General features: G+C 40.8%; 2 protein-coding genes and 2 non-coding genes across 9 annotated transcripts; 3 read left to right on the plus strand and 1 right to left on the minus strand.

Annotated features, from left to right (window-relative positions):
- Positions 1-24,933: 24,933 nt before the first annotated feature.
- Positions 24,934-98,289, plus strand: TARS3 (threonyl-tRNA synthetase 3). Of its 5 annotated transcripts, none has more exons than XR_004057257.1 (19): positions 24,934-25,440; positions 26,384-26,455; positions 28,435-28,628; positions 35,130-35,253; positions 38,114-38,235; positions 41,211-41,328; positions 44,497-44,561; positions 46,302-46,380; positions 47,834-47,980; positions 49,387-49,485; positions 62,070-62,236; positions 63,894-64,056; positions 77,801-77,938; positions 82,092-82,169; positions 82,253-82,353; positions 91,431-91,535; positions 93,655-93,756; positions 95,231-95,303; positions 96,054-96,113. XR_004057257.1 is itself a non-coding variant. In XM_030930248.1 (19 exons), exons 1-19 carry the CDS (start codon positions 25,144-25,146, stop codon positions 97,618-97,620), a joined length of 2,406 nt encoding a protein of 801 aa, XP_030786108.1. In that variant the 5' UTR covers positions 24,934-25,143; the 3' UTR covers positions 97,621-98,289. The 5 variants fall into 5 exon arrangements, 3 of the variants coding, with proteins under 3 accessions (XP_030786108.1, XP_030786109.1, XP_010379973.2); XM_030930248.1 differs by lacking the exon at positions 93,655-93,756 and adding an exon at positions 97,472-98,289 and having other exon boundaries at positions 96,054-96,168; XR_004057256.1 differs by lacking the exons at positions 93,655-93,756; positions 95,231-95,303 and adding an exon at positions 97,472-98,289 and having other exon boundaries at positions 96,054-96,168.
- Positions 64,538-64,637, minus strand: LOC115898067. The gene has a single exon (XR_004057824.1). It is a non-coding gene; the product is annotated as a small nucleolar RNA U13 (small nucleolar RNA).
- A 1,607-nt stretch (positions 98,290-99,896) lies between the features above and the next one.
- Positions 99,897-109,102, plus strand: TM2D3 (TM2 domain containing 3). Of its 2 annotated transcripts, XM_010381677.2 has the most exons (6): positions 99,897-100,025; positions 100,503-100,580; positions 102,117-102,274; positions 105,379-105,553; positions 107,121-107,196; positions 108,355-109,102. In XM_010381677.2, exons 1-6 carry the CDS (start codon positions 99,935-99,937, stop codon positions 108,518-108,520), a joined length of 744 nt encoding a protein of 247 aa, XP_010379979.1. In that variant the 5' UTR covers positions 99,897-99,934; the 3' UTR covers positions 108,521-109,102. The 2 variants fall into 2 exon arrangements, with proteins under 2 accessions (XP_010379979.1, XP_010379980.1); XM_010381678.2 differs by lacking the exon at positions 100,503-100,580 and having other exon boundaries at positions 99,903-100,025.
- Positions 103,964-104,070, plus strand: LOC115897829. Its single transcript, XR_004057613.1, has one exon. It is a non-coding gene; the product is annotated as a U6 spliceosomal RNA (small nuclear RNA).
- Positions 109,103-121,896: the final 12,794 nt, after the last annotated feature.

Genomic DNA, 121,896 nt, shown 5'->3' on the forward strand with positions numbered 1-121,896 from the left:
AGTAGAGATGGGGTTTCACCGTGTTGGCCAGGCTGGTCTCCAGCTCCTGACCTCAGGTGATCCGCCCACCTTGGCCTCCCAAAGTGCTGGGATTACAGGTGTGAGCCACCACACCTGACCAACATTGTTTCATTTCATCCGTGCTGAGTGTACCATGGTCCCTTTTTTTTTTTTTTTTTTTTTTGATGGAGTCTCGCTCAGTTGCCCAGGCTGGAGTGCACTGGTGCAATCTTGGCTCACTGCAACTTCCACCTCCAGGGTTCAAGCAATTCCCCTGCCTCAGCCTCCTGAGTAGCTGGGATTATAGGATTACAGGCACCTACCACCTTGCCCGGCTAATTTCTTGTATTTTTATTAGAGGTGGGATTTCACCATTTTAGCCAGAGTGGTCTCGATCTCCTGACCTCGTGATCGGCCTGCCTCGGCCTCCCAAAGTGCTGGGATTATATGCTTCAGCCACTGCACCTGGCCACTATGGTCACTTTTCCATGGTCACCCAAGGAAAGACTATGAGATGGAGAGCTAAATTATGGGGATTACTGAGAAGGGGCAGTAATGAGTTGACACTACAGACAAGGGCCTTGGTTGATCACCTGGAGCCTGAAGGACAGTTCTGAGACCTGCACCGTGACTACCCATGTGTCCATCGAAGGGGAGCTAATCAGGAGGATGAATGGGGATAGAGTGTCAATGAGCAAAGATGAAAAGATAAGGGTTCTCAGTCCAGAAGCCTTGGAGATACAATTCCTAAACCGTAGAAGGGTGTGGGAGAGGCGAGCATCACCTTTCATCACAGCATTCTCTGTTTTTAAAGAGACGAGTCTCGCTCTGTGGCCCCGGCTGCCGTGCAGTGGTGTCATCACAGCTCACTGCAGCCTTGACTTCTTGGGCTCTAGCGATCCCCCTACCTCAGTCTTCCAAGTAGCTGGGACTACAGGTGTGTGCCACTTCATCGTGGCTGCATCACAACTTTTAATAACTGGCTTACAAAGAGGAAATTTAGGCTAAAACCATGAGTGTGCCAAAAGAACCAGTATTTATTTTTGAGAGCAAAAGCTGCAGGTGGTATAAGTCAACTCTACCAAAAGCTAATTTTATAACCCAAATGCTGCCTGTTGAAAAATATTCAGCCATTAAAAAAATCTATAGAAAGCCTTTATAGATGTTAAAGGCAGTCTCAAGAAAACTTATGCTTTCATACTTTCCTAGATAAATACATGTGTTTAAAGAGCTGGAAAGGGCCTAAAGTGCATCTCAACCTGGTGGCACATCAGAATCACCAGGGACCTTTCAAAAAACAAAACTCAGGCTGCCCAGGCCACAGCCCCGACCAATCACATCAGAATTGCTGGAGATGAGACTCAGACTGCCCAGGCCACAGCCCTGACCAATCACATCAGAATTGCTGGAGATGAGACTCAGGCATAGGGTGTCCTGGTTTTAGTTTTTAAGTCTCAGGTGATTCCAATGTGCAGCCTAGAGAACCATTGACCTAAGCCGTAGGCTCCAAGGGATGATCTAATCATGTCACTCATGACTCTTCCAGTAAATGGATAGAGGAGATGCTTCAGTTCCATTTCCATTTAGAAAGAACATAACGAGCCATTTCCATTCTTTCAAAGCCTCTAGCCAGGCAAAGTTTTACTGTATTACTTCTTGCTTTTCAGTGGATATAAAGCAGAGTCCTGGTAGGCACATTTTGCAAAGTTGCATAACTAAACAGTTTTCTCTGTTTAATATTAAAACAAAAGTCCTGAAACTTCAGATGGTGAGTGTAATACTTCAGCACTAGCACGAAAGCCTCAAATATAAAAAGATACCAAGAACACCCCTGGCAACCAAAAGTAAGCTCTTGACCGGGAGCAGCAGTTCACGCCTGTACACCCAGCATATTGGCAAGCCAAGGTGGGGTAAGTTAGGGGTTCAAGACCAGCCCGGGGAGCATAGAGAATTCACATCTCTACAAACAAGTTTAAAAGTTAGCTGAGCATGGTGGCACACACCTGTAGTCCTAACTACTTGGGAGGCTGAGGTGAGAAAATCGCTTGAGCCCAGGAGTCTGAGGCTGCAGTAGCTGTGATCGTGCCACTGCACTCCAGTTGGGGAGACAGAGCGAGACCTAGATATTACATTCTGTCCTGCTCCTGTTTCCACTAAAATCACTAAGTTAAAATGTTTTCATTCAGCAGGATAAAAATTAAGTGAAATGTGACATTGGTGCTTGACTATCAAAAAATAAATCAATAAAGTTAAATAAAAAATTACTTACTGGGAGAAAGTCTTTGTAACCTCGATGACAGATAGAAGGTTTGTATCCTTAGCCTATAAAGAAATCTTTACAATTACTTGAAGAAAAGTGAATGATTTCCAGCAGAAAATGGGCAATGGAGAAACTGGCCCTTCCCACAAGAATAAAAATGGCCAATGAACATATGAAAAAGATTCAGAAGCACTAGAAATCAAAGAAATGTAATCAAAACAGTGAGATGTTCTGCTTAAAGGCCAGCAAAGATGACAAATGGAAGGGGGAACCTGGAGCTCCGTCCCTGTTGGTGGGAGTATAAACTCAACCAGTTTTCCTACAGGATCATTTGAATATTTCTTTTAAAAATCCTAAAACTGTTTCATATTATTTTCCTCCAGAAATTCTACTTCTATGAATTCAGTGCAAAAATCCTTACTCGAGTCCATTAAAATGTGTATAGAAGGAAATTCACCTCTTGGGGGGCAACGATTCACTTAACATACATCCAGCTATTAAAAATGATGATGCCAAGATATATTTCTGCCATAGAAACATGCTTAAAATATAGTAAGTGACAAAAGATCATATATTATGATTCTACTTTTTAAAATGTTTATATGCATAAAAAGTGTAAAAAGCAACAAACCAGAAGGTTTTCAGTGGCAAAATTAGAGATTTTTCTTTATATTTTGTCATCCAAATTATTACAAAAAGAATGTGATTTCCTTTATAATCAGGGAAAAGTGTTATTTTCATTTATTTATATTTACATTTCTTTTTGTTTTCTTCCTTTTTCTCCTATATGTATCCCATGTAGGCTAGACAGCTTAAATCCCTGCCTCTTAAGGGAAATCAGCCCATTTTCAGGATGTGCAGTAAACAAATCTGCTCCATCTTCCCTTTATTTTTTATTTTTTTAAATGTATGTATTTATTTACTTTTGAGATGGAGTCTCACTCTGTTGCCCAGGCTGGAGTGCAGTGGTGCATCTCAGCTCACTGCAACCTCCATCTCCCAGGTTCAAGTGATTCCCCTGCCTCAGCCTCCCGAGTAGCTGGGACTACAGGCATGCACCACCACGCCCAGCTAATTTTTGTATTTTTAGTAGACAGCGGGTTTTACCATCTTGGACAGCCTGGTCTCGAACTTCTGATCTCAAGTGATCCATCCGCCTTGGCCTCCCAAAGTGCTGGGATTACAGGCATGAGCCACTGTGCCTGGCCTGTCATGTTATTTCTAAACATTTCAGTGACATTTCAATTAAGTTAAATTTAATTCTTACTGACCTGATCTCTTATTCTCTGTTTAATGATATCTTCCAGTTGAAAGGTGTTTCCTTTGTAATCACAGGTGCTAAAGGAAATACAACATGTATTCATTAGGTAGATGTCCACTAAACCACTAATTCTCGCATTGTAGTCCTTACACCCTCAGCATCAGCAACACGTGGGAACTTGTTAGACATGCAGATTCCTGGGACAGCCCCACACCTCCTGAATCAGAAAGTGGGGAAGAGGGACAGCTATCTGTGCTTTCATAAGCCTTGAGATGCTCCCTGGAGTTTGAAAACTACAGAACTAGAATACGTGTGGTAGTAAGTGCTCATACTTTATCCCAGGTACCTAGGGACTCTTCCCCTCTTTTCCATTGAAAGAAAATGAGAGCTCAGTTTTACTTAATGGGTATAAGAAAGAAGGCAGTGAGATGACCAGGGTTTCCAGTTAGAGTTCAAAATTTAATCAATGGACAGTGACAGGATGCAAGCCTTCTGAACAGATTACCGCAAGAAAGCCTATTATAATCTATACAGTACATATCATTAGTGTAGTGATGTTAAATTTTTTGGGTGGATTAATGATATTGTGATTATGTAGGAGAATGTCCTGGTTCTTAGAAGATAATCTGGGAAAGTACTTAACAGTGAAATGCTCTGATACTGGCAACTTACTTTGAAATGATTCAGGGGAAAAAGGGCACATATACAATCTTCCATACATGGAAGAGAGAAAACAAATACGACGAAACGTTGATTTGCGAGTCCAGTTGAATAGCATACAGATGTTCACTGTATTATTTTATCAACTTTTCTTTTTTTTCTTTTTTTTTTTGAGGCAGAGTCTCGCTCTGTCGCCCGGACTGGAGTGCAGTGGCCAGATCTCAGCTCACTGCAAGCTCCGCCTCCCGAGTTTACGGCATTCTCCTGCCTCAGCCTCCCGAGTAGCTGGGACTACAGGCGCCCGCCACTTCGCCCGGCTAGTTTTTGTATTTTTAGTAGAGACGGGGATATTTTATCAACTTTTCTGTTTGCATGTTTTTAAAATAAAAAGTTGATGGAAAAGAAACATCACCCCAAGTCTTTCTATGAAAGGGAACCATAGAAAAAGCACAGAAGTGAACACTCTGCAGAAGAGAGCCCCGTACCCATCCGGACAGCATGGTCACAGCGCAAGGTCTCCTCCAGGAGGCTATTCTCTGGTCTCTTCTGTGCTGTCACTTCCCCTGATGCTGCCGAGGCTTTTTTTCTAGCAACTCTTTTTCTAAAGGTGTAATTTTTTTCATTCATCTAAGAAAGAGACAAAAGGATTAGTATATATTTAGAAAATCAAATTACACTTACACTTGTGTAAAAGCAAAAAACACTGAAAAGTCGGGAAGCAAGAAATGTACTGTTCTACAATTCTGTTCTGTTCTTCCCATCTTTTTATTTGGCCAATGACTTCCTATTCCTGCTGCCTATGGTGGGGTGAGCTGCAAATGATTTCTTTACCTCATTGATTTAAAATGTCATGTTTATAATATACTAAAATCCCCCAGAAGAATTTGGGTTTATTTCTGGGTGCTATTCTATTCAAGTGATCTATCTTTTCACAAGCCACTTATCAGTTTTGATTATTAGAGCATCCTAAAGTTAAGTAATTATTTTTTGGGTTTTTTTTTTTTTTTTTTTTGATGGAGTCTCTCACTCTGTCACCCAGGCTGGAGTGCAGTGGCACAATCTAGGCTCACTGCAAGCTCTGCCTCCTGGGCTCACGCCATTCTCCTGCCTCAGCCTCTGGAGTAGCTGGGACTACAGGTGTCCGCCACCACACCCAGCTAATTTGTTTGTATTTTTAGTAGGGATGGGGTTTCACTGTGTTAGTTAGGATGGTCTGGATCTCCTGACCTCATGATCCGCCTGCCTTGGCCTCCCAAAGTGCTGGGATTACAGACATGAGCCACTGTGCCTGGCCAACTCTTGCTGTATTTCTTACCATTTCTACCATCTCACCATTTTGTTTAGACCGGCTTAATATAGCGTGGCCATGGCACGCAGACTGAGAGGTGCAATTCAAGCTAAACATCCCCTTAGGGGATCAATCAATAATGATTTCATAGGAATCATTGCGCAGCACCTCTGCCTGTTCTGCAATGAAATCTTCCCAAACAAGTACGTTTATTTTTTCTGGCCAGGTCCAATTCTGTTTATAAATCGGTTTTTGAGGGTGGTATGCCTCAATTATAGGAGCAGATTTATTATGGTAATTATTGAGATCACAAAGCATGTGTAATTGTGTCATAGAGTGATTACATCCAGGCCTTATTGCCAGCCAAGACTGATAAATATGCCCAATAAGTATAATCGTTCTCTGTGTCAGCCCTTGTTGAAGGAATACTCACGACAATGGTGATCACCGCTATCATAGTTACCATTAAATTACTCATTGTGCCTGGTCGTCCCGCTTTCCTCAGGTTTTCTTCCACCATCTGTGACAGCTTCTTGGTGTGTCCCCAAGTGGGTGGCTGTGTTCGACGGGTGTTGCTTGTGATAGTTGGGGGTCCTCCTCAGCGTCACTCTTGACATGGTTGCAACCAGGGGGTCCTTGGGATCCTCCCAGAACCTCTCCCTGGGTATCTGGCTCATAGTAAGGCTTTACATGTCTCAATGGCACCCAAATTGGCTGTTGATTAGGCCCTGGAGAAACACAAGCATAACCTCTACCCCAAGTTATTATTTTACCTATTTCCCAACTTTTTGTTATCAGATCTCTCCAGCCAAGCAGTTGTTCTGCTTCTGTCTTTGGAGCTGGTTTCTGTAGATGCTGTTCAACTGCTGCTAACATCTGGCCTTTAGGCAGACTCAAAAAATTTTAAGTCAATAATGGGAGATTCGATTGCATCTGGGGTGTCCCATAGTCCTTCTTTCTCCCCTTTTGCTTTTGCAACTGCTGTTTCAGGGAGAGATTCATTCTTTCCACTATGGCTTGTCCTTGAGAATTATATGGGATGTCCGGAGCCATGAGGCCCGGAATTAGCCGACCTCTGTTGCTTGATCTCCACAAAGCGGAGACAAGAGGGCACATTCCCGGGTTCTTTATTTATAAACCCTTCCCGCGCGCACCCAAAGCCTTTCCCGCGCGCGCCTAAGTTTCTCCCACGCGTGCCAAAACTGTTCCCGCGCGCGCCAACCTTTCCCGCGTGCGCGCAAATATTTTCCCACCCAGGAAGATATGCAGCCCAGGGCGCAGGCGCGATCCCGCGCCCGGGAAAAGTACAAGCCCACGGCGCATGTGCGATTGTAATTTGAGAAGACCCGGCCCCCGTCACCGCCCTGGCCCAACCTCTTCCCCTGCCAGCCTATATAAGGCATGACCCTACACTCAATAAACGAGACTTGATCAGGCTATTTGTCTTGTCTCCATTTCTCGTGTTTTCTTGTCTCCTCCATTCCCGCTCCCCCTTCCAGGGTCTGTTCGACTGTCCTGCAGGTCGGGACACCTGGCACCCGAACAGGGACCTGGACACGGGGGAAAAAGTGAGGAAGAAGGCACTAAAGTCGGCCGAAAGTGAAAGTGGAAAGAAATTCCTCCGGACGTCGTGGGAGCCTGCCGCATTGGAACCAGAGGTGAGTAATAGTGTCTGATTATGGGACAAGAATTAAGCCAGCATCAAATTTATGTAGGGCAATTAAAAGAGACTTTAAAAACACGAGGAGTAAAGGTTAAAAGTAATGATTTGTTTAAGTTTTTTGATTTTGTAAAAGAAACCTGCCCTTGGTTTCCACAAGAAGGGACCATTGACGTAAAGAGGTGGCGTAGAGTGGGAGACTGTTTTCAAGATTACTATAGTACTTTTGGACCAGAAAAGGTTCCGGTGACAGCTTTTTCTTATTGCAATCTAATCAGAGATATAATAGATAAAAAGGAAAAAAAAGAAGATCCTGAGGTAATGGCAGTGGTTACTCAGACTGAGGAAATATTAAGAGGCAGCTCCCAAACCGACCTCGAAAAATCCATACCTAATAAAGAAATAGACCTTATATCACTACAAAGAGACGAGGAAGAGGCTGGGGTCCCCTCAGTGACAAATATAGAAACATCAAATAAGGAAAAGTTCAAAAAATACCCAGTTTTACCTACAACTAATGAAAGGAAAAGTAAAAATAACCTTAACCCTTCAGAAGTAAACTGGGATAATTTGGAGGAAGGGGCAGCAAAATATTATAATTCTGACTGGCCACAAACTCTTACTTATCCCCCTCCCTATAATAAGGCTTCTGCCCCCGCAGTTATGGCAGTAATAGACCCAAAAGAGGAGCTTAGAGAAAAGATTGCACAGCTTGAAGAGCAAATAAAGCTCGAAGAACTACATCAGTCTTTAATCACTAGATTGCAGAAATTAAGGACAGGAAGTGAGAGCGTTCAATACCCTAAAGGAATAGAGAAACCCTCTCACCCTCAGAGGCCCGGACAGCATGTCCCAAAAGGAAGGTCACTTGGTAGTAGGGATAGGGAGGATTCCTCTCCTCGAGACTGTTTTTCCAGTAACGGAAACTACAGATGCGCAGGGCCGAGCCTGGAGACACCACAATGGGTTTGAATTTACTGTAATAAAAGAACTAAAAACTGCTGTCTCGCAATACGGAGCTACTGCCCTGTATACCCTGGCCATAGTCGAATCTGTGGCCGAAAATTGGCTCACTCCCATAGATTGGAATACCTTAGTTAGAGCAGTTCTTTCCGGAGGCGACCATCTGATTTGGAAGTCAGAATTTTATGAGAATTGTAGAGATACGGCCAAGAGAAACCAACAAGCTGGAAATGGTTGGGATTTTGATATGCTAACTGGCTCGGGTAATTACACAGAAACCGATGCTCAGATGCAGTACGATCCTGGACTGTTTTCTCAAATCCAAGCAGCGGCTACCAAAGCCTGGAGAAAACTTCCTGTTAAGGGGGATCCAGGAGCCTCGCTCACGGGGGTCAAACAAGGACCTGATGAGCCCTTTGCAGACTTTGTACATAGACTTTTAACCACAGCCAGCAGAATATTTGGAAATGCCGAGGCAGGGGTGGATTATGTAAAACAGCTAGCTTACGAAAACGCTAACCCGGCTTGTCAGGCAGCAATCAGACCTTATAGAAAGAAAACAGACTTAACAGGCTACATCCGCCTCTGTTCAGACATAGGGCCCTCATATCAACAGGGCTTGGCTATGGCTGCTGCCCTTAGTGGACAAACCGTAAAAGACTTCCTCGCTAGTAAGAATAAGAATAGCAGGGGGTGCTTTAAGTGTGGAAAAATGGGACACTTCGCTAGGGATTGTAAGGGAGAACTAGCTAAGACCTTAGAGGCAAAAGCTCCAGGCCTCTGCCCTAGGTGTAAAAGAGGAAAACATTGGTCCAACGAATGTAAATCTAAAACTGACAATCAAGGAAATCCCCTAACACCTCAACAGGGAAACGGATAGAGGGGCCGGCCCCAGGCCCCGAAACAAGCTTATGGGGCGGTCAGTTTTGTACCAACCAACAACAATCCGTTTCACAGCTTAGTAGAGCAACCCCAGGAAGCGCAGGATTGGACCTCTGTTCCACCCCCCAGACAGTATTAACCCCTGAAATGGGACCCCAGGCCCTAAGTACGGGTATATATGGGCCCCTACCCTCAAACCTGTTTGGATTAATCCTGGGGAAAAGCAGCGTCACCATGAAAGGCCTACAGGTCTTTCTGGGAATAGTTGATAGCGATTATATAGGAGAAATCAAAATCATGGCCAAGGCTATTGACAACATCATTATCATTCCTCAAGGGGATAGAATAGTGCAGTTACTCCTGTTACCATTGCTAAAATCAGCTAATAAAGTCCAACCGCCCCTAAGGGGAAAGGGAGGATTCGGATCCTCAGACATCTACTGGGTACAGCCCATTACTAATCAAAAACCCTCTCTCACCTTGTGGCTAGACGGAAAGTTATTTACAGGACTGATAGACACAGGGGCCGATGTAACAATTATTAAACAACAAGATTGGCGCTCCAGTTGGCCCACTTCAGAGACTTTAACAAATTTACGAGGAATCGGGCAAAGTAATAACCCTAGACAAAGTTCCAAATACCTCACCTGGAGAGATCAAGAAAGTAATTCTGGTCTCATTAAGCCATTTGTTATCCCTGATTTGCCTGTTAACCTTTGGGGTAGAGATCTTCTCTCCCAAATGAGGGTCATGATGCGTAGCCCAAATGCTATAGTCACTGCACAAATGTTGGCTCAGGGCTACCACCCTGGCAAAGGGTTAGGAAAAAGAGAAGATGGCATTTTACAGCCAATCCCAGTCATAGGAAAATTGGATAAAAGGGGGCTTGGAAATTTTTAACTATGGCCATTGACATGCCTGCACCCCAAAAATTTGCTGATCCAATCACTTGGAAGTCAGATGAACCCGTTTGGGTCGATCAATGGCCACTAACCAATGAGAAGCTTGCCGCTGCCCAACAGTTAGTGCAGGAACAATTGGAGGCAGGACACATTACAGAAAGCAACTCTCCTTGGAACACCCCCATATTTGTCATAAAAAAGAAATCTGGAAAGTGGAGACTCTTACAAGATTTAAGAGCAGTAAATGCTACTATGGTCCTTATGGGCGCCTTACAGCCAGGGCTACCTTCTCCGGTAGCAATCCCTCAAGGATATTTTCAAATTATTATAGACCTTAAGGATTGCTTTTTTACAATTCCCCTTCATCCTACTGACCAAAAACGATTTGCCTTTAGCTTACCATCTATAAATTTTAAAGAACCAATGAAGCGATACCAATGGAAAGTGTTACCTCAAGGTATGGCCAACAGTCCCATCTTGTGTCAAAAATATGTGGCTACAGCCATACACTTAGTTAGAGAGACATGGAAACAAATATATATTATACATTACATGGATGATATCCTCATAGCAGGAAAAGTGGGAGAACAAGTTCTACAGTGTTTTGCTCAACTCAAGCAAGAACTAACCACAGCGGGTTTACAAATAGCTCCAGAAAAAATACAACTACAAGACCCTTATACATATTTAGGTTTTCAAATAAATGGACCTAAAATTACAAATCAAAAGGCCGTTATCCGTAAAGATCAGTTACAAACCCTCAATGATTTCCAAAAGCTCCTTAGAGACATAAATTGGCTTCGGCCCTACTTAAAACTCACCACAGGAGACTTAAAACCCTTATTCGACACCCTGAGAGGTGACCCCAACCCTAAGTCCCTTAGGTCGTTATCAAAAGAAGCTCTTTTATCACTTAATAAAGTAGAGGCGGCCATTGCTGAGCAATTTGTTACTAACATAGACTATTCACAGTCATTAATCTTTTTAATCTTTAATAGAACACTGACACCTACTGGTTTATTCTGGCAAAATAACCCTATTATGTGGGTCCACTTGCCTTCATCACCCAAAAGGGTATTACTCCCCTATTATGATGCCATAGCCGATTTAATCATCTTAGGTAGAGACAATAGCAAAAGATATTTTGGAATTGAACCCTCTACAATCATACAACCTTATTCTAAGCCACAAATCCATTGGCTAATGCAAAACACTGAAACGTGGCCGATTGCTTGCGCCTCTTATGCCGGTAACTTAGAAAACCATTACCCGCCAAACAAGCTTATTCAATTTTGTAAGCTACATGCTTTTGTCTTCCCTCATGTCACCAGTAAAACACCTTTAGACAATGTCTTATTAGTATTCACTGATGGGTCATCCACAGGAACTGCTGCATATACCTTTGCAGACACCACTGTTAAATTCAAAACCAGCCATACTTCAGCTCAGCTAGTAGAATTGCAGGCCCTAATCGCAGTGCTGTCAGCCTTCCCTAATCAGGCCCTTAATATTTATACTGACAGTGCATATTTAGCTCACTCAATACCTTTACTTGAGACCGTAGCACAAATCAAACATGTGTCAGACACTGCCAAGTTATTTTTACAATGCCAACAATTAATACATAATAGAACAACACCCTGCTTTCTTGGACATATTAGAGCTCATTCAGGATTACCAGGACCTCTATCCCAGGGCAACCAACTGGCTGATATGGCAACCAAGACGGTAGCCATAGCTACAAATACAAACCTAGCCCAAGCACAGGCTATTCATGCCTTACACCATCTTAATGCTCAAACTTTGAGACTGATGTTTAAAATAACTAGAAAACAAGCAAGACAAATAGTTAAACAATGTCAGACCTGTATAACATACCTGCCAGTCCCTCACTTAGGAATTAACCCAAGAGGACTAGTTCCCAACATGATTTGGCAAATGGATGTCACTCATTATTCAGAATTCGGTAACTTAAAAGACATCCATGTATGTATAGATACATTTAGTGGATTTATACTGGCCACCCTACAAACAGGCGAAGCTACCAAACATGTCATAGCTCATTTACTACACTGTCTTTCCATAGTTGGAAAGCCTAAACAACTAAAAACAGACAGTGGTCCTGGCTATACATCCAAAGCCTTCCAAGACTTTTGTCTTAAATTACAAATAAAACACATTACTGGAATTCCCTATAACCCTCAAGGACAAGGAATAGTTGAAAGAGCACACCTATCCTTAAAAACCACCATTGACAAAATAAAAAAGGGAGAATGGTACCCTATTAAGGGCACCCCTAGAAATATCCTTAATCACACACTTTTTATTTTAAATTTTTTAAATTTGGATAACCTGAACAGATCAGCAGCCGATCGATTTTGGCATTCTGAGTCCAAAAAACAATTTGCCATGGTTAAATGGAAAGACCCCTTAGACAACACATGGCATGGTCCAGACCCAGTGTTAATCTGGGGAAGAGGCTCAGTTTGTGTTTTTTCTCAAACTCATGATGCAGCCAGATGGCTACCAGAGCGACTGGTAAGACAGGTACCTAACAATAACCAATCCAGGGAGTGATTTTCTCCCTGAGAGTGCTCTTTTCCTCTATTGCAGAGATGAACTTCAACTACAAGCCCCTCTGGACCATGGTGCTGATTTGCCGAGCACTCCAGGTATATGCCGGCTTTGGTAACCCCCATGAGGCCCGTAAATATATACGACAACGATACGGTAAGCCCTGTGATTGTTTGGGGGGATATGTGACCTCCCTTCAAAATACGTACATCTCAGCTATGTCCTGCTCCGCTTACACAGCATACCTGTCTAGTGACTCTCTTAAGTGGAGGTGTGTGTCAACCCCAAGGATATTTAGCGGAGGGGATACCACAACCTGCCCTTGTGACACATTTGAGACTGCTATGCATAGTTCCTGCTACACTACTTATTTAGAATGTACCTCTGGCGGTAAAACATACTATACTGCTATCTTAACAAGATCTAGAACCCCTACTATAGGGGCCAATAGTGTCCCTACAGTTGTAGGAAGTACCAATAACCTTATATCAGCTGGCTGTACTGGAATTGTAGGACAGCCTGTCTGCTGGAATATTCACCCCCCTCTTCATACCTCTGATGGAGGAGGACCACAAGACAAGGTCCGAGAAATTAGGGTATACAAAAAACTTGAAGAGTTGCAAAGGTCCCTGTACCCGGAAATTCACTACCACCCCTTGGCCTTGCCCAAAGCCCGAGGGAAAGAGAAAATTGATGCCCAGAACTTTGCCCTCCTCACGGCTACTCATAACCTGCTTAACAATTCCAACTCTAGTCTGGCTGATGACTGCTGGCTGTGTCTGCAATCAGGAGATCCCGTTCCTCTTGCCATACCCAGTAATAACTTAAGTTATACATCCAATACCCCTTGCACCATAATTCCTCCCCTTAAAGTACAACCTTTAGAATTTCCTAGTTCCTCTTGCATCTATTCCCCTCCCCTTAATAACACTTACGACCTTGATGTAGGATTCAATCAATTCAATAATTGTTCCACCATAGTAAATATTTCCCAACCGTTGTGTGCCCCAAACAGCTCAGTTTTTATATGTGGCAATAATAGGGCTTATACCTATTTACCTACTAACTGGACAGGATGCTGTGTCTTAGCCACACTTTTGCCAGACATAGACATTATCCCTGGAGATGAACCTGTGCCTATCCCAGCCATAGATCACTTTTTAGGAAGAAACAAAAGGGCAATACAATTTATCCCCTTACTTGCAGGATTAGGCATAACTACTGCCGTAGCAACTGGGGCTACAGGCCTAGGGGTTTCTGTTACTCAAAACACCAAATTGTCTCGCCAACTGAGCTCAGATATGCAGGCCATTTCAAGTACTATACAAGATTTACAAGATCAGGTAGATTCTCTGGCAGAAGTAGTGCTCCAAAATAGAAGAGGCCTAGATTTACTAACTGCAGAACAGGGAGGCATCTGCTTGGCTTTACAGGAGAAGTGCTGTTTCTATGCCAACAAATCCAGGATCGTCAGGGACAAAATCAGGCGTCTACAAGAAGACCTAGAAAAACGATGAAAAGAAATAACCGATAACCCGTTTTGGACTGGGTTCCATGGACTCCTTCCCTATCTTATGCCATTCCTGGGCCCCCTGCTTTGTCTATTGCTTTTACTCTCTGTAGGACCTTTGGTTTTCAATAAGCTCATGAGATTCATTAAGCAACAAGTCGAGGGTATCCAAGCGAAGCCTATACAGGTCCATTATCATCGCCTAGAACAAGAAGATGGTGGTGGTTCATACTCACACCCATTATGACCACCTTCCCTATGCGCTGAACTGGACAGCCAATGACGGGTAAGAGAGTATCATCTCTCACTAACCTAAGACAGGAGGGCCGTCATAAGCTACTGCCTAATCCCATGACGGGTACCAGTGATGAGATGCATTACTCCAACCTAAGACAGGCGCAGTTCCCGAGGGACAATCTTCTAGCCATAATTATATATAAAAAAGGGGGACCTGTCCGGAGCCATGAGGCCCAGAATTAGCCGACCTCTGTTGCTTGATCTCCGCAAAGCGGAGACAAGAGGGCACATTCCTGGGTTCTTTATTTACAAACCCTTCCCGCGCGCGCCCAAAGCTTTTCCCGCGCGCGCCAACCTTTCCCACGCGCGCCAACCTTTCCCGCACGCGCCAACCTTTCCCGCAGGCGCGCAAACATATTCCCGCCCAGGAAGATATGCAGCCCAGGGCGCAGGCGCGATCCCACACCTGGAAAAAGTACAAACCCACGGCGCATGCGCGATTGTAATTTGAGAAGACCCGGCCCCCGTCACCGCCCTGGCCCAACCTCTTCCCCTGCCAGCCTATATAAGGCATGACCCTACACTCAATAAATGAGACTTGATCAGACTATTTGTCTTGTCTCCATTTCTTGTGTTTTCTTGTCTCCTCCATTCCCACTCCCCCTTCCAGGGCCCGTTCGATTGTCCTGCAGGTCGGGACAGGCCCACCTCATCTTCTTTATGTAGTTAGCACGAACAGAGCGTATTGGGTGCATAACAAATGGGGCTCGGCTTCCTTTTAAGCATGAGGATTTTTGGTGGAACCTAATCTACTGTTCAACCTTCCTTGTTTCCACTTGCTTCATTGCTCACTTTGGGAAGGTTTATTCTTTGCTTTGTTAACCCATTCTAATCCTGTGTCTTCTTTTTATGTCCTTTGTAAACCTGCTTCTTTCTCTTCATCTCTTTTCTTGGTCAGAGACACCCAGGAAATTGTTCCTGACCAAGTGAAGTGAGGTGCCTTATTAGATCCCATTTGAGTCACCTTATACATTGAAAATCATTTTAAACAACGAAAATCACACTTGTGCACATAGTTTACCTTGCTTACTTGCTTAAAGTAAATATGCTACAACACAATTTGGACTAAAACATGGAAATTTACAGTTATTCTTTGCAGTTTCCTAGTGAATTATTATTTTTTAGACAGACACTTAAAAGCCTACAAAGTATCCAGTGTTTCCACAGGTTTCATTTAATCTTAACCGTTCTGGGAAAGTTTTCATTTCTTTGTTTTACAGATGGCAAGACTCAGACTCAGGGAATTAGATACGATATCCAAGGTCCTCTAGATTCCCAGGGTCTGTCTGCTAGATCACATTTGCTTATGTACTTCTAACTGACTATGACTGGAATATATAATTTTATAATCCATGTGTGACAACACTGCCTATGTGGCTTTTTTTTTTCTTTTTTTCTTTTTTTTTTGGGTAGCCTCATTAATGCATTAATGTTCTCTTGTCTGAAGTTGTAAGTTTCTAAGAAAACAAGGTAGCAATGAGAAATTGGACAATGTCTGGAACTTCTTCCTCAGCCCTTACTGTTGTCATTCTGCTAGGTATCAGTTGTAGTGATTGTACCCCAAGCCATAGTAACTTTCTTTTTTTTTTTTTTTTTTTTTTTTTTTTTCGAGACGGAGTCTTGCTCTGCTGCCCAGGCTGGAGTGCAGTGGCCGGCTCTCAGCTCACTGCAAGCTCCGCCTCCTGGGTTCACGCCATTCTCCTGTCTCAGCCTCCCGAGTAGCTGGGACTACAGGCGCCCGCCTCGTCGCCCGGCTAGTTTTTTGTATTTTTTAGTAGAGACGGGGTTTCACCGTATTAGCCAGGATGGTCTCGATCTCCTGACCTCATGGTCCGCCCGTCTCGGCCTCCCAAAGTGCTGGGATTACAGGCTTGAGCCACCGCGCCCGGCCAATAGTAACTTTCTTAAACTAGAGGCTCCTGAAAATATTTTGAAGAGTATTTTTCTAAAACTGTAAGCTGCAGTTGGGCAATAACAAACATTTTTATTTCCTACTGGATTGATTACAGTAGTCAACATTATTGATGTCTTCTAAGGGCTCTTTAACATGCTTATTTACTGAAATGTGTTTTGTAGCTTCGTCAGCAATTGAAGTGGTTGATATGTGAACTCTGCAGATTATATAACCTTCCTAAGCACCTGGATGTTGGGTAACAGTTATGATATGGTAGAAAAGGATACTGAGAGAATGGGGGCAGACCTACCTTAAATAGAGTGGGGAGGTGGCACTAAGCTAAAACTGCCAGGATGAAAAGAAGTCAGACATAAAGAGTGGACAGAGGATATTATCAAGCCAAGACACTGAGTGTGTAAAATCCCAGAGGCAGGAGAGAGAGGGATGTTTCTGAGGATCTGAGAGCTCCATGAACCAGCACAGGGGGTTGCAGGGTGTGGGGGTCATGGTATAATCTAAGAGAGGCCGTCAGAGGCTCGATCTTGCTGGCCTGGTAGGTCCTGATAAAGAATTTGGATTTTACTTTATTTGCAGTAGAAAGCTCATAATAGTTTTACGCAGGGGAGTAAACATAATCTTAAGGATGTTTTAAGAAGCTTATGTTTGAGGCAAACATTTTATCCTTTGCTTTAACATTCGTTCTCTCTCCTTCTATAATTTTTTTTTCTGAACAGTTTGAATGTAAGTTACATACATCATAACTAAATACTTTGGCTTATTTTTACTAAGAATGGAAATCTCATATAACTTTAGAACAATTATCAACTTCATAAATTTACATGAACACAATACTTTTATCTGATATACCATCTGTATTCCAATTTTTTTAGTTTGTCTAACAGTGTTCTTTATAGCAATTTTACCCCTTCCAGAATCCAATCTGGGGTGAGGTATTGCATTTAATCATCATGACTTTAGTATCATTTAATCTGGAGCATTCCAGATTTTGTCTTTCATTATATAAACATTTTTGAAGAATACAGTTTCTCCCTCCACGATTAAAAACAAATGTTCCTCATTTTGTGTTTATGTGCTGTTCCCTTGTGATTAGATTGGGGTTATGTATTCTTGCTATAAATTCTATACAGGGATGTTATACCTTCTTTAGAATATCACATCTGGAGGTAAAGTCCACCTGCTCCTCATCGGTGATGTTCATTTTGATCACCTGATCAAGGTATTGCCTGATTTCTCTATTGTATAATTACTTTTTGTTTTCTCCCTTGCAACTGGTTAAAAGCCTGTGGGGGAACATTTTATGTCCATGCCAGTATCCTGCTGCTTTTCAGCACTATTCCCTAGGTTGAGCATGATTATTCTTGTCTGATCCAGTCTTTACTATGAAGGTGGCAAAGTGATGGTTTTCTAATTTCCCATTTGCCTCTGTGTTTGCCATTTAGTCCGTGGCATAGACTATAAACTGAGCTCTGGCTTCTCTCCCATTTTTTCTATTATTGTTTGGGCTCATGAGTTCCCATATTTTTTAATGGTTTACAATTCATTACTTAATTATTTCTGAAGTTCAGTTGGTTTGGCTGGTAGGATCCCTTTAAGCTGGTTCCTATGTCCTTGTATCATGTTCCCATCATTTTTGTGGAGAGTGCTTCCTTAATTTCCAGCAAAACAAGATGCTCTAGGCTTATCTTGAACCTATATGTCTGATATCATTTGGACAGTTGTCCCCTCCAAATCTCATGTTGAAATTTCATCCCCAGTATTGCAGGCAGGGCCTAGTGAGAGGTGTCTGGATCATGAGGACAGATCCCTCATGAACGGCTTGGTGCTGTCCTCATAGTAATGATTGAGTTCTCGCTCTTAGCACCTGTGAGAACTAATTGTTTAAAAGAGCCTGGCATCTCTGTCCCCTCTCTCTTGCTTCTGCTCTCTTGTCATGTGACCTTTGTACACGTGGGCTCCCTTTTGCCTTCTGCCATGAGTGGAAGATTCCTGAAACCCTCACCAGATGCAGATGCTGACACCATGCTTCTTGTACAGCCTGCAGAGGTGTGAGCCAAATATACCTCTTTTCTTTATAAATTATCCAGCCTCTAGTATTTCTTTGTAGCAACATAAATGGACTACAACAATGTCCCAGCTCTGAAATAGGCCTTTCTGCCAGGAGCCCTTTAATGGGGAAACGTATTAGAAATCGGGACCTTTATTTATTGGTTATCTCCTTGTAAATAACCAAATTCATTGTTTTCTAGTTTATTTTCTGTTTCTTTTTGTGTTGGTAAGCAGATATATGCTATGCATGTTTTCTATTTTCTCTTTTTTCTTATACACCATGTAACATACTACGTGTGTACACTTTAAAAAAAATTTTTTTTTTTTTGACAGAGTTTCACTCTGTTGCCAGGCTGGAGTGCAGTGGCGTGATCTCGGCTCACTCCAACCTCTGCCTCCCGGGTTCAAGCGATTCTCCTGCCTCAGTCTCCTGTGTAGCTGGAACTATAGGCGTGCACCACCACGCGCAGCTAGTTTTTGTATTTTTAGTAGAGACGGGGTTTCACCATGTTGGCCAGGATGGTCTTGATCTCTTGACCTTGTGATCTGCCTGCCTTGGCCTCTGAAAGTGCTGGGATTACTTGCGTGAGCCACCCTGCCGGGCCTGAACATTACTTTTTTTGCTTCATAATATCTCTTGGAAATCATTCCATATCAGTTCAGAGATCCTCTTAGTTATTTTTTATTTATTTATTTTTTTTGAGGCGGAGTCTCGGTCTGTCGCCCAGGCTGGAGTGCAGTGGCCGGATCTCAGCTCACTGCAAGCTCCGCCTCCCGGGTTCACGCCATTCTCCTGCCTCAGCCTCCCAAGTAGCTGGGACTACAGGCGCCCGCCACCTCGCCCGGCTAGTTTTTGTATTTTTAGTAGAGACGGGGTTTCACCGTGTTAGCCAGGGTGGTCTCGATCTCCTAACCTCGTGATCCGCTCGTCTCGGCCTCCCAAAGTGCTGGGATTACAGGCTTGAGCCACCGCGCCCGGCCAGTTATTTTTTTAACAACTACATAGTGCTCCATTTTGTTTGTGTACTATAGCTTATTGAACCAATCCCCTATGAGGTACTTTATAATTACAAATACTCTTACATTGAATTTGTGTGCATATGCATTTTTGCATTCTTGTATCTTCAGAATAAATTTCTAGAAGTGGGATTGCTGGGTTGAAAAAGAAATGTATATTTAGTGTTATTAGAACATTGTCATTGCTTTATTTTGCTGTCATTTTTCTCGATTTTTCAATTGAGAATTTATTTCCATTCTTTTGTTTTTAACAATATAGAAGTTAGAGTTATGAATTTTTTCTGATTACTGATCTATGTATTGCATAGATTTGTAGTATTTTCATTACCATTATTTTAAAGAAAGTCTGTACTTTCCTTTTTCATTTCCCCTTTCAATAAAGATATGCTTAAGAGTTTTAAAATTTCCATGTGAAAAGGCTTTTTATTATTGTTTTGTTTTTAATTTCTAATTTTATTGCATTAGGGGCTGAGAGTGTTTTACCTAATATTTCTACTTTATGAAACCTACTGAGGTCTTTCTTGAGCCCTACTGTATGATTAATTTATATGAAGAATCCATACATTTATTTAAGAGGAAGATGCATCTTCCATTTTCAGGGTATAGTTTATATAGATAGTTAGATATTTATATATACATACTGATAATGTGAATATGTTCAAAATATCTACTTTTTAATTATATTGTTTGGATCTTTTACATCCTTACTTTTTTGTGTGTGCACTTGAATGTACTCAGAATGGTTTGTTATTTTCCTTTTTTTTTTTTTTTTTTGAGATGGAGTTTCACTCTTGTTGCCCCAACTGCAGTACAATGGCACGATCTCAGCTCATCACAACCTCCACCTCCTAGGTTCAAGCAATTCTCCTGCCTCAGCCTCCCGAGTAGCTGGGATTACAGGCATGTGCCATCATGCCCAGCTAATTTTTTGTATTTTTAGTAGAGATGGGATTTCTCCATGTTGGTCAGGCTGGTGTCGAACTCCTGACCTCAGGTGATCTGCCCACCTCGGCCTCCCAAAGTGCTGGGATCACAGGCGTGAGCCACCGTGCCCGGCCTTGTTATTTCCCTTTTATTCGTGTGTTTCTCTTTCTCCTTTAGCTTCCTGTGGTTTTTTTCAAATTACAGGTGCATAGATATTCATAATTGCTATATTTTCATTGTGGAATGTGGTACTTAACATTACAAAATGTCCTTTTTTGTCTCATTTAATGCTTTTTTGCTTGAATAACTTTTTAGTATATGTCTCAAATATTGCATGGGACATATTTATATAAACATTATTTTTTGTTTATCTGAAGTTCAAATGTAAATAGGCACTGTATATTTTATCTGGCAATCCTAAATACAGAAAAGTCCTAGAAACAAGGACTGCTGCCAGGACCCACATTGTGTGATTTAAATTACAATTCCTATTAAAACTTACTGGGCCGGCTGGGCGCAGTGGCTCAAGCCTGTAATCCCAGCACTTTGGGAGGCCGAGACGGGTGGATCACGAGGTCGGTGGATCACGAGGTCAGTAGATCGAGACCATCCTTGCTAAAACGGTGAAACCCCGTCTCTACTAAAAAAATACAAAAAAAACTAGCCGGGCCATGTGGCGGGCGCCTGTAGTCCCAGGTACTCGGGAGGCTGAGGCAGGAGAATCGCGTAAACCCAGGAGGCAGAGCTTGCAGTGAGCTGAGATCCGGCCACTGCACTCCAGCCCGGGCTACAGAGTGAGACTCCGTCTCAAAAAAAAAAATAAATAAATAAATAAAATAAAAAAAAACTTACTGGGCCACCTTGGAGAAATGATAGATTCCTTGAATATAAGATGAGCCTGGAACATTTTATCAAACTGAATGTCAAGGAAGCAATTAAATGTCTCAGAAGTCAACTTAAAGAAGCTTCTGCTCCACAAGAGTGCAGAACCATCTGTAAATCATGGCCACATTTTACCTTCCTCAGTCAACTGGGCATATAAAGCTTTTCATGAGGCCACAGAAGTTGTGGTCATCTGGGTGACTTGTTTATGCCAAAAACTTGTACATAATCTGTCTGAGACAGATCTGGCATATGCCTCTTTTATTTAATGATAGGATGCTGCTGTATATACCCAACCTTATGGCTTGATGGGTCAAATAACATTCAATTCATGGAGGGAAACTCAGGTAGGATGGTAATTTCCTGGTCCCTGATGAAGCATTCAATCTCTGCTATGGCCCAGTAGCAAACCAGAAGCTGCTTCTCAAAAGCAGAATAGTTATCTGCAGAGAATGACACACTTTTCTCCCCAGTCCAAAGGATTATGCTGTGATTCACCCATAAGGACCCAGTAAAAGTTCTATATAGGCCAGGCTTGGTGGCTCATGCCTATAATCCCAACACTTTGGGAGGCCAAGGTGGGAAGATCACTTGAGGCCAGGAATTCAAGACAAGCCTGGGCAACATAGCAAGACCCCATCACTACAAAAATTGTTTTAATTAGCTGGGCATGGTGGTATGCACCTGTAGTCCCAGCTACTCAGGAGGCTGAGGTGGGAGGGTTGCTTGAGCCCAGCAGGTCAAAGTTGCAGTGAGCCAAGATCTCACCACTGTACTCTAGGTTGGGTAACTCTTATCTTCCACAGACATTTCAAGCACCATCAGATCTGTTGTTCATGTGGCCCACATAGAAAAGTAGCTTGCATAGCAGCATTACCTGTTTCAGAATCTTCTTAGGTTCTCAGTCTCATTTAACACTGGCAGTCTTGAGTTACATAGTAATTGGTTTAGAAAAACATGTCCAAATGAGGTATATCTTGCCTCCAAAGAGGCCCAATTAGGCATTATGCCTTTTAGTAAAAAGAGAAATGACATCTCTAAATGTTCTGAACTACTTAATGCCTAGAAATTTCACTGAACAGCCCTCTGAATTTTTATATTTGGGGATATGTTTCCTTCTCTATGACCTCCACGTGCCTTATCAAGGTGACTATAGTATTTGCTATTTCCTGCTCATCAGGGAAAATCAGCATGCTATCATCAATGATAGGACACCTGCATGATATCCTATGGAATACAGCAGCATTCAAAGTCCTTGTGGACTAGATTATCACATAAAACTAAAGAGTTTATATTGTCTAGAGGTGATACCCTGTGAAGGTGTATTGCCAGCCTTGTCAGCTGAAATAAAAGGCACTTGATAGCTGCCCTTAACTAATAGGTATAAAGAAAGAAGTATTAGCCAGCTCAATAGGTACATATCAGGTGCTAGGGGTTATGCTGATTTACTCCACCAATGAAATCATATCTGGAAGAGCAGCTGCAACTGGAATCACCATCTAATTAAATTTATATTAATCTACTATAATTCTCTAACATCCATTTGTCTTCTACACAGGCTAAATGTAAATGGGATAGTAAGGTAAGGTAAATGGGATGTGATGAGAATCTCCTCCCCTGCATCTTTCAAGTTCTTGAGGGCAGCAGTAATCTGTACAATTCCTTCAGGAATGCAGTATTGCTTTTGATGTACGGAATGCAGTATTGCTTTTGATGTACTATTTGTGTATGTTGACAAAGTTCTAGTGGTTTCTGCTTGGCCTTTCCTACCAGAATAGTCTTGTCCCAGTGTCAGGGAAACATTGTAGGGATTCTGCCAGTTTGGAGTTTGTCTATTCAAACTCTGCATTCTGGAACTGAGAAAATAACCACAATGTGAGTTTGGAAACCCAATGGGCTCACTGGGTATTGTGTGATCCTAGCTAAAACCTGGAAATAACCCCAATTTTTCAATCAACAAATGAATAATCAAATTATGGTATATCCATACAATGGAATACTACTCAGAAAAAAAACAATATATACACACAAACATAGGTAAATATCAAAATTATTGTACCAAGTTAAAGTTGCTAAACAAAAGGAGGACATACTGTGTGGTTCCATTTGTAGAAAATCTAGAAAATGCAAACTAACCTATAGTGACAGGAAGCCGACTGGTGGTCACCTAGGGATTGGGAGTGGAGGCCCAAGAGAGACAAATTCCAAAGGGTCCCAAGGAAATTCTGGAGTGGCTTAAGTGGGTCCATGACATTCGATCATGTGTTGGTCATGGCAGAATGGCAGAAGCAGAAACTCAATGGCAGTGGGTTGGGAAATGATGAATAATGAGGAGCCAGTGGGTCCTGTGTAACTGTATCCAGAGGCTTCCTGAGGAAGTAAGGAAGGAGACCACTACTACTCCTGCTGCCCTCCTCCCCCCACCTTGCCTAGTTCACAAGACAGGAGTAAACAGAGAAAGAAACAAAAGTAAGATAGCCAGACAACCTTGGCACCACCACCCGGCCCTAGGAGTTAAACAAAGTAATAATAATAACATCAACCCCTGGCCTAAACTGCTTGTGTTATCTGTAAATTCCAGACACTGTATGAAAAATGCATTGTAAAACTTTCTGTTCTGTTAGCTGATACATGTAGCCCCCAGTCACGTTTCCCACACTTGCTCAATTTATCACGACCCTTTCACGTGGACCCCTTAAAGTTGTAAGCCTTTAAAAAGGCCAAGTATTTCTTTCTCAGGGAACTCGGCTCTTTAGACGCAAGTCTGCCGATGTTCCCGGCCGAATAAAAAACCTCTTCCTTCTTTAATCCGGTGTCTGAAGAGTTTTGTCTGCGGTTCATCCTGCTACAGAAGGACTAAGAAAGATACAGTGATACTGGTTAGCAACATACTTTATGGAATCTCCTCCCAGGTGCTGTTTGGGATTCCACTTAGCTTAATCCAATGAGCTTGTCCCCCTCCGCTCCTTCTCCTGCACTGATTCTGCTCCTAGAGTGGAATTTACCTGCCTTTCCTCCTTGCTAACATCTCCCAACCTTTATTTTCCAGAGCGATTTCTCCCTTTCTCAAACCACACCAGTCCAAGCTAAGCTCTCCCATTTTAGGACTCTTAGGGCATTATTACCTATATTGCATTATATGACATGCTCGATTAAATTCTGCCAAAGTTGAAAAGTACCATAGTGTTAAGTGCGTAGAAACTGGCGTCAGACTGAGTTTGATTCCACCTTTGTCATGTAGTGTCTGTGTGACTTTAGTCAAGTAACACAGTCTCTCTGTGCTTCAGTTTCTCCAGCCAAAAGTGGATATAACAGTATCTCTTGTTAGGAGGATTAAAGGAGCTACTACTATTACAGAGTTTAGAACAGTGTTTGTCACATCCTAAGCCCTAAGAATAGGGATAAAAATCAATTTGTGTTCCTGCTCCAGGAAGTTTCACGCTCATGGTTAGGAGGGATACAAAGATATATGTGGCATTTGCCCTAGACTCAAGGAGCTAGCAATTTCGTGCTGGTCAGATTTAGATTTCATAGAGATTTTCTGTATGCCCTGGTCCAGCGGCCTCTGTACTTGGACAGCTTTGGCATGAAAGGCCAGAAAGTCCATTTATAATTGCCACTTTTTAGAACCTGTTTGCAAGGCGAAAGAATGGTGGCTGCCAGAATTCAAGAGGAGGAAAGGGTGAAGCCTTTTTGGAGAACGCAGATGATGGCCTTTTTGCAAGGTTTTGGAAAATTTTCGTTTCAACGTACTAAAAGCTACTGCCAGTAACCACTAGACAGGCCTGGAAAGGCAGGGGAGGCCCTTCAGACCCCGTTTCCCCACTGTCCCTAACCCTACGGTGGGCCCGGCCTCAGGCCCCGCCCCGCCCCGCCCCGCCCCGCCCCGCCCCTGCAGGGTATCTGACCTAGGCCCTGCCCCTCCCAGCCCAGCGCCCCGCCCAGCTCCCGCCCCTGCAATGTGTAGGCGTCGGCTCCGGCCGCGCCCTATCGCCCCTCCCCTTCCCGGGCTCCCTGTCTTCTGCTCTGCGCTGAGTGTCCGCATCGCCCTCGCGGCAGTCGTGGGCACCCCGCTCGGCGTGGGTGCCTGAGGGAGGCCGCAATGTCGGCCGAGACCCCGGCGGCGGAGGCCGTGGCGTCGCGCCTGGAGCGGCAGGAGGAGGACATCCGCTGGCTGTGGGCGGAGGTCCAGCGCCTGAGGGACGAGCAGCTGAACGCGTCCTACAGCTGCCAGGCGGAGGGGCCGTGCCTCACGCGGGAGGTGGCGCAGCTCCGGGCCGAGAACCGCGACCTGCACCACCGCCTGTGCCGCCTGCGGCTGTGCCTCGCCGAGGAGCTGAGCCGCCAGGCCACGCTGGAGAGCGCGGAGCTGGCGGGGGCGCAGGAGGCCGGCGCACAGGTAACCTGGCGGTGGGGACTCAGGGGAGGACGCGGGCGGGGCGGGCCGAGATGGTGCGCGCCGAGCGGTTTTCAACTCCGGGGACAGGTGCGGGGGCGCCCCGGCTAGAGCCAGCCCAGTGCCTTGCGGGTGGCCCGCCCTGTCCTGCTGTGTGCTCCCGTGTGGTGGCCTGGGGAGCCGCTGGATTTCCGGCGTCGCCAGACTTACCAAACACTGTTGATTTCTCAATTCGTCCATTAAAGAGCCTGCCACACATCTTTTTCAGGGGCAGAAATAGTGTTTTCATTTGTTTGAAAAAATGCTGAAGTGTTTAAAACTCGTTATTCTTTCCTTGGGCAGAAAGACTAAGAGCTGCGTATGTAAACTCTTTCATTCTCTCTGGTTCTTTTTTGTTGTTGTTGTTGTTGTTGTTGTTGTTGTTGGTTTTTTTTTGGACGAGAAGTTTTAGCTTTTTGTGCCCTTGTTTTGGTGGTTTATCTTGAGAGGATAACTATATTTATCATTTTTATTTAATACAGTATTTTATGATTTTAGAAAGGATAAATTATCTTATTTTAACATCATAAATTTTCTGAGTCCTGAAGCTTCTCAGGCTGTGAGATGTTCTGCAGTCCTTTTGGAAGAACAGCTGTGGTGAACTAGCAACATCTTCATGAAATAGTGCATTTGATGTGGCAGGCAGCAACCACACATTTTCCAGCCACATTATTTGTTTAAAGTTCAAGACAAAAAGTTTTCAAGGGCAAAATATATTAAATGTGCTTAGCAACAGTGTGACAGGAAGGACTGAACCCTGGAGGATGACTTGCCCACTGAGAGTTGTAGGTGGTAGTCAGGAGAGCCCTAAACACGGGGCACTTGCAGCCTGCTGGCATGACTCTCTTCTTAAGATATGTTGCTTTTTTTTGCCATTGATGTGAGTCATTTATAATTTATCTTTCAGTGTCCTTCTAGTCAAAGCCAAGACGAGGACATGAAAAACAAGAAAATGAAGGAAAGTGAGCCTGACAGTGAGGTAGTTGTTGCTATGGAAACAATATAAAATACTACCTGTAATTTTAAATATGTGTATATAGTTAATCATCTAGGATTTCTAATTTAAAAATTACTGATTAAATTATTATTTGGGTCACATTAGTGTATTTAAAATTTTTCAAACTGTAAATATGAGATGTCTTGAGAAATGAGCTGCCCATATTTAATAAACATATGTATTTAATCTATTTAAGTTGTGCTAGCAGTTTGTTGTTTGTTAGTTTTTGGTTTTGTTTTAGGCGGAAGTTTGCTTTTGTTGCCCAAGCTAGGGTGCAATGGCATGATCTTGGTCACTGCAACCTCTGCCTCCTGGGTTCAAGCCATTCTTCTGCCTCAGCGTCCTGAGTAGCTGGGACTACAGGTGCATGCCACCAAGCCTGGCTAATTTTGTTTGTTTATTTTATTTTTTTAGTAGAGATGGGGTTTCACTGTGTTAGCCAGGAGGATCTCCATCTCCTGACCTCGTGATCTGCCTGCCCCGGCCTCCCAAAGTGCTGGGATTACAGGCGTGAGCCACCACGCCCAGCCTTTTTATTTGTTTGTATTCAGGAAATTAGCTACTTTGCTTTCGTATATAAAGCATTAAAACAACCAGTAAGTATTTAGCATCAACATTTGGTAGGAGTGAAGGAGGAATATCTGGGCCCAAATAAATTAGTCTGGTTGAGGAATTCAGGCAGACTGAGGACAAACAACTAGAGAACAGAGTACAGTGGTGTACAGGTAAGTGCTGTAATGTGTGACTGTGTACCCATTCTGTAAACAGTAGAAAAGGGAGGTGCTGTGTGGCTGGGCATAGTGGCTCATGCCCGTAATCCCAACACTTTGGGAGGCCAAGGCGGGCAGATCACAAAGTCAAGAGATCAAGACCATCCCGGTCAACATGGTGAAACCCCATCTCTACTAAAAATACAAAAAATTAGCTGGGCGTGGTGGCGGGCGCCTGTAGTCCCAGCTACTCTCAGGAGGCTGAGGCAGGAGAATCGTTTGAACCCGGGAGGAGGAGGTTGCAGTGAGCTGAGATTGTGCGACTGCACTTCAGCCTGGTGACAGGGCAAGACTCCGTCTCAAAAAAAAAAGGGGGGGGTGCCAGTGGGTAACATAGGTGGAGGAGGCGGGCTTTGAGGTGGACCTTTAGCGCTAAGGAGAAATTAGATAGGCAGAGAGGAGTTTTTTGGATTTGGGAAGTACACATGCTCTTAGCCTTACAGTGGGGTTATGTCCCAATAAAACCAATGTGAGTTTAAAATGTATTTAATACACATAAGCTAGTGATCATCATAGCTTAGCCTAGCCTACATTAAAAGTGCTCAGAACACTTACATTAGCTTACAGTTGGGCAAAATCGTCTAACACAAAGCCTGTTTTATCATGAAGTGTTGAATATCTCGTGTAATTTACTGAATACTGTAGTGAGTAAAAAACAGAAGGGTTGTATGGAATACTCATAAAGTGCAGTTTCTACTGAATGCATATCACTTTCACAACATCATTAAACTTGAAAAATTGTGGCTGGGTATGGTGACTCACGCCTGTAATCGCAGCAATTTGGGAGGCCAAAAATCATTTGAGGTCAGGAGTTCGAGACCAGCCTGGCCAACATGGCGAAACCCCATCTACTACAAATACAAAAATTAGTCTGGCAGGGTGGCACTTGCCTGTAATCCCAGCTACTTGGGAGGCTGAGGCAGGAAAATCTCTTGAACCTGGGAGGCAGAGGCTGCAGTGAGCTGAGTTCACGCCCCTGCACTCCAGCCTGGATGACAAAGCAAGACTGTCTCAAAACAACAACAACAACAACAAACCAAAAAGCAACAACAACAACAAAAATTGTAATTCAAACCGTGGTACATTGGGAGCATCTGTAGAGCTGAGAAGGCAGTGAGGGGGTGAAGCTGATTCAGAGCTGAGCAGCTAGAAAACAGTAGGCTGTATATATTAATCTCATTATAATTTCAGGTGAAACAACCAATTTTCATAAAAGAAAGATTGAAGCTTTTTGAAATACTGAAGAAAGACCATCAGCTCTTACTTTCCATTTATGGAAAAAAAGAGGATACAAGCAATATCATCACAGTGAGAGTGGCTGATGGGCAAACAGTGCAAGGGGAAGTCTGGAAAACAACGCCTTACCAAGTGGCTGCTGAAATTAGGTAAACCATAGTGTGGAAAAGATATTCAATATTCGGTAATTACACTGGAGCCTGGTGAAAATGTTTTCTTAGGGACCACTAATATATTACTCTGTTCTCACGCTGCTAAAAGGACATATCCAAGACTGGGTTATTTATAAAGGAAGAAGGTTTAATTGACTCACAGATCCACAGGGCTGGGGAGGCTTCAGGAAACTTACAATCATGGCAGAAGGGGACGCAAGCATGTCCTTCTTCACATGGCGGCAGCAAGGAGAAGTGCAGAGCAAAGTGGGGGGAAAACCCCTTATAAAACCATCAGATCTCATGAGAACGCAGTCACCACCAAAGAACAGCATGGAGGTAACAGCCCCTATGATTCAATTACCTCCCACTGGGTCCCTTCCACAAAACATGGGGATTATGGAAACTACAGTTCAAGATGAGGTTTGGATGGGCACACAGCCAAACCATATCAGCTAATTTTTTTTTCTTATTCAGTTGCATAAATTAAATGTATTTAATTTTTTTCCTCTGGCTTCTCCAAGGGCCATGTAAATAAGTAGTTGAATATCAGAACACAATCATTTCCTGTTCTCATAAAAATATATAGGAGAGAAAAAAATCTGTCTTGACAGGCCATTTTACACTGACTTTATTCATCAATCAAGTAACTTCCGTGAGTTTTTACAGGTCTTTTAATTATAGATTGAAGATATATGTGTTAGAGCTGTTATCAGTCTTGGAAAAGTGCATTGACCTTTCTAGGAATTAGATACATTAGTGAAGTTATATTGTTTTGACTAATGCTAATTCCTAGCATTAGAAGCTATTATATAAATGCAATTATATAGCTTCTATACAGTTGTATTTAATGCCATGTAAATAAAAGTTTATCATTTAAAAAACAAACTGTTTAAACAATTGAAATTCTCAGATTTTCTTTGAAAACTATGGCTAAGACTGTTTCTGATTCATCCTGTTATATTGTTAAATGCTCTCTCAACCTGTTTTCATGTTTTCTAAGGGGAATGATGTGCTAGGAGAAAACAGGTTGTGAAGCAAGAATAAGTTTGTTTTCTCATGGAGAGTCAGATTGCATGTTAAATGTGTTGGGTCAGTATTTCTCAAAGTGTAGTCCCCAGACCAGCAGCAAAGGCATCACCTGGAAATTTGTTAGACAAGCAAATTTGGGGGTCCCACTTCAAACACCCTGAATTGATCAGCTATCTGTGTTTGTATGAGCCCTCCAGGGGCTTCTGATGCAAACTAACCATCTAGAAGTGACCAGTCCAGCCTAGTGAACATTTCTGGCCCATGCAGTTATTTATGGACCCAGCTTCCTTCCATCTTGTTAATCTGCTGTCCCCTAGGTAGGATTTGTTTGTGTCTAGCGGTGGAAGCTGGGTGCTTGCATGGGCCTGCCTGCAGTCAGGAGGAAGAGAAGCTGCAGAACAATGATGCTTTGAGGCCAAGACCCCACAGGGGCTGGCTTCACTTTTCACTCACATCCTGTTAGCTCTCATTTAGTCACATGGCCATGCCTAGCTGTAAGAGAGAATGGGAATATAGCTCCACTGGCCACCCAGACACATGTCCAGCTAAAGCATTCATACCATGGAAGAGAGGAATGGTTTATGGAACAACAGGGAGTCTGCCACAGTCTGCCCCTCTGATATCCAGATATCTCTAGGTATCCTTCTTTCAACATCTGACACACTCACTCCCCGAGTGAGACAACTCTTTTGTTCCATAGCTCAAAGCCTGGGATTTCTGAGTGATGTACAGAACACCCCCCATCAGGCTGACCACTTGCATTCTAGTAACAAACTAACAGACAAGTCTGCTCACACCACACGTGTATGCAGTACACAGAAGACAATCACAAAGTGTGTGCTTAGAAAAAAGAAAGAGGAGAAATATAGCAGGGACTGGTACAGAGAAGTCATCAGATTCTGCTGGAAGCCATTGTGAGGCCCCACAGCCTGGCAGCGGTTAGTGCTTGTGTCAGCCCACCTATTCATCCTTTGTTCTCTGGAAGCAGCTGTCTTGTCCATGATCCCCCATGGGCCCTGATTTTGCACTTTGGAAAGTTCAGAGTTGTCCATTACCCTCATTTATCACATCTGAAGTGCACGCCAGTTTGTCCTCTTGGGGTCTGTGCAGTTTGCACAGCTCAGTTCTGTGGTGTACACTTGGGGCCTGAGGGTTCCTTTAAGGATCACATAGTTACAGATATTTGTAAGCTGGGCTTATAATTTGTTTGACAATATAATTTCCATCATCAGTTAGCCATAGTAGGCTTCTGGTCTGTTTGTAGTTAATCCGTTCCACATGAAAGTAATCTCACTTAAAGAATCTTCTAGATAGACTTCTCACCCTGTTGTTTCATGGCTTTTTAATTTGGCTGACTCCTGTTTCCTCATTTAATGGACTGAGAGCGTATGAAGCAAAAGACTTGTGGGAGGGAGGCAGTCTTGCTCTCTAATCCTTGCAGTTCCACTGGCCTCTATTGTCTGGATTTATGTGTGGCCTTTGAGAAGGGCTGTCAGTGCCTGTCCCTCCTGCTGTTTGGGAAGGAAGATTGTCTTTCCAATCTTGCATAGCTCCATGTTTCTGAACTTTTAGTCAGTTGAATTACAGGACACAGGCAGAGGGAGCCTCCCTATCCCTTCCATCTCTGCTAGCAAACTAGATTATTTTCATCTGAGATAACGCATTCTTGTAGCTTCTTGCTGAAAGCAACAAGAGTTACCCAGGGTATACCAACACTGTCCCCTCCCCCCCGTGCCCCGCCCCTTTTTCCATCTCAGCTCACCACAACCTCCACTCTCTGGTTTCAAGGGATTCTCCTGCCTCAGCCTCCCAAGTAGCTGAGATTACAGGCATGCGCCACCACACCCAGCTAATTTTGTATTTTTAATAGACACGCAGTTTCTCCATGTTGGTCAGGCTGGTCTCGAACTCCCAACCTCAGGTGATCTGCCCACCTCGGCCTCCCAAAGTGCTGGGATTACAGATGTGAGCCACCGCACCTGGCCTTACTCTTCCCTTTTATATCTGCTTTCTTGTGTGCTGCAAGCACTGTAACACATGGTTTGCCTGCAAGTTTTATCAAATGTTTTGTTATACTATCACAAAGGTTACTGGCTCTCCATATGTTAGAGTCTGTTTCCTTGTTACTCACTGCCAGTCTGCTAAGCCAGTGCCACATGTTTTGGATTTTTACTTCCAGGTCCTTATTTCTGTATTACTTAAGACATACACTAAGCTGCTACAACAAAGACATCACAAAAAACTCAGTCGCTTGAATATGGTCAAAGTCTGTTTTTCATATAGCAGTCTAGACGTGGATGGCCAGGTTGACTGGGTGACATATCTCCATACAGTCATTTGGGGACCCAGATTTCTCCCATCGTGCTGATCTGTCTGGTACAACGTTGCCCTTGTCTACATGGTCCAGAAAGAACAGCACATGGGTTCCCATCTACAGAAGGTGGAGAGAGGATAGAGAAGTGCCCTCCACTGTTTTAATGATGAGACACAAAAGTGTTACACATGACTTCTCCTTCTGTCCATTGGCTCCAAATCTGGCCACATCTAGCTGCAAGGAAGGCTGGAAAACTCCATCTGTAGAAGAAGGGCAGAATGGCTTTGCGGAACATGTAGCCATCTGTGACAGTCAGTAAAAATGAAAAGAAAGTTCTACTTGATTAATAATATCTAACATTTATTAAGTTATTGTTATCATATGTACACATTACGTAATCCTGAGTATAAGTGAATGAGGAACGTCCTGTAATCCCCATTTTGTAGATAAGAACACTGAGGCCTAAAAAGCTGAGTAAATTGTCCAATATTTAAACCCAGTTTGGCCTTTCACCTGTGTGCTCCTAACCACAATGCTATACTGTTGTCAAGTTAATCACAGAAATGTAAATTAAAAGATTACATTGTAGGCTGGGCACGGTGGCTCACACCTATAACCCCACCACTTTGAGAGGTGAAAGTGGGCGGATCACTTGGGTCAGGAATGAGACCAGCCTGGCCAACAGGGTGAAACCCTGTCTCTACTACAAATACAAAAAGTAGCCAGACATGGTGGCATGTGCCTGTAATCCCAGCTACTCAGGAGGTCGAGTCAAGAGAATCACTTGAACCCGAAAGGCAGAGGTTGCAGTGACCCGACATTGCACCATTGCTCTCCAGCCTGGGCAACAGAGTGAGACAATGTCTCAAAAAAAAAAAAAAATTGTAGAGTTGATATAATTTAATAGTACCTAACATTATGAGAACTCAGAGACAAGATACTCTTGTAACTCTGCTAGTAGGAAAATTTTGCAGTATATTCTGACAGAAGTCACTGAAAATGCATTTCCCTTGACTAGCAGTTTTACCTCCAGAATTTTTCCTGAGAAAATAATTAAGATATATGTTCAAGAATGTTCATTGCAGCATTATTTTTCATTATTACTCATCCCCCAAAATACCCATAAAAATAATTAAAATGCCTAGCAAATATTGGTTCCTCTGTGACTATTAAATATCATGTTTTAGAAGTCTGTCTCCTGTTAGGGAAAATGCTGTGATTTACTGTTAAGTTTAAGAAGTAGGTTATAAAATAACGTAATTATGATACTATTAAATATTTTTTATTCCTATATATTAAATAATGTGGAAAGATATAAACAAAACATTAATGGTAATTTCTTGGTGGTGGAATTATAGGTGACTGTGTGTGTGTGTGTGTGTGTGTGTGTGTGTGTTTCTATGCTTTCCAGGTTTCCTTTCTTAACTTGTAATTTTGTCGACGATTTTCAAACAATAAATTTATTTAAAAGATACACAAAAAAAGAGAAAGAAAGAGATCAACACCTTACTAGAAGACCATCCTGGCCAATGTGGTGAAACCCCATCTCTACTAAAAACAGAAAAGTTAGCTGAGCGTGGTGGCGTGTGCCTATAGTCCCAGCTACCAGGAGGCTGAGGCAGGAGAATCGCTTGAACCCAGGAGGCAGGGGTTGCAGTGAGCTGAGATCGCGCCACTGCACTCCAGCCTGGAGACAACGTGAGACTCCATCTCAAAAAAAAAAAAAAAAGAAAAAATAAGCGAAGGAATCGGATAGTTCATAAAAGTAAAAATAGCTTGTAAACATGAACCAAAATTAATAATTAAATCAAAACAACAAGTTTCAATGTCACATAGACAAAGATTTTTTAAAATTGGGGTACATGGAAGTGATGCGTTCAAATGACATCAGAAATCTTTCAAAGGTACATCACCTTTGATCTAGTAATTCCAATTCTGTGGACGTATTCCCAGAAAACAGTCACAGAAGTCGCAAGATGCCTGTGTACAGATGTCTGTGTGGTATACTCTATGAGAGCAAAACTTAGGCGACCTCAGTGTGCAGCAGTGGAGGCTTCATTAATAAATACAATACTTCCAGACTGGGAAGTATTTAGAAGGTTATCTGAGGCATGAGAGAGAAAACACAAGCTATACAATTATGTTGGCAACTGCTTTTAAAGACAGCACATATGTGTGGGTGGGTGGATGGAGGTAGAAAAACCACTGGATGGAAATGTACCAAAATGTTGTAAGTAGTGATTTATGATATTTATGTGTGATTTTTATTTTATCCTATGTGCTTTCTCAGTTTTCCAATTTTTTTTTTTTTTTTTTTTTTTTGAGGCGGAGTCTCGCTCTGTCGCCCGGACTGGAGTGCAGTGGCCAGATCTCAGCTCACTGCAAGCTCCGCCTCCCGGGTTCACGCCATTCTCCTGCCTCAGCCTCCCGAGTAGCTGGGACTACAGGCGCCCGCCACCTCGCCCGGCTAGTTTTTGTATTTTTAGTAGAGACGGGGTTTCACCGTGTTAGCCAGGATGGTCTCGATCTCCTGACCTCGTGATCCGCCCGTCTCGGCCTCCCAAAGTGCTGGGATTACAGGCTTGAGCCACCGTGCCCGGCCAGTTTTCCAATTTTTTTAAAACAGTGAATGTGTATTACTTTTCTACATAAAATAAATTTTTTTTTTTTTTTTTTTTTTTTTTTTGAGACAGAGTCTTGCTCTGTCGCCCAGGCTGGACTGCAGTGGCCCGATCTCAGCTCACTGCAAGCTCCGCCTCCGGGTTTACACCATTCTCCTGCCTCTGCCTCCTGAGTAGCCGGGACTACAGGCGCCCCCCACCTTGCCCGGCTGGTTTTTTGTATTTTTTAGTAGAGACGGGGTTTCACCATGTTAGCCAGGACACCATGTTAGCCAGGATGGTCTCGATCTCCTGACCTCGTGATCCACCCGTCTCGGCCTCCCAAAGTGCTGGGATTACAGGCTTGAGCCACCGCGCCCGGCCATAAAATAAATATTACAAAACAATAAGTATCTGTCTTATTAGTTTACGTTTGTACTTTCTATACACTTCAAAAAAAAAGAAAAAACAACCCTAGAAATTCTTGTAATCTTTTAAGGAATCATTGTAACAATGATAAGGTTGACTCCCAAGTGGCTTTTCTCTTCCTAGTCAGGAACTGGCTGAAAGCACAGTAATAGCCAAAGTAAATGGTGAATTGTGGGACCTGGACCGCCCGTTGGAAGGGAACTCTTCTCTAGAGCTGCTTACATTTGATAATGAGGAAGCTCAAGCTGTGAGTATTTAAAATCCAGACAGCCAAACTTTGGGTAGTTATGTTGTAAACTACATTATATAAGAAGCCACATATTGAAGTCACAAATGTTGAGTTTTTTGGGAGTTTCTAAGATTTAAAATTTGAATATTGATGTTTAATAAATATTTGTGGCATGAATGTATACAAATACATGTCGATTTTTAAAGTAGCCCATAATTTATTTATTTATTTATTTATTTATTTATTTATTTATTTTTTTTTTTTATGGGATCTTACTCTGTCGCCCAGGCTGGAGTACAGTGATGCAATCATGGCTCACTGCAGCCTCAACCTCCCCTGGCTCAAGTGATCCTCCCACCTCAGCCTCCCAGCTACCTGGGACTACAGGCACGCACCTACACACCCAGCTAATTTTTCATATTTTTTGTAGAGACAGGGTTTTGCCATGTTGCCCAGGCTGTTCTCAAACTCCTGAGCTCAAGCAGTATGCCTCCCTCAGCCTCCCATAGTGCTAGGATTACAGGCGTGAGCCACTGTGCCCAGCCTTATAATTTCTTACAATAATCATTTCCTTAAGTTAGAATGCTTTGGTTATTAAATCAATGTGTGTTTGAAATGAATTAATAGACTGTTAAAAATGGGTCTACTTTATAATTTGTATCGAAGAATTTGAACAAATTATAAGACTCAAATATACTTTAAATACTTAATATAATTTTCTATAAAATAAATACATTTTTCACATATGCATGTGATATATGATTTCTGATATACATTGTCGCCCGAACGTTGCAGTCGCCCTTCAAGCTGTCCTTTATCTTCATAAAACCTAACTTATGATTAGCTTAGGTTACAGTAATTGCAAGGCTTATGCTAAATTTCTTTAAACTATAAGAACCATATTTTAATTTCTGTTTAAAATATGCAAAGTATAACAAATATCTAAGTGGTACACTATTAATAAAACCATGTTTAAAAGTGATTTTCAGAAAGTTCAGTACTGTAAACTGAATTCGCAACTCTCCAGCCATAGGTAGCCATGCCTCAGTTTTTATGCACTACTGCCTATGTGATATCTGCACGTAGATATTTTACAAGAATCTTCAGTACATTCACCATGAAATTTTCTATTTTAACCCCAAAACTTATTTCTTTCCTGTTTGCCTAAGTCAATGCATTATTCCACCACATACCCAATTGCTCAACCCAGAACCTTGGAGGTTTTGTGTGATTCCTCCCCGTCCCTCAACTCCATCTCCAGTGAGGTTAGGTAAGCCCAGTAGATTTGACCTCCTAAAGTATCTGGAATCTGTCCACTTCTCTCCCTCTCCATTGCCACTGCCTGAGAATCTGCACTCACCTTGTTATAGACCCACCCAAGAAACTGCCTACTTGCTGTTTTGTCCCCTGAAATTCATTCCCATCGAGCTATCAAATGATGTGTGTAAATGTAAATTTAATCATTGTGCTTAAAACCCTTTAATGCATCCCATTGCATTTGGAGTAAAATGCAAGCTCCTCCCCAAGGCCTGCATGGTCTCTGGCCCTTCCTTACCTCTCTAACCTTTCTCAAGCTATGCTTTGTCCCATCCCTTACGTGTTAGTCACACAGGCCTTCCCAAGTCCCCATGAATGTAGGACACTCACCATTTTTCTTTATTACAAAGCCCTGTTCATCTCCTTTTAAATATCCTTCCCATCTTATAATTATGCACTTCCAGGTTTGTTTATTGCCTGTGTCTTCCCCAATAGGCTGCACCTGTGTGGGGGCTGTGAGTATGTCTGTTTCTTTCACTGTTGTAACCCAGCACATAACACAGTATTTGGCTCAACAAATATCTAGGTGTGGACAGTGCACCACGTAGGACATTTGGGCTGATACTAGCAGTCAGCCTGCCATCCTAGCAGCATCCAAAGGAGAAGTGCTGTGCCCTAAGAACTGACCCTCTGGGTCTGTCTGCAAATCATATCCCAGCCTATTGCTGTGGGCTGGGATTGCACATAGTGGTCCATCGTCTAACTCCTTCTGCTCTGATTCATTTTATCAAACAGCTCTTTAATTGTAACTTGCTTTCTATTTAATAAAAGGAAAGAAAGTGCTGACAGATGACTTGGTTATCTTACTCTTTTGGTACCTGTATCTATTTGGTGACTTTGGTTAGTTTCATTTTATCCATAAACTAAAATGAATTCCTTGGGAACTGAAAACCTTATCAACTTTTTGAACTTGGAGGACTGACAACCGGGCTCTGGACTGTGGTTAATGAACTCGTGTATACACTTCTCAGGGGTCCCAGGCAGCCAGCAGACATTCCCTGGCAACACTTTTTTCTTCCTGAGCCATCTTTCAAACTTCCACAGTCACATGCTATTCAGCACGTGAAGACTGCTGTGGAGATGCAGAATCTCATTAACTCTAGTGGTGTCAGGAACACTTCAGTGCTCTGTGTCCAGCTCAGAGAGGGTGCCCCTGGAGAAAAAGGAAGAGAGCTAGCATCTGGCACTCCTCGGCCTTCCTCCCACTCTGAGCTTCAATCAGATTTGCACACAGCTGCTCTGCTGGGTGTTCCGAGAGGTGTTCATCCCTTGTGGCTGACATGCACAGAGGAAATGGGGTTGTAGCTGACCTCTAGCTGCCACTCTCAGCAGAGTGGCTTCACACTGGCACTGAGCAAGTGGCTCTGGTGGAATGTCAGGGAGGGCTCAGAAAGCATTCTCTTCTAAGTGGGCATTGAAGATTTTCCTTTCAAGTTGATGTTGCTGCCCTTGGTCTTGCCATTTATCTCCTTGAAATGTTCTACTTGTTTACATCATTTTACTACTAATTTTTCATGACATACTTTTGGCAGCTAATGGCCTCTCTGTCCATGCCATGCAGGTGTACTGGCACTCCAGTGCTCACATTCTTGGGGAGGCCATGGAACTTTACTATGGAGGCCACCTGTGCTACGGTCCGCCCATTGAAAATGGATTTTATTATGACATGTTCATTGAAGACAGGTAACACACTGAACACTGGCTTGTGAATGCATGTGTTTCAATTTTATTGTGTTGTAATGGTTACTAAGCTACCTACTAGCTTAGTAACTTTATATTGTTGGCCCTTACATAATGTGGGATTGGGGCACTGATGCCCATGCAGTTGAAAATCTGAGTACAACTTGTGATTCCACCTAAACTTAACTAATAGCCTGTTGTTAGCTAGAAACCTTAATGAAAACATAAACAGTTGAGTACCACATACTTTGTATCTTATGTGTATTATATATTGTATTCTTAAAATAAGCTAGAGAAAAGAGATGTTAAGCAAATCATAAGGAAGAGAAAATATATTTACCATTCATTTAGTAGAAGTGGATCTTTATAAAGCTCTTCATTTTCACATTGAGTAGGCTGATGAGGAAGTGGAGGGGTTGATCCTGCTGTCTCGGGGTGGCAGAGGCAGAAGAAAATCCACATATAAGTGGACCCATGTAGTTCTAACCTTCGTTGTTCAAGGGTCAACTGTATTGAATAATATGGTTATAGATTGGTTGACCAATTTTGAAAATTATTTTTAGTTTAGATGGTCTAAGCCATTTAACTAAAAATTATTTTTAGTCAAATCTAGTTTAGATTCAAGAAGTACTTCTAAAATTGTTTTTTTTTTTTTTTTGTCCCCAGAAGAATATGATATGCTGTTTATCTAATCTTGGACTTGCTAGAGCATGGTATTAATTAAGACCAGAATCGAAAGCTTAATTCCTAGAGAGAGCTTAGTTTAATTTGCTCCATGATAATCAAGAGCATCATTAACCTCAGCCAAACATCTCACATAGTTGAGTGCCAGACAGGGATGTCTCACAGAGGCTTCACATTCCATAGACCTATGCTTGAATCATTAGCAAACAGCCAGCCCCGGCCAACTCCTGCCCTGAATTCCTCATAGCTTTTAAGGGTACCTCCAGTTGCCACAACCAAAACCTCTGATCCTTCTACTTCCTCCCTGCTCTTCACCACCACCCCACCATCCAGTTCTGCCAGTGTTATCTCCTAAATAGTTCTCCCACGCCCCTCTCCTTCTCTCACTTCTGCCTTAACTTGGCCCCATGGCATCTCTGGCCTGGATGACTATGGTGCATTTTATCTTTACCTTCTCCTGCATACCGCTTAATGGTCCCCAGCCAAGCACCCAACGCTCTGTAGCTGCTACTTAGAGGCTTGTCCATTCTGAATCACTATTCAACAACCATGAACTGTGTTTACCTACACCACTTCTGATCTCAAAGGTGTGGGGTTTTTTTCCACATCAACAGCCAGTGCTCCAGCTCTCTGGACTCCCACTAGGTGTCTAATGATTGGACTCAATTCTGACACTGTCTACCCTGAGTTAGTGCAGATCCTCCAGGTCAAGGGCTCAGTCCCACAAGACTGCCCTCAATTCAGATGCCAGCTGGAAGTCTGGGTCTTCCATACTTTTGACCTGCAGGTTACAAATCGGGAATTCCCATGACCCCATCCTTGGGTTCAATAATTTGCTAGGCTAGCTCCCAGAACTCAAGAAGGCACTTTACTTACCTTACCAGTTTATTATAATGGATGGTACAAAGGATAGAGATGAACAGCCTGATGGAAGAGGTGCTTATGGTGAGGTATGTGGGAGGGGGTGCAGAGATTCCATGTGTCTCTGGGCACCATGCCCCAAGCACCTGAATGTGTTCAACAACCCGGAAGCTCTGTGAATCTCGCTTAGGGCTTTTTATGGAGGTTTGTTTCATTGTAGAGGCACAATTGATTCAATCATTGACCATTGGTGATAACCCAATCTCTAGTCCCTCTCCTCTCCCCGAAGGAGGCAGGTAGGGGTGCTGACATTCCCAACCCTTTCATCGTGCGTTGGTCTTTCTGGTGACCAGTTCCCATTCTGAAGCTACCTAGGGGACCTAGCCACCAGTCATCTCATCAGCACACAAAAGACACTCATATCACTCCAGAGATTTCAGGATCTTAAAACCCCTGTGCCAGAAATCTGGATGAAGACCAAATATATGTTTGTTATTATATCACAGTACCACAATCAGTTCATCTCTTGTTAACATGGCTCCAGTATTCGTTCAATAGATGTTTTTGCTCCCTGCTGTGTGCTCTGTGCTGGGTGCTGGTGATTCAGCAGTGAAGGAACCAGTCTGTCCTCATGAAGCTAACAGTCTGGTTGGGGGAAGACAGCAAATGCACAAGCAGCCATCTGCTGCCTGGTGGTGATGAATATAGGAACATCAGCCAGGTGTGGGAGGTGTGTGCCATAACAGGCAGGTGGGCAGGAAGGGGTAGATGGCATTGAAGCAGACCAGAGTAGAGGGAGGGAGCAAGCCCTGAGGACAAGGATACTTATGACATCTGCAGGGAGAAGGTTCCAGGCCTCTGTGGGACTGTCCTGATGTGGGGATATGTGTGGCTTATTTGAGGAGTGGCAAGCAAGCCAGTGTAGCAGGAGGGAGTGAGCACTGACCAGGGGGTGATTCAAAGGAAGTCAGTCCATGCATAGTGAAGGCTGAGTGCTGCTAGGAGCACCGGGACTCTGCAGTCCACACAGATCTCTCCCAGCCTTGTTCCATAGCCAGTGAGGGCAGGGACATGATGAGCACTCTATCTGGCTCTTGAGCAAAACTAAAGTATGTGAAGGATAAGGAAGACCGCACAGAAGAACCAGCCTCAAAGGAGCTCACAGTCCACCTGGATGTCTCCTAGCAGGGCTTCCTGCTCACCTTGCAGCAGAGGAGAAGTGAGGCAGGTCGTGGCACCTGTTGATGCCCCAGTCTCCCTCTTTGAGACACAAGAGTAGTGACTGTATGAACGTTTGACTTTCTGAAGTCCTGGAACAATAAGACACCAGATTCAAGTTAGAAAATGTGTCACTGCTGAGCCTTCAGGACAAAGGAAAGAGGGAATGCATAATGTCTGGAAGATCGATGTCAGTTCTCTGCTCTTCTTTTTAGAGCAGTGTCCAGCACAGAATTGTCAGCCCTGGAGAATATATGTAAAACCATCGTAAAAGAAAAGCAACCTTTTGAAAGACTAGAAGTCAGCAAGGAAATCCTCCTGGAAATGTTTAAGGTAACTTAGGGAAACTCCTAAACATCTTACTAGGAATATTAAAAATCAATGTAGACTAGCTTCTCCACCTTCCCCCAAATAGTTAGCCATTGCTCACCAAATTGTTCTAATTATATTAAGCTATTGTGAGGTTGTTACCAGTTACTTGCTGTGACATTTCCCTCCTCATCTATTTCCTGAACATTTTAGGGCAGACATAGGTAGATAAAGAGCCAGGTGAATAATTTTTATATGTGTGTTTATAAATCTGATTAATTCTGAGTATTGTGAATATCTGTCCCCTAAATTCAACAATATTTATAATCCCATATAAAAGGCTGCCTTTTTCTCTTTTCTTTGGGAGTTTTCTATTAACTTTTTTTTTTCAGATTTTAACCTAGAGTAATCTGTATAAAATGGTAACTTTCTCTTTATATTTTTTTGACCAATGTACTTAAATATATTCCTAATTTTATGTTTTAAAACATACGTATTAGAGAAAACATACATTTTTTGTTTGTTTGTTTGTTTGTTTTTTGAGACGGAGTCTCTCTCTGCCTCCCAGGCTGGAGTGCAGTGGCACTATCTCGGCTCACTGCAACCTCCGCCTCCTAGGTTCGAGTGATTTTCCTGTCTCAGTCCCTCAGCTGGGACCACAGGCATGTGCCACCATGCCTGGCTAATTTCTGTATCCTTTTTGTAGAGATGAAGTTTTGCCATGTTGACCAGGCTGGTCTTGAATTCCTGACCTCAAGTGATCTACCCACCTCAGCCTCCCAAAGTGCTGGACTTACAGGCATGAGCCACCGCACCCAACCAAAAACATGTATTTTGAAAACACAGTATTATTAGTTTTGTGGGCTTTAATAAAAAATAGAGTTGGTTTTGGTAAAAGGTTGCAGTATTCTTTCGTGTGCAGTAAAATATATAACATATAAAATTTACCATTTAATCATTTTTAAGTATACAGTTCTGTGGCATGAAGTACATTTACATTGTTGTCAATCATCACCACCATCCATTTCCAAAGCTTTTTATCTTACCAGGCAGAAACTGTGTACCCATTAAACATTAGCTCCCCATTCTGCCCCTCCACCCCAGCCCCAGTCCCTGGCCGCCACCATTCTACTCTCCATCTCTGAATTTGGTTCCTCTAGGCACTTCATATCAGTGGAATCATGACAATATTTGTCCTTTTGTGACTAACTTGTTTCACTCAGCAAAATGTCCTCAAGATTCATCCATGTTTTATGTTTTTTTATTTTATTTTTTATTTATTTATTTTTTTTGGAGATGGAGTTTCGCTCTTTTTGCCCAGGCTGGAGTGCAATGGCGCGATCTCAGCTCACTGCAGCCTCCTCCTTCCGGGTTCAAGCGATTCTCCTGCCTCAGCCTCTCGAGTAGCTGGGATTACAGGCACGCACCACCATGCCTGGCTAATTTTTGTATTTTTAATAGAGATGGGGTTTCTCCACATTGCTCAGGCTAGTCTTGAACTCCCAACCTCAGGTGATCCACCCACCTCGGCCTCCCAAACTGCTGGGATTACAGGCGTGAGCCACTGCGCCCGGCCTCATCCATGTTTTAGCATGTGTCAGAATCTCCTTCCTTTGTAAGGTTGAATAATATTCCATTGTACGGACAGACCACATTTTGTTTACCCATTCATCCATCTATAGATGCTTGGGTTGCTTCTACCTTTTGGCTACTATTGTGAACAATGCTGCTGTGAACATGGATGGGTAAAGTTCTGTTTGAGTCTCGGCTTTACTTATTTTGGGAATATACTTAGAAGTGGAATTGCTGGATCCTATGGCAATTCTGTTTTTAAGTTTTTGAGAACTCTTTGCATTTCTCTAATGACATAAGTAATATTGAGCATCTTAATGTGCTTTTTGGCCATTTGTGTTTTTTCTTGAAGAAATGTCTTTGGAGAAATGTCTGTTTAGCGCTTTTGCCCATTTTCAATTAGGTTTTTTGTATTTGAGTTATAAGAGTTCTTGATATATTTTGAATATCCATTTCTTAACAGGTATGTGATTTGCAAATACTTATTTCTGTAGGTTGCTTTTTTTTTTGCAGCTACTTTTAAGAACTGAACACAGTCTTTGTTAAGGAAAATGATTTGATGTGAATATATAGATATGAAACAGTTAAATCATACAGATACGGATTTTTCTCCCAACAACTACCTACTTTAAGTAGTTATTTAATATAAAGTGCCTTGTATACCCTGATAATAGTGATGCAGGCAGAAAAGAAAGGAAAAGGAAAAAAAAAAAAAACCTTAGTTTTATAAATATATCATCATTACTATAAACTTTGTTTTTGTTTTTATACAAATAACATAGCTGTGTCCTTGTCAGAATTTTATTGATTAATGTAGTTAAAATTAGATCTTCTAGAACAGTACTGTCCAATAGAAACATAATGGAATCCACAAGTCTGAGCTACATGTGTAACCTTAAATTTTATGGCAGCTACATTTTAAAAGTAAAAGTTGCAATTAATTTTAAGAAATGTTTTAACCCAATATATAAAAAGTATAATTTCAATAGTAGCCAGTATAAAGAATGATTAATGAATGATTTTATTCTTCTTTTTGCAACATTATACTTCCTAAGTCCAGTGTGTTTTATACTCACTGCATACCTTCTTTCAAATTAGTGGCATTTGAGGCCAGGTGCGGTGGCTCACACCTGTAATCCCAGTACTTTGGGAGGCCAAGCAGGCAGATCACTTGAGGTCAGGAGTTTGAGACCAGCCTTGCCAACATAGTGAAACCCAGTCTCTACTAAAAATACAAAAATTAGCCAGGCATGGTGGTATGGTACGTGCCTGTAATTCCAGCTACTTGGGAGACTGAGGTAGAATCACTTGAACCAGGGAGACAGACATTGCAGTGAGCCAAGGTGGCACCACTGTACTCTAGCCTGGGTGAGAGAGTGAGACTTATGTCTCAAAAAAAAAAAAAAAAAATTAGTGGCATTTGACATGCCCAGTAGCCATGTGGCTTGTGGCTTCCAGGCTGCATGGTGTAGCTCAAGGCTGTGAGCTGTTTGTATCCCTCGTGTCTCAGCACCTAGAACATCAGTAGCTGCTCTTTCGATGTTTCTTGAGAAAAAGTAGAGTTGTTTTCTTCATTTAAACATTGTGTGTAATAATGTGTAAATATATTTTTCTTTGTAGTACAATAAATTTAAATGCCGCATTCTGAATGAGAAGGTTGATACTGCAACTACCACAGTGTACAGGTTTGTGTCCACACATGTTAAACGCTGCTCAGTGGTAAACTTGAAGGTGTTAGCAGTAGAGGCGGAGTTTGTTTTCTGGTTGGAGATCTATTTTTCAAGTTGTGTAGTTGATATTCTACTTTAGTTACAATCTTCAAAATGTTTTCACTAAAGAGAAATGATTATTTTCCCCTTTTTAATAATCAGGACAGTACTGAGACCCATATTTTGTTTTCTGGGTGTCAGCTATAACAGGATTTTTCTCCATGTGAGTGATACTGTTGGGAAAGGAGTTTCTATTCTGTCCTTCCATGTTCTTATTAATGTGGCAGTGGGGGCCATTACAGGCCATCTCCTCGGCAGTGATTCTCTGCCTCATACTTACTCTCCAGAGTGCAAGTGTAGAAGAGTCTGCCCCATTGTCCAGAGTCCAAGTGTACAATCTTTATGCATTAGCAGGATACTCATGATGAGACAAAAAGAAAATACTGGGAAACAAAGGCAGGATCAAATGTAAGAGGAGGGAAGTGAAATTAATACCAGAATCACTTAGTTCTATTCGTTTAACCTCAGGTTCCTGAGCACCTTTTTATTTATCCATGTTTATACACCTTATACATAATTGCTGTTGTGTGTTCCATCCATCTGGGTGCTGCTAGGACCATCACAGTACCAGCTTAGAAGACCTGGTATTTATTTAATTACAACCACAGATATTCTCCCTTGTGGTACTTATTTTCCACAGTCAAGGACTTATGGTTCTCTGGTTTAATTGTACTGTAAGTAAGTCATATCCCCTTTGTGCAAAGCTATGCACAGTACATTTCTTAAAATTTAAAAATAAATGAAAATGTAGAAAACAGGCTCAGTTTTAAATTTCTGGCTTCTAATGCTTGAGCTGTTGGGTTTTAGAACCTTACTTAGGTCAACGTTGACACTTTTTGTAGTTTTTCAATTTGAATGGCTTGTATTTAATTTTTGGGAAAAAAAAGTAAAGCTTTTCTTTAGTGGATTTCTTTTTTTTTTTTTTTTTTTTTAATTTTTTGAGATGGAATCTTGTACTGTCACCCAGGCTGGAGTGCAATGGTGCGACCTCAGTTCACCACAGCCTCCGCCTCTCAGGTTCAAGCAACTGTCTTCCCTCAGGCTCCCAAGTAGCTGGGATTACAGGCACCCGCCACCACACCCAGCTAACTTTTTATATTTTTTAGTAGAGACAGGGTTTCACTCTGTTGGCAAAGCTGGTCTTGAACGCCTGACCTCGTGATCCACCCGCCTTGGCCTCCCAAAGTACTGGGATTACAAGTGTGAACCACCGCACTGGCCCTGTGGCCTTCTATTTAAAGGTTAGAGTACTGAAGCCTTTCATGCTAATTTGGCATTCCTTCCTTTCATCTGAGTGTTGCTTACCAGCTCTCTCCCTAGAGAACAATACACAAAGATTGGCCATTGAAAGAGATGACATTTTTGTGTTTGTCAGTCTGTAAGCCAGTCCCTTTTTGTATTCATTGTAATTTTTAAGTTTTTAATCAGAGAATTGCATAGTTTCTTTCAGAAGATGTTCTGTGGTTTTTGAATCTAGAGGGCAGAGTGGACTCTGAGGCTAGATGAATCGCCTCTCTCCTTCACCCTAAATCAAAAATGGCCTTGCCACATATAAATAAGTGAAGCTCTACCTAAAACATAGGATATTATGGCTTACAGTGAATAGTCCAAAAAACTATAACTGTGCCTGAGCATGTCCTAAATATTTCATTATAGGTGCGGTCCATTAATTGACCTTTGCAAAGGTCCACATGTAAGACACACTGGAAAAATTAAAACCATCAAAATTTTTAAGGTAAGGATTGATTTTTTTTAAATATAGTAAGCTTAAGGTGCACTAGCTATTAAGGGATTTCACTCATATCCTTTGTAGTGTGAACATCATGATATTTTAAAATATTTCATTCTTATTTGACTAAAACTAATAAAATCATTTAGAATTTTGATAATTAGAGCACTATAGGTAGCTTTTATCATTTTACCTTATTGTAAGTGTTGTAACATTTCTTTTCCATACGATATTTTTTTTTAATTATTTTTCTGAGACAGAGTCTTGCTCTGTTGCCCAGGCTGGAGTGCAGTGGTGTAATCTTGGCTCACTGCAGTCTCCGCCTCCTGGGTTCAAGCGATTCACCTGCCCCAGCCTCCTGAGTAGCTGGGATTACAGGCGTGCACCACCATACCTGGCTAATTTTTGTATTTTTAGTCAAGATGGAGTTTTACCACATTGGTCAGGCTGGTCTCAAACTCCTGACCTAAGGTGATCCACCTGTCTCAACCTCTCAAAGTACTGGGATTATAGGCATGAGCCACTGCACCTGGCCTTTTTCCTACGCTATTTTAAAATATTGTTCCATATACTATGGTTTTCTCGAATAGCCCTGATGTGAGCAAGAATATTTGTCTGCATGTGAAAGTAATGTACTGCAGGATAAAGAAAACAGCAGAAGGGGATATGATGGTGTAATGGAGAAAACATCGCTCTGGGAATTAGGAGGCATGGGACTGACTTGGCAGTCCCAGCCTTTCTTGGCTTTGATTTTCTTACAGGTAAAGTGGGGCTGGCTAATGGCACTGTTCTTAATCATTGACTGTAGGTCAGCAAGACTGACCTTTACTTCCCTATACCTACTGTCTATTCTGCCCCGTCCTTGGTGATTATGATTCCTGCTTAGCCTTCCCTCCTTTCCATGCACTGTCACTGTCATTCCTAGAATCCATAGCAGACTCTACATAATTTGCTGGTTAATGGTATAATTTAGGCTGGGAAGGTTTAGTTAGAATCCATTTTAAGATTGTCTTAAAGAAGACAAAAAGTCTTCTTTAAGCTTTGTTGATTTTGATTGTTTGTTTGATTGATTTTGAGACAAGGTCTTGTTTTGTCACCCAGGCTGGAGTGCAGTGGCACAAACACTGCTCACTGCAGCCTCAGCCTCCTGGGCTCAAGCAGTCCTCCTGCCTCAATCCCCCAAGAAGCTAGGATTACAGGCATGTGCCATCATGCCTGGCAAATTTTTGTATTTTCTGTACAGATGGGGTTTTGCCATGTTGTCCAGACTAGTCTCAAATTTCTGAGCTCAAATGATCTGACCACCTTGGCCTCCCAAAACTGCTGAGATTATAGGCATGAGCCATGGCTCAGGGCTGCTTTGTTGGTGTTATAGTGGAAAATTGCGTTCGTGTTTAAGAGCAGTTTTACTTACAACCAAATGTTTGATATATTTACCAAAATCCTGTTTGATATTTAGAATTCCTCAACATACTGGGAGGGCAATCCCGAAATGGAAACATTGCAGAGGATCTATGGAATATCCTTTCCTGATAACAAGATGATGAGGACCTGGGAAAAGTTCCAAGAGGAAGCAAAGAACCGAGATCACAGGAAGATTGGGAAGGTATGCCCCACATCTTATATCACTAGAGAGATGTAATCATAAACCAACATAGGAATGTTTCTGTCTCACAAAACTAAGTTGCTTTAACAATAAGATTTCTTCTTCTCTCCTATTTTGCTGGCACTCATAGTCTGCCGCTGAGTTCTTTCATTTTGATACCCCAGATGTCTTCTAACCTCTTTCCTTCCTATATCTTTTTTTTTTTTTTTTTTTTTTTTTTTTTTTTGAGGCAGAGTCTCACTCTGTCGCCGGGGCTGGAGTGCAGTGGCCGGATCTCAGCTCACTGCAAGCTCCGCCTCCCGGGTTGACGCCATTCTCCTGCCTCAGCCTCCCGAGTAGCTGGGACTACAGGCGCCCGCCACTTCGCCCGGCTAGTTTTTGTATTTTTAGTAGAGACGGGGTTTCACTGTGTTCGCCAGGATGGTCTCGATCTCCTGACCTCGTGATCCGCCCGTCTCGGCCTCCCAAAGTGCTGGGATTACAGGCTTGAGCCACCGCGCCCGGCCTCCTTCCTATATCTTTTATTAATTTTTGAAAATTGTACCCTTCTCTTATTTTTGTCATGATATAAAAATAAAGTTGTTTTTGGTGAAACCCCACCTCTACTAAAAATACAAAAAAATTAGCCGGGCATGGCAGCACGCACCTGTAGTCCCAGCTACTCGGGAGGCTGAGGCAGGAGAATCACTTGGGCCTGGGAGGCAGAGGTTCCAGTGAGCCAAGATTGCACCACTGCACTCCAGCCTGGGCGACAGAGTGAGACTCAATCTCAAAAAACAAAACAAAACAAAAAAGTTGTTTTTTACATTCTGTGCACTTTATAGCATCCTTTGTATCTGGGAGACAGAGCAGCATGTAGAAGGAAAAAATCGAAGATTGGAAAACAGCTAGGCCTGAGCTTTAGGCCTGGTGCTTGTACTCACTAGCTGTGTTAGATGATGGGCAAGCTCTGTGTCCTTGTCTGCCTTGCTGGGTAGCCTTGCAGGGTGGCTGTGAAGACAGAAACTGGATGATGGTGCCTGGTACGGGGCAGGCTGTCAGTAAGTGACAGCCATGATGGTCATCATCATCACTTAAAGCCTACCTCTTGCAATGAACTTTTTTGGTCTTTTTGCCACGTTGTCTCCCCATGAGTGCCATACTCCAAGTGTGCCAAGTAAGAAAATTAGCAGAAAATAGCTGAAGGTGACATAAAAGCTAAGTTCAAAGCTAATTAGCCATAAATATGAGTGGAAATTTTACATATATTTAGGTATAAGTGTTGAATGGCCTTGGAATGTCTATTACTAGAGAAGATAGAAATAAAACTGAGTATTATATGTTTTATTCCCAGCATATCATGTGTGTGCAGTAAATACTAAGCAACAGCAGATGACATTTGAAATGCAATTATTGTTTCAATCTAGGAACAAGAACTTTTCTTTTTCCATGATTTGAGTCCCGGAAGCTGTTTTTTCCTTCCCAGAGGAGCCTTCATTTATAATACACTTACGGATTTCATACGAGTAAGTTAACTTTAAAATGTTTTATTCTTATTCAATTCCAGTTTATATTTTTACTATTTTCTCTTACAATAAAATGGTCAAGCATTTCCATTAATTTTACTTTGGTAACATTAATAAGAATTTTGAGGTTAAAGGTGAGATACTGGCCAGGCGCGGTGGCTCACTCCTATAATCCCAGCACGTTGTGGGGCCGAGGTGGGCAGATCACCTGAGGTCAGGAGTTCGAGACCAGCCTGACCAACATGGTGAAACCCTGTCTCTACTAAAAATACAAAAATTAGCCGAGTATGGTGGTACACGCCTGTAATCCCAGCTACTCAGGAGGCTGGCAGGAGAATTGCTGGAACGTGGGAGACAGAGGTTGCAGTGAACCAGGATTGTGCCACTGCACTCCAGCCTGGTGACAGAGCAAGACTTCGTCTCAAAAAAAAAAAAAAGTGAGATACTAGATTGTGCCTTCTAATAATAACATGGAGATAATTTCTGTTTTCCCTGAATACATTCCTGGATTTCATAAAATTCACTTTTTGCCCATATTAGTTTCTAAAGCATGTAGAATATAAAGGTAAGCATTAGACTAAGTGTGGCACTCCCTGTGAAAAAAGAAAGGAGAAAGTGTCGTCTCTGGCACAGAGTGTTAAACCATGAAGCATTGCTTCTCCAAATGTGCTCCATGGGCCACTGGTGCTTCCCTTTGCCTATAGCATGACTCCCAGGTGATTTGGCAGCTCCAGAGGAAAGAGGAAAAAAACCAATAGAGCAAAATACCTACTTGTAATACAAGTTCGTAGATGGGAAGGTCTTTAGTATTTACATGATAAGGACTGTGTAGATAGTGTTCAGAGGTGATCCAGGTGGACTACTAGGATTACATTTCCATTCTTGCACTGTTTTGTCTTTCCTATAATCATTACCTAAATTTTTCATTTACTTAGTTTTTTATGTGCCTACCACTAATTCATGCTCAGATTTCTCTCAAAAACTACAAATCTGCTTGCAACATGTTCTGCAATGATTCAGGTAATTGCTCAGTACATTTTTCTTCAAATTTGGTCCTACTCCAGAATTAACTTGCTACTAAAATTCTTGCAGACTGATATCTTAGGACTTCTTTTCGTCGTCATCTTGGCCACTCCCCTCATGTCTCTTCCTATGCGGAGTTCCTTTTCCTGGTCCCTGTCTATCTCTTCATTGCTTATCTTTAATTCTCATTTGGAGATCACTGTCTTCAGTAACTTTCTGAGAAAAGAATATATGGCATGTGGCCTGTGCTGGTTATTCTCTGTTTGCTTCTCCAGTCTTGTTCTCCTTCCTTTTCTTCTTGTGCTGTGCTCCTGGAGGCTGACCTCTATGGATTCTATCACCTGGGGTACCCATCTTCCAGTAGGGGCTGGCCAATGTGAGGCGGTAGGAGATCAGAGGGTAGGGGGAGAGACTTGAAGAATCACTGAAGATTATCAGAGATTGAGATTTAGACAGGTAGTGATGACCATCACAGCTGCTCATTTGGATGTGCTATCTTTTCTGAAAAATCAACATGGCCCCTGGTACCTTGTACTCTCAAGTTGGGAGTACAGTAGATGGAGAATGAACAGAAAGCCTTTACGGTGGCATTAAGGGGATCTCTTATTTTTTATAGATGCAAGACAGATGTGGCTGATGAACAGGAGCAGGGCCTGATTGTGTGGGTCACCAAATTGTAAAGCCATTTAAATACACAAATCCAATGATCTCTTATTCTAAGGTAAGGGCAGTGGTTGGGAAGGCATGGGTCCCTGAGGCTTGGAATGGGAATATTTGACAGACACAGAAGACACTGAGAACTTTGAATTTCTAGATACCTTTGTCTGAAGGTATTGGCCTTACCATGAAAAAAACCTTTTAGGGAACTCAGCTGTTTTTTCTGTTGGTTTTTTGTTATTACAGTCGTGTCTCTTCCCATATCTATTAATATTATATGCCAAATATTATATTTAATTTAAGTGTAGAGGCTCTAGGTGATGTTATCTCCAACTGGAGCATTCACCCTCTGCCAGTATTAAAGACTGATCATTCAATTCAGTCAGAGATTGCACTGGGTTAGGGCTGGCTTCCATTTTATTAAGATTCAACCTACTTTTCATTCCTGTTTCTAGGCCATGACCCCCTTGGGTTTCCAATTGACTGGCTGGTGGGTCTATGTCTTTTCAGCCCCAAAGGACTGTAGGAAAGCCCATTCTACTCTTCCAAAGTGTTCTATTCTTAACAAATAATTCCAAGGCTCATCTAATTACTACATTGGCTCAGAAATCCAAGATGTCATCTGAATCAGGCCTAGATGCAGATGAGGCTCCTCGGGTGCAGTTTCTTGGGAATAGATTATCAAGTACATTTCCTCTACATTTTAAGACCTGTGAACTAAAAGCACAAGTTATCTATCAGCCACCTCATCCTCCCATCTCCCTCACATTATAAAATGGTGATAAAATATCCACATTATAAAATAATGCAGTGGATAGTCTTATTCAAAAAGGAGTGGGGGAGAGTAGGAGGCACATAGTAGTAGTCACCGTCTGTAGAAATTCTGGTATCTACCAGTCATCACTGCCCCAGGGTCGAAAGATACACTTTGATGAAGATCCAGTTTTGCTCTGCCTAGCTGTGATTCTGCCCTCTGAGTCTTCCTTTCTCTTCCACAAGAAATGACCCATGTGTGCTTTGGGGTAGCTTTCTTCTTCTTCTTCTTTTTTTTAAATTTTATTTATTTATTTATTTATTTATTTATTTATTTATTTATTTATTTTTGAGACAGAGTCTCGCTCTGTCGCCTAGGTTGGAGTGCATTGGTGCGATCTTGGCTCATTGTAACCTCCTGCCTCTCAGATTCACGCCATTCTCCTACCTCAGCCTGCCAAGCAGCTAGGATCACAGGTGCCCGCCACTACGCCGTTAATTTTTTGTATTTTTAGTAGAGACAGGGTTTCACTATGTTAGCCAGGATGGTCTCAATCTCCTGACCTTGTGATCCACCTGCCTCGGCCTCCCAAAGTGCTGGGATTACAGGCGTGAGCCACCGCGCCCGGCCTGGAGTAGCTTTGTTCTCAACCTGATTCCTTCCTGTAGAAGGCTGAGGGGGTCCAAAGCCCTCATTTCATTTTGTGCTGTCTTTCAATCTAAGCTAGTACAATTCCTTTAAAAACTTTGTGAGGCCTTTTATATAAATTTATCATCAACATGGTTAGATAAAAGCCACATCCACATCTTTCTGACACAGATCCTTCTTTACCTAGGAGGCTACTGTGAGACAACAGTACACAGCAGAGTCTTCAAAGCCTTCGTGTTTAACTGAAAGAGTCTACAAAGCCTAAGACTTTCAGAAGGCTTCCTAGGTGCACTTATAGTAGATCATTCTGAGGTTTTCACAGAGTATCTTACAGCCCCAACCTTAAGGTCTTTACCCTAAGGTTATGCTTTGATGATTATAATCTGAATTTGATCCATGTCCTGAAGCCTCCTGAGTCTTTTTTGGGACAGTGTAAGGATAAGAAGTTTCATTTTTGAACCCAGCAGGTCCTGGTGGCTTTATGTTTCCTCTAAACTTGGCTTAAAAAGTTAATTAGTTTCACCTTTGGTTTATACCTCTTTTCTTGTATTTTACCATAGGGAACCAGAAATCAGTTGTCACTTTCTACATTCTGCCTGGACATCTCCCCAGCTAAATCCATGAGTTCTTTGGGTACCCTTTCTGTTTTCCGTGTTACTTCTGGTGACAGTGTTACCCACCATCTGTTTCTGGCACCTTGTAATAAGAATCCCTTCTAGCTTCTTCCCACCACCTGGCCCCAAAGCTACATGTTTCAGGTTATTGTTATGTCAACTGAAGAATCATGAGGTTCGTAAAATCGTAAAGGAGAGCTTCATTTCTTCTGAAGGGTTGCAGCCTGAAATCCTGCAGGCTGGGAAGTGTAGCTTCTGCCAGAAACCAGAAGCAGGCATTTCAAGGGAGGGAAGAGTAAGACAGGAATTTATGCTGATGAGATTGGCCAAGTATAATTATTTAACAGGTTATAAGAAGAGCTATGAATATTCACAATATTCACAATAGTAAGCAAACATGCATGCTACATGCATCCCTTGTTCACTTTGGGGTGAAGACTTAATGCATTAAAATTAGTCTGTATAACCAAAAGGTCGAATGGAGGACACAGAGGCATCCCATGTGCGGCCTTTATAAACCAACCAGAACCAGTACACGGTTAGTGATCTTTTATCAGGAAGGAATGCTGGTCAGTTGTGTAAATCAGTGGTGGAGCAAGTCTTTCGAAAGGGCTTAACTTTTAAGAAAGAAAGCCTAATGGTTGTTAGTGACATAGTGGGTATAATTAGGCGTGTCCAACCTACTGTCACTACCAGTATCTCAGTTTTTAAGGTTTCTCTGGGGTCCTTGGCCAAGAGGGTGTCTGTTCAGTCAGTTGGGGCGCTTAGGATTTTATTTTTATTTCTCAGTTATAGCAGTACCGACATCCAGTGCAAAATTCTGTTCTGGATGGCTGTTGCAGCATAGCAAAGTATCCCAGAACTTAATAGTTTAAAACTGCCATTTCATCATTACTGTCTCTCCTAGTTCCAAATTTTAGGCTCCTCTGGGTGGTTCTTGGATTGGGTCCCTTACATGACTGTATTCTGGTAGAGTCTCATGCCAGGGTTATTGATTGAAGAATGTCCCCTTCCCATCATAGAAAGACTAAAAACATCAGGCATTGGCAAGAATGTGGAGCAAGTATAACCCTTATTGCTGGTAGGAATGTAAAATGGTAGAGCTGCTTTGTAGCAGTTTGGCATTTCTTATAAAGATAAACATGCACGTAACATGTGAGCTATCAATCCCGCTTATTTTTTTTTTTTTTTTTTTTTTTTTTTTTGAGACAGAGTCTTGCTCTGTCACCCAGGCTGGAGTGCAGTGACATGATCTCAGCTCACGGCAAGCTCCGCCTTCTGCGTTCATGCATTCTCCTGCCTCAGCCTCCCGAGTAGCTGAAACTACAGGTGCCCACCACCACGCCTGACTAATTTTTTGTATTTTTAGTAGAGATGGGGTTTCACCATGTTAGCCAGGATGGTGTTGATCTCCTTACCTCATGATCCACCTGCCTCGGCCTCCCAAAGTGCTAGGATTACAGGCGTGAGCAACTGCGCCTGGCCTTTTTTTTTTTTTTTTTTTTTTCTATTTTCTGAGACAGAGTTTTGCCCTTGTCGCCCAGGCTGGAGTGCCATGGCATGATCTCAACTCACCGCAGCCTCCGCCTCCCAGGTTCAGGCAATTCTCCTGCCTCAGCCTCCCGAGTAGCTGGGATTATAGGCATGCACCACCACACCCAGCTAATATTTTTGTATTTTAGTAGAGATGGGGTTTCTCCATGTTGGTCGGGCTGGTCTCAAATTCCCAACCTCAGGTGATCCACCCGCCTCAGCCTCCCAAAGTGTTGGGATTACAGACGTGAGCCACCACACCTGGCCCCCACTTCTAATTATCCCAAGAGAAATAAAAACATACACCCACATCTACACAGAGACTTGTATTTGGATGTTCATAGAAGCATTATTTATAATAGCACAAAACCTGAAACAACCCCAAATTCAACTCGTGAAAGGATAAATACAATGTCTTAAGTCCGTGCTGTGGAATACTACTCAGCATTTAAAAGCAGTGAGATACTGATATACACATGAAGGAGGAACCTCAAAAGCATTGTACTAAGCCAAAGAAGACAGTCAGAGAATACACAAGGCACCATCCCATTATATGACATTTCAGAAATGCCAAAACTGTAGTGACAGAAAGATGATCAGGAGTCCAGTGGGTGGGGAGAGGGGATTGACTCTAAAGGGTCAGGAGGGAACTTCCTGGAGTGTAGAAATGTTCCATATCTTGATTGTGGCAGAAGTTGTATGACTGTATACATTTGTCAAAAGTCACTGAATTGTACACTTAAAATTGGTGAATTTTATGGCATGTAAATTATACCTCAATAAAGCCATTTTGTGGTAAAATACACATAATATAAAAATTTACCATTTTAACTATTTTTAAGTGTGCAATTCATTCTCACTAAGTGCATTCATGTTATTATGCAACCATCATGGTCCATCTCCGGAACTCTTTTCATCTTGCAAATCTGAAACTCTCCAGGACTTTGTCATCATCCTACACTTAATCTCTGTACCCACTAAACACTAACTTCCATGCCTGCCTCCCCCAGCCTCTGGTAACCACCATTCTAGTTTTTGTCGCTATGAAATTGACTATAGGTGTCACATATAAATGGATTCATAGGCTATTTGACCTTTTGTAATAAAAATATTTTTTTTAAGTCTACTTTGGTATTGACATAGGCAAGCCAGCTTTCTTAACATTAGTGTTTGCATGATATATCTTTTCCTATCCTTTTATTTTCTGCCTCTGTTTCTATATTTAAAGTACGTTGCTGGAGAAAAGAATACTCTTGGGTCTTAATTTTTTTCAGTCTATCTGCCTGTGTGTTTTTTCCTCTCTGCCCTCCTCCATGTGCCTCAAAGTCCTCCCTGAGGTTCCAGTTGGTTCTGTTAGTCACCAGCCAGTAGAGGGTGTGCTTGTGGGACAGACTGTCAGTCACAGCTGGGCTGTCTCAGGGGCTGTGGTCTGGTCCAATATCAGTAGCCTTTGGCTTGGTGCCGAGTCCTAGTCTAGTCAGTAGTAGCCAGAGTGCTGGGGAAACATGGTGTGCTGAGCACAGTGGAATATATGGCTGCATTCCACCAGGAAGCATCCTTTTCCTCAGAACTGGAACTGCTGCTTTTCTGTGTAAGGGATGTAGGAGGCCAGGATAGGCTGGATGTGCACACCGTTCCCACTGAGGGAAATTCCACGATTTCTGAGTTTTTGACTTAGGTAAAATGACTTCCACTTAGGTTTAAGTAAAGGGAAGTGAACTTTAGTTTGTATATTGGTTACTGACTGTGTGGACAACTGATAGTGAATGAATAGATCTTTTTGTGACTCTCCTTGAATTTTTTTTCCTTGCATTCTGGAAAATATCTGTCAGCTGATTCTGTACCTTTCTTACCTTTTTTTAAAATTAAAATCTTTTTAAAAAAATTCTCATGCAGTAAAATGTACGCCCTTTTGCTAACATACAGAACTGTGTTATCACCTCAACAATCAAGATACAGAACATTTCCATCACCCCTCAAAACTCTCTCATGCCACCCTTTTAAAATCAAACCCTCCACCATCCCGATCTCAGGGAACTGCTGATTTTTTTTTCTCCATCCCTAAAATATTGCCATATAAATGGAATCATAATTTTATAAAGCTTTAAACACTGCTTTTACCCAGCACAACATCCTTGAGATGCATCCAAGTTGAGTGTCCCCATGGGCCTCTGCTTTTATCCCTGGACAGTATTCCATCATATGAACATACTCCTGCTTCGTATCCATCCCGCAGTTGAGGGGCATTTGGGTTGTTTTCAGTTTTTGGCAATTATGAAAACTTCCATTATCATTCATGTACTGTTTTTTGTATGAACATAGGTTTTCATTTTACTAGAGTAAATACCTAGGAGTGTGATTTCAGGGTCATATGGTGATAGGGTTTGGCTGTGTCCCCACCCAAATCTCACCTTGAATTGTAATAATCCCCAAGTATCAGGGGTGGGGCCAGGTAGAGATAATTGAATCATGGGGGTGGTTTCCCCCATACTGTTCTCATGGTAGTGAATAAGTCTCTTGAGAGCTGATGATTTTATGAAAGGGAGTTCCCCTGCACAGTCTTTTGCCTGCTGCCATTTAAGATGTGCCTTTGCTTCTCCTTTGCCTTCCACCATGATTGTGAGGCCTCCCCAGCCATGCTGAACTGTGAGTCCATTAAACCTCTTTCCTTCATAAATTACTGAGTCGTGGGTATGTCTTTATTAGCAGTGTGAGAATAGATATAGTAAATTTAGGTTTATAAGAAAATGCCAAACTATTTTCCAAAATGACTACTGTTTTGCATTCCCACCAGCTATATATGAGAGTTGCTTTCGTAAAGCTCGTCTCAGTCACACCTTTTGCATTTCCTGGAATCTGCCTGACTTGTTGCATGTCTTGAAACCATGGAGTGGGGAGGGTAGTTTTTTCTCTTGTTAATAATAACCCACTTGTTAATAATAACCCACTTGGGGATTAATAGCCCTCTTGTTAATTAAATATCCCACTTGGGGAATTTCTGCTTCCTCTTCACACAAACTTAGATTTAGTGGATTTCTAAACCAAGCTTGTCTTTGTGAACATGGCAGGCCTCAAAACATTCAGCTCTTCTGCAGGGAAAGTCCTGAAAGATGCACTCCAAGGGTTTAACTGAAGAGAGTCTAGTGAAGGAAATATTTATGGAGGTAAGGGCCTGGCTAAGGTAACTAACAAGCAATGATAGATCACCCGGGGATTACCAACAGCCAAGAATCCCTTCCTCTCCATCACTAGGCCTGCAGAAGTGTGGAAATGGAGTAGTAATTCCAGAACCCACAGAGAGCTTGAAGCCATGGAGGAGAGGCCACTCAACAGAAGCTGTAACTGTAGAATGCAGCCACAGCCTGAATAAACCCACAGTAGGGAAGAACCACGGAGGGGAAAGAAATATCCAGACCTCTCTCTTCCACTGCCCTCTGAATCCTTTTGAATTTACCATTGGTCAAACCCAATCAGAAACCATACAGAAAGTATATTAGCATGTCAGGATTCTCCAGAGAAACAGAACCAACAGGAGATATAGATAAGAAGAAATTTATTATGAGGAATTGGCTTGTGTGATTATGGAGGCCAAGAAATCCCATGATCTGGGGGTCCAAGAAAGTTGGAGATGCAATTCTAGCCTGAGTGCAGAGGCCTAAGAACCAGGGGAGCTGATGAATCTAAAAAAAGGAGAGAGCTCAGGGACGTACACAGAGGATTAAACAGTGCTTACCATGGTCAGGGGCTGGGAGAAGATATGGGGAGACGTAGATCAAAGGATACAAAATAGCAGATATCTAGGATCAACAGGGTTTGAGATCTCATGTAGAACATAAGGACTAAAGTTAACAAAATTATATTTTATCAGGGAGTTTTGTTAATTAGATTTTAACTGCTCTTGTCACACACACACAAAAGGTAACCCTTTTGCTATTTGTGTCCTGTAATATCATATTGTGAATCTCGAATATATGTAACAAAATTTATTGAAAATTTAAAAGGCTGGGCGTAGTGGGTCAAGCTTGTAATCCCAGCACTGTGGGAGGCTGATGGGGGTGGATCGCCTGAAGCCAGGAGTTCAAGACCAGCCTGGCCAACATGGTGAAACCCTGTCTCTACTAAAAATACTAAACTTAGCCAGGCGAGGTGGTGCACACTTGTGATCTCAGCTACTCAGGAGGCTGAGGCAGGAGAATCCGTTGAACCCAGGAGGGAGAGGTTGCAGTGAGCCAAGATTGCACCTCTGCACTCCAGCCTGAGAGACAGAGCAACACTTCGTTTCAAAAAAAAAAAAAAAAAAAAAGATAAATGCTGAGGTAATATTTCTACTTATAAGATTGGTACCCATCAGCCGGGCACAGTGGCTTATGCCTGTAATCCCAGCACTTTGGGAAGACGAGACAGGCGGATCACGAGGTCAGGAGATCAAGACCATCTGGCTAACACGGTGAAACCCTGTCTCTACTAAAAATACAAAAAAATTAGCTGGGCATGGTGACAGGTGCCTGTTGTCCCAGCTAATCAGGAGGCTGAGGCAGAAGAATGGTGTGAACCCAGGAGGTGGAGCTTGCAGTGAGCCAAGATCACGCCACTGCACTCCAGCCTGGGTGACAGAGCGAGACTCTGTCTCAAAAAAAAAAAAAGATTGGTACCCATTAAATAATTTTCATTGCTGAAGGAAATGTGAGGAAACACTTATCATATACTTATGGAGAAAGTTTAAATTGCTACTAAAGCAATCTGGTAATAAATATTAATGTGGAAAAAAATGCACACTCCTAGCAATATTCTTAGAGAGGAATCTAAAATATACAATTAAAATCACATAGAAAAACTTTACTGAAGAATAGTTTGTAGTATTCAAAACTGAAAAGTCTAATGTTTCTCAGTTGTAGAAGGGTTAAATACTTTATGATATGTCCACACAATAAAGCACTATGCAGTTACTACAAAAATACATCTATGCTTACTAATTTGAAGGGGGCTTCAGTATACCTTACCGTTGAAAACTGGAAGTTACAGAGTAAATGTATAGTGTATCCTTTTTTTTTTTTAATAGATAAAAGCAAAAAACAACAAAATCCTGTATGTGTGTTTTGTGTTTGCACAGTCATGTAGAAGAGGGTTGAAATACAGTAACACCAAGCCATTGGCATTATCTCAGGGCAGTAAAGAGTGGAATGAGAGAAAAATGTTAAGGTTTTCTTTGTACACCTTATTTTTTTTTTCACATGAAGCGTAACTTAAGCATATCGTATTATACTATTGTGTTTAAAATAAAAGTATATATTTTGTAAAATAAAAAAATAATAATCACAGCAAATAAGCCTTCTGTGGAGCCAATAGGAGTCAGCTTTGGGGGACCCAGTGCAGGGCAGAGAAGGAAGGAAAATGGGCCAAGATGAGGCGAGACAGGCAGTGGCAAATGGAGAATAACCAGCCCGACTCATCCCCTGTGCCTCTCAGCACATTCTTACCTTTTGCTTGGAGGACATTGAGGACATTGGTTTCCTCCCACAAGCTCCCATCAGCCAATGTATCATCATGTGGTGATGTCATTTCACTTTCACCTAAATCTGAATTGTGACATTGGCCACCATGAGTGCCCTTCATGTAAGAATGCAAGGAAAAGGCATAACTAAATGTAACTGTTTCAGCCCCAGCCTCTGTAGATGGACGCTAGGGCCAAACTGATACATCAGAGCCTTCTTTTTCCATCACTCATTCCATGTTCGCCCTTATGCTGGCGGCACCCCAGATGGGCAGTGTTTTATTTGGTAGGTGCATTAGTTTCCTAGGGTATTATAACAAAATACCATAAACTAGGTGACTTAAAACAACGGAAATTTATTGTCTCCCAGTTTTGGAGGCCAGAAGTGTGAAATCAAGGTGTTGACGAGGCTATGTTCCCTCTAAAACCTGTGGGGGAATCCTTCCTTACCTTCTAGCTATTGGTGGTTGCAAGTCATCTTTAGTGTTCCTTGACTTGTTGAAGCATCATTCCCATCCTCTGTCTTCACGTGATGTTCTCCCTGTGTGTCTTCACATTGTCTTCCCCTCGTGTGCATCTGTCTCTGTGTCCAGACTTCTCCTTTTTATAAGAGACCAGCCATATTGTATTAGGATCTACCCTAATGATCTCATTTTAATTTGATTACCTCTATAAAGACCCTACTTCCAAATAAGGACACATTCTGAAGTACTGGTCTCAAATTCCTGACCTGAGGTGATCCACTCACCTCAGCCTCCCAAAGTGTTGGGATTACAGGCGTGAGCCACCACACCCTACCTGTTAACGTTTTCTAATTTAGTAAAAACAAAGAGTAGGTAAAGCAGCTCACCGAATGGCTGAGACCCAGGCTGTCTACCATGGACTGCCAAAATGCCCTGCTGAAGAATGACAGATAACATTCCTTTCAGTTATATAAAACCATTGTTAGTAATCTTAAAATGTTATGTTTTATGTTTTTTTAGCTGTGAAAAATTTTTAAAATTTGCTCCAAGTATGTATGGCATTCTAGATTTGTGCCATATGTCCATTAAGTGATTTACAAATGTTGAGAATCTAAGGATTCTCAGAAGTCTTACTTATTCAGGTTTTTGTGTTCATCCAAATTAACATTGTCATGCAAAGGGTCCCTATCAAATACTGTCAAAACAATTTGACCTAATTGACATTTATAAAACAACAGCAGAATACGCATTTTTGGAAAGTGTACATAAAATATTTACTCAACAAAGATGACCTAATTGTTTTGTTTTTAAAGAAAGTTTAAATAAAATTAAAACTTTGCTTGGGAAAAAACTCTCTTCTCCTATCTCCAGTGATTCAATTAGGGAAGCTGTTAAATAGGTAGGGAGGGAGAGAGGCCAGCTCACAACTTAATAAATATCAGCTGCTTAAATCGTTATACACTAAAATTCTTATTTTTGTTTAAAACTAAATAAATCAAAATTATAACATGCAACATGGCATTCAGGCTTATTAAATTATGAATGTTTTCTGCTTCTTAAAAGGAAAAAAGCTGTTTATCTAGAAGGACTTTGGAATTTATAGTTACAGTGAGTTTCTATATATATTGTATTTCAATTACTACTTTTCAAAGAACTAAAACATTATATACTATATACTGTTATATACTATAAAATAAATATACTCAATAGAAATTATACTGAGCATATGTAAATCTTTCTTTCAAGATCCAGAAACCACCACAACTAAAACTGAGGGTACATTAATCATGAATTAATATAGAACCTGAGCCCAATTTGAAAATATTTGCTCATAGTGTTACTTTGCATGGAATTGTGATCTGTCCTAGCAGATTTTAATGTTGAATGCATGTATCTTGAAGGAGGAATATCACAAACGTGACTTCATGGAGGTGCTCTCTCCCAACATGTACAACAGTAAACTCTGGGAAGCCTCGGGCCACTGGCAGCATTACAGCGAGAACATGTTTACCTTTGAGATTGAAAAGGACACTTTTGCCCTCAAACCCATGAATTGTCCAGGTCACTGGTGAGTATTAAAAGTGAAGCAGACCTTTTCATGAGAGCACATAGCACACTTCGTCACAGTTAGCTTTTAATATTATTATTTTGCTTTGTGGAATGAAAGAATCCCTTTAATCTGAAGAGTGGTGATAACTAATTTTTACTAAGTTGTTTCATTCTAGAGAATGGATTTACTTTTGAAAATATATTTGATCTTTGGCAGGTATGGAATGTTAGCTGGTAACCATTGCATTTTTTGTGCCGATTAAAGGGTAATGTTATGTGTCAATTTGTTATGTGTAATATTTGTCTTATAGTAATGCACTTCAAATGTTCATATTTGCAGAATATTTAGTTTTTTCATACTGTTTGGGTGGATTATAACAAGATCAATGAGGTCATAATCAATGGGTTTTTGGATTTCACTAATTCCAAGATACCATTTTTCTTCCGCATTTCAACTTCTGAAGTTGAAATGCATCTTATAGTTGGTGGCATCTTAGCATTATGTCATAATTTAATTAATAGGTTATTTTCTTTCTTTGTAGCACATAAAATAAAGATATATTTTACAATCAATGCTGTCTTTGATTCTATAAAAGACTAATTATCATAAAGTTGGTATGCAAATTCAACCTTGTAAGACAAACGTATTTTACAACTGAAATTGAATAGGCATAATTGTCCACCAAAAAAATCCCAACAACCATAGTTTTTGTATTATCAACATACATAGTTTCAAGTAAATTTACATAGAAGATAATTATTAAAACCGATAACTGAACACTGAAGAAAGCTCTTTGCCCTTTTAAGTGAAGACGAGTAGAAATTTAACTTTATGATGATGTCATGTAAAAAATACATATAACTTTAATTTTAGGAATACTGGCATGTAAACATTCTGTACCTTCTCTTTCTAAGCAGAAGGTAGAAGCTACGCTAGTGTTTTGCATTGTAAAACACTTGCGTTAACAACTTCTTAACTCATTTTCTCAAAGGCATCCTTTAAAATTATAGCCTCACACTTTAGCTATAATGAAAGCAGAGAATTTAAGTTTGTCTTTTTACACCTCAGAATAAGGAAGCAAGACTACAATGGCTTAGAGGCAGTGGGATATGGAAGCCAGGAGTGCTTTCTGCAGGAAAGAAGTCTTTCATTCAACAGAGAACATAGCTGAGTGGTTTTTGTGCTTGGAGCTAGAAGTGCAGAGGTGATTAAGACACAAACCATTCCCTCATGGAGCTCATAAGCAGAGTGGGCAGGGCCATGCATGTAGACAATCTGTTATAAAAAGACCAGTGCCATAATGATGGCATGTTTGAGGTGTTCCAGGAGCCTGAGGAGAAACTGCCTAATCCTGTCTAGGGAAATGTCTAGGAGGGCTTCATTTAAGAAGTAGCCTTTGAAATGAATTAAACAGTAAATGGTGATTCACTGTGTGGATGAGGGAAGGGAACAGCATTTCTGGGAAGAGAGACAAGCTTTTTTCTCAGAGTGCTGCAGTGATGTAAATGCAAGGTTCACTAATTTCTGGAAGAAATGTTTTCTTTAACTTGGTGATCTAAGAACTGGAATAATGAGTTTATGAATTTTGAGGCTTAATTGTAATTTCTTTATATTTAGATAATTATTTAATCTTTCTGTGCTGTGTAAAAGCTGTGTGTTACTGCATCTTTTCTAGTCTAATGTTTGCCCATCGTCCACGATCTTGGAGGGAAATGCCTATGAGATTTGCTGATTTTGGAGTTCTGCACAGAAATGAACTGTCGGGGACTCTCAGCGGCTTGACCAGAGTCAGGCGCTTCCAGCAGGATGATGCTCACATCTTTTGCACAGTGGAGCAGGTAAACAATAACACAGAGTGAAGCATGGTGGTCACAAATTCAGTGTGATGCCCTGAACACATCTTGTATTGTATTCTTTCAGAGTTACTGAAACATAGATGTTTGGTCTAGTCTCTGAGATCTCATTCAGCTCTAACCTGCTGTGATTCTCTAAATTAGGTCAACAGGTTAATCACCTCTTGATATGAAATGTGTTACGTTTTCTTTGGCTGCCTTCAGTGATTTTACTAACCTAAATTCCATTAAGTGGAGTATTTTAAGGGATTTGGTGGAATTCTGGATGTTTTGTTTTTCAATATTGCCTAGAACTTAAAATTTACTTTTTCAAGTTTTTGTGTTAATTCAAGTTAAAATTACCATGCAAAGGGTCAATATCAAACAGTTTAACCTGATTGGTGTTTATATAACAGCAGCAGAATATACATTCTTTGGTTTTCATAGTGGATGGTTAATGTGCCAGTGTTGTATCCAATGTGCTTCATGTTGGATGGGTAATATGCTAATGTTGTACCAAGGTGTGAGGGAAGCACATCTTGCATGTGTATACACCCAATCATCATGCTTATGAACTACAAAAGGATCAGAGTGTTTGTTTTTTGAAATTGCACGTAGAATATTTACTAAGATAGACCATATTCTGGACCATAAAACAAGTCTCAGTAAGTTGAAAGAGATTCAATTAAAACAAAATGTTTAATTAACCCAAATGTTTAACCCTAATCCTGGCTGAGCATAATAGAATTAAAAATAGATAACACAAAATCCCAAAGGAAAATTAGATAATTTTATATAACAAATGAAATAAAACACATCAAAATTTGTGGGATGCCATTTAAGTGGTATTTAGAGGGATGTTTACAGCAGTGAATACCTGCATTAGAAAAGAAAAATCAAAGACTTCGCTTTTACTTAAGATAGAAAAAGAAGAACAAATTACACCCAATGTAATGGAAGCAAAGGAAAGAAAATAAGAAGGAGCAGAGCAGAAATCATTGAAATAGAAAAAGAGAATGAAGAATATAAATAAAACAAAAGCTGGTTCTCTGAGAAGTCAGACTGATGAGGGGAAAAACAGAAGACACAAATAAAAATGTCAGGAATGAGACAGATGTCATCACTACAGATTCTGTAGGTATTAAAAAGATAAGGCAGTTTTATGAATAACTTAGATGAAATGGATAAATCCTTGAAGGACACAAACTGTTAAACTTTACTCAAGAAGAAGTAGATCATCTGAATAGCCCTGTGTCTACTACAGAAATTTGATTAATAGTTAAAAACCTTCCTACACAGAAAATTCCAGGCCAAGATGGTTTTACTAGTGAATTCTACCAAACATTAAAGAAGGAATAATACCAATCTGGAGATATTCTTCCAGAAAATTGAAGAGGAGGAAATCTTCACCACCTTATGAAGCTAATGAAGCTAATCTTGCACTGATAGAAAAATAAGACAAAGAAATTTTTTTTTTTTTTTTTTTGAGACGGAGTCTCACTCTGCCGCCCAGGCTGGAGTGCTGTGGCCAGATCTCAGCTCACTGCAAGCTCCGCCTCCCGGGTTCACGCCATTCTCCTGCCTCAGCCTCCCACGTAGCTGGGACTACAGGCGCCCGCCACCTCGCCCGGCTAATTTTTTTGTAGTTTTTAGTAGAGACGGGGTTTCACCGTGTTAGCCAGGATGGTCTCTATCTCCTGACCTCGTGATCCACCCGTCTCGGCCTCCCAAAGTGCTGGGATTACAGGCTTGAGCCACCGCGCCCGGCCAAGACAAAGAAATTTAAAAAAAACTACTGAACATCTCAAAGAACTTCAACAACATTTTAGTCGTCAAATCTAGTAATTTTTTAAGAAGGACATGTTAATCAAATGGACCGAATCCCAGGAATGAAAAGTTAGTTTAACATTAGAAAATGAAATATTGTAATTCCCCACATTCACAAACTAAAAAAAAGAAAACAAAAAGACAAAAAACATATGATCTTCTCAGTAGATGCAGGAAAAAGTATTTGGCCAAATTCTACATCCATATCTGATAAAAACTCTCAAAACTAGAAATGGAAGGGATCTTTCTTAACCTGATAAAAGGCCTCTGAAAAACCTACAGTTCTCATACTTATTAGTGAAAGTCTGAATGCTTTACTCTTAAAATCAGGAATTAGGTAAGTATTCTCTCATTACTTTTCTGATCATTGTACTGCAGGTACTTTCTGATGCAGAAAGTTAAGAAAGAAAAATAAAAAACACCTAGATTGGAAAGAATTAAAACTCTTGTAAATGACATAATCATCTATGTAGAGATTAGATGGAATCTACAAAAAGCTATTAGAAGTAAGGTGAATTTAGAAAAATTGTAGTATGGAATATCAATATATAAAAATCAATTTTATATGCATTTCTCAACAATAAACCCTTAGAAATTGCAAATAAGAAACAATTTATAATAGTATCACAAAACGTGATAATACTTTGGGATAAAACTGACAAATATGTGCTGTGGACTGAGCTGTGACTCCCAAAATTTATATGTTGAAGTCCTAACCCCCAATGTGATGGTGTTTGGAAATGGGGCTTTTGGGAAGTAATTAGGTATAAATGAGATCATGAGGATGGATCCCTCATGATAGGATTAGTGCCCTTTTAAGGAGATACCAGAGGCTTCCTTTTTGTCTCTGCCATGTGAGGACACAGTGAGAAGTCAGCCATCAGCAAACTGGGAAGAAAGCCCTCACCAAGGAACTGAATTAGCTGGCACACTGATCTTGGATCTCCTGGCCTGCAGAACTGTGAAGAATGAATTCTTCTTATTTAAGCCACACAGCCTATGGTTTTTCATTCTGGCAGCCCAAGCTAGTAATACATACGTACACAACCTATACAGTGAAAACATTAAGACATTGCTGAGATAAATTTAAAGAAGGCCTAAATACTGGCCTCATAAAATGAGCTAGGGAGGATTCCCTCTTTTTCTCTTGATAGGAATAGTTTCAGAAGGAATGATACCAGCTCCTCCTTTTACCTCTGGTAGAATTCGGCTGTGAATCCATCTGGTCCTGGACTTTTTTGGTTGGTAAGATATTAATTATTGCTTCAATTTCAGAGCCTGTTATTGGTCTATTCAGAGATTCAATTTTTTCCTGGTTTAGTCTTGGGAGGGTGTATGTGTCCATGAATTTATCTATTTCTTCTAGATTTTGTAGTTTATTTGTTAAGAGGTGTTTATAGTATTCTCTGATGGTAGTTTGTATTTCTGTGGGATCAGTGGTGATATCCCTTTTATCATTTTTTTTTTTTTTTTTTTTTTTTTGAGGCGGAGTCTCGCTCTGTCGCCAGGCTGGAGTGCAGTGGCCGGATCTCAGCTCACTGCAAGCTCCGCCTCCCGGGTTCACGCCATTCTCCTGCCTCAGCCTCCCGAGTAGCTGGGACTACAGGCGCCCGCCACCTCGCCCGGCTAGTTTTTGTATTTTTAGTAGAGACGGGGTTTCACCGTGTTAGCCAGGATGGTCTCGATCTCCTGACCTCGTGATCCGCCCGTCTCGGCCTCCCAAAGTGCTGGGATTACAGGCTTGAGCCACCGCGCCCGGCCCCTTTTATCATTTTTTATTGCGTCTATTTGATTCTTCTCTTTTCTTCTTTATTAGTCTTGCTAGAGGTCTATCAGTTTTGTTGATCGTTTCAAAAAACCAGCTCCTGGATTCATTGATTTTTTGAAGGGTTTTTTGTGTCTCTATCACCTTCAGTTCTACTCTGATCTTAGTCATTTCTTGCCTCCTGCTAGCTTTTGAATGTGTTTGCTCTTGCCTCTCTAGTTCTTTTAATTGTGATGTTAGAGTGTCAATTTTAGATCTTTCCCGCTTTCTCTTATGGGCATTTAGTGCTATATATTTCCCTCTACACACTGCTTTAAATGTGTCCCAGAGATTCTGGTATGTTGTATCTTTGTTCTCATTGGTTTCAAAGAATATCTTTATTTCTGCCTTCATTTCGTAGTGTACCCAGTAGTCATTCAGGAGCAGGTTATTCAGTTTCCATGTAGTTGAGCAGTTTTGAGTGAGTTTCTTACTCCTGAGTTCTAATTTGATTGTCCTGTGGTCTGAGAGACAGTTTGTTATAATTTCTGTTTTTTTACATTTGCTGAGGAGTGCTTTACTTCCAACTATGTGGTCAATTTTGGAATAAGTGCAATGTGGTGCTGAGAAGAATGTATATTCTGTTGATTTGGGGTGGAGAGTTTTGTAGATGTCTAGTAGGTCTGCTTGGTGCAGAACTGACTTCAATTCCTGGATATCCTTGTTAACTTTCTGTCTTGTTGATCTGTCTAATGTTGACAGTGGGGTGTTAAAGTCTCCCATTATTATTGTGTGGAAGTCTAAGTCTCTTCGTAGGTCTCTAAGGACTTGCTTTATGAATCTGGGTGCTCCTGTGTTGGGTGCATATATATTTAGGATAGTTATCTCTTCTTGTTGAATTGATCGCTTTACCATTATGTAATGGCCTTCAAAGCCTGGGAGAGACACAACAAAAGAAGAGAATTTTAGACCAATATCCCTGATAAACATCGATGCAAAAATTCTCAATGAAATACTGGCAAACCGAATCCAGCAGCACATCAAAAAGCTTATCCACCATGATCAAGTGGGCTTCATCCCTGGGATGCAAGGCTGATTCAACATCTGCAAATCAATAAATGTAATCCAGCATATAAACAGAACCAAAGACAAAAACCACATGATTATCTCAATAGATGCAGAGAAGGGCTTTGACAAAATTCAGCAGCCCTTCATACTAAAACCTCTCAATAAATTCGGTATTGATGAAACATATCTCAAAATATTAAGAGCTATTTATGACAAACTCACAGCCATTATCATACTGAATGGGCAAAAACTGGAAGCATTCCCTTTGAAAACTGGCACAAGACAGAGATGCCCTCTCTCACCACTCCTATTCAACATAGTGTTGGAAGTTCTGGCCAGGGCAATCATGCAAGAGAAAGACATAAAGGGTATTCAATTAGGAAAAGAGGAAGTCAAATTGTCCCTGTTTGCAGATGACATGATTGTATATTTAGAAAACCCCATCGTCTCAGCCCAAAATCTCCTTAAGCTGATAAGAAACTTCAGCAAAGTCTCAGGATACAAAATTAATGTGCAAAAATCACAAGCATTCTTATACACCAGTAACAGCCAAACAGAAAGCCAAATCATGAATGAACTTCCATTCACAATTGCTTCAAAGAGAATAAAATACCTAGGAATCCAACTTACAAGGGATGTAAAGGACCTCTTCAAGGAGAACTACAAACCACTGCTCAGTGAAATAAAAGAGCACACAAACAAATGGAAGGACATACCATGCTCATGGATAGGAAGAATCAATATTGTCAAAATGGCCATACTGCCCAAAGTAATTTATAGATTCAATGCCATCCCCATCAAGCTACCAATGACTTTCTTCACAGAATTGGAAGAAACTGCTTTAAAGTTCATATGGAACCAAAAAAGAGCCCGCATTGCCAAGACAATCCTAAGCCAAAAGAACAAAGCTGGAGGCATCACGCTACCTGACTTCAAACTATACTACAAGGCTACAGTAACCAAAACAGCATGGTACTGGTACCAAAACAGAGATCTAGACCAATGGAACAGAACAGAGCCCTCAGAAATAATACCAGACATCTACAACCTTCTGCTCTTTGACAAACCTGACAAAAACAAGAAATGGGGAAAGGATTCCCTATTTAATAAATGGTGCTGGGAAAACTGGCTAGCCATATGTAGAAAGCTGAAACTGGATCCCTTCCTTACACCTTATACAAAAATTAATTCAAGATGGATTAAAGACTTAAATGATAGACCTAAAACCATAAAAACCCTAGAAGAAAACCTAGGTAATACCATTCAGGACATAGTCATGGGCAACAACTTCATGTCTAAAACACCAAAAGCAATGGCAACAAAAGCCAAAATTGACAAATGGGATCTAATTAAACTAAAGAGCTTCTGCCCAGCAAAAGAAACTACCATCAGAGTGAACAGGCAACCTACAGAATGTGAAACAAATTTTGCAGTCTTCTCATCTGACAAAGGGCTAATACCCAGAATCTACAAAGAACTCAAACAAATTTACAAGAGAAAAACAACCCCCTCAAAAAGTGGGTGAAGGATATGAACAGACACTTCTCGAAAGAAGACATTTATGCAGCCAACAGACACATGAAAAAACGCTCATCATCACTGGCCATCAGAAATGAAAATCAAAACCACAATGAGATACCATCTCACACCAGTTAGAACGGCGATCATTAAAAAGTCAGGAAACAACAGGTGTTGGAGAGGATGTGGAGAAATAGGAACACTTTTACACTGTGGGTGGGACTGTAAACTAGTTCAACCATTGTGGAAGACAGGGTGGTGATTCCTCAAGGATCTAGAACTAGAAATACCATTTGATCCAGCCATCCCATTGCTGGGTATATACCCAAAGGATTATAAATCATGCTGCTATAAAGACACATGCACACGTTTGTTTATTGCGGCACTATTCATGATAGCAAAGACTTGGAACCAACCCAAATGTCCATCAGTGACAGACTAGATTAAGAAAATGTGGCACATATATACCATGGAATACTACGCAGCCATAAAAAAGGATGAGTTCATGTCCGTTGCAGGGACATGGATGCAGCTGGAAACCATCATTCTCAGGAAACTATTGCAAGAACAGAAAACCAAACACTGCATGTTCTCACTCATAGGTGGGAATTGAACAATGAGAACACTTGGACACGGGAAGGGGAACATCACACACTGGGGCCTGTTGTGGGGTGGGATGAGGCGGGAGGGACAGATTTAGGAGATATACCTAATGTAAATAACAAGTTAATGGGTGCAGCACACCAGCATGGCATGTGTATACATATGTAACAAACCTGCACGTTGTGCACATGTACCCTAGAAATTAAAGTATAATAAAAAAAAATAAAGAAGGCCTAAATAAATGAAATATACCTTGTTCATGGGTTGGGAGACTAAATATTATTAAAATATCAATTATCCCCAAATTAATCTATAAAGTCAGTACAATCCCAGTCAATATCCAAGCAGACTTTTTTTTCACTGTAAGAGTTCACATGCTGATTCTAAAATTCATATAGAAATCACAAGAACCTAGAATAGCCAAAAGAACTTTGAAAAATAAAAACAAATTTGGAAGGCTCACTATGCTTGATTTCAAGAATTATTAGAAACTACAGTAATCATGCTGGTCTAGATAGACAAATTCAGCAAAATAGAGTCTAGAAATAGACACAAATATATGGACAACTGATTTTTAATTAAGATTCAAAGGCAATAAAATGGAGGCAAGATAATATTTTCAACAAATGATGCTGGAATGATTGTATATCCATATGCAAAACATGAGGTATGAGGATTCATACCTCATACCATATGAAAAAATTAAGATGAATCACAGGTCTAAATGTAAAACCCAAAAATACAAAACTTCTAGAATAAAAATTGTGGAAAATCTTTGCGATTAGGTGATAGGTGATGATTTCTCAGATATGACACCAAAGGGCAATCCATAAAAGAAAAAAGTTGATAAATTGGATTCCCCAAAATTTAAAACTTCTGCTCTTCAAAAGATACTGATCAGACACAGGAAAGACAGGTCACAGACTGGGAGAAAATATTTGTGAGGCATATATCAAATAAAGGACTTAAATCCAGAATACTTAATGCATATTCAAACCTCAATAAGAAAACAGACAACCCAGTTAAACAATGAGCAACAAAGACCTGCTTTGGGGCAGATGAAGTAAGTGCTTTCCCTATCCTTCCCTCTAAGTACAAGTAAAAACCTTGGATAGTATATATAAAACAAACACGAGACTCTGAAATGTGGTGAGAACAAAGTCACACTGGCTATGGACATCAAGACCTAAGAAACAACATGGTAGTGAGTTCCTTAGGTGTTTTTGTTTTGTTTTGTTTTTTTGCCACATATATTCCAGACTTGGCAACCAACAAATGCCAACAGGCATAGATAAAACAGGCCAACAGAAGTCTGCTTGCTGTAGCCAAAGGACTGGGAAAGGGGCAGCCTAGAAAGATAGAAAAGTTTTAGACAATATCTAAAACTTTTTTTTAGCCAGACACCACAGAAAAATACTGTGGCCCTTTATATGCCAGCAAAGGCTGATTGAGGAGCTTATATTTTAACTCTCACCAGGCTCTAAATAAGTACCCCAACACCTGTTGGAATGGGTAAGAGAAGGCTTATTAGGAAGCTGGGACTTTTACTCCTGCATTAACAGAATATCCCATCCCCCTCCCCCAACCCAGCAGTGTCAGTGAAGACAATGTGGGGAGCTTGGACTTTCACCCTCCCCTGGAAGTAATGAGGTGCCTCTTCCACTCCTGCTTGAGTAGTATCAGAAGACATCTAGTGGAAAGATAAGACTTTTTCACTGCCCATTGGTCATGAGCCCATGTATCCTGTGTGCAGTAATGGCCATGGAGGGAGAGCTAGAACACCCATGCAACCCAGAAGTAATGAGGAACTCCTCTCCCCTTCCTTTCCAAAAACTTGGACTGCTTTTCCCACCTGACAGTAACTGGCCAGTACTGTCTTCCCCCTGCTGGAAGAGCGTCAGTGGAAGTCAGCTAAAACAACATTTAAGATCCAGCGGCTTATTATAAAACCCAAAATGTCCAGGTTTAAGAAATTGAAAATCACTCATCATGCTAAGAACAAGAAAAATCTCAGTTTGAATTTAAAAAGACAATCTATGAACAAATAACACTGAGATAACAAAGATGTTACAATTGTCTGACAGATATTTTAAAGCAACCGCCATAAAAATGCAATTACTAACTAATGAGCAATTACTAACACACTTGAAACAAACAAAAATTACAAAGTCAGCAAATAAACAGAAAATCTCAGGAAAGAAATAGAAGATATAAAGAAGAACCAAATGGCAATTTTGAACTGAGAAATATAATATTCAGTGAACAGATTCATAAGCAGAATGGTAAGGACAGACTTGAAGACAAGAACAGAAATTACCCAGTCTGAAAAACAGAGAGAAAACAGACTGAAAGAGAAAAGAACAGAGCCTGAGAACAGTGGGATATAACAAGATATCTGACATTCATATCATCATAATTTTGAAAGGAGAGGAGACTGAAGGTGGGAGTGAAAAAGTACTCAAAGAAATAATAGATGACAATTTGCCAAATTTGGCAAAAGACATCTACAGATTCAAGAAACTGTTCAGAATAAATTCAAAGAAACCTACACCAAGATACATCATAGTAAACTGAAAACTAAAGACAAAGAAAAAGCTTGCAAGCAAGGAGAAAAATGATGCATTACCTTTAAAGAGAAAAACAATTTGATAGCAATTTCTCATTAAAAAACAAAAACAAAAACAAAATCCTGGAGGCCAGAAGGAAGTGGCACAATACTGTTCAAGTGCTGAAAAAAGAAAAAGGAATTTTCAACCCAGAAATCTATGTCTATAGAAAATACCCTTCAGGAATTGAGGGGAAATCAAGACATTGGACCCACCAAAAGAATGACTATAGGAATTTTTCTAAACAGAAAAGAAATGATGAAAAGAGGAGTCACGGAACTTTAGGAAGAAAAAGATTGTGAAAATAAAAACGGGTAAATACAATATATTTTCTTTCTTTTGCGTTTTCTAAATTATAGTTGATCGTTGAAGTAAAAATCACATGCTCTTTCTGATGTTCTAAATGTATGTAGAAGAAATGTTTAAGAAAAGTATACTATAAATGGGGAAGGGTAAAGGTAATAAAAGTTTCTGTACTTCACCTGAGCTGGTAAAGTGACAATATCTAGACTGATAAGTTATATAATACCTAGAAAAACCACTGAAAAACAAAGCTATAGACAGAGATACACTAAGAGAACCTATAGACAAATTGGAATTGAATTCCAAAAAAATGTTAAAGTAATCCATAGGAAGACAGGAAAAAGAAAACAGAAATGAGTAACAAGAGAGGACAAGAAGGAAACAAAAAGGCAGTGTAAAGCCTTAACATATTACATTAAGTGTAAATGGTCTAAATAAACCAATTAAAAGAGATTGACATAATGGATTAAAAAATATGACCCAGGCTGGGCGAGGTGGCTCACGCCTGTAATCCCAGCACTTTGGGAGGCCAAAGTGGCCAGATCACGAGGTCAGTAGTTCAAGACCAGCCTAACCAACATGGTGAAACCCCATCTGTACTAAAAATACATAAATTAGCTGGGTGTGGTGGTGCACACCTGTAATCCCAGCTATTGAGGATGCTGAGGCAAGAGAATCACTTGAACTTGGGAGGCAGAGGTTGCAGTGAGCCGAGAGCATGCCACTGCACTCCAGCCTGGGCGACAGTGATATTCCATTTCAAAAAAAAAAAAAATGACCCAACAATATGCTTCCTACAAGAAATACACTCCAACTAATAACACTGAAGTCAGATTGAAAATAAAAGGATGGCAAAATATTATACAAATAATCAAAAGAAATCTAGGATGGCTATATTAATATCAGATAAAATAGACTTCAAGACAGAGATTATATAATGATAAAAGGGTCAATCCACCACAAAGACATAGCAATCGTAGATGTGTGGGCATCATACAACAGAGCTGCAAAATATGTAAAGCAAAAACTGGTAAATTGAAAGGAGAAATAGACAAATTCACAATTATATTTGGAAACTTCAACACCCCTCTCTCAAAAAAGAACAGAACAACTAGGCAGAAAATCAGCAATGATATAGAAGAGCTCCACTGTACAATCAACTTAACTGACTTGTGTAGAGCACCCAACAACAGCAGAACACATATTCTGTTCAAGTGCCCACAAAACATTTAAACTACGGTGGATCATATCCTGGGCCATCAAACAAAGCTCAACAAGTTTAAAAGAATTGAAATTATACAAAGTGTTTTTTCCAACCCCATGGATTTTAAGTAGAAATCAATAGCAGGATGTTAACAGGAAATCTTTTTTTTTTTTTTTTTTTTTTTTTTGAGGTGGAGTTTTGCTGTTGTCACCCAAGCTGGAGTGCAATGGTGCAATCTTGCTTACTGCAATCTCCACCTCCCAGCTTGTGCCTCAGCCCCCTGAGAAGCTGGAATTACAGGTGTGCGCCACCATGCCTGGCTAATTCATGTGTGTGTGTGTGTGTGTGTGTGTGTGTGTGTGTGTGTGTATTTTTATTAGAGGCGGGGTTTAGCCATGTTGGCTAGGCTAGTCTCAAACTCCTGACCTCGGGTAATCCACACACCTTGGCCTCCCAAAGTTCTGGGATTACAAGAATGAGCCAACATACCTGGCTGATAACAGGAAATCTATAAGCCCTATTGATCACTGTACCTAAACATATTATTACTTCCTGGTAATTTCATTCTTTCCTGAATTCTCTGCATCCTGCAGAGTGCTTAGCATGTGGGAAGTTATTGTTTATATTATGTTTGTATTAGTCAGTGTTCGCCAAAGAAACAGAGACAGTAGAATATATAGATATATGAGGAGATTTATTACAGGAATTGGCTCACTTGATTTTGGAGGCTGAGAAGTCCCATGATATGCCAATTAAAAACTGGAGAAAGGCCAGGCATGGTAGCTCATGCCTGTAATCCCAGCACTTTGGGAGGCCGAGGCAGGCAGATCACCTAAGGTTGGGAGTTCGAGACCAGACTGACCAACATGGAGAAACCCTGTCTCTACTAAAAATACAAAATTAGCCAGGCGTGGTGGCGCATGCCTGTAATCCCAGGTACTCGGGAGGCTGAGACAGGAGAATCGCTTGAACCCGGGAGGCAGAGGTTGCGGTGAGCTGAGATCGCGCCATTGCACTCCAGCCTGGGCAACAAGAGCAAAACTGCATCTCAAAAAAAAACAAAAAAGGCTGGAGAACTAGGAAAGCTGATGGTGTAACTCCCAGTTTGAGGCCAAAAGCCTCAGTGGGATGAGCAGAGGAGGGAGCTGGTGTAAGTTCCAGAGTTGGTGGGCCTGAGAACCAGGAGCTCCAATGTCTGAGAACAGGAGAAAATAAATGTCCCAACTCAAAAAGAGACAGAATTTGCCCTTCCTCTACCTTTGAGTTCTATTCTTGCCCTCAACAGATTGGATGAGGCCCACCCACATTGGGGAGGGTGGAAGTTGTTTACCTATTCCACTGATTCAGATGCTCATCTCTTCAAGAAACACCCTCACAGGCATTCCCAGAAATAAATGTTGTAAAGGTGGCCAGCTGTCTGGCATCTCTTAGCTCAGTCAAGTTGACACTTAAAAGCAGCCATCACAAGCCACTATCCTCAGCAAACTAACACAGGAACAGAAAACCAAACGCCCTATGTTCTCACTTACAAGTGGGAACTGAACAATGAGAACAGATGGACACAGGGAGGGGAACAACACACACTGGGGCCTGTCAGAGGGAATCTGGGGGAGGAAGAGCATCAGGATAAATAGCTAATGCATTCTGGGCTTAAATACCTAGGTGATGGGTTGATAGGTGGAGCAAACCACCATGGCACACATATACCTGTGTAATAAACTACACATCCTGCACATGTACCCAGGAACTTAAAAAAAAAAAAAAGACTCGGTATAGTGGCTCATGCCTATAATCCCAGCACTTTGGGAGGCTGAGGCGGGTGAGTCACTTGAGGCCAGGAGTTCAAGACCAGCCAGGCCAACATGGCGAAACCCCTTCTCTACTAAAAAAAAAAAAAATACAAAAATTAGCCGATTATGGTGGCGAGCACGTGTAGTTCCAGCTACTCAGGAGACGGAGGCATAAGAATCGCTTGAACCCGAGAGGCAGGTGGCAGTGAGCTAGGATCACATCACTCCATTCCAGCCTGGGTGACAGAGCAAGACTGTCTCAAAAAACAAAACAAAACAAGAAACTAGCCATCGCAGTTAATGAAAGAAAGACTTGATATCTCAAATCCATAAAACTCCCTGCATTTCAGGTGCTTCTCTCTGGTTTAAGCCACCATCATCTTGCTCCTAATTGACTCTGCCAGCTTCCTGACGGGGCTGTCTTCTAATCTTGCCAATTCATTCCACATACTGTGAAAGAAAGAACACATTGGGTCATGTTAGTCCCCTGCTTAAACAAAACAAAACAAAAAAACCCTTCATTGCCTCCCCATTGTTCTCAGGCTAAAAAATCCATACATTCGCCTGGCTTTGAAAGCACTTAATTTTCTCTGGCCCCTGCCTGCCTCTAGCCTGCTCACCTACCACGCTGCCCCTCTGCCCTTCATCCCATCACATGCAGCCCCCTGACTTAGTCTGCTCCTCTGTCCACTGAGTCTTCAACTCAAGGTGTCCTCTGCTCACAGAGCTCCTGAGCTACCACTCCATGCAGAGCGTTTGCTTGTCCCCTGCTGCAGCTTAGTCTCACTTCCTCTGGGCAGCCCCTCCTTGCCGTTCTCCTGTGCGTGGCGCTGCCTTTTCACAGTACAGTTCCCTTGCCTACTCCTCCGTTCCCTGCTCTGGCCTGGAGAATCTGCCAGCCCGCATGTGCCTAGCACTCAAATGAAGATTCAACTCAGGATTGGATGAACAACCAAAACAGGGTCACCAACTGTACTCCATTAAAAACATACTTTATTTCTGTCTGGCATGAAGAAATTTATTTTTTAAAACATAAATGAATTTAATTTGACGTTCTTTTTGAATGTTTCATTTGCTTTGATTTCAGATTGAAGAAGAAATAAAGGGGTGTTTGCAGTTTTTGCAGTCTGTTTACTCAACATTTGGCTTCTCCTTTCAATTAAACCTGTCAACAAGGCCGGAAAACTTCCTAGGAGAGATTGAGATGTGGAATGAGGCTGAGAAGGTAAGAGAGACACCTTGCACTTCCTCTTCATTTTAGTCGTATGGAAAACACCTGAGAGGCTGCGCTTCTTTGCAGGAGGATGCAATAATTTGTAATAGAAATTTTGAAACTGGAAATTGTGGGATAAATGTATAGGTTGTAGAATGAGGTTATCCCGTTTTCCTTGTGGTGGTGATAATAATACCTTACATTTGCTTCACACTTAAAGTTCATATCTGGCTTTTACTTATAGTCTTTCAGTGCTGGTCACTAAGAACTGGTTCAGGTTTTTAAAGAAATCCTCTGATTGCTATAACTCTCGGTTTGTGAGGTTTATTTTAAACCATTGCCTGTTGAGTCATCTTAGTTCAACTGTAGAGTCCCAGGGCTGCATGGTCTAGATGTAGATGTGCATACTTGATGCTGGAGTCCCCTTTATAGTCATGTCCTGTCATGCCCTGCCCTGTGTCTGTCTGAAGACACCCACGCTCAAAGACGTTACATCTAAGCTTTACAAAACCAAGATAAGGAGCTCATCACATTGCTTTTTTTCCTTAATAAACAAAGGATATAGTGTGTTTCCTGTGTTCGCTTTTATTAAAAATGAGGATGGTGTCATGGCCAGATATCCTGCTCTGCCTGTTAGTACTCTCCTTGGAATATAATAGTCCCCACTTATCCATGGAGAATAAGACCCCAAGTGGATGCCTGAAACCCTGGATGGTACCAAGTTGACGGCAATCAGGTTAGGACACCTATCTGTTCGTGCCTTCACCCAGAAATTTAATGCCCTTTCTTTTTTTTTTTTTTTTTTTTTTTTTTTGAGACGGAGTCTTGCTCTTTTGCTCAGGCTGGAGTGCAGTGGCACGATCTCGGCTCACTGCAAGCTCCACCTCCCAGGTTCACACCATTCTCCTGCCTCAGCCTCCCGAGTAGCTGGGACTACAGGCACACGCCACCACACCCGGCTAATTTTTTGTATTTTTTTTTGAGACGGAGTCTCGCTCTGTCACCCGGGCTGGAGTGCAGTGGCCGGATCTCAGCTCACTGCAAGCTCCACCTCCCGGGTTTACGCCATTCTCCTGCCTCAGCCTCCCGAGTAGCTGGGACTACAGGCGCCAGCCACCTCGCCCGGCTAGCTTTTTGTATTTTTTAGTAGAGACGGGGTTTCACCGTGTTAGCCAGGATGGTCTGGAACTCCTGACCTCATGATCCGCCCGTCTCGGCCTCCCAAAGTGCTGGGATTACAGGATTGAGCCACCGCGCCCGGCCTAATTTTTTGTATTTTTAATAGATACGGGGCTTCACCATGTTAGCCAGGATGGTCTCTATCTCCTGTCCTCCTGATCCTCCCACCTCGGCCTCCCAAAGTGCTGGGATTTAATGCGCTTTCTTAACTAAGCACTTTTCATGCACTATGGCTGGAACTTTTGCAGTGTGAGGTGCAACAGCAAAACTAGCATGAATTTTTTTTTCCTTCTTCACTAATTCACAACTTACCCAATGGATAGAAGATTTTTTTTTAACCATAGCTCTTAGCAACTTCAGCATAGGATTTTTTTTCCTTATTAAATTGATAACTTTCACCTTTTCACTTAAAGGAAGCATTTTGTGGCTTCACTGTGGCACATCCAGATTGCTAGTAACATAACTCTTGTGCTTTGAGGCCATGGTTAAGGAAAATAAGGGTGATGTGAACGTAATCACTGTGATACTGCACAGTTGATTTGAAACATGACAGCTCGTAAGTGGCTAACAGGTGGGCAGTGCACCCAGCATGGAGACTCTGGACAAAAGGACGAGTCACATCCCAGGTAGGACAGAGTAGGATAGTGCTTTATCCTGCTCCTCAGAGCAGTGCACAGTGTAAAACTTATGAGTTGTTTATTTCTGGAATTTTCCATTTAATATTTTCAGACCTCAGTCGACTGCGGGTAACTGAAACTGAGAAAAATGAAACCACAGATAAGGGGGACTACTGTACTCATGGGAGCTTAACACACAAATACAAGAAATATGAATCAGAGAAGCACTGGATTAATAGTGTAACAATTACTTTTACATGATTAATAGGTACAGAAGCCAAGCAGAAGCTGCACAAAAGCAGTTTAGCCTTGAGCTCTAAATAGGGCTTTCTCCTCCCCACTGACCCGTGCCCACCCTGAGCTCTTCTTCCACATCCACTGCATTGACAAAGAGGGCCAAATGAGATAGACTACCCTGGGAAGGATGCAGACTCAGTTTACCTAACAGCCATGTGGAAGCAGGAAGAGGAAATGAGGACACAGAACCCAGCTCTGGAGCCATTTTACTCCAGACTTTAAAGTCTGAAAGTACTTTATCTCCATGAGTAAATTATAGAAGATCTCTAAGCGTCAGGATCAAGCATGAAATGGTGATGGTGAGACAGTGGTGGTGATGGTGGTGGTGATGTAGCAATAATACCTACTTCCTGAGGGTGTGGTGAACTTACATGAAGTAATTTACAGGAGTGTTAGGCATAATGCCAGGCACATGTAAGTGCCCAGTAGATGTTAGGTGCTGGTATCATTGTCATTACTCTATTCATTTGAAGTTTGGTGGGGTATGGGGAGCTGAAAAAGGGATGGACCAGGTATAGACCTGGCATGGAGAGGATAGGCTGGAAGTCCCAGCATTTTTGCTCTTTTCTTAACTGATGGGAGTAAATAGTTCAGCAACCAAGCCTGAGGTCACCCAAGGGTGTGACTGGATGGACCTGCTTCTGCTTTTGGGATATTTCTCTCAAATATCTAACCCTGGTCTGGAAATCACTGAGATGAGCATTTAAATATTTTGTTTTCAGAAGTGTCTGAAACAGTTTGAAAGAGACACATCTTGCATGAATCCAATGCTTTTTTGGCTCTGGCAGCTCCTACTGTGCCCTCCTGTTCTGTGTCCTCCAAGGCCCAAGGAACAGCAGTGACCCCTGCTTTATCCTCTTCTCCAAAACTTCGCCTTTCCTTGGCTTTTTAGCCTCTTGCAGTCCCCAGAATTCTTTCCATCACTTGGTATCTGCTGTAGGAGGGCCTCATTTGTCCTGGAAACAGGTACCTGTGTTCCTTCTCCTTTTAGAAACAGAGTGGAACAGCGGAGCATGGCCTCCAGGCCCAGGAAATGTCTCCATGGGGGTGGCTTCCTCTGGTCCTAAGTAGAAAAGAAGCTGCTTCTGTAAGATCAGGCCTATATGGGACACTCCCAGGATCCCAGAAATAAAATCTCCATCTCTCTCAAGATCATATCCTGACTGAGGTCCTGGGAAAGGCTTCCAGGACTCCAGGAGTCAGCTTTCTTGATGATGGCAGCTTTGGCCCTAAGACTGCCACTGCTTTGATTTCCCCATGAGGCATATCACTCCCAAAAATCTGCCCCCTCATGGGCACCAGTATGATGGAGGCGATGATGGGAGTTTGGCTCGTGTTTTGGCAGTACTTTGGCCAAGGACTTAGGAATGCCCACGTGCTTCCCAGGGAAGCTGGATTCACGGGAATACTGGAAGACTCTGGGAAATTTTTCATTAATACACACTTGCACCCTCACCTTCAATGTGGAACATCTTCACTACAAGCTAAGTTGAAGGCATGTAGTGGCTTAGGCTGGAGACAAAAGTAGAGCCTCATGCTCCCACACCCCTATAAATTATAAGTGACCCTCCCAGACATGTGCAGAGGTGAAGGAAAGACAAAAAAGAAGTAGCGAGGCCTGCCCTCTTGGCCTTCTTACCCACCCAGACTCAGAGTGGAAGAGGGAGTGAGATCAAGGCTTTCCTGCTTTTTCATGTGTGGAGGCCCCACCTACAAGAGGAATGGGTCTTGGAACCGTCACCAGGAGGCAGAAGCTGGTTGTTGTGTAGGGCACAGGGGACCTGTGTTAAGAGGACCAAGCGTCCCCTCCCTAGTGCTTACCTGAAATTCACTGGAACAATTTATAAATGATCTTTTCTTCCCAGTTAAAATGTTTATGTTTCTTGAGAGCAGGTGGCACCTTAATCATCTCTGTGTAGTCCCTGCTCAATAGTTTATTGAATGTAAAAGATGCTCAATAAATACATGTTGAACTAACATAGACTGTAATGAAGAGTTATAGTAACTTTTGTGAGCTGTATGTAAAAAAAAATACAATGTATAATTTTATCTTTTTTCTTCTTTTGGAAAAGCAACTACAGAATAGCTTGATGGAATTTGGAGAACCATGGAAAATGAACCCAGGTGATGGAGCATTTTATGGCCCTAAAGTAAGTAGACCATATGCTTCTTTTAAGTAAAATTTAAAAGAAAAATAAATACCCTCTCTAAGAAAACATTATTTAATTTGTAGATTGACATAAAAATCAAGGATGCTATTGGCAGATACCATCAATGTGCTACAATTCAGCTGGACTTCCAACTGCCTATTAGATTTAATCTCACATATGTTAGGTGAGTGAGTGAATGTGATAAATATTATAGTACTAATATTCTAATTGTTTGTCATTTGAGTATTAGCAATACAGAAATAAACATTAGTGAATGTCTAGTTTATGTACTATACACTCAATATATATTTGTTTACCTGATCATAATCCAGTTGGGAATCAACTTGAATTTTCTGGTCTAGTAGGGGGAGGAAGATAACTAAACATGAGCATAGAGATATGAACAAAGTACCATGAAAACATGATCCAGGCTGCTGACTCTCCCTGAGTTACAGAGGGGAAGACTTCACAAAATGCTGGCATTGGGTCTGTGTCTTAAGGATGAGATGTTTTCTTGAAAAAGCAGAGGAAAAAAAGGCAATTTTATCACTGTAAGCCAACTTCTTTAAAAAAAAAAAAAAATAGAGTAGAATTAACTCTGTGTGTGTGTGTGTGTGTGTGTGTGTGTGTGTGTGTGTGTGTGTACAGCTTAATGATTATGATTCTGTTATTCTCTTGTGCTGCTCCTTTGTGGTCACACATTCGTCCTACTCCTAACCCCTGACTACCATTAATGCATTCCCCATCAAGATAGTTTTGCCGTTTCCAGAATGTCATGTAAATGGAGTCATGCAGTATAGAGCCTTCTGAGACTGGCTTCTTTCACGTAGCACAGTGCTGTGGAGATTCATCATGGTTTTGCATGTATTGCTAGTTTGTTCCTTTTTATCACTGACTAGTATGCCACTGTGGATCCAGTCTCTCATTTAAGGGTGTTTGGGTTGCTTCCAGTTCTTGGTGATTATGAATAGAGCTGCTTTGTGTGTAGGTTTTTGTGTGAATAGAAGTTTTCATTTCTTTAGGTTAAATACCTGGGAATGGGTCATATGATAATTGGATATTTAATTTTGTAGAAATTGCCAAACTGTTTTCCAGAGTCGCTGCACCATTTTGCATTCTCACCTGCAATGTGTAAAGAGTTCCAGATGTTCCACATCCTTGCCAGTACTTGGTATTGTCAGGTTTTGTTTGTTAAGCAGTTCTACTAGGTGTGTAGTAGTATTTAATTATGTTTTGATTTTACATGTTTTTAGTGGCTAATGATGTTAACATGTTTTCATGTGCTTTGAGACTCCGTCTCAAAAAAAAAAAAAAAAAAAAGATAAAAAATGGTACACTTGTTTAGGACACTTACCATGAATGGAGCTTGCTTAACTGGAAGTTGCTCCAGGCGAGTCAGTAAGTTGTAAGTATATGTGAAGGCCAAGGACATTAGTATATGCTACTGTAGACTTTATAAACACTGTACATTTAGGCTACACTAAATTTAAAGAACTTTTTTCTTCAATAGTAAATTAACCTTAGCTTACTGTAACTTTTTTACTTTATACATTTTTGACATTTTAAAACTTTTGAATCTTTTATTATAACACTTACCTTACACAAATACATTACAGTTGTACAAAAATATTTTCTTTTTTTTTTTTTTTTTTTTTTTTGAGGCAGAGTCTCGCTCTGTCGCCCAGGCTGGAGTGCAGTGGCCGGATCTCAGCTCACTGCAAGCTCCGCCTCCCGGGTTTACGCCATTCTCTTGCCTCAGCCTCCCGAGTAGCTGGGACTACAGGCGCCCGCCACTTCGCCCGGCTAGTTTTTTTTGTATTTTTAGTAGAGACGGGGTTTCACCGTGTTAGCCAGGATGGTCTCGATCTCCTGACCTCGTGATCCGCCCGTCTCGGCCTCCCAAAGTGCTGGGATTACAGGCTTGAGCCACCGCGCCCGGCCACAAAAATATTTTCTTTATATCTTTATTCTATAAACATTTTTCTATTAAAAAGTTTAAAAATCTTTTACTTTTTAATTTTTTTTTTTGTTGAAAACTAAGACGCAAACACATACATCAGCCTAGTTCATATATCAGCCTAGTAGCCTAGGCCTACATAAGGCCAAGGTTATCAATATCACTGTCTTCCACGTCCATTTCTTGTCCCATTGGAAGGTTCCAGGGACAGTAACACTTGGGGCTGTCATCACCCATGATAATAGTGTCTTCTTCTGGAATACCTCCTGAAAGACCAGCCTCAGGCTGTTTTACAGCTAACTTTTTTTTTTTTTAAGTAAGTGAAAGAATACTTACCTTAGATAACAGAAGTACAGTGTAGTAAATACATAAACCAGTAACATAGTTGTTCATTATCATTATCAAGTATTATGTACAGTACATAATTGTAGGTGCTGTCCTTTTATACAGCTGGCAGCGCGGTAGGTTTATCACCACAAACACCTGAATAATGGGAAGATTTTTAGCTCCATTATAATCTTACTGGACCACTGTCATATATGTGCTCTTGTTTTTGGCCAGAACACTGTTACGCAGTGCACGACTATATATATATACAGGCACACCTTGTTTTATCGTGCTTCGCTGTATAGCACTTCACAGATGTTGCATTTTTTTATAAACTGAAGGTCTGTGGCAACCCTGTGTCAAGCAAGTATATCAGTGCCATTTTTCCAACAGCATGGGCTTACTTCATGTCTTTGTGTCACATTTAGGTAATCTTTGCAGTATTTCAACTTTTTCATTATTGTTGTATCTGTTATGGTGATTAGTGATATTTGATATTACTATTGTAATTTTGGGGGGGCGCCATGAACTATGCCAATTTAAAATGGTGAACTTTCTCAATGAATGTTGTCTGTTCTGACTGCTCCACTGGCCACTCCCTAATCTCTCTCCCTCTCCTCAGCCTTCCCTATTCCCTGAGGCACAATAACATTGAAATTAGGCTAATTAATAACCTACAACAGCCCTTAAATATTCAGGTGTAAAGAAGGGTCATAAGTCTCTCACCTTAAATCAAAAGCTAGAAATGATTAAGCTTAGTGAGGAAGGACTGTTGAAAGCCCAGACAGGCCAAAAGCTCGGTCTCTTGCACCAGTTACCCAAGTTGTGAATGCAAAGGAAAAGCTCTTGACGGACATTAAAAGTGCTACTCCAGTGAACACAAATGATAAGGAAGTGAAACAGCCTTCTTGCTGATGTGGAGTAAGTTTCCCTGAAGCCAAAGACTAATCCAGAGCAAAGCCCTAATTTTTCAATTCTGTGAAGACAGAGAGGTGAAGAAGCTGCAGAAGCAAAGTTTGAAACTAGCAGAGGTTTGTTCATGAAGTTAAAAGAGCCATCTCCAGGGCCAGGTGCACTGGTTCATGCCTGTAATCTCAGCACTTTGGGAGGCCAAGGCAGGTGGATCACCTGAAGTCAGGAGATCGAGACCAGCCTGGCCAACCCTGTATGGTTGGTGAAACCCAGTCTCTACTAAAAATACAAAAATACAAAAAAAAAAACAAACAAAAAAAAGCTGGGTGTGGTGGTGGGTGCCTGTAATCCCAACTACTTGGGAGGCTGAGGCAGGAGAATCGCATGAATCCAGGAGACAGAAGTTGCAGTGAGCCAAGATCATGCCATTGCCCTCCAGCCTGGGCAACAAGAGTGAAACTCCCATCTCAAAAAAAAACAAAAAAAATCCATCTCCATAATATACAAGTGCAAAGTGAAGCAACAAGGGCAGATGTACACACTGCAGCAAGTTATCCAGAAGATCTAGCTAAGACCAATGATGAAGATGGCAACACTAAACAACAGATTTTCAATATATATGAAACAGCCTTCTATTAGAAGATACCCTCTAGGACTTTCATAGCTAGAGAGGAAAAGTCAATGACTGTCTTCAGAACTTCAAAGGATAGGCTCACCCTCTTATTAGGAGCTAATGCAGCTCATGACTTTAACTTGAAGCCAATGCTCATTTACCATTCAGAAAATTTTAGAACCCTTAACGAATGATGCTAAATCTACTCTGCCTGTGTTCTAGAAATGGAACAACGAAACCTAGATGGCAGCACATCTGTTTACAGCATAGTTTACTGAATGTTTTAAACCTACTCTTGAGACCTACTGCTCAGGGAAAAAAAAAAAAAAGATTTATTTCGAAAGATTACTGTACATTGACAATGCACCTGGTCATCCAAGAGCTCTGATGGAGATGTACAAGGAGATTAATGTTTTTTCATGTCTGCTAATACAGCATCCATTCTGCAGCCCATGGATCAAGGCATAATTTTGACTTTCAAGTCTTGTTATTTAAAAAAATTAATTTTGGAAGGCATACTACATACTACATGTCATACACATTAACAACCTCATAAGCAATATTATAATTTTTGTTTTCAATCATAGTTCCTGTTTTAAAGAGCTTAGGAGAACATTATTATTTATCAAATATTTACCATATCTGTTGATCTTGTTTCATTCTTGATGTTCCAGGGTTCCCTCTAGTATCATTTCTCATGTATCTGAAGATATAACAGAAAAAAAAGTTTATTTAAAGCAGGTCGGTTGGAGATGAATTGCCTTATTTTATTTCATGTGAGAATGTCTTTATTTTGTTGTACTTTCAAAGAAAATAACCTTCTTCTTTGATTGTACAATTCTGGGTTGATAGTTACTTACTTTTAATATTTTAAAAATATTGTTTAAAAATATAAATTAGTAGTATGGCAAGAGGATACTTCTGAGGTTAATGCAAACTTTGAACACTCATGTTCTTTTTTTTTTTTTTTTTTGAGATGGAGTCTTGCTCTGTTGCCCAGGCTGGAGTGCAGTGGCACAATCTTGGCTCACTGAAACCTCCGCCTCCTGGGTTCAAGCAATTCTTCTGCCTCAGCCTCCTGAGTAACTGGGACTACAAGCATGAACCGCCATGCCTGGCTAAACTTTGTATTTTTAGTGGAGTCAGGGTTTCACCATGTTGGCTAGGCTGGTCTCGAACTCCTTAACTCCACCCACCTCAGCCTCCCAAAGTGCTGGGATTACAGGCGTGAGCCACCGCTCCTGGCCCAGAACATTCATCTTCTAATTTAAAAACAGAGACATCTATTTTTTTGTTAACCTTTGTTGCATCTCATTTCCAGAGTAGACATGAAATAAAATTTATGTAGTGAAAATACAGAACAATTTTGATGCTTACCATGAGATAAATATTAGAACATTACTGCTCCAATGATTTAGTGAGGATCTTGAAATAAATTCTGAAGTCTTCCAATGTTTACATTTATTGGAGGGGTTCCTGAGTTCTATCAAGTTGTTTTTTTAAGTCTTGTTCTCATCTTGTGCATAAATGTTAATATTTCCCAAAGTAAAAACTTAGCTTTCTTACTTTTACTTTTTATTAAATTTAATACAAAATATGACCTGAGTAGTTAAAAAATATTTTACATTATTTGCAGTAAGATGTCATTATCCCTGTTCAAAGAGCAAATTTTAAAACTTCAATCTGGGTGAAAGATTGGCTAGTTTTACAGAAAGATTTGCCACCTTAAACTCAAGCTGATTTTTCTATTTTTATGTAAATAACTGAGATGCTATCTTATTAATTCTTCCAAGGTCATGTTTGTGAAATAAACATTACCTGAGAGCTTTCCTGTCATCTACACTATATGTTGTTTACAGTGTTGAACAAATTTGAGTTCGTAAGTTGTAATGTGTCCTCATATGGTCTATTCTATTTGCATGTGTGCCACTACACACTGAGATGATAATGCTGTACAGTTCTAAATGGTAGCAGTTTCTGTAGGCTGTAGGCTGAAATATTTTTGATGAACTGATTAGTTTGGGGATTTTATTTTTTAAGTTGTATATTTTCTTGCAAAGTAAAAACACAAAAAATATTGTTACACATCCTTCTGGCTTTTATGGTTTCTGATGAGAAATATGCAGTAATTTGAGTCACTTTTCCTTTATGTGTCACATGATTGTGATGTGTCTGACTGTGGACTTACTCAAGTTTATGTTGTGGAGGTTTGAACTTCTTGGAACTGTAAGTTATTGGTTTGTGAAAGTTGGATAGTTTTCAGCCATTGTTTTTCCATATTTCTTTTCTGCTATATCGCTTCTTCTGGGACTCAGGTGACCTGAATATTAGGCCTTTTGGCATTTTTCCAGTTTTCTGAGGCTGTTTATGCTTCCTTTGGTCTTTCACCAACTCTTTATCATCTCTGTTGCTACTGAATCCATCTAATGACTCTTTAAAACTTTCTGTCATTGTAGTTTTCAGTTCTACAATGTCTGTTGCTCATATTTTATATTTCTTGCTGAGACTTTAAGCCTTTCCAGTCACTCCAGGTGTGTTTACCCTACTTTTTAGGGTACAGTTATAATGGCTGTTTCTAGCCTTTGGTAATTCCATCATTTGTGTTTTCTTGCGCTGGACTGTTGTTTGTCTTTTCTTCTCACAAACTGAGAATTTTCCAATGATTCATACGCTAAGTAGTTTAGGATTATATCCTGAACATTTTGAATATTATGTTATGAGATGCTGTATCTTCTTTAAATCCTAAGGAGGTTGTCTTGTTTTGGCAGTGAATCTGCCTGGTTAGGTTCAGGTGGAAATTTCCAACCCACTTTTGTGGGCTGTGGTTCGGTGTCAGGTCAGTTATCGAAGCCTTTATAGTGATATTCAGATCTGTTCCATGTGTTCGCCACCCACTGGCCAAGTCCCATAGGTCACACCATGTGCCAAAATGGAAAAGCTGGGATTTGACCCCTAACTGCTGTTGATTGGTCCAGTGGAGTTAGTAGGACTCTGAAAAGTCTAATCTCTCCCTTTTGGAGGAACAAGGGTCACAACTATTAGTAAGAAGTCAAACCTTCAGGATCAGTCCTACAACAAAATTCTTTAGGGCCATCAGAATGCAAGTGAAACTCCTCATTTAAGGAGGATGTGGAGGAGAAACAAATCAGCCCAGCCAGCCATCATAGGTGTTGTGTGGCAAATGGCGAGTAGGCAAGCAAAGGTGAAAGCAGTGGATTGCAGATCAGGTAAGAAACGATGACAGTTGGAGCCAGGTGGCATAGAGATGAACAAAGTAGGGGTACTGGGAGTGTATTTTGGAGGAAGAACTGATGTGATTTGCTCAGGCTTATGTATAAGAGGAGAGAGAAGCATCAAGGTCATCACCATAATTGAGTAAGGGTTTTTCCCTAAAAAAGCAGTGATGGATGAGAGTGTACTGTTGTCATTCATTACATTCAGCATGCAGAAGGGCATCAGATAAAAGTTAACATTCATTCCTGTGAAATGAACAAAAATTTCCTTATCATGATAAAGAGCCTTTATCAGAAAACAGCAATAACATCTCAGCACAGTTGGGAAGAAGATGAATATGACTACTGTTTGTATTGTTACTCAAAATTATTCTAGGATTACAAATACATGAAAGAGATAAAAAGAGATAAAAAAGAGATAAAATTATTTGTAGATGTTAAAATATAGAGAAATCCAACAGAATCAAATGGAGAAAATGGGGACTAATAATAAAGGAAGGTAGAAATGCAAAAATCAATTTGGCTTTATAATATTAGCAATAATCTAGGAAATGCAATGGAAAAAAAACATTTCAGAAGCAACAGCAACAACAAAATAGAAAATATGAATAAACTTAACAATAAATATAAATATAGTCATGCGTCCCCATAAATATAGTCAAGACAGGGATATGTTTTGAGAAATGTGTCGTTGTGTGAACATCACAGAGTGTACTTACACAAACCTAGATGATAATAGGGCACTACACACTTAAGCTATATGGGATAGCCTATTGCTCCTAGCTACAAACTTTTACAGAATGTTACTGTACTGAATGCTGTAGGTGCTTGTAACACAAATCACTAGATGATAAGAATTTTTCAGCTTCTTTATAATCTCATAGGACCACCATCATATGCAGTCCATTGTTGACCAAAATGTCATTAGGCAACACATGACTATAGATGTTATTTATAAGCATACACTATAAAATTTTCTCAAATACCATAAAAAAGAGTTATTTAAATGAAGATTCATACCACACTTTGGAATGAGAAGAATCAACATTTGTGAAGTTATTCTCTTCAAACTTATCTATTAATCTAATTGTAAGCAAATCCACTGGGGTTATTTTGGGGAAATTTGGCATTCATTGCAACGTTTATCTGATAGCATAGATGTGTAATCATAGTTTATATCACTATTTGCTCTTCTTAAGTCTAGACATGATTAAAAGAGATGATGGGACAGAAATTTTGGATACCCAGGCTCTGCGAAAGGATCAGCTTGCTTCTCTTTCTTCCCCACACAAAATCAACATGATGTAATATTCAGTAATATTTCATACTGGTTTCAATTTGTGGGATTAATTTCTTCATATACCTGCATAGAAATGGACTCAAGCCGCCCACCCCCACCCCAAAGCTTCCTGTAGGGTCTAGACAGAGGGTTTTGCCTGCAGTTATTTTATAATGGCTCTTAGCAGAAATGGCTGGCAGTGATGATATCCAGTTTTAACTCATTTGAAGTAGGTTTAATGAATGGGTTTCTCTGTTTTTATTTGTTTGTTTTACTTTATTATTTATTTGTTAAATTTGTTTTATTTATTTTAGTAGTAGCTAGCTGGTATAAGTTTTAGATAAAAATTTGTCAGAAGAACTTTGTGTCACATGTTACATTTGTTGCAATAATGTGAAATTTATCTTTCTGAGAAACTTGTGCAGAGATCTTGAAATGGCTGACTTCATTACAATTAAGTCATCATTTGCTTTTTTCATTTTTTTTTTCCTAAGGGGGAGAGGGAATAATTAAATGTAAGGTATACCTCACGAGGGTTTCAGGGAATTTGACCAGTGGACTTCAAGAACACATATCAGGAACATTTTTAAAATGAAGATTATAATGTGGGAGATAGTGGCAAGAATGGGGGTGCATTTAGATCAGATGAGATTGGCTGGGAGTTGACATTTTGTGAAGCTGAGAGAGGGTATGTGGAAGTTCATTATACTGTTCTCTCTACTTTTGTATATGTTTCAGTGTTCTCTAATTAAAGTTTTTAAAATAAAAGAAAAAAAGATTAGCAAACAAAGCAATGAGAAAACAAGACAGTCACAGAACAAATAAGGTTAATGGAGAGATATCTGATATCACTAATCTAAATCTGTTCTCAAAATATAAGGCTAGAAGATAGTTACTGACTCTTAGGAAAAGACTTAAACGTATAATTTTCATTTTTTAGTAAGGATGGGGATGATAAGAAGAGACCTGTGATCATTCATCGAGCCATTTTGGGATCAGTGGAAAGAATGATAGCCATTCTTTCAGAAAACTATGGGGGAAAATGGTAAGTGATATGAAAAAAAAAAAGCTATATGTCTATTATTATTTTTAATTTTTATTTTACTTATTTTTCCTTTTTAAAAATATTTCTATTCTTAAAAAATCATGTGTAAAAAATCAAAGTAGTAACAAAAGAAAGGGCATTTCCTGCCTTATAATTAGCAAGTATCCAAACAACAAATAAAGAATTCTTATTCCATTTGCCAGATCAGAAAACAAAAACTAAGGGAGAGTGGCATAAAAATGTACCATTTACCTTTTGCGGGACTCAGTAGAATTAAAGTTATCTTTTTGCCTATTTCAAGCCCTTCAGAGATCTAGTTGCTATCTTGAAAATATGTGACCCACACTCCTAGGTACCACCTCTTGCTCTCCAGCCATCCTTCCTTCAACCCATATTGTTTGCCTTTGGGGTTCCCTACAGCCACTGAGGAGGAAAACATGTAAACCTGATTCATAAATGGCACAAACTCAAAGAGGATGACTTAGCAGCACAGCCCAATTAGGATGACAGTGGGGAAAGGAAGTGTCCTAAAGTGCAGAATTTTGAGTGGTGCATCTTGTCCTTTTTGCCTGGAAGGAAGAATGGCCGGAGGTATGGAGCTACATGGATGCATGGGCTCTAGTTACTGCTTTGGCCACAAGGTCAAAGATCTAGAAATAATTAGACTGAAAAATAAATTACATAGATTTGGGAAGCAGAAATGTGGATGATCACTCACAATGGGCCAACAGAGATGGTATTGCCATCAAAAGGCTCCCACTGTTGAGGAATTTTTCAATATTCTAATACAAGAGGACCCATTCTGTTAAAAATCAGCTTATTCTTTTTCCCTAGTTGTTGCTTAGTGGCTCATGGGCAAAGTGGCCACTGGTGGATGTGCATGGGCTCAACAATATGGACTTTGCCACACTAAGTTCCATCTGGCTCCATCTCTTCTGAGGATTCTGGTTGCCATCAGTAGTGATTAATTGTGATCCCCCAGGATGGTACCATAACCTGGGGGAACAGCCAGTGGTCTTGTAGCAGGTTGATTACATTGAATCCCTTTTGTCATATAAGGACCAATGCCTCGTTCTCACTGAAGAGAGACCCTCTGTGGATTTTGCTTTGCTCTTCTTTGCTGCCATGCTTCTGCCAGTGGCACCAAGTATATACTTACGTGCTGCCAGAAACACAACAGTGCTTCTGACTATGAAAGAGATTTTATAGCAAATAAGTAAAGCATTGCACTGACATTATGGGATTCACTACTATCACCATGCATTCAGAAGCAAGTGGCTTTACTAGCAGTTATGGCACCGGCTGGCAGACAACATCTTGTGATGATGCATCCTAGTGTGTGGAAATGCTGCAAACCAGTAACCACCTGTGAAATTTCTACCTCCCATTCCATTTTTAGAAATTGGCTGAGCATCTGGTCATGCAATTTAGTTCTCTTTTCAGAAACTACTGCCCCCAGTGCTACTATTGCTGGGCGCAGTCCCTGCAGCTCCCATTGTGGACACTGGGTACTGGATGATACTGCTAGGGTCACTGCAACCAGTTCCGCCAAAAGTTCCATGTCTCTGCATCACCCTTCCTTGCCAGAATGGATTCCATGTGGTGCATCCTTCTCCACTCTGTCTTAAGTCAAAGTGCCATGTTTATACATTAGCAGAACCTAGATCACACCCATGCATACTAGCATTCATGCCCAGTAAGGCTGGGGAAGCAAATTTTTGAGCAGGAAACATAAGGTGGGAAGTGTCCCAAACAAAGTGTCTTCCAAAAGTCCTGGGTAGCTGGAGAGTCTGTGTATATTACTGATATTTTGTGATCAAAGAGAAATACAGTTAGGTATCATGGAGTTTCTAGGCTATTGAAGTTACAGTTAACCCAAAAGTACGGATATGAATATGTGTGCCACCTGAGTATGAGTTAACATGTTTATATTTCTTTCCAGTTGGTTTTAAACAGTTTACCATAGGTGAGAGATGATGGTGTCTTGCATTAGAATGGTTGCAGTGAAAGTGGTTTAAAAAAAAAAAAAAAAAAAACGAGAACTAGTGAAATAGGAGATGGAGTGGGAGACAGGAGGTGGTTGGGGCCAGTGCACTGAGCATGCCTTCCTTTGTTGCAGAGACTGAGGTATAATCCCTGCACTTCATACATCCAGACTTCAGACAGCAGTCAGGCTTGTGGGGAAATCTCCCCAGAAGCCAAAAGTAAAGATGGCTAAAATGTGAGTCCTTTAGGGAAGTAGGGCTGAGGATGGGGTAAGGACAGAGCTCAAAAGAAAACATGTACTTTCCATTATATAACCTGTATTTCTGTGTTTTACCATTTATCATGTATTATTTTGTGTTTGTAATTTGAGAATAAATATATAAATACGCACATTCATAAAGTGCTATCTGAAATAGTCCTCTTTGCATATCCTTTCACCTTCAGACTAAATACTCACTATGACAGGGAAAAGGCAAACATGCCTCATAGCGGACATTGCTTATACCTACACTGCCATTTTTTTTTTTAGAAAAATTGTATTTTGAAATAATCATAGGTTCACACGTCGTTGTAAGAAGTTATACAGAGGCCGGACGTGGTGGCTCACACCTGTAATCCCAACACTTTGGGAGGCTGAGGTGGATGGATCACCTGAGGTCAGGAGTTCGAGACCAGCCTGGCCAACATGGTGAAACCCCATCTCTACTGAAAATACAAAAATTAGCTGGGTGTGGTGGCAATGGCTGTAATCCCATTTACTCAGGAGGCTAAGCCAGGAGAATCACTTGAACTCAGGAGGCGAAGGTTGCAGTCAGCCGAGATCGCACCACTGCACTCTAGTCTGGGTGAGCAAGACTCCATCTCAAAAAAAAAAAAAAGTTATACAGAGAGGTTCAGCACACTCTTTACCAAGTTTTCCCCAATGGTAACATCTTGCAAAACTAGATACAGTATCACAACCAAGAACTAGACATTGAGACTATCCACCAACCTTGTTCAGATTTCACCAGCCTCACATGCACTCATTTGTGTGAATGTGTATTTAGCTGTGTCACATGGACAGATGGTGTAATACCACCAGTCAAGTTACAGGACAGTTCCATAACTTGTAAGGCTCCCTCCTGCTCCCCTTTTTTCCCCACACTCAAACCATCCCACCCCTGTCCTCTTATCTGACAACACATGAACGTGTTCTCTAGCTCCATCATTTTGTCATATAAAGAATATTACATAAATGAATTTATACAGTACACAAACTTTTGAAGTAGGCTTCTTTTCACTCAGTGGAATTCCCTTGAAAGCAATCCATGTTGTTTTGAGATAAATGAGTTGGTTCCTTTTTTTTTTTTTTTTTGCTGATTAAAGCTGCTATGGACATTAGTGTGCAGTATCGTGTGTGAACATATGCTTTCATTTCTTTGGGACAACTGCCCAGGAGTGCAGTTGCTGGGGCATACAGTAAGTGCATGATCAGCCCTTTGGGCTATCTGCCAGCTCATTCTACCTACACTTGTGCTATCAAAATTCCAAAATTATCCTTTTGTTTACTTTGTTGCCTTCAAACTTTAATACAATTTGGTTTTCTTCCATGCTGCTCTACTGAAACTGCCCTCTTGTGAAGTCTTTAAAATAATCTTTGGTTATGTGAAAATCATGTAATAAGTAACCATTATTATACTTTGAAAATACATATGTTATGTATTTTTCAGGCCTTTCTGGCTATCTCCTCGTCAGGTAATGGTCATCCCTGTGGGGCCAACTTGTGAAAAATATGCACTTCAGGTAAAATCAGAGATGTTTAAAGTACATAATAATCTTGCATGTATTCTGTGTAGGTCATCAATTTGGAATGTCCTTCATGCTTTAAAATATTGCAGAACTGACACATTAATTTAAACCATGTTTTCAGCAGTTGGTGGTAACACATGAATCATGTCTCTGCAGCTGTATCAGAACTATTTCATTTCTTAATGTTTTTGAGAAATTAGTATTTTAAAACATACGTATTCATTTCTACATGGCTCTATTTAGGGAAGAATGTTATCTGTTGCTGTATCACAAGTGACCCCAAAACTTAGCAGCTTTAAACAACAAACATTTATTATCTCACAGTTCCTATGAGTCAGGGTCTGGGAACAGCTCAGCTGGTGGATTCCGGTGCAGAGCATCTCCTATGGCTGCAGTCAGGCTGTTGGCCAGGGCTGCAGGCCTCAGAGCTCACTCACAGTTGGTGGATACAGCTCCTTATCACCTGGGCTTCTTCACAAGTGGCCTGACTGTCCTTACGGCATGGTGGCTGGTTTCCCCCAGAGCAAGTGATCTGAAAGAGATGGGAGCTGCAGGTTTTTATAAACTAGTCTCAGAAATGATGTGCCAACACTTCCGTACTTCTTTATGGTCACAGAGACCCTCTCTGGTATAGTGAGCAGGGAACTCTACAAGGGTGTGAATACCAAGAGTGGGGAACAACAGGGGTCTTTTTGGAGGCTAGGTACCATAATGTAACAATAAAGGTGTTTCATTTTCTTCTAGGTATCCAGTGAATTTTTTGAAGAAGGATTTATGGCTGACGTTGACTTAGATCATAATTGTACACTAAATAAGAAAATACGAAATGCACAGCTGGCTCAGTATAATTTTATTTTGGGTAATTTAAGTTTGTATATATTTTTCCAAATGCTTTTTTTTTTCACTTCAATTCCAAAAGGACAAATAAATATGGTTCAACTACTTAATACTTATACAAAAAGAAGAGTCCATAACGTTCCTGGCTTAGCTGTTCCTAGGTATTCTTTATTGTTTGCTGGAAGAAGAGTTATAAAGTTTCACCTGAATCCTCTGGGATAGTTTTACTAGCAGTAGTTAGTATTGCAAGCCAACAATGAAAACAACTATGAAAATGATCCCATCAGTAGAATTATATACTTTATATTTTAGCCTCACAGGCCTGTAATATTTTCCCTCACTTTTCTGGCTTATTAGGAAAGTTTAAACTAATGGAAAGAAAAGATCCCAAATTTAAAATGATCCAAAGGAAAAGATTTAGATGAAAAGTAAAATGTCCTTTTAGCACATGACTAATTAGATGCAGAATCTAAAATTTAGGCTTTAAAAATGATTCCAAAATTAAGAGAAACTAACACTGATATAACTGCAGGCATAGTATTGCTATTTCCTGTAAGTTGAGAGTCGGTAGAAGGCAAAATAAATATGCATAGTGTTGTTCCACTGACAGCGTTTCATTGATAATGTTTGACATCATAGTAGGTATTGTGGTGTTTCAATCAGGCTTCTTCTGGTGACAGAAACCTCAACTTGGTTTAGACAAAGACAGCATTTATTGGAAGGGTCTTGGAGTGTCCCATGACATGAAAGGTAGAATTAAATAGCCAAACCACTAGAAGAGCAATCAGGAGCCCAACCCTCACCAGGACTATTTCTTCCCATTTCTGGTTCCTGTTTCGCTCTGGTTCTTTATGCTTCTCTTGAATATCTGCTTTGTTCTGCTTATCTGCAGACCGGTTTCCTCCTTCTGTATGGCAAGAAGCATGGCTGTAGATTCCTGCATCATCTCACAATATGGGTCACTAGAGAGAACAAACTTTTTACCCACATTCCAGAAAATTCTGGCTGACTCGCATGGGTCTGGTGTCCACCTCTTGGCTCATCAGGTATGCCAGGTGGAGTCAGTGACTCTGTAAGAGCTCCCTGCTCTCATTTGCACCCTAGGACCACAAGAGCTGTTCTCTCAAGTGGACAATAGAGAGATGGGATCAGAAGTCATTCCTTCCCTCAAGAAACTTAACTATCAGAGGATGAACCTAATGCTCATTAGATGATATTTATTAACAACGAATAAAAACTTGATAAAAACTTGTCATGGGACTGCTGACTTAACGTTTGGCAAATTGCTGATTTAAAATACATTTCTTCACCTTTCTTTTCTGCAGTGGTTGGAGAAAAGGAAAAGATAAATAATGCTGTAAACGTGCGCACAAGAGACAACAAAATTCATGGAGAGATTTTAGTAACTTCTGCCATTGATAAACTGAAGAATCTCAAGAAGTCACGGACACTCATTGCTGAGGAGGACTTTTGAAGTCCTTCCCTAATATTTGCTTCTGTGTAACTTTGTTTTGACCCTTAAAAATGTATTTTTCTTAACATGTTAGTACTTCTAAGACTTTGGAGCCTTTGATGGGGGTTCATTCACGAGCTCAGCTGAGAAAGGAGACAATGAATGTGTAGCTGACATGTACCAAGTTTAATTCACTGATGTCCATGAGGGACAATCAGAAGGCATGTGTGGGAAATTTTCCAGCAATCAATGCCTTGAGAAATTTAAATGGGGAAATATTATTCATTGAAAAAGTGAAACAAAACACTAGGAAATGATTATGAAATGTTAGGGCCAAGATTTGTGATTTTCAAAACATGGGCTTCAAATAAAAGTCTGCAGAGTTTTTTTTTTTTTTTTTTTTTTTGTAACATGAGGGAAAATCTTATTTTCTGGTATGTCTCAGGTATTTTTATGACAGTTTTACTAAAATTCACACTGAAACTTTATCTTCAAAATTGGAATCATTAATTTTAACCAACAACCACAAAAGCAGCAGCTACTACTAAATATTGGATTACTGACAAAGGAATTCAGTTTTGTGGAATCTGGTGTTTGCACTATAGGTTAATAGTTGCCATTTAAATGTTTCTAATTCATAATTAGGTTTTGTTCAGCTTTAGAAAAAAATAAATTCCCGAATGAACTGCATCAGTGTTTCCAGTATTTCAGCTGTGGGCTTCTCACAATTAAGCTGCTCACCTAGAGTTAAATTACTTTTGATGGTATGACATTCCATGGATTTATATACTGAAATGGATTTCAGATTTTACAGAGGAATGCTTTACTTGCTCAGAACTGAATTAAAACGGCATTATGTCAACAGAGAATTCAGCTACCAAACAAGAAGTATTGTTTCGTTTGCAATATGCTGTGAAATTCAAAAGAAATGTAAGAAATTATCTCTTCAATATACTGATCATCTAGTTAACTTCCTGAGGGATGTGAACAGTGAAAGTTGGCAAACAAAACTATATCAGACTTGTGTAGTAGTATAACGTGCAGATTGTGATACGATTCTTTTAGGTGCAGATTGTGTGATAAATGATTTTTTTACAATTTTTTTTTTTTTTTGAGACGCCGTCTCGCTCTGTTGCCCAGCTTGAGTGCAGCGGCGCGATCTCAGCCTTCCGGGTTCAGGCGATTCTCCTGCCTCAGTCTCCCAAGCAGCTGGGACCACAGGCGCGTACCACCACGCCGGGCTAATTTTTTGTATTTTTAGTAGAGACAGGCTTTCACCGTGTTAGCCAGGATGGTTTCGATCTCCTGACCTTGTGATCCTCTTGCCTGGGCTTCCCAAAGTGCTGGGATTACAGGCGTCAGCTGCCGCGCCCAGCCGTGATACGATTTTTAAAACTAACATTCAGGGCTTATGTGCAGGCACTTTTCCATGTATTTTTTTAAAAATCATTCAGCAAACATGCACGTGAGGGGTGGTAGTCAGAAGACCCCGGAATGAATGATCTTGCAGCACGTGGGTGGGAGGAGAGCACATGTCACCAGCACGTTCCTTCTAGGTGTGCTGTGATAGAAACTGGCAAGGGTCTCCATGAGCTGGGGCCTGAGCGCGGCTACCCAGACGGCCGACCTCCCCAGGCAGGGCTGTGCTCTGGACCCTCCCCTCGATTCCCAGCGCCTCGGGCCATCCTGCTTCTCCAGGTCTGAGAGGAACTTTCTGGAAGTGCTGCGTATCTACAAGGGGCTGGCCAGAAGTGAAAGCCGCCGCAGGCCTGAGCGCTGGCCCCAAGGGAGGGGTCCCTCAGGCCCACGTCGTCCAGGGGCCGCTTCCCCGACTGTAAATAAGTCTTTAGAATGAAACGCCAAGGGATACTGTCTTCAGAACCTTCGCACAGGATCCAGCACTCGACACCCGACCATACACTGGAGCGGCCTGCCTCCCACATTTGCCCGCCTCTGCACTTCATTGCTTTGGCTGTGCATTTCGGTCCACGGATGACCTCTAACCGGTCTCCTGCAGTGGAAGGAGGGGTGAAGGCCTCGTCCAAGGGCGTGAGGGTCGCGTGGAAACGGAGCAACCTCCCACGCTCGCATACTCCTCGGGGACCTCCCGGAGGGCGCAACCCGAAGAAAACCCGCGACCCGCGCGGGGTCAGCGAAAGCGCAGACACCAACCGTCCGGAGCTGCATCGCGCCTGCGTCCAGTTCACGCTCCAGCTCCCAGGCGCGCCCGCCCCGCCCCGCCCCGCCCCGCCTCGCCCGCTTGCTTCCGTGCACCAGCCCCCGCGCCGCCTCCAGGGCCCGCCCCCAGGCCTGGAAGTGCGCACGCACTGACAAGATGGCAGGTGGGGTGCGCCCGCTGCGGGGCCTCCGCGCCCTGTGTCGCGTGCTGCTCTTCCTCTCGCAATTCTGCATTCTGTCGGGCGGTGGTGAGTCGAAAGCTAGGTTCAGCGTCGGTGGGGCTGAGTGGCAGCAGGGCCCTGGGAGCTGCGAGGAGGCCGGGCCCAAGGGCAGAGGCTGACGCGGGGAGGAGGCCGAGTGCCGGGCTCCGGGCGGCATGTCGCTGCATCTGGACTCTAGCGCCCTGGCCGTTTGGCCCGAGGCCGTCCTTCCGCTCCGGCGACACCGAGCCGCCCATCGCGGCTGTAGAGGCCCTGGAACGGAGATGGAGCGCTTGGGGGCTGGGCCGGGAAGGCGGAACTGGAGCACGATGCCATCCTTCGGTCTCTGGTGTCTACCCCGTTGACGTTTCGTCCCTAAGCTTTTGTGTTTTCTGGCTGCCAAGCCGTGAGGTTTTCATGAGCGGCTTATTGACCTGGTGTAGACCCGCCGTGTTAACCACACAAAACAAGGTTTTCTTGTCCCGGGATAACATGTTTCTCTAATTGTACGATCCTTAAATTTAGAGCAATCGCAGGCGCTGGCTCAGTCAATAAAGGATCCGGGCCCAACACGCACATTCACAGTAGTTCCCAGGGCAGCAGGTACTAGACATTTTCTGTTCTGGCAAATATGTGTATTTACATCTAGTAGTTTTTCTTTGTTTTTGATAAAAATTTCCTTAATATACGAAGTCACTTTCCATTTTTGAATATTTTATTGTATTTTAGATGGTGTGAATTAAGGGCAGATACACAGCCATTTTCAGTGGATAGTCTTGGTATTTGGATACCTTTTGACGTTTCTGCCTCATCTCTTTTTCCAATCGCGCGCTCGTTTGTCTCCTTATTTCTGTTATTTTTCCACTTCATCCATCAAAATAACCTTCAGTCAGTGCTTCTTTCCCTTCAGCAAATTTCCTCTACTTCTAGAACCCTGTTCCTGATGTTGGATATTAAAGGCTCCCCCAGGACTGTGTGAAATGAAAGGATTACAGAGGGACTGATGGAGTCTTGAAATCTATATCTGGTTTTGCTACTGGGATCTTGAACAAATTATTTATCCCCTTTGGACCTTGGTCCTCACCTTTAAAGCGATGGGGTTGGTCTAACGGCCTAAAGTCATTTCTGCTTTGTGATTCTAAGTGTCCACCTTCCAGCCACATAGTCATGGGATCAAAGAAAAGAGTATTTTGTAGAATTGTTCACTTAATACAGTGAGTAAAGTAGGACCAGTTTTAAACAAGCATTAGTTGTTTTGCTAGGTGGAGGCTTTGAGTCTAATTTCATCACTTCAGAGTGACATTACTTCAGTGAATTGAAACTGGCAGAGGTATTTTACGGATTCTTATTTGGGTGTAAAAAACAGCAGTGCACTTAAATTTTAAACTCAAATTACTTTTTAGAGAAAGCACAAGAGTTCTTAACTCTTGCAGGCTTTTAAAAGCCCTTCTTTTCAGGAATACTTGCAATTTTGATCCTCTCAGTTGGTAAAAATATATTGCACACTGATGAGGTTGGTTGGAAATAAGTTGCAGCTCACTGAAGATGTTATTAAAATAGAGAACTATTTTGAACTTTGGTAGCATAAAACTAAATATTATATTAGCAAATGTGGCTTATCGAAGTACCCTTGTGAAATAATGACATTTTCAAGTTGATGCCCTGAGGATGTCAGTGGTTTCATTTCTAAATTAGTGAATTCAGATGAAAAGAACATTGGATTGGAAATGAAGAGATTTGGGTTCTAGTTCCAGTTTTGCCACAGACTTCCTCTAAGATTTTGCACAGACCCTACTGTTTTAGTTTTTCAACTTACAAAATGATAGTCTTTTTTTAACCCCTAATGTATACCCAGAATTTTCTATGCATTATTTGTATATGAGCACCTTTAGTTTTCATGGCTACTTGAGAGGCAGGAATGAAGTAATGTTTTGCAAGTGTGGTGCTCACCAGGTCACACAGCTGTCTGTTGGCAGAATTCTGCTTTAATTGCAGGTGTCTCTGACTCCAGTGCCATGCTTCTCTCATTCCAGCGCAGTGTCTACTTGCTAATGATCATGTCTCTTAACCTTAGAAGATAGTTCTCTGTTATTCGAATCAGTGTTATGGGAGAATAAGCTTCTCTCTTGCTTCTCACAGAAAGTACTGAAATCCCACCTTATGTGATGAAGTGTCCAAGCAATGGTTTGTGTAGCAGACTTCCTGCAGACTGTATAGACTGCACAACAAATTTCTCCTGTATCTATGGGAAGCCTGTCACTTTTGACTGTGCAGTGAAACCATCTGTTACCTGTGTTGTAAGTACTGCAGCTTACTTATTCTAAATAAATTCACGGTAAACTTCAAGTTAGAAGAACAATTCAGACTTGACCATTGGGAAGAAATTCTGAATAATTCTTATATTCTTTTATGATTGCCCTGTTGAGTATGTAAGTAGAAATAAGTTTAAAAACCCAATCGACCCTTCCATATCAGCTCACTACTGTTTTAGTTATAATGATAACTGTCAAGCCAGTTGATGTCTGCTGGAAATGCGCTTGACAGAAATGTTGCTTTGTAGGACTGGAGAAGATCTCAGTCTACTAGCATATCTGAAGCAAATCTAATTCGTTCCGATGGATTCTGTGTTCTCAGTAGTGACAGCTAGTATACAGAGGAGGTGGCAGTGTCTTTCTGCCATAGATGAGCTTTTGAAGGGCCACTGTGCGTCTGTGGTGAGAAGATGGATTCAGTAAATGCCAGAATGCCTGGTAGCTCTCTTGAACAAAATTAAGTGGAACGCCTGTCTTATCCAGAATAAATTCCAGATAGTCCAAAGATGTAATGTGAAAAATGAAACCCTGAAGTACCACAGAAAACACGAGATAGTTGTTGTTATAATCCCCAAATGGAGAATATTTTTCTAAGTATGAAATAAAGTTTAGAAGCCATAAAAGAAAGAATTGATACATTTGACTACTAAAAATTGGAGATTTCTGCATGACCTAAAGAAAAAAGCATAAAGGCAAAAGACGTGGCAAACTAGGAAAAAGTGTTTCTAGCGTATGTGACAAATAATACACTAATATCAGTAATATACAAACACTTCCTAAAAACCCACATGGAAAAGATGCCAGTCTTGTAGAAAAACAGGGTTAGGACGTGAGCAGATGGTTCATAGGAAAGGAAATACAAATAGATTTATAACATGAAAAACGTGTATAAATTTTCTTATAATTAAATATAAAACATTTTTAACCCTCAGATTGGCAATTTTTTTTTAATTTGATTAACTCTGAGTTTATGAGAGTATAAGGGTCAGATACTCATATCTTATTAATAGGTAATCAAATTGATCAACCTCTTGCAGGTGATTTACCGTATCTGTTAAACTTATACACACACGTAATCATTGACCTCGCCGTTCTACATCTAGGAATTTATGTTACAGATATCATTATATATAGATGCAAATAAGTATGCTTATTTTTTAGCTATATTGCTCATTAAAGCAAAAGATTCAAAAGAAGTGAAATGTCTAAGAACTGCTTAATTTATGGTACACATGCAATAGAATAAACACATAGCCATTAAAAAGAACTAGACAGCTCTAGAGATAATGTACTGATTTATATACAAAATCAAGTGAAAGTATTGGGGAACGTTAAATGTTGATGACATAAATGTGCCTGTGTGTGGAATAGCTCTCTCTGGAAGTACAGAGGGCACTTGGCCTGGGGAGGGCAGTGGCTCCCAGAGGCCAGGCCACACAAGGCCGGCTCACTTCTCACTGTCCTGTTGTGTCTTGAAATGTGTACCATGTACATGTGTCACCTGCTTTTTAAAAAACCATTTTAAAAAATGTGTGTTTTAAGCACATCACTGAAAATAGGCAGATGTAAACATATTTTTACAGATCCAACTGTTTGCCTAAATCAAGTGACGCCTTACCCATATTTAAATGTTTTCCATAAAAAGTGGTTTTTGCATTGATAAGAAAATTAATAGTACTTGCTTCATCAGTGCATGTGCCAAAGTTGGAACCATACAGATAAAATTAGGATGGCTCTTGTGCAAAACTGACATGCAAATTTGTGAAATGTTAAAAAAAAATAACAAATATGGGCTGGGCATGGTGGCTAACACCTGTAATCCCAGCACTTTGACAGGCCGAGGCAGGTGAATAACCTGAGGTCAGGAGGTTGAGACCAGCCTGGCCAACATGGTGAAACCCCATCTCTACTAAAAATACAAAAATTAGCTGGGCGTGGTGATGTGCGTCTCTAATCCCAGCTACTCAGGAGGCTGAGGCAGGAGAATCACTTGAACCTGGGAGGCGGAGGTTGCAGTGAGCTGGGATTGCACCACTGCACTCAAGCCTGGGCGGCAGAGCGAGACTCCATCTCAAAAAAAGAAAAAAGAAAAAAAAAATGTGTGTGTGTATGTGTATATATATATGCATACATATATATATATATGATGCTTCCAGAGATGATTGACCACATAAAAATGATTTTGAAAAATATGCATTGCAATGTAATGTCAGGTACAGTAAAAAGACTACGAAGTGCTTTCAGTATAATTCTATTTTAGTAAATTTATAAATATACACATAGAAGAAACGTAAAGAAGATTAAAAGTGGTAGCTCTGAACATCTATAGGTTTTTGTCTATGATCTTCAAATATGTAACATACAAAGAACATGGTACTTTTGTAAGCAGAATACAAAATAATGGCTTTTGAAATTGGAATGAAAAAAATCTCTGGCCACCAGTGAACACTCACTGACCCTCCACACATCATGTGGTGTTTCTGAGTTGGGCTGCCTCTGGATTAAACATGCCACATGCCCTGGTGGTACGAGCAGCTGTAACAACCCTGAGTTGCCAGGCTGTGCAAGGTAGGAGATGTTAGGGAAGGTTGGCAACTCAGAAGCAAGGCGGTGTGTTAACCATTACAGAAGCATCAGGCTGGAGTTGAGGAACCTGGATTCCACTCCTCACTTGAAGCTCAGTGACCTTCAACAAATGCATTCATCAGTTCCTTCCAGCGTGCGACTTTCTAAAATAAATTTTCCTCTTGTCTGCATTATAAAAGTACACGTTTACTATGAAAAATTTAGCTAAGCAAAAGTTACGAAATTTATCACCCTGAAATAACCTTTGCTGTTTTGATGTGAATTTATCTAGTTTTTTTTCCCTTAGGTACATATATTTGGGTGTATATTTTTATGATTATGGGGTCACATCATATACATTTGTTTTGCATACATACTGTTTTGGTAACTTTTTCTGGTACTTACTCTAGGTTCTAAAATGCAAACGTTTTAGGAATTTTGTGCCATGTGACTGTGTGGTCTTACTGACATCTTAACAGACTACACCATTGTGATTGATGAGTTTTGTGTCATTTGCTGCATAGGATCAAGACTTCAAATCCCAAAAGAACTTCATCATTAACATGACTTGCAGATTTTGCTGGCAGCTTCCCGAAACAGATTATGAGTGTACCAATTCCACCAGCTGCATGACGGTGTCCTGTCCTCGGCAGCGCTACCCTGCCAACTGCACGGTGCGGGACCATGTCCACTGCTTGGGTAAGTCCAAGTTCAAGGACATTTGTCAACAAAGCGTTTTTCTCTAAGTTGATTGAAGGGACTTTAACCAGAAATTTGAGAGTTAAATTACTTAATTAGAAATGTTTATCAGCAGCTTTTTAGATGTGCCAAGCATCATCAATAAACTCAACATACTAAAGTAAAGCATCCAGAAAACTGCAATTCTCTTTTTAAATGTAATATTTGATAAAATAAGAAAAATATGTGAAGTATAAAGCGTAATACACAGTAATTGACTTTTACCCAAAATAACAATGAAAACAGCACCAATACCATTGCAGCCACCTGAGTGCTTGCCTTCACCTGGTTGCTCTACCTCCTCTTCCAAGGTAACCATCCTTTTGAATTTTTTATTTCACTTCCTTTTAAATTTTTTCTATAGTTTTATTGTATATATGTAATAAAATAATAGTACCATATAATATTCAATAATGCATGTTTTAGAACTGTATAAAATGATTTCAGGCTATGTCCTCTTCTGGGACTTGATTATTTCCTGTCAACATTATGGCTCTGTGATTCATCCATATGACTTCTTTCTTTATTTTACTTCTGTGTAATAATCTATTTTAAGATTGTATCACAGTTTATTCTCCAATATATTTGGTTATGTGCTGTTTTTTGCTGTTGTGACTCTTAAAATTTCTTTGCCTGTCTCCTGATGGCACATGTGCAAGAGCTTCTTTAGCGTGTACTTTCCAGTGTGTGTTACTCTTTCAATGGCTGTATTAACTTACATTCCCACCCGCGCTATGTAACTATTCCTAATGATCCATATTCTCTCCAAGAATTGCTATTCTTAAATTTGGTCTTAAAGTTGTCTAGACTTCTTTTATATTTTGGATGTTACCTGTGCTGTCCCTGAAACCCTGTCCCAGATTTTGATTTTTTTTTTTTTTACATTATTGTATATTTTCATAAACAAAACTTTAAAAGTATAATTACTTTAAGTTATTAGTTTTTTTTTGTTGTGGTTTTAAGAAATCTTATTCTACCCCAGGTTTATAAAGACAATTTGCTACATTTTCTTTTGACAGTTGTAAGTTTAACATTTCACATTTAGGTTTAGAATCCCCCTGGAATTGGTCCTGGTAGATGGTGGGAGGTAGATTCAACTTTAATTGTCCCCCCACATGGATGGCCACTTGTCTCAACTCTTCCCTGTTGATCTGTGTGTTACCTCTGTCATACATGAAGTGTCTGTATGTTTCTGGTTCTAGACTTTCTCTTCTTTTCCTATTGGGTGATTTTTATGCCTCAGGACCACACTGTCTTATATCCTCGTAACTTCCCCGTAAGTCTTAATATGTAGTTGAGCGTTTCATGTTCTTCACGTTGTAATCCTCACTTAGCTAATTTAAATATTACATCTGTACAGATAGATGGTAAGGGCTTTGTACTCTTCACTTCAACATGTATTACTGTAAAGAGAGTTGACTTTTCACATTTTAAATTTTGAGGCCATTTGTTATAATTAAGTCTTTCTGAGAGTATTTTTATACCCTGTATTTTTCTTTCTTTCCTTCTTTCTTTTTTTTTTTTTAAGGTAACCGTACTTTTCCCAAAATGCTATATTGCAATTGGACTGGAGGCTATAAGTGGTCTACTGCTCTGGCTCTAAGGTAAGCTTTGTTACTAGTAAGTTTAAAAGGCCATTTAGATTTCTTTGGGTTTGGTGGAATCTTCCAGACATTGAGCTCAGTCCACTTCATTCTTCTCTCAGATCCTACCACGTGTGTTAGATTCTAGGAAACTGCTGGAAGAGTTTAGGTGATCAGACCAGTATCCCCGTGGAGCTGACTGGCAGGCATGTTAGCTTTTCTCCCAAGGTACCTGCACATTGAGTTTCCCGTTCTGAATGTACCATGAATCAGTAAAATGCTGGGGACTATCTAAAATAGGCAGTTTTATGATGTATATCTTTAATTTCAAATAACTTATTATAAAAAGTAATACATGCTGAACACTGAAAACTGGAAAAATGAAAATGACAAAAACATTAAAAATTACCACCATCTGAGATAATTACAGGCTTATATTTCTTACATAGAAATGTGCTGTTTGTTAAACTTCTCCACAGTACTTTAAGAAATTGTAGCAATTCTTCCCACGAAAGGGAAGAGCAGGTGAGACCCTGGTTACCTGATTAGTGAAAAGGTTATGCTGCCTACAGTTGAAGTTTTGAGCTCGTGCCTGAGACCCTGAGCCCTGCCTGCAGCATTGCAGCCATAGAGCAGGCTTTCTCAGCCTCATCACTGCTGACATTTTGGGCTGAATGATTTTTTGTCTTGGGGCTGTCCTGTGCATAGTAGGATGTTTAGCAGCATCACTGGCCTCTACCTACTACTTGACAGTAGCAAACCCCCCATCTCCTGCAGTTGTGACAGTGTGTCTCCAGATGTTGCCAGGTGTCCCCTAGGGGACAAAATTGCCCCTTGCTGAGAACCACTGCATTAGAATTTGGGCTGAGGAAAGAAGGATCTTGCCTGGCAGGAAACGCATAACTGAAAAGTAAAAGAGGACACCAGGATAGAAAATGAGATTCACAAAAATAAGTTTTTTAGTACGGCTAAAAATTGTATGTTTACTTTTGACATTTAAACAGTCTTCCTGCCCATAATTATTTGGTGGTGTCAATTTGTGAAATAGTCACTTGTGTTCCAATTAAGGGCTGTGATCATTGGAAGTCCTTTCTCAAATCTGACGTAACGCAGTGATTAAACCATAACTGGCCGCAGTTGGGGTGGACGGGTCTCATGGAATCCTATTTGCCATCACAGCATCACCCTCGGTGGGTTTGGAGCAGACCGTTTCTACCTGGGCCAGTGGCGAGAAGGCCTCGGCAAGCTCTTCAGCTTCGGTGGTCTGGGAATATGGACGCTGATAGACGTCCTGCTAATTGGAGTTGGCTACGTTGGACCAGCAGATGGCTCTTTGTACATTTAGTTGTGGTATGTGCTTCAGAAAGGAGCAGTGCTTAGAAAAAGCCCTTTTGTCCATAGGAATTGATGTGGTGTGAGTGATACATTTCTATGTTTTTAATGTACAGCATCTGTACTTTGTTTGCCTTGATAAAGGTAAAATGAAACACTGAACTGTGCTAATCTGGAATTTGTTTTTATTTGCCTGAAATATATTTTTTTCTGTGAAAAAATTAAAACGTACTTAAGCCAAGAGAATGAATTCTACAGTGATTGAAAATCCATTTAATTCCTATGACTTTTGTTTTGTATTGCTCAAGTCAAACTACATCACTTGTATCTCCAGCTCAAATGTAATCTGCCTTGCAGAGCCTTTAAGCTATGATTGCAGGAAGTGGAAAGTGTTTTTATTGTTAGCTAATTGAAGTTGTTTGGCTCAACTTCAGTCTTGTGTAAGATTTGCAGTGTAAGTATGTAGTCTGGTCTGTTATATATATAAGAAAATTTGAATTTAACTGCAGAATGTTTAGTTATGGTTTAAATTTTCTTAGTAGTATATAAAAGGTAAGAGTACTGAAAAATTAATAAAATTGCAAGTTAAGAAATATTGTGGGCCTGATTTTCTATATTAAATATAATCTGGAATAATCATTACAACTTACTTTTATTGTTAAGAATAACATTTTTATTTTTCAGGGTATTACTCCATTCTAACAGTCATAGTTGGCTGCTTTATTGACACAGTGGAAATATGTAAATGTTTTTGAGTATAGATCTGTTGTAGAGCCTTTATTGGGGGAAAAACCCAGTTATTCAAAAAGATTTTTATTCAGTTTTGCTTTTGAAACATTTAAAAACTTTTAGCATTTTTTCTTTCACATATGGATATCTGAGTTACTGCTTTTTAAACACTTGTATGTATTAGCCAGAAGACTGTTAACCACATATCATATCTAGAAGCTATAAAATATCTGCATATTTCATTCACCAGATGATTTTTTTGATTTCAGTTTACCTGAAAGGTGAATTAAATCACTTGAGTGATCACTCACTGTTCTTACGAAGCACAGCCCTTTGCTTAGTTGAGTGACAGTTCCATCTCTGATCACTAGGTGGCGCGTCCCCATTATATTTGCTTCCCCTTTCTATTTCCAGAAACAGCCACTCTTAAATTGTTTTTTTTTTGTTTGTTTGGTTTTTTGTTTCTTGTTTTACGAGGAACTTGTCACAGAGCATGAGCAGTGCTTCAGGATGGGAGTAAGCTGGTTTATGTGGACCTTTCTTTCTGAGAGCAAATACACACTTTTTTGTATCCATGAAACTGTTGATTGAGCAGATGTTTCTTTAGATGAGGGTCTTTTCTTCAAGAAGCAGCCCCTTTCCTAACTGTAACAAAAATGTCCCCTGAGTCTCCTTACGTAGCTCTATGTAGAAGAGAATCTAATACTTCCCTATTGAGCAACCATGCAAGGTGGAGCCAGGGAGTCAGTGGGAAGTTAGTAGGAAGTATGCATTGCCATTGGTGGAAATAGTTAACACCTTGATTAACCATTTTTGTGGCTCTGGGGCCTGAGTTACATAATGAAACTGCAGTGTTTGAGAGGGGAAAGCGCAAAGATTCAGAATCCGTGAAAGGAGACATGAATGAACTTGTTCCCAAATCCTAAAAAGTTTGCACAAGGGCATAGCCCTTGGAACCTAAAGGATGTAAGCCACTCAGGAATGCTTCTGATCAAGGACTTGATAGAGCAGATGGCCTGAGACAGAACTAGCAGGAAATACGAAGAGATTTTCAAATACAGTACAAACAAATTTATGAACGATGAACTCCTACACAGCCCCAAAAAGAAACTGCAAAATAAAACTATACTTTCAAAGGGCACCAGGGAATGTGGGTGCAATCTCTTGTAGCAAATCCCATGGGCCTCTGCTGGCAGCAAAATACCATGTTGAAGTCTGAACTTCAGATTCTATTCCTCTGTTGTCTTAGATTTTCAGGACTGCTATAACAATACCATAAACGGAGTGGCTTAACAACAAATTTATTTGTTAGAGTTCTGGAGGCTAGAAAGTCCAAGATGAAGGTGCTGGTAAATTTGGTATCTGGTGATGGCCTTCTTCCTCATAACATCTCACATCCTCACGTGGTGGAGGCAGGGAAGATCTCTCTGGGGCCTCTTCTATAAGGGCACTAATCCCAGTCCTGAGAGCTCACCCTCATGACCTAATCACCTCCCAAAGGTCCCACCTCCTGATACCATCATCATGGTGGTGAGGATTTCCACATGTGAATTTGGGGTGGAAAGGACACAAATACTCAGTCCATCCTGTGTGAGCTATGGGCTCTGACCAAGGGATATGATTAGATAGCCATCCTGTTCACACAGGTAGGGAACCGTATCAGTCAACCATCCTCTATTGATCTCTAGATATTCACAATTTATCACTACAGCCTGCCATCTGTCCTGATTTCCCCTTAAGAATCTCTACCTTGCTTTGTCAACACTCTTTCATTTACCCCAGTAATGCCTCATGGGAAAGTGCTGGGTTGTTTCTATCACCTCCATTATCCCTAGAACAATGCCTTGCACACAGAGGCTGTCGTTTATTTGCTGAGTTAATGCCACGGGTGTCTTGAAGATTTGGAAGGGACTGTGTACAATTCCAGGGATTGGCAGTTGAGGTGGCTGCAGGGAGATAATATACAGAAATTGGCTTCAAGTAAATATTTGTAACACCATGTTGATCTGATTTCTGCAAATTGCTGAGGAACAACTCTGGTTTATAGTGCGTATGAAAAGATTTTTTCAAAGATCTTATGCTTCAAGATTTTAAAATGTAAAAATATCTTCTCTATGCCACACAACTTCATTTCTCTCTACTTTTTTTTTTTAATATCTTATGCCAGACTTGCATTTATTTTGGGCATATCATCAGCTAAGGAATATGCAAATGATTTTAATTCATCCTGTAAGCAATGAGTGGAAAATGAGCTGTACCTGATGCAGCTTCTCAAATACAACATTGAAAAAGCCTAAAAATGAAGGCACTACATAAGCAGAATATGCATTAAAAGGAAAAAAAAAACAACACCCAGGAAAAATGAAGGCAGATTCCTCTACTCCTGCTCTAAAGCCTCCCCTCTATTCTGCACTTTTGGTAGAGTATGAAGTGTCACATGAATGTTAGAGGGTATATACATTTTTTTAACTTTTATTGTATATACATTATATACTTTTTTCTTTCATGGTAAGAGCACTTAAAATCTACTCAGCAAATTTATAATACAATAACTATGGTCCTCATGCTATACATTAGACCTATTGGTTTATTTTGTAACCTAGGCAAGTTTGATCTAAATTCTTAAATGTAAAGTATTGAAATTATCTTCCATAAACACATCATTTTTATGCAAAATGAGCTTTGATGGAGACATGTGGACATAATTTACTAAGGCTCCATGAAGGTGGGGCTCTGGTTCTCTGCTCTAGCTCAGTTTTGAGAGCCCTGCCTGCCATACAGCAGGTGCACAGTGAGTAGGAGTTTGATGAATGAGTAAGGAGGAATTGCTGGGAGTAAACTAAACACAATTCTCAGTATTGCTGAGAATTTTTAAAGCAGTATTGTGCAGCTGGATTACAGCATCTCCCTTCTCAAATACTTAAATGATGAACACACTATAGTAAAAGCCAGCACCTCCTTCCTGCCCAAAACCAGCAAACAAAGGAAACTCCACAGCAAACAAGCAAAAGGATACAGCCAAATGCCAAAAATGTCAAAAAAAAAAAAAAAAATGGTGAATACAGGGGAAAAAAATTATTGCTCAGGTGTGTAAGATTACTCCTGCAAATAGCCCTGGTGGCTCAGCAAAACTCAGAAAGTCTCACTGGTGGCCAGGCGCAGTGGCTCATGCCTGCAGTCCCAGCACTTTGAGTGTCCGAGGCAGGCAGATCACCTAGGGCCAGGAGTTCGAGACCAGCCTGGCCAACATGGCAAAACCCCATCTTTACTAAAAATACAAAAAAATTAGCCGGGCATGGTGGCAGGTGCCTGTAATCCCAGCTACTCGGGTGGCCGAGGCAGGAGAATTGCTTGAACCTGGGAGGCAGAGGCTGCTGTGAGCCGAGATCATACCATTGCACTCCAGCCTGGGCAACAAGAGTGAAACTCTGTCTCAAAAAAAAAAAAAAAAAAAGGTCTCACTGGTGAGAAAAACAGGTTAATTGGGAGAAGAGAGGAGAGGTATCTGTATCTTTCTCTTGTTACTGCTGGGGGAAGTGAAAAGGGCTGCTGGAAAGAGATCAGTGAGAGAGGGCTCGTGAATAAACAGGAGGGACTCTGATGGGTTCAGGGGTTCCCTGCTGAACCAGACAAAGGAGCTAAAGCCTAGGGTGACCCCCACGGGTCATTGCATCACTCCCTGGGAAGGAAACTTTCATTCAGGACATTTAGAAAATCCTAGTCAAGAAACCAGAGACCAGGTATTCTAGCAAAGATACAGTCTCAGCTGAGCTTTTCCCTGCCTCACCACTAGGTATCAGGTCACGGAATGTAGAATAGAACACAAAATACAACTTGCAAAATGCTCGAAGAGAAAACCAAGGGAATTTGTTCACATATTATGAAGTTGTCCTTTTACACAAGAACAAAATGAAATGACTCACCACCCACTAGAATGACTATAGTAAAAGGAATTCTTAATCAGCCTGCCAGCCTGTGCAACATAGTGAGACCTGTCTCTAAAAAAAAAAAAAAAAAAAAAAAAAAAAAAATCCAGGTGTGTGCCTGTAGTCCCAGCTACTTGGGAGGCTGAGGTGGGAGCGATCTTTGAGCCCTGGAGGTGGAGTTCCAGTTAGCTACTGAGGACTAAACTCTGACCTTTTCCCTCTTGCCCAAATTCCTATCTAAGGGACTGGGGAGTTGCACCCTATAAATCATAAAATCTCAATGCAAATTTATTTAACCCTATATGATGTGGCTTACTTTCCACCCTGACTCTGGCATAACGTCACATGACAGATAAAGAAATCAAAATATTTTAACCCCAAATATGTTTCTTTGCCATATCTTGAAATGGCCCTGCATAGCTTTCTCTTGGGAAAATCTACACTCTGCAAAGAGTCCCCTTCCCTTTCCAGGTCTTTTCCCTGACACAGCAGAGAATCAGTCACAAATCTGGCACCTTTTTCAGTCTGAGAAACATTTCCAATCTTCTCTCTCTGAAGCTCACAACCTGGAGGCTTCATCTGCATGATAAGAACCTTGGTCTCCACAATCCCTTAGCATAACCCAGACACACCCTTCTGTTGATTAGAGGTCTTTATAGACAATAATGCTTTCAACCAATTGCCAGTTAGAAAATCCTTGAAGTTACCCATGATCTGGAAGCCCCTGCTTCGAGCTGTCCTGCCTTTCCAGATGGAACCAGTCTACATCTTACATGTATTGATTTGTGTCTTATGTCTCCCTAAAATGTATAAATTCAAGCTGTAGCCGGACCACCGTGGGCACATGTTCTTAGGACCTCTTGATACTGTGCCTCACTCATATTTGGTTCGGAATAAATCTCTTCAAATATTTTAGAGTTGGACTCTTCATCGACACTGTGACTGCGCCACTGCACTCCTGCCTGAGCCACAGAGCAAGATGCTGTCTCTAAAAAACAAAAGAAAAAACAGTAACAAGTATTGATGAGAATGTGGAGAAACTGGAACCTTCATATGTTGCTGGTGGGGATGTAAAGTGATGCAGCCACCCAGGAAAACAGTCTGGCAGTTAGTAAAAGTGTTAAACATAGAGTTACCATGTGACTTGGCAAAACTTCTTCTAGGTATACACCCAAGAGAAGTGGAGATATGTTGTGAAAGTTGTCAGCACCAAAATGGGGTCACTTAGGTCAAACCCTAGCAAAATGGACCCAGGAGGCCCTGAAGGAGGAGTACTCATACACATGCGCCTGTAATAAGAACTATTACAAGGACTCTCTGGAAACCATAAAAATTCCATGTTAAGCTGCTTCTGAGAAGACATCTCCCCAGCAACAGCCAGTGTGGCCAATGAGGAGCTATGAGCTTCAACAGTCAATAGTTTTTGTTTCAAAGCAGCTTACATGACTTTCTCCTTTTTGTCTTTGTAAAAGTTTGCCTTGACCCCAGGGTCTTCAGGTGTTTCTTGGTTCATTGTGGCATGGGTATCTTGGATTGCAATCCCCTGCTAATCCCAGATAAACTGATGGAGAGCCTATCTATTGTGATTTTAGGTTTTAGAACATACACTACAAAACTTGTTTACAGTACCGTTATTCATAGTAAAAAAGCGGAAACAACCCAAATGTCCCACTGATGAATAATGCATAAACAAAATGTAGTCCGTTCATATAATGGAATACTATTTCATCATGTAAAGGAAGGAAGAACTGATACACACCATAACATGAATAAACCTCAAAAACATGGTGCTAAGGGAAGAAAGCCAGTTACACTTTAAGCTGATAACCTTTACAGCATATAAATTACTTCTCAATAAAGTGGTCTTTAAAAAAAGAAATGGCTCAGCAACCGCACATACATATGATAGAAGGGGAATGAGAGAAAACCCCAGACGCCTGGAAAGGCAGGAAGAAACAGTCTGCAAAAGAAAGATGAAGAGTTCATTTTGAGGAAAATGTAATCCAAGAAACAGAAGAAAAGCCCCTGCGAAAACTTTGTGCTATAGAACACTTAAGTGTATTCTTCATTCAGCAAAAGTACGGAGCCCCTATATGACATGCACCCTCCTAAGCCCTGGGGATTTAGCACTAAGCGAGTTCTTCCTTTCATGAAGCATGTCATATTCTTGTGCACAAAAATATAAGCACAAAGACATGATTCCACTGAATCCCTCCCATCAAGCAGGGAACGTTGATTTGTCCACACTGGAATAGACACTTACTTTGAACATGAATTTGTCTTCTCTAGCTTTATTCAATGTTTCACACGAAATTGCTTCTGATCAAAGAATTTATTTCACAGCAAAAGAAATGTGATAGAGTGAGTTCATGCTGAGAAAGTGGAAAATGGCCCTGATAGTAGCCAGGCTGTTATTTTAATCACTAAATATAAAAAATGCTCACAGATTGCAAACAGTATTCCTTTTTTCCCACTAGTTTCTTAAGATAGATGCTTGGGTCATTAATATGAGACATTTCTCCCTTTCTAATATAAGTATTGTAAGTAATGCTATAAATTTCCCTCTGAACTTTGATATACATTTCACAAATTCTATTGTGTACAATTTAGAGTATTTTATAATTTCACTTTTGAATTCCTTTTAGTCAAAAGATTTATATTATTATTATTATTATTATTATTACTAGTATTATTATTATTACTGAGACAGGGTCTTGGTCTGTTCCCCAGACTGGAGTGCAGTGGCATGATCTCAGTTCACTACAATCTCCACCTCCCAAGCTCAAGAGATTCTCCCACCTCAGCCTCCCGAGTAGCTGGGACCACAGGTGTGCACCACAATGGTGGGCTAATTTTTAAATTTTTTTGTAGAGGTAGGGTCCCACAATGTTGCGCAGGCTAGTCTTGAACTCTTGGGCTCAACTGATCCTCCTGCCCTGGCCTCCCAAAGTGCTGGGATTACAGGCATGAGCCACTGCACCTGGCCCAAAATATAATTTTTAAATAAATCATTTAAAGATAATTGTTTAAATGAGTTATTTGTTTTCAAAATGTCCTCAAATACATTTTCAATATATATTTTTGTACTTAGTTTGTAATTGGTTTTCACTGTGTAAGAGAATAAAATTTGTATTATTTTAGTTATTTTAAATTTGTTGATTTGCTTTATGGCTCAGATACGGTCTATCATGCTGAATGTTACATGGGCGCTTCAAAATAATGTGTATTCTACTCCTTCAGGTCATGTGTTTTATGAGTGACTATTAGATCAATTTGCTTGATAGTATTTTTCAGGATTTCTATATCCTTGCCAATATTCTGTGTTCATATTCTGTCAATTACTGACAGAGAAATGTTGTGGTCTCCAACTCTGGTGGCTTTCTGTATTTCTTTTTTCAGTTGTTTGTTTGTTTGTTTGTTTGAGATGGAGTCTTGCTCTGTCGCCCAGGCTGGAGTGCAGTGCTGTGATCCCAGCTCACTGCAACCTCTACCTACCAGGCTTAAGCAATTCTCCTGCCTCAGCCTTCCGAGTAGCTGGGATTACAGGCATGCACCACCACACCTAGATAATTTTTGTATTTTTAATAGAGACAGGGTTGTGCCATGTTAGCCAGACTGGTCTTGAACTCCTGGCCTCAAGTAATCCACCTGCTTCAGCCTCCCAAAGTGCTGGAATTACAGGTGTGAGCCACTGTGCCTGACCTCTCTTTTCAGTTCTATTAATTTTTGCTTATGTATTTTGAAACTATTTTAGACATACACAATTAGGCTTGTGATGTCTTCCTTTTTAATTGTGACAAAATTTACATAACATAAAGTGTACTGTTTTAGCCATTTTTTTGGTGTACATTTCAGTGACAGTAAGCACATTTGCATTATTGTTCAACTCTCACCATACTTCATCTCCAGAACTTTTTCATTTTCCCAGCATGAAACTCCGTCCCTATTAAATAATAACTCCCAATACTCACCTCCTACCCTTAGCAACCAACGTCCTATTTTCTTTCTCTATGAATGCGACTCCTCTAGGTACCCCATATAAGTGGAATCATACAATATTTGTCCTTTTGTGTCACTTAGCATAATGTCTTCAAGGTTCATCTACATTGTAGCATATGTCAGAATTTCACTCCTTTTTAAGGCTGAATAATATTCTTTTGTACATATATACCACATTTTGCTTTTCTCTTCATCTATTGATGGATACTTGAGTTGCTTCTACTTTTTGACTATTGTGAATAATGTTCCTATGAATGCTGATACACAAATAGCTACTTGAGTCCCTGCTTTCAAATTTTCGATTATTTTGGGAATACACCCAGGAGTAGAATTGCTGGCTTATATGGTAATTATGTTTAATTTTTTGAAGAACCTGTGAGGTCTTCTTGATTAATTTATCCCTTTATTATCAGGTAATGTCCCTCTTTATCCCTACTATTATTCTTTGTTTTGAAATCTATTTTTTTCTGATATTAGCATAACCACTCGCACTTTTCTTTTATTAGTTTTTGCTTGATATATCTTTTTCCATTGTTTTACTTTTGTAATCTATCTATGTCTTTATATTTAAACAAAATTAATTTTAGATCACATGTATTGGGTCTTGGTTTTTCAACTAATCTGACAATCTCTGGCTCTTTTTTTTTTTTTTTTTTTTTTTGAGACAGGGTCTCACTCTGTAGTCCAGGTTGGAGGGCAGTGGCATGATCATGGCTCACTGCAGCCTCAACTTCCTGGGCTTAAGTGATTCTCCCACCTCAGCCTCCTGAGTAGCTGGGATCACCGTCATGCACTACCATGCCTGGCAAATTTTTCTATTTTTTTGTAGAAATGGGGTTTTTGTCATGTCACCCAGGCTGGTCTCGAACTCCTGGGCTCAAGCAATCTGCCTGCCTTGGCCTCCCAAAGTACTGAGATTACAGGTGTGAGCCACCACACCCTGATATCTCTGACTTTTAATTGAAGATGTTAGACCATTTATGTTTCATGTCACTAGCAATATGATTGAATTTAAATCTACCATTTTGTTGATTGTTTTTTATTTGTTTCATCTGTTTCTTGTCCTCATTTTTCTCTTTTCTTGGCCTATTTTTGGACTAATTGAAATTTTGAAAAATGATTTCCAGCCAATTTTTGAATATGTTTTTCAATTCCACACCTTTTCCTCTTCTTCTGAGACTCCAATGATACAAACATTAGATTTTTTGTTGTTGTTGTTACTGTCCCACAGGTTCTTGAAGCACTGTTTATTTAGTTCATTTGTTTTTGTCAATTTTCTGTTTGTTTAGACTGGAAATTTCTTTTTTTGAAACTGGGTCTCACTCTGTCATTCAGGCTGGAGTGCTGTGGTGCAGTCTCAGCATACTGCAATCTCTGCTTCCTGGGTTCAAGCAATTCTCATGCCTCAGCCTCCCAAGTAGCTGAGACAAAAGGCTAGTGCCACAATGCCTGGCCAATTTTTGTATTTTCAGTAGAGATGGGGTTTCATCATGTTGACCAGGCTGGTCTTGAACTCCTGACCTCAGGAGATCCACCCACCTTGGCCTCCAAAAGTGCTGGGATTACAGGCATGAGCTACCATGCCTGGCAGACTGGACATTTCTATGGATATGATTTTGAGTTCATCGATTTTTCTTTCCTCTATCATCTCCTGTCCACTACTGAGGCAGCAAATCCAGTGAGTTTTTAATTTCAATTATATTTTTGTTACATAATTTCTCTTGGTACCTTTTCATATCTTCCATTTATTTTCTACTTTCTATTTGTATTACAGTGTTAGTAATTGCTCGGTGAAACATTTTCATGATAGCTGCTTTAAAAATCTTGTCAGATAATCCCAATATCTGAGTCATCTCAATGTTGGCACCTTTTTATCATCTTTTCTCAATCAAGTTGTGAATGTCCTAGTTCTTGGTATATGGATTTTTTATTGTATCCTGGACATTTTGGATATTATGTTGTAAGAACTAATTGTTTTTCTTTTAAGTTTTTCTTCTTTTTGGGTATAGTCTGCAGGTCCAGGTGGGGGTTCATGTTCAGCTCACTGTTGGACTTCATTGACATCACCCTGAAAAGGGTGGAGTGCTGAATTACACTGTGTTGTTGCAGATGGGTGTCACCTAACCACAGCAGTCCTTGAAGAAGAAAGATGGTCTGATAGGAACTGCTTATTTAGGAACACATTGCAAAATCTGTGGGTGTCCTGTGGGATCTGAGGGCCTCACTCCTACAACTGCAAGGAATTGAATTCTTCTAACAACAAGATGAGGTTGGAAGAAGACTCCAAGATCCAGAAAGGAACACAGTCCCACCAACACCTGTGTTGTAACCTGGTGAGACCCTGAAACAGAGAATCCAGCTAAGCCATGCCCAGAATACTCATCCACTGTGTTGTTTCAAGCGTCCACGTTTCTGGTAATTTGTTATAAAGCAATAGGAAAGTAATATATCCTTTCTGTGGCTCATCTTCATTCCAAACATTCCACATTTCCTTCTGTTATCATTTCTTTTCTGTCTGAAGAACTTCCTTTTGCTAAAAAAATTTTTAAGGCAGTTCTGCTGGTAACAAATTTTCTTAGATTTTCTTCATCTGAGAATACCTCTATTTCATCCTCATACTTGAAAGTTAGTTTTGCCGAACATAGAATTCTGGGTGACAGTTTTTCTTTTTCTTTCAGCACTTGAAAAGTGTTATGACACATCCTTCTGGCCTTCATGATTTCTGCTAAGAAATATGCTGTCATTTGAATAGTTTTAGTGCTGTAGGTAATAATCATTGTTTTCTGGCTGTTTCCAAAAGTTTTAAATTTATCTTTAGTTTTCAGATATTTGATTATTATGTATTTGGGCATGGATTTCTTTGGATTTATCCTGCTTGGAGTTTGCGTAATCTCTTGAATTTGTCAACTTATGTCTTTTGCCCAATTTGGAAAATTTTCAATCATTTTTTCTTCAAATATTTTTGGGCACCACACTCTCTTTTCCCATTGAGTCTCTGATCATATTAATTTTAGATTTTTTTTTTTTGTTACTGTCCCACGTGTTTGTGAGATTCTATTCATTTTAAAGTCTTATTTTCTCCTTATTTAGATGGGATAATTTGTATTGATCTAGCCTCAGATTCATTGATTCTAATGTCATCTCCATCTGCTATTCAACCCATTCAGTGACAGTTTCTTTTTCTTCACATATTTTATTTTTCATTTCTGAATTTTGTGGTAAGTTTTCTTTTCCTTTGTTTAAAGTTTCTATTTTTTCTTTTTTTCTCCCGCAGTGTTACTATTTACTTTCTGGAGCATTTTTCTGCTGGTTCCTTAAAACCTTTGTCAGACAATTATAGTATCTGTATTATTTTGGTGTTGCTGTCTGTTGGTTGCCTTTTTGCATTCAAATTGAGATGTCCTTGGTCATAGTATGATGAGTAATTGTGGATTTAACTAGGACATTCTGAGTGTTGTGTGATGAAGTTCTGGTTTCTATTTAAATCTTCTTTCAGCAGGCAATCAACCTCTTTAGGTTCAGAATGTATGTTCTGGTACACTTTCGTAGGCTGTGATTGAAATGCCAATTTAGTTTGCTACCCTGGTCTTCCCAGCTTATGCGTTGCCTAGAGGCCAATGTGAAATGATAGCAGTATTTGACACTGCAGCTCAGTTCTCCAATCTTTTAATGTGTTGATTCTTATTAGGCATACATAGGCTGCTTGGGGGTCTGCCCAGGAATTAATACACAGATTATCTCCTCTCTGTAATCCTACCCACCCCTGCTCTAATTAGGAGGAGAGGAGGTGCTGCCTCTATGCTGCTGTTTGTTTCGTGCATGGTGGGGATGGTCACAGACTATGCACCAGTGGAGTGGGAGAGGAGCATCACCTCTTTGCTAACATTTGCTTAGTGCAGCAGAGGGATAGTAGAAAGGATTCACTCTACAGTCTCCACAGTAATAGACACGGAGGGAGGGGTGTCACTTCTACCCATGATAGTGTAGGATTAGAACAGTTGAAAGGGCTTCACCCTGAAGTTTGCTCAAAGTCCTGGTATAGAGGAGGAAAAGTTCTTTCTCCTTAAAGCAAGACAGAAATGGCCAAACAGGTCTCCAACTATAGTCTCTGATATGGTTTGGCTGTGTACCTACCCAAATCTCACCTTGAACAGTAGCTTCCATAATCTCCACATATCATGGGAGGGACCTAGTGGGAGATAATTGAATCATAAGGGCGGTTACCCCATGCTGCTGTTTTCCTGATAGTGAGTGAGTTCTCATGAGATCTGATGGTTTTATAAGGGATTTTTCCCCCTTTTGCTTGGCACTTCTCCCGGATGCCACCATGTGAAGAAGGACATGTGTGCTTCCCCTTTTTCCATGACTGTAAATTTCCTGAGGCCTCCTCAGCCATGCTAAGCTGTGAGTCAGTTATACCTCTTTCCTTTATAAACTATCCAGTCTCAGGTATGTCTTTATTAGCAGCATGAGAACAGACTAATACAGTCTCCCTGACCGTATACTCCAAGTGGGGAGAAAAAAGGGTACCTGATCATTAGGGGAGAGGCAGGAATGGTTGATAGGGCTCTGCCCTCAGTCCCTGCAGCTGCAGTGTTGCGTGGGGGTGGAGGATGGTATTGCTTTTTTTGATACCATCTTGTCATCTGGAGTCAAATCTGTTCTATCTCTCAGGGTTGCCCTTTATCAATACTTTTGCCCAGAGAAAGTGAGCTTTCCTTGGAGCCTTTGATTT

This window comes from Rhinopithecus roxellana, chromosome 5 (assembly GCF_007565055.1).
Source record: "Rhinopithecus roxellana isolate Shanxi Qingling chromosome 5, ASM756505v1, whole genome shotgun sequence".
Classification (NCBI taxonomy): Eukaryota; Metazoa; Chordata; class Mammalia; order Primates; family Cercopithecidae; genus Rhinopithecus; species Rhinopithecus roxellana.

Excerpts from the sequence above, each read along its gene's own strand:
- TARS3 (XM_030930248.1), top strand. The coding sequence starts at position 25,144 with ATGTCGGCCGAGACCCCGGCGGCGGAGGCCGTGGCGTCGCGCCTGGAG. Across the intron at positions 35,254-38,113 it reads ATAATGAGGAAGCTCAAGCT|GTGTACTGGCACTCCAGTGC; the intron begins GTGAGTATTTAA and ends CATGCCATGCAG. Across the intron at positions 91,536-95,230 it reads GAAAACTATGGGGGAAAATG|GCCTTTCTGGCTATCTCCTC; the intron begins GTAAGTGATATG and ends TGTATTTTTCAG.
- TM2D3 (XM_010381677.2), top strand. The coding sequence starts at position 99,935 with ATGGCAGGTGGGGTGCGCCCGCTGCGGGGCCTCCGCGCCCTGTGTCGC. Across the intron at positions 100,026-100,502 it reads CTGCATTCTGTCGGGCGGTG|AGCAATCGCAGGCGCTGGCT; the intron begins GTGAGTCGAAAG and ends CCTTAAATTTAG. Across the intron at positions 102,275-105,378 it reads AACCATCTGTTACCTGTGTT|GATCAAGACTTCAAATCCCA; the intron begins GTAAGTACTGCA and ends TTTGCTGCATAG.